General features: G+C 47.8%; 8 protein-coding genes across 14 annotated transcripts in view; 7 read left to right on the top strand and 1 right to left on the bottom strand.

Annotated features, from left to right (window-relative positions):
• Positions 1-11,489: 11,489 nt before the first annotated feature.
• Positions 11,490-19,448, bottom strand: LOC309326496 (cardiotrophin-1-like; the record flags this gene model as incomplete). The annotated part of the gene is given in 4 exon segments (XM_081835299.1): positions 11,490-11,951; positions 12,688-12,720; positions 12,723-12,871; positions 19,247-19,448. Coding segments are annotated over 4 exon segments (831 nt in total). The 5' UTR covers positions 19,434-19,448.
• A 9,271-nt stretch (positions 19,449-28,719) lies between these two features.
• On the top strand, positions 28,720-38,961 carry BCL7C (BAF chromatin remodeling complex subunit BCL7C). Of its 2 annotated transcripts, XM_081835295.1 has the most exons (7): positions 28,720-29,019; positions 29,388-29,492; positions 31,385-31,463; positions 32,766-32,874; positions 35,463-35,624; positions 36,910-36,995; positions 38,384-38,961. In XM_081835295.1, exons 1-7 carry the CDS (start codon positions 28,847-28,849, stop codon positions 38,525-38,527), a joined length of 858 nt encoding a protein of 285 aa, XP_081691421.1. In that variant the 5' UTR covers positions 28,720-28,846; the 3' UTR covers positions 38,528-38,961. The 2 variants fall into 2 exon arrangements, with proteins under 2 accessions (XP_081691421.1, XP_081691422.1); XM_081835296.1 differs by having other exon boundaries at positions 28,732-29,492.
• Positions 38,962-43,611: 4,650 nt separating this feature from the next.
• On the top strand, positions 43,612-54,403 carry LOC309326454 (uncharacterized protein). 2 transcript variants are annotated; one of them, XM_081835201.1, is made up of 5 exons: positions 43,612-43,847; positions 46,992-48,222; positions 48,772-48,898; positions 49,690-49,803; positions 51,610-54,403. In XM_081835201.1, exons 2-5 carry the CDS (start codon positions 47,113-47,115, stop codon positions 53,103-53,105), a joined length of 2,847 nt encoding a protein of 948 aa, XP_081691327.1. In that variant the 5' UTR covers positions 43,612-43,847; positions 46,992-47,112; the 3' UTR covers positions 53,106-54,403. The 2 variants fall into 2 exon arrangements, with proteins under 2 accessions (XP_081691327.1, XP_081691328.1); XM_081835202.1 differs by lacking the exon at positions 43,612-43,847 and adding an exon at positions 45,996-46,050.
• A 1,882-nt stretch (positions 54,404-56,285) lies between these two features.
• LOC309326475 (nuclear factor 7, brain-like) lies at positions 56,286-64,233 on the top strand. Of its 2 annotated transcripts, XM_081835263.1 has the most exons (6): positions 56,286-56,826; positions 58,544-58,639; positions 58,738-58,971; positions 59,964-59,986; positions 60,106-60,230; positions 63,186-64,233. In XM_081835263.1, exons 1-6 carry the CDS (start codon positions 56,479-56,481, stop codon positions 63,734-63,736), a joined length of 1,377 nt encoding a protein of 458 aa, XP_081691389.1. In that variant the 5' UTR covers positions 56,286-56,478; the 3' UTR covers positions 63,737-64,233. The 2 variants fall into 2 exon arrangements, with proteins under 2 accessions (XP_081691389.1, XP_081691390.1); XM_081835264.1 differs by lacking the exon at positions 58,738-58,971.
• Positions 64,234-69,462: 5,229 nt separating this feature from the next.
• On the top strand, positions 69,463-72,043 carry LOC309327611 (uncharacterized protein; the record flags this gene model as incomplete). The annotated part of the gene is made up of 1 exon (XM_081836934.1): positions 69,463-72,043. One exon carries the CDS (start codon positions 69,463-69,465, stop codon positions 71,455-71,457), a length of 1,995 nt encoding a protein of 664 aa, XP_081693060.1. The 3' UTR covers positions 71,458-72,043.
• Positions 72,044-78,101: 6,058 nt separating this feature from the next.
• On the top strand, positions 78,102-87,516 carry ZNF629 (zinc finger protein 629). 2 transcript variants are annotated; one of them, XM_081835185.1, is made up of 4 exons: positions 78,103-78,280; positions 79,107-79,366; positions 81,810-81,926; positions 83,400-87,516. In XM_081835185.1, the coding sequence occupies exons 3-4, from the start codon at positions 81,845-81,847 to the stop codon at positions 86,678-86,680; spliced, it is 3,363 nt and encodes a 1,120-aa protein (XP_081691311.1). In that variant the 5' UTR covers positions 78,103-78,280; positions 79,107-79,366; positions 81,810-81,844; the 3' UTR covers positions 86,681-87,516. The 2 variants fall into 2 exon arrangements, with proteins under 2 accessions (XP_081691312.1, XP_081691311.1); XM_081835186.1 differs by lacking the exon at positions 79,107-79,366 and having other exon boundaries at positions 78,102-78,280.
• A 5,629-nt stretch (positions 87,517-93,145) lies between these two features.
• LOC309327774 (uncharacterized protein) lies at positions 93,146-100,190 on the top strand. Of its 3 annotated transcripts, XR_014150648.1 has the most exons (3): positions 93,146-93,339; positions 96,286-98,880; positions 98,932-100,190. XR_014150648.1 is itself a non-coding variant. In XM_081837249.1 (2 exons), exon 2 carries the CDS (start codon positions 96,336-96,338, stop codon positions 98,439-98,441), a length of 2,106 nt encoding a protein of 701 aa, XP_081693375.1. In that variant the 5' UTR covers positions 93,146-93,339; positions 96,286-96,335; the 3' UTR covers positions 98,442-100,190. The 3 variants fall into 3 exon arrangements, 2 of the variants coding, with proteins under 2 accessions (XP_081693375.1, XP_081693376.1); XM_081837249.1 differs by having other exon boundaries at positions 96,286-100,190; XM_081837250.1 differs by lacking the exon at positions 93,146-93,339 and adding an exon at positions 94,539-94,972 and having other exon boundaries at positions 96,286-100,190.
• Positions 100,191-102,737: 2,547 nt separating this feature from the next.
• The window catches only part of MAPK7 (mitogen-activated protein kinase 7), a 14,856-nt gene continuing 1,921 nt past the window's right edge, over positions 102,738-115,672 (top strand). The window contains exons 1-7 of the mRNA XM_081836164.1: positions 102,738-102,885; positions 105,404-105,636; positions 107,158-107,323; positions 108,177-109,306; positions 110,686-111,614; positions 112,844-112,971; positions 114,596-115,672. The exon at positions 114,596-115,672 is cut by the window's right edge and continues 1,921 nt beyond it. Of these exons, the coding sequence (XP_081692290.1) occupies positions 105,417-105,636; positions 107,158-107,323; positions 108,177-109,306; positions 110,686-111,614; positions 112,844-112,971; positions 114,596-114,749 (2,727 nt within the window). The 5' untranslated portion in view covers positions 102,738-102,885; positions 105,404-105,416 and the 3' untranslated portion in view covers positions 114,750-115,672. The remainder of the gene's footprint in view (positions 102,886-105,403; positions 105,637-107,157; positions 107,324-108,176; positions 109,307-110,685; positions 111,615-112,843; positions 112,972-114,595) is intronic.

Below are 115,672 nucleotides of genomic sequence, written 5' to 3'. Positions count from 1 at the left end.
TTTGCATGGGTTATTTATGTACTATTTAACGAGGGGCAATGGGATCTAATTTATTCTATTTTGAGAGGGAGAGAGAAAAATTCCACAGAGGGGGTGGCCATTTAGAAAAGGATGGAAAATTACAAAATAGACTGTAAAACGAGGACACTAATAATGTATGTCAATACTCTGGTGCTTGCAACCCCAACACATGGCTGTCTGTGACATGTCAGTGTTTCATATCCATACTTGACACTTTCCAGTGTATGTAATTTACATATTCATCAGTACTTCCTCAAGGAGGCGGGGGCATCACACATAGACATTTGTCACCTGACAGGACCGGCCCAAAACATTTCATTGCCTGAAGCGACGACCGTTGGATCTTATGTCAATAGTGTCAACAGAACAGCGTTCTCCCTTGCATCTTAGGGCAGAAGGCTAGTTTGTGGGATGTGAGGCAGGCTGCAGGGCACATGCCGTTCTGTCCCCACAACACCTTGTTGCTGCTCCATGCCCTCCAGCATTTACTACCTGAGGCGGTTGTCTCACACTACCTGATGGTCCCTTGAGCACTCAGTGGTTATGGATGATGGGAGCTGTGGTACAAAATATCTAGAGGACACCAGGCTGGGGGTGATGGCCAATTCCCTTGATGAACTTGTGAACTTTGCAGTGCCTTTCAGGCGATGTGAGGAGATAACGGGAGTTCTATCTGAGGTAGCTGTTCACACGTGCACATTACTGCTTGGTTTGATGTCGTCCTGGTTAACCACATCTGAAGAGCCCATCAGACCTGGTGGTAGTGAGGAAAAGAGTTATGGGACTGCTGTTATTTGCTCTGTGCCTTAGATATTTGTAACAGCAGTGAGGTATAGCCATTTCTGGGATGGTTGGGTATGTAGGGAGTAAACTCCTGAGGATATGCAGCCATCTTGGGTAAAACCAAGTGGCTTTAAAATAAAGTCTTTTATAGTCTTCATAATTTTTCTCACCTCTCAATGATATAAATTGGTTTTTTAAAAAATGATTTTATTTTGTATATTTTAAAATACTTAAAAAAAAAGAATGTTGAAAATAGTATATTTTTGGTACCTCCACGATCATCCATTTTCCTTTCAGGATTTCTTTGGATGTATCCTTGCCTTTTGTACATACATGGGACTTTATTTTGTCTAATAAAATCCATGACATTGGAGGATCCCGGGGTTTCTCTCTCTTTTTGTCTGTGAAGGTGTGGGTGTTTGGGCAACGGTAGTCTATTTTGGCAGAACTAGGTTGAAGAAGAGCTCAAATTAACATCCAAAATCAAGAGTAAAAATGGTAACAACCCTCTCTGATGTATTTGCCCTGTGATCCTTATACACTGCCTGATTGAGAGACTTTCCAAAGACAAAATGTGAGCTGTACTATGCTTCTTGCAAAAGACTGGTGTAGATATGCAATCCCTAACAAAAGGAGCCTCTAGTCAATTGCCAGTTTGCTGGCGGGATTCAACCACATACCAGAAATTTAGGTTTCATTAACTAAAGTATGTCACCATAGCGTGACAAACTTACTTTAAAAAACCACAAACTTTTTGCAGTTAGGAAAGTGATGAGGAAATGCACTGAAAAGTGAGGGGCATACAAATGGTTAACAAGAAAACGTCTTAGCAAATCAGCACAAAGGTTTTCACTGTTGTATAACATCCTTGCAGACAAATCAGAATGAGCGCTCAGTAACGCCTGGGGATATTCTAACTTCTGTCTAAGCTTTGTGCAAACAAAGCAAATGGAATGGCTCAGTGAACAGGTCATTTGGAGAAGCCCCAAAATTGTGTTTGAGGAAACAGGAGACTTGCTTTCCAGACTTGCAAAATCCCTGTGCAGGTGTTATTAACACGGGAGCAAGAAGTGGCACTGGGCCACGTAACCCTGCACCTAAATATCTAGCCCTTCCGTCTGGTTCCTGTCTTGATGTCTGCAAGCACAGCTTGCAGAATATCTGCACAGAGGGAGGGACAGTCGCAGTGTCTAAGTTAGGCCAAAACGGTAATAAACAATAGCTTAATGTGGAGCTGGGGAATCTGCGGCCCTCAGACGTTGCCAGACGACAACTCCCATGCTGCCTGGGGCTAATTGGGTGGGAACACTTCCGCCAGAAAAAGTATATACCGCATTTTTCGCTCTATAAGACGCACCAGACGACAAGACGCACCTAGTTTTTGGAGGAGGAAAACAAGAAAAAAAATATTCTGAATCTCAGAAGGCAGAACAGCAAGAGGGATCGCTGCGCAGTGAAAGCAGCAATCCCTCTTGCTGTTCTGGCTTCTGGGATAGCTGCACAGCCTGGATTCACTCCATAAGACGCACACACATTTCCCCTTACTTTTTAGGAGGGAAAAAGTGAGTCTTATAGAGCAAAAAATACGGTAGTTAAAAAGAAGTGCGTCCTCAGATATGGGTCCTGGGTGCGAAAATATGGCATGAAATGTCCACAGTTAGTGGCGTAACCCTGGAGTTCCAAACCGTCATGCTGCACGTATCTTTTGCAGGATAGATGTGTCCGTTGTCCTGCGTCACTTCTGAGGAAACAAAAGTGAGAGGACCGGGCGCTTCCTGCCTTTGAAGCAGCTCCCTGGCACTAAAGGAGGAGGAGGAGAAAGTGTGACCTTTTTGCTGCCTCTTGAAGGCGTGTGGGGAAGCATATCAGCCTCTGAGTCCAAGGTTATCTGCTCAGAGACCGGAGTGTCACTCTCCCTCAAAAAACGATTCACACCCTTTCCAACGAATTACAGAGAAAAGAAAGCAATGGACGGGAGCCAGGAATTCTGGGTGTTGTCGCTGGGAATGTGCAGAGATTGAAACTGGCTGTTGTGTAGGCTCTCTAAGCCCACGGTGGTGTTCAGTTTCTTCCTTTGTCTCCCCTGCTTTCTTTATGATTTCTAATTCCATCCTTCCTTTACCCCCCTACCCACCAAACGCTACCCCCATCAAGACACGGCCACGGCTGCCCCCTGTTGGATGAGCGTGGCTGCATCTTATCCCTGTTTGCTTCAGCCCCAAAGGAAGCAAAGAGAGGCCGAAAGAAAGACCCCACTCCCACAGACAAGCCTCCTGCTATGCTTTGAATGACGGGCCGAAATTCAACAGGTGCAGCTCCCCCCTGCCTCTTCATGCTGGGGGATTAAAAAAAAGAAAGCCAGTGTTATTATTGGCACCTTTCATCTAGCCACCAGAGAAAAGATGGCAACCGCTGGTTTTTGTGAGAGGGAAGAGCTCTATAAGAAGGTTAAAGAAGGCTTCTGAGCATGGGTGTCCAGATCCATGTTTGAAGAGTCATGAGACAAGAAGCTCTTTAGGCATCCTTTGAATTTCTCATAATTCCTCAGAGCAGGGTGTGCCAACTTCTTTTGGGCCAGTGGGTACATGTGGAATTTTTGAGAAAGTGGTGTGGGCACCAGTCACAAAATGGCTGCCATGGGAGTACAGTGGTACCTTGGGTTAAGAACTGAATTTGTTCTGGAGGTCCGTTCTTAACCTGAAACTGTTCTTAACCTGAGGTACCACTTTAGTTAATGGGGCCTTCTGCTGCTGCCGCACGATTTCTGTTCTCATCCTGAAGCAAAGTTCTTAACCCGAGGTACTATTTCTGGGCTAGCAGAGTCTGTAACCTGAAGCGTCTGTAACCTGAAGTGTCTGTAACCCGAGGTACTACTGTATGGCATAATGGCCTACATTTTAAAAAAAAACACAGAAAAAGAGGCAGGCCCTCAAAATAGTGTGCGGATTCCCCCTCCCCAAGACATTTTCCAGGCACCACAAGAGGTGGTTGCAACCATGGGCACCACGTTGGTGACCGGTGCCTCACTTGGTGCTAATCCAGCCTTTCCCAGCCCATGAGACCTACTGAGTGGAGCAAAATTGATGGCATTCATGAAGCTGTTTTGCTCTTTGGAAGCTGCTTGTAAGGATTGTTGCAACAGGAGGGATAAGTCCCGGTGAGACTTTGGCTCCTGGAGAGATAAGGGAAACACTGTGCTTGATAAGAGGCCATGAGGAATAGTGTCAGGAAGCACAATAGCAGGAGAAACCGCAATATGTTTGCTTCTGTTTTGAGAAGCGGCAGATACGATGATGAAACATGTTTATATGCCCGGTATGACTAACAGCATGCTGTGAGGATGTCATTATTTATCCTGGGAAATTCTGATCATGCACAGAGGGTGAAGAAGCCGTAGCTATCTTGTGGGTGGGATTCAATTGCATACTGGCAAATTTAGGTTGCACAATTAAAGCGGATGTGGTGCACGTGTAACAAACCAACTTCCAAAACATACACACACTCCATACCTTTTGCGGCAAGTAAAGTGAGGGGGAAATACACAGGAAAGTGTGGGATCACAGCTGCTTGATGCAACATTGTATAGCCTTTCTTGCAAACAAATCAGAACGAAATAATAAATAGCAGCTGTCACCTCCCCACATAATTTGTGCAGACAATTCAGGGTGAATGCTCAAGACCCTTGTCCTCTCTCAGATCATTATAAAGAATGATACATCTAGACTTTTATCAACTTTCCCCCGTTTTGATACCCATAAGTCTCAAAGGGTATACAATCTTCATCCCTGTATAGAAAAATAGTTGTACATGCATAAGTACTTTTCACTTGTAATGTTTGATGTGTGCAATATCTGTGTACATGATAACTGAGCTGTGCAAATAAAAAAGTGTACAGTCTTTCACCAAACACTTGAACAGGTGCAAGCTTGCACCTGTTTCTAGTGTAATGTGTGAACATGCTCAGCTTCACTGGACTTCCTCCTATTCCCCCATCTGCTTTCCCCCTTTTCTTTATTTCTTTGGTCACAATCCCACCATACATTTGAAGCGCTATGATACTGTCATGAACTGGCGGGATGACAGGGAGGAGGAAGAGGATCCTGGCAAGGAGTGTAGCCGGGGACTGGGACACCATGGAGCAAACTGGGATGGGGAAGGAGAGCTTGGTGTAGGAAGCGCTCACAGAGTGATGGCGGATGACGAGGGGATGGGGGTGAGTGCACAGGAACCAGAGGAGCAGGACTCATCACCAGAGCCAGAGGGCCCCTGTCTCTACAAACATGGCGGGTGCGAAATAATAATAATAATAATAATAATAATAATAATAATAATAATAATAATACAAACATGGCGGGCTCTGAGGTGTAGGGAGAAGTGGGCAGGGTGCTCCAGGAAGCTGAGGCAGGCAAGGGCCAACAGGCCAGCTCTCTAGCTGGCCAGGTGAGGCTCTGGGAGGAGGTGTGTGAATCCTTGGCTGGAGTAGGCTTGGACAGGTGAGGTTCACCTGCCTCATTGAGCCCAGATGCTGCAGTCCATCAGCATGCGAAGTATAAAAGGGCAGCAGAGCCGAGGTGCTGTGTCTCCTTAGCTCTCCATGTTGATGGTCCTTCACTGGAATGTTACTGGAGAACCATGGAACTGGGCTTCAGGGCTGACTCTGGACTGTTTCCTGACTGCTGGACTTTGGACTTGGCTGCTTGGATTGACCCTGAACCTCATTTCCTGACCTTTGGACTTCACTTGTGTGGCTTGACCTTCAGACTTCGAACTTTGGACTTGGCCTGCTAACTTGCTGCCAGGTAGGCCAGGGGTTCAGGACAGGACTTTAAAGACTTTATGGCTTCTTGCAAAGACTCCTGGAAACTGCAGTTTGTCAAGGATGCTGAAAGTCGTTGGGAGTCTCCTACAGTGGTGTAGCATGGGGGTGCAGGGGGGGCCAGCCGCACCGAGCGCAACATCTGGGGGGGCGTGCTCGCCGCCTCCGGAGTCGCCCAAGAGCCTCGGGCGCAGGCTGTAGCAGAGCCCCATGTCTCGCGGAACCGACGAGCTGTGCGCGCGTCCGGGCTGAAGGCGTCCGGCAGGCAGCAGCTCTCAGCGCTCGCCGCGGTCCCCGCGTGTCAGGGCCGCGGAGGGTGCGCCAGGCAGCCCCTCCTCACAGCCCCGCCGCCGCTGCTGCAGCTGCTGGGCCATGTTGCATTTTCCTTGCCTCTCTGCCCTCCTCCTCCTCCGGGCAAGCGGCGTCGTTTGGGCGGCAGCGCCAGCAGCAACTCGCCTCAGATCACCTGACACGGACCCGCCGCCGCCGCCGTGGCTACGTTACCGTAAATACCCCAGCCCAGGCAGCAGCAAGAAGAAGCTGGCAGTGGTGGCAGGTTAGGGGTTAGGGGCGCAAATTACTTGCCTTGCCCTGGGTTAGGGGGCGCAAATTACTTCCCTTGCCCCGGGTGCTGACAACCCACGCTACGTCGCTGGTCTCCTATTCACCTCATGGAGCTACAATTCCCAGAGTTTCCTGTGAATTCATTGTTAAATCCCTCTAGGAACCGTAGCTTTGTGAAGGGGGGAGGAAGGTTCATCTAGGTAGGGTTGCCATATGTCCTCTTTTTCCAGGGCACGTCCTCTTTTTCATGGGTAGAGTCGTCATAGTGATCCATAGTTAAAAGTAGAAGTTGGCAAATGTGTCCTCTTTTCTGTTCTTCAAAATAAGCTTTGTGAGTCCTTCCTATTTAAATCTCTGCTATTCTTTTATACGTCTCTCTGAATGTTTTTTGTTTTTTGCAGAGGTGATAACTCTCACTCAGATTTTTCCTCACTTGGTCATGGATTAAGAACTCATAATCCATGGTGTTTATCATAGAATAGAATTGTAGAATTGAAGGGATCCTGAGAGGCATCTAGTCGAACCCCCTGCAATGCAGGAATCTTTCGCCCAATGTGGAATTCGAACCCATAACCCTGAGTTTAAGAGTCCCATGCTCTGCCAGCTGAGCTGTGTTGGGCTTCCTCTCCCTCTGACACCCAGGAAGGCCTTGGTCTGCCTTTTGGTCTCTAGTGCACATGAGCTTTCCCTCCCTATCCGCTTCTGCTCTCTGTGGTTTTCCTATCCAGATAATGCAGATCCTCTTTGCTCCTTTCAAGTCAGTTTTTACTGAATCCAGGAATTTCTGAAGCAAGCAGAGGTTAGCAAATCCTAGCTGTCTTCAGTGACCAACCAAATATCTGTGGTTACCGGAACCCTCCTTTCCCCAATGGGGCTCCACACATTTGAAATGGAAGTGCAAAGTTAGGGCACGTTCTCTCCAGCTCTAGCTTGTACAGTAGCTGGGTAGTTCTGCTCCTTAAGGTCAGTGGTTTTCCCCCAAAAGGCAAAATGGGGAACCCTGACGTCAACGTTTCACAAAATGAGGTGTATGTATTGCCCTGAGCAGTCCAAACATCTTCTGAAATCCCGAGGGGCTCCTTCGGAGGCTGCCCCCCCCCATGTGAAGAACCTTTTTGGAGATTTGTCATGGAACTAAGGACACAGAGAACTCCTTATCTGGGCTGGCATCCAACAATCGGGTTTATGCAGGAAGTGGCGGGGCTGGTGGGTGATCGGAATTCAATGCGGTGCTTTATAGCTGAAGGCATATTTCATTTACTGGTTCCACTGGGTCATTGGACGTAGCCCAGGATCTTTGAATGACGCAAAAGGGATATTCTAAAGCAAACAAACACATTCTTTGCCAGAGCTGTGTATAAATTCCATAAGACAAAACCGGGGGGAAAAAATGTTGCATCCATCCGATAAAGTTGGCGTGGTTTGCTCTGGCATAATTTATTCTTCCTGTCGTGAGGGTTGTTATTATTACTATTTTTAAGGCATGTGAAAAAGCGTTCTGTCAGGTCAGCCTGCTTGAGCTTCTAGCTTAGAATTGCCCTCTGCTATACAGACTGGCAGTGGTGGTTTTTCGGGGAGATGTGTTTTACACGGGGTTGGCACCAGATTTGGGGGGAGCCCATGGCAGCATCCCAGGTCTTACTTGGACCAGAAACCTATAATATCAGAAAATTTCATATATCTGTGGGCCAGGGTCTTACATTTTGGATAACTTAAAATGGCAGTCAGCCACTGTGGATGGGAGCTGAGCTACAACACCCACTGCCAAAGAGCATCCAGGGGCCAGGCCAGGAGGGCACAGCTGGATCAGGCTGACTTGGGGCCCTTCCAAGAACCTGGGGCCTTGTCCTACTTGGCTGGCTGCTTGCGCTGGGCCTGCTTTTACAGCCCCTGCCATAACCTGATGCTTTAACTGAAGATGCTGCAGAAAGAATTGGGACCTGCACTCAAAAGCATATGCTCTTCAACTGAGCTATGGTCCTTCTCCAAAAGTTCCAGCCTGGCAGTGCTGGGACCTGTATCTCCTGTTCTCCTGCTTGTCTCTCTGTCCCTGTCCACTGGGATGAAGCTTGCAGGCTGCTCAAGCCACAGCAATCTGCCCTCCTGAACTTCCTCGCCTGAATTCCACCAAGTCCTGCCCAGCCACTTTCAGTCCGGCTATGCAACTTATAACCTAGTTATGTACACACCAACAGTGCCTGGTTTCTTGAAAATCATTATCCTGGGGTGTTGTGGGTTTTTTTGCCTAGCGTTAGGCGGGCAGTTTAATATTTTGTTAGTGTGAGCTACTAAACTCCTGGTCCTTTGGGATTTAGCTGCCCCTACCTCGCCATCAGTGTTTCCAGAGTGGGAAGTGGTTGCACAATCTCCCTAGTGTCCAAAAAACGCTTGTGTATGAAATGCTGTGTGTATGCTGCTTGTGCAGCAGATGGTGATGCATGTTCTGCGTGCTTCTGGTATATCGGAGATAAGGAACTTATCATCCTTGCCCCATCCTGGGAGCTGTAATTTACCCCTTAACAGAACTATGAGTCCCAGCACCCTTAAAATGCAATTCCCAGGATCCATTTTGTGTGTGTGTGGTGGAGAATGTGCTTTAAATGTATGGTGTGTATGCAGGTGTAGTCCAGAAACTGGAGGACAACAGGATTCCCAGCCCCCTCTTGGCTTTTATATTGGCTTAGGACAAGCCCTTTTGGGGAAAAGTAACACAGCAGGCAGCATAAATTCCTCTTCATAATGCGTGCATGGCGTAGGGTCAGTTACTGAGCCAGAAGTTGTTTATATGCAAGTTTCTGGTTTTATCTACACACACATAGAGACACTGCTGAAATGAGTTCTGTTCCCTGCCAAATACTGTATTTGCTCAGAACTGCATGTCTCCACGCACAGAGACAGCTGTTCCCTGCCAGTTTTCTACACAGGCAGCACACACTTCTGCAGTTTTGGAAACTGTTTTCACTGTATTTTGGCACTTGTTTATATAGACCCTGAAGTTGACAGTGGGCCCAAAGCTCTGTAACACAGCCGCGTCGTAGTAAAATACCGCTCACTTCACTTCCACTTAAACGGCGGAGAAAGATGTTGAAAAATGCTGAAGTGTTCTGGCTTCCAGTTTGGTACACCACCGCCTAAGTTGGATTCGTTAAGTCAGTACAGTATTTAGGAAGAAGTGTCTGTGTGCTTGTTTATGGGGGTGATTCAGCTTCTAGGCCAGGGTGGTCCATCCCATGGGCCACATTGCCTCCTTTGGCAGCCAAGACCACAAAAAATACTGGGACAAAAATTGTAGACGGAAGCCTGCAAGCTGGGGGTCGCTTCCCTTCTGAGCTGCTGCTGCCGCTGTCAGGGCTGCTTCGCCTGCCTCGTGACTGTTTGCTTGCTGCCTTTTTTAGCCAGCGCCTCGCTTGCCTGCCTCAGTGGCAGCAACAGTGCCTATCACGATGGAACATGGAGGGATTTTCCAGATGAAGTTAATTGTCGCACCTGCTGGGTGCACTTTTCAGCAGAGATAACGGCCGTGCGTGCAGTTCTTCTCTTGCCCTTGGTCCCCTCTGTAGATGAGACTCACTTGCCAGGCTGGAGTTAACATGTTTTCTCCAAAAGGCTTCAGAGGCACAAGACTCCCTGCTTGCCCCATGCTCTGGACTTGACAGCCTCGGCCCCTCGACCTCGACGCACAGGGCTATTTATTAGGCAGTGAGGGAAAGGCACCCTTGGCAGGCCCAAGAAGGCCTCTGACAGAAACAAACCTCTTTGGGGCCTAGGGGCACATTTGAAAGTCACACACCCACAGATTCTGCAACAGAGCACCCCCCCACCCCCAAGCCTATCCTGTGAACTCTAATAAAATGCTTCTTTCAAGCCTAATTTCAGCATCGTAAGAGGACGGTGTTGGCCACAGGGGAGGTATCTGTGCGCATGGATGCAGCCACAAGCCCTTCCTTGGGCACCCCTTCCATATACCGTTCGAATGCTTGCTTCCATAGGTTCGGGAAATAAAAGCAACCTGACAGAAGTTTATTACGTGAGCTCTATTCCCCACCGTGGCAGAGAAAAGTCACAATGACTGGTCTTCCTACTAAAAATAGTTTAATTTAACAATATTCACATAATTAGGCTGCAGCTATATAAATATATCCACATATATAATTAATATAAAAATAACACATACAGTAGAAACTAAAGGGTCGAAAGCCCTGAAGAGAACAGCTTTCTCAAAACCAGAGTTTGCACAGAAAGAGGCCTTTTCCTCCCCATAACTAGAGAAAAGGGTGGGGTCAGAAGGGCTATTAAGGGTTAACAAGATACCATGAAATAGGTAATGGTTTCTCCCTCAAGATAATACCATGAAATAGGTAATGGTTTCTCCCTCAAGATAATTCTCTGAGAGAACCAACTCGGCACTGAGGAACCAATGGGAAAAAAAATAATCATTATTACATTTATAGCCTCCAAGGAGCTCAAGGTGGCCTATAGGGCTCTGCCCCTCCTCATTTCATCCTCACAATAACCCTGTTAGGTTAGGGCCTGAGGAAGGGATTTGAACTACACACAGCCTCTTTCAATGTGTCTCACTGTCCAGTAGAAAGGTGTTCAGATTGAAAGGGAATAATGCCACAAAAAGCCTTGCTCATAAGGACTCCATCTTAATCACCTTTCCCCACCTCCGCTCTGCACCTTTAACAACTGTGATGGGAATAACTGCAGTAGGTTCATGCTTCTCCCATTAGCAATCTACAGGGCCTACAGGTTTTCTTTACCTGTTGAATTTCTAAATGCGCCACACAGAGGATAAGAAAAGGCACATAGGCTATATTGGCTTTCCACTGCCTTTGAGCATCATGTTTCTTAGTGTTCAGTGTTACAGGGAGGGGGAAAATTGGAACCAGATACCCTGCTCCCCTCGAGAACCTCTTCCATATTGAGAGGCCAAAGTTGCTCTCACAAAATCGCCATCTCTCTAGTCTCACAATGAACAAAGGCATTAAGGCCCTGCCAAAAGGCAGAAGAGCCAATGCTGCTCCTCTGCAAACATTTTCTCCTTTCATATTCTGGATTTATTTTTTTTTAAGACAAGAAGGACAAGAATGAGAATATGGAGATAGGCAAGATGGAGGCAGTTCAGCATTGCTTTGCTGGGGCAGCTACATGAGAAAAGCATTCCTCACAAGGGAAGGGCGTTTCATTCCTTCAGCCTTCCCGTGGGCAGAGAGAAAAAGTTTACTACTCTCCTGACTTCCCCTCACCAACACAAAAACAGAAGCCAACTGGGATGGTACAAACAACACCACACAATTTCCCCTCAGAGCGAGGGGACAGGGTATCTGTCAGCCAGGAGGGACAGGTCCTTTACGCAACGGAGGACCCAATCCCGGTAGAGATGGCAAACGCGGTAGCCGGAAAATTTCATGAAAAAGGAGCTGCCAAGTCCCGGCGGCTCAGCCGGCGTCGCCGGAGCAGGTACGAGGCCCATGGAGGCCATGATGGATGCAAGGTGGTTCGACAGACCAAGGCACTGCAGGCGCGACAACGTGAGCTGGTGGTGCAGGTCACTGGCATCGGAGTTCATCACCTCCTGTTGGCTTTTGACGGCAGACAGGAAGTCTGGCAAATTGGAGAAGGCTGTGAAGTTCTGCTGCAGGCGTTCGACGTCGCTAAGGTCCAGCCAGGCGCTGGGGGGAAGGGATGGCGACGGCAGGCCTGGGAAGGGCTCGACGGGAGGGTTGAAACCGGCATTTGTGAAGGGTTCGTCCTGAATAGACATCTGAGAAATGAAAAGACACGCAGGACGGTCAGAGCTCTTAAGCCTTGACGTTCGGGTTCCTGGATTCTGTACCCCACCCTTTCTCTAAGGTACCGGCAGATGAGACAATCGCATTTTGTCTTCACAAACACCCTTTTGTAACGTTGTTGTTTGGCTGAGATATTCCGAGGCTAGGCCAAGGTGACTCGCTGAGCTACAGGGAAATCGCAAACCAGGAGATGATCTAAGGAGGTGGGGATGGGGGAAGAGGAGACAATTCAAACACAACGTGCCTCTGATCACGGGCCAAGTTACTGCAGCTTGGCTGTCCGCACCTGCGTCAGCCCCTGTCCTGTGCTCAGAGTTAAGGCAAACCAGTATCATTTTACACACAAGGCTAGTCAGATCGGAGGAGAGCCAGTGCGGCCTCATGTTTAGAGCGTCAGACTAGGACCTGGGAGATCAGGTTTCAAATCCTCGCTGGGATTCAGGAAAAAGGCTGGCTGTCTTTCCATGCATAGCTGGCTTTATTGTAGCCACATTTTTGCACCAAGGGATCTCAAAGTGACTTACACAAGCTCATGGGGTGACCTGGGGCCAGCCACTGCCCCTTAGCCTAACCTACCTCTCACAGGGTTGGTGAAAAACGTGAGATATAAAAGCAATCAATCAATATTGAAGTAAAAGGACATGGCTGTCTTAGGCTCATTAATTTCAGTGCTTAGCTGAACACACACACACACACACACACACACACACACACACACTCCAAGAATATGTTCATTTCTCTCTCAGGTTCTCAGGACTCACATAGTCTGCTAGCAGCTGTTTTGCGCCAGCCTGCATGTTGATGGCCAGGTTGTATGCATTTTTGATCCCGAGTGCGATTTCTTGCTGGGAGAGAGATGGTGGTGATGACGAAAGGTGGTTTGGCAAGTCCACTGTAGACAAAAAGCAAGTAGAAAGTTAAGATGGTGCGTTGGGCAAGCTCACAGCCCATAGTAAACCTCAAGGTGGGCCTCTGCAGATGCTTGTGAGGGGAGAGGGCTGGAAAAGACGAAAGAGGCAAACTGGTTTCCCCCAGAGTGTAACCCCCAACAGACACAGGCAAGGTCCCAAAGAACCATGCAACGAGCAGCGTGCACCCAGGGAACCTTTGGGGTTTTCTAGAAAGTAGCAATGACACCTCTCACACCTTATTTATTACCTGTACATATACACATCCCAATTTTCCTCCAAGGAGCCTTCCTCCCTTTATGCTACCTGTGAGGTAGGTTAGACTAAGAGACAGCAACTGGCCCAAAGTTACCTAGAGAGCTTCACCTCTGAGGGGGGACCTCCAGGTCTTGGAGTCCAACACTCTAAACAATGGCTCCCTATTCTATACTGGCATGCTAAATCACTTTGGGAGAGGGCAAATAGGGCAGTGTGTATGTGTTCAGAGTCACAACTCCCCACTACTGGAAATGCCTGAAGTTGGCTGGGATCCAAAAAACTACAACTCCCCATATTGGAAACCCCCCCCCCCCCCCGCTCAGCGCTCAGGAGTCAAATGGAACTGAAAACAGTCTTAAATATAATATTTATGGGCCACTTAGTTAGGAAGCTCTCAAGACAACTTTCAAAACCACAGAACAAAACCCAACAAAATCATAAATATATGGCTTTTGTGTTCGCCTCTAAAAGATCAGACAGAGAATGTTTTTAAAAACTCGAGTACGCCAAGCATAGTTATATCTGCAAAAAAGTGCAAAACTTCTAGAACGTTGCAATATCCCCCTTTTAAAACATTGCTATGGATATGTGGTGGGCCAGATTCCCCCATAATTCCTGGATTTAGTAAAAGTAAGAATTAATCAAGGTGCGATTAAACTTTGCCAAACACAGAAACACCTGGATTTTGTTATGCAGAGCTAGCTGGATGGGCCATTAGCAGGAGACAAAAGCCAGTACTATAATGACCCATCAAGGAAACCCATCAAGGAAGGCAAGATTGCAGGCAAAGGGGAGCGGGGGGGGGGGGTGGCCTTCTTGTTGGGTGCTTGTGGGCAGAGGCAAATGCCAGGTTTAGGGTTTCAACTTTGAATGATGGAGGTCCTTCGAGTGGGTTGGCAGCAAGAAGGAGGAGAAGGAGGGGCTGGGAATGACAGGCTGGAACTAAGAGGCACAGAGGACAGACTTTTTGCTGTCCTTTGACTCCAATGCTGCCCTTAAGGGGGAGGCCAGACCCTCACAGGATGTGAATGCTCTGTAATCCCTCCATGTAGGTACAGGTTGAATATATGTGTAATAAATCCATACATCATAAAGACATCACAGTCTCTGCCATGCCCAGTTTCTGAAAGAAACATGAGCAAGCGTCTGGAACCCTGGGAATCTCACACTGCTGGGAAATGGGGTGTGTGGCATGTTCTTCTACTTTGGTGATCACTCCTAGCCGAGTAAGATTGTCTTCCATGAATACAGTTTTAACAGTGAGTCCTTAAGTGACTATGGAGGCCAATTCTGGAACCAGTATATTGAAGAGTGAAGAGCTTTCCCATTAAACTGCATTTCACTTAGGCACACCAGCAGTCTTCACAGCTGATGGAATGAATGGACCTGCAGTTTTGTATTTTGGAGTCTGTACCTAAGGGCGAAACCTTTTAGCTGACCTACTTTGCAAGGGTACTTTAAGGGCAAGTGATATGCAAATTGATTTTTAAGTACTGTATACATACACACACAAATACAAATACACAAAGAAGAGACTTAAACAAAAATAGCACTCCCATATCAGATTTCTGACCCAGGTTACCAGAGGCAAAGTCCACATCACTTTCCTCTGAGTGGGAAAACCACAGCATCAACTTATCTACACACATCACAGACAGCTCAAGGGCTTCCTGCCTGTCCTTATCAGGCACACTCCACCCTTCTCACTGAGACAATTTGTATGCACAGATTATTAACAGCACATCAGAAGCATTCTAATCCTTCTACGAATTTCCTCAATTAAACGATTTTCGTCAACCAAGCAATTTGGTCTCCCCACCCTCTCATGCAGCAATCACAGACATCTTGGGTAAGGGCAGAGTAGCTCTGTGGGTAGAGCGTCTGCTTTGCATACAGAAGGTCAAAGGTTCAACCTGGTATCTCCAGGTAGGGCTTGCAAAAGCTCCTGTCTGAAACCTGGGGGAAGGACAGGTGCCAGTCAGAGTAGATGAAGGAAGCAGTGTCCTGTGTTTCTATCTCGGAAGAAGCTGAGAGGTGGGGAGGACAACCCAGGAGTTATGTGTGGGAAGGAACTGCAGGGAACCCCACAGAGAAGCTCCCTGGAAATAGAGGAGGGTGTGACGGTTTATGCAAGGCGACCAATTTCTAGAAGACATTTCGCAGTCCACAGGAGGGCAATAGCTTTTATTTCCAGACATTTCAAAATGCATTTTAATTCCTGGCATTGTGGGGCTGGTCCCAAAAGAGTGTGCAAGCTTTAGAGTTCCCCAGAGCTCTTCATCAGGCTAGGTGCTAAGCCTTGTGGGGGCAGAGGAGGAGAGAGAAGCTGAATTGGCGTCGAAGCCATAAAGTCTGAGCGTAGGAAGAGGCAGCAGACTTAATTAGTTACGAGGCTCTTTCTGGGTGCTAGTTTCAGGTTACACATAGGGATGAAGAAATGGTGGGATGGGCGATTCCCCCAGTTTTGAAAAGGGGGAAAAAAAATACACCGAACAATTATTACCCAGGTCTACCTGCTGCCTTAAGCAAAGCAGCAACTTCCCAGGGTCTTGGGTTTCCAAGTTAGAAAAAGGAAACGAAGATGTCTAAAAGGCTGAAGCATTTTCTCTATGAGGGCCGGATGGAGAGTTTGGGGGCCTGGGGCTCGTGTGGTGTAGTGGTTAGAGCTTTGGACTATGACCTGGCAGACCTGGGTTTCAATCCCCATTCTGGGTGATCTTGGGCCAAATCACTCGCTCTCGGCCTAAGCTACCTCACAGGGTTGTTTTGAGGATGAAACAGGCAGGATGAGAACTATGTATGTCCCTTTGAACTCCTAGGAGGATTCAAGAAACAGATGAAAGGACAAAATAAAATTGCTTGGGTGAGGTGAGTTGCAGAGGCTTAAGCTTTTTAAATAAGCCTCTGCTATGTCTCTCTTTTTCCCATTAACTAAATGGAACCTCTTGTGTTCAGGGATAATAATAATCAGATGCTAGGATTGTGCAAAAGAACAGGGAGGGCAAATTATTTCCTGCTGTGCTTGGGGGCTTCCTGGGGATATTTGGTTGGCTGCTATTGCTAAACAGAATACTAGACAATATGGCATTGGGGGCTGTGCACATACCGGTACCTAACATTTAAAGCACATTATATGCACCAAAGTATCTGTAGTCCGGGACAAGGGTGGCGCTGTGGGTTAAACCACAGAGTCTAGGACTTGCTGATCAGAAGGTCGGTGGTTCGAATCCCTGCGATGGGGTGAGCTCCCGTTGCTCAGTCCCTGCTCCTGCCAACTTAGCAGTTCGAAAGCACGTCAAAGTGCAAATAGATAAGTAGGTAGCACTTCGGCAGGAAGGTAAACGGCGTTTCTGTGTGCTGCTCTGGTTTGCCAGAAGCGGATTAGTCATGCTGGCCACATGACACGGAAGCTGTACGCCGGCTCCCTCGGCCAGTAAAGTGAGATGAGCGCTGCAACCCCAGAGTCGGTCACGACTGGACCTAATGGTCAGGGGTCCCTTTACCTTTTTATCTGTAGTCCACCCTCGCAGAGCTACCATTCCCAGTACCCTTAACAAACTACCATTCTAGGGAATCTTTTGTCAGGTGTTTGACATGTAGCATGGCCTGTATGCAGTCTTGGAAGTCAAGAGAGATCTTTGCCATCCGCAGCTGTGATCCTTCAAGGGGGGGAATGCCAAGAATAGCACCCAGCCATCTTAAGTGCAAAGCACACACTGGCACTCCATGGCCAGGCATAGCAGTCCCCCAAGAAGAAGCGAAATTTCCTTCTGGTGAATGTTTAACTTTGGCCTCAGGTACTGCAGGGGAGATATGTGCAAAGATTTATCTCTCATTCATTGCTCTCCAGGAAGGCAGGGAAGGAGAAAAGGAAATTGCTCAGGTTTTACAATTCTGGCTTGGACAGGAAAGATTAGAAAGGGAAAGTGGAGAGTGGAATCAGCTTAACCATTTACCACCTAGTATGGAAAGAGTTGAGCAAATGGGTTGCCCGTCCCAACCACCCAGCAGCCTGCCCTCTGCTACCAACTTTTGACAGTTGACATAAGAGATACCGTACATCTGAAGTACAGTACAGTGGTACCTCGGGTTAAGTACTTAATTCGTTCTGGAGGTCCGTTCTTAACCTGAAACTCTTCTGAACCTGAAGCACCACTTTAGCTAATGGGGCCTCCTGCTGCCACTGCACTGCCAGAGCACGATTTCTGTTCTCATCCTGAAGCAAAGTTCTTAACCTGAGCTAATATTTCTTGGTTAGCGGAGTCTGTAACCTGAAGCGTATGTAACCTGAAGCGTATGTAACCCGAGGTACCACTGTATTACTTAACCATGTTTTATGAGCTTCTTCCCCATAATGAACATCAAGAACATGTCTGCACAACTTGGGAATTTGGTCAAGTGAATGCAGCCGCTCGGCTGTCAGTCTAAACCTGGCAGAGGGGGAAACAAGCCTTTAAAATGGTGTTCGAGTTAACACCACCCTTTTTGTGGTATAACTTATGGCAGGTTGCTGGTCCACATGGAACCATGTCAGGATCCTGCTTAAGTCCCCACTCTCTAGTCCCATCCCAGAACCTCTCCCCTCCATAGCTGTTAACTTTCCCCCTTTTTAAAGCGAACTTCCCTTATTCTGAATAGGATTCCTCGCAAGAAAAAGGAAAAGTTGACAGCTATGCTCCCCTTGCCTTTTCAGGGCTTATGTTGGTGGGCTCAGCTGGCTGGGTCCTGCTCCACTGAGTTGAGTGGGATTAGGGTCTCTGGCTGGTGTAAGCCCTAGAAAGGGGTTTCCAGGGGTGTGGCACAGGCAGGACCCAAAAAGAGGACTTAGGCCAGATCCTAAACCCAGCCAGCTCAGCGTTTTGACTTGTGAACCTGGCATAAATTAAGCCAGCAAAAACACCATTTAAAGATTTGTGCTCCTTCTGCCGGCTAAGCCAGCAGTAGCCCCGTTCCAGAACAGAGTTTGGATTTGGCATATTTACCCTGAGTTAATTTTCCACCAGCTTCTTCTGTAGAGCATACTGCTAATGGGAAAATCTGAACCAAAGACTTGTCTTATTCATAGCATCCAGATGCTCTAGACTCATTCATGCAGATGCCAAGATGTTTTAACTTGTGTACACTGCGCAAGTTCAAACAAAAGTTGGCCCTGATGATTCTCCCTGATAAAAACTTCCTTTCTCTTACCAGCCTGGGTCAGCTGAAGCCAAGGCAGAACTACCATTCGATTATTACTTTTATTACACAAAAAGTCACAGAATTCTTAACTACATTAGATTAACTGCTTTTCAGGCAGGCTTCTTCCGCATTTAAGACCTGTGAGACAGGTATAGTAGTTCATTTTCTCTCTCTCAAATGGGCTCACGGGAGAGATTTACCAGCTGAATCCCTGCCCGTTAAACAGCTGTTAAAAGGCACAGAGGACCTGGTTTTAAAAACAAGGGAAAAGCCTGCCTCACAAGAGGATAGCTGAAGTTAGGTTATAATAATAATAAAACTCCAGACAATTAAAAAAAAGTAAATCAGGAGGGGACAGTCAATTTTTCCTACCCACTCCTGCTCCTAGGAGCTCCTGCAGGAGTGCTTCCCTCATCCCAACTCGGGATTCCCCATTTCCTTTTTGCCAGTGTTTTTTTTTCTGGGGGTACGCAGAACATTTTGCGAATCTTTGTACAGTACTTTTGCACATTACCTGTATTTATTTTTCCCAACCTGAACTATAAAATGGTGATTTTCTGGAGTCAAAATGAGAGTACACCTAAGCATTTTTTAAGAAAAAAAGAGCTCCTTTTTTGCCAACTTATCAGGACAAACAACACCAGCCTGATAGGCAGATAAAAGCTTTAAAAAGAATATGGCAATGATCCTTCCATAACGTCTCCAATCGAAGCTGCCTTTAAGGGGGGCAACTCTCTGCATCTCTTCCCCCATCGCTGTCTGACTTCTATTTGCAAACTTTGCAAACTTCCAGAGCAAGAACTCGATCGAGCCATTCTCCTTTTTGCTGCGGGTGGGAGAAGGGATTTACAGGACTTGCGGAAAGATTTACCTCTACACGCACCCCCCCCCCTTTCCCAAGTTTCCTGGCAATTTCCCCCTACCTGAAAGCACCTCCATTCTTGCACCAGCGCCTTTGGAGCCTCGGATCACCTCCACTTGTTGCACCTTCGTCGCGGCGCGCTTCTTATAGGACTCGGGTTTCCTCCCCCCACCCCCCCGCGCCGCCTCCCTCGTCCTATCCCGGGATCGCAGGCGACTCGCGGATTCCAGGAGGCTGAGATCACACATGCCTCCGTTCCCGGAACAAGGAATCTAATCTCCTCTCCCTTTTCTCTCCCCCCCCCCCACCTCCACGAAACTTGGCGCTGACCAGCCGCTCGTCCGCGGGGGTAACTGGGCGCGGGCAGATCAAGGGGCAGGCGAGAGGGCACGGCCCGCGGGCCGCATGCCTCTCTCCGCCCCCTTCTCCTTGGGATACCGATGAATGGCCGTCCACTTGCCCCAGGGCCAAAAGTCAGCTCGTGGGACTTAAAGGAGCCGCGGTTACATTTTTGGATTTTGGGGCTAGGGTGGGAAGATCAGAGAGAGGAAGCTGAAGACCCTTGTGATTTAATTCAACTCCATCCAAATATTTCTGTCTTCAAGGATTTTCCAGAGCCAATCCAAACATGAAAAGCAGCCAAGTTAAAAAACCGGTGCATTAAATGATTACAAAACAGCAGGTCAGTAAAGAGAGGGGAAAAAAGACCACAACATAGGAGAAGCTGAATTATGAAGAGTTCGGAGAACTGGAAATCATGGATTCATTTTATTTAGGAAAGATCCATACAGGGGTGGAATTCAGCCCCCCCCCCCGGGATTTTAAAGTGTGGGTCCATTTTACGTCGTTATTATAATATTGGGGGTCTCAGAATTAAGTGTTATTTTTAAAAAAACAAACAAATTTGTTTAAAATTAGCAGAAAACAATTTTGGGACCTATGCAATTTCTTCTTTTGGGCCATCCCATCCCCGAGTATCCAGAGTGCTTCTTCTGACACCTCTTGAAGCTGATCCAATAATAAAAATAGATTTTTTTAAAAAAAAAATGTTTTTTTGTTTTTGGAAAATATAACAGAAAAATAAACTTAAATGTGGCTGAAACCTTTAGCGGTTTCAATGAATTGCCTTAAGCTGTGCAGCGTGAGCCTATTTACTTAAAAGTGAGACCCACTATGTTCCAGGGAACTGACTTCCAAGTACAGTTGAAATGGACAGCTTTTGATCACTGCATATTTTATCCTTCAGTATCTCCAAAGAGCAGCTGGATATGTGACTGTAATTGCTTGATCTATGAATTAGTTAAAATATAAATGATTAGTTAAATAATTATTCATTATCAAAACTGGTTTGGGAGCATTATGCATTGGAAGGACTACAAAAAGTACTTAGACCAAACCTTGACATGCTTCACTCACAAGTTCCCGAAAGGTCAGTCCTGCCCAATTAAGAAGAATGCTGTGTAATTTAAGTAAGAAAGCTCAGACACACTGTTACAGCCCGGTTTGGCGGTAGTGGTGGAACCGGATAGCGAACTTTCAACAACAGCCTTGCTGTGTGTGCCAAAGCTGATCAGGACAGAGACTGTACAGCAGGGGATCTTTTATTTGCCAAAAAAAGGGGGGTGCAAGGATACCAGGATAAACAACCAGACCAAAATAGAAAAGAAAAGCAAGTTCAAAGTTTTACAGTGGTACCTTGGTTCTCAAACGCCTTGGTTTTCAAGCGCTTTGGTTCTCAAACTCCAAAAGTGTCCTGGTTTTTGGACACTTTTTGGAAGCCGAACATCCTATGTGGCTGTCGGCTATTGTTTCTGGGGCATCTGCACCAATCAGAAGCTGTACCTTGGGTTTTGAACATTTTGGAAGTCAAATGGACTTCTTCTGGAACAGATTTAAGTTCGGCGCTTTTCTTTTTGCTATTTAATTTGTGTTTGTTTTGGAGGCATTTTCAATTAATTTGTTTTTGTGACTGTCTGGAACCCAGTTCAGCTACTGATTGATTGATTGTGTGACTGTGGAAATGGATAAAAGCACCCCATCCAAACAATGACTATCATCAGTGCAGGTAAGAAAAAAATAATACAGTAATTTTAATTTTATCATCTACAATACTGTCTTATTTATTTTACAGTACAGTACGTTGATTATCGCTTTCATTTTGTGGATCAATGGTCTCGTTAGATAGTAAAATTCATGTTAAATTGCTGTTTTAGGGTTTTTTTAAAAAGTCTGGAACGGATTAATTAATTTTACATTACTTTCTATGGGAAAGTGCGCCTTGGTTTTGGAATGCTTTGGTTTTGGAACGGACTTCTGGAACGGATTAAGTTGAGGACCAAGGTACCACTGTATTTGCTAATCAAATGTTACCGCAAAGGATGTTTTCCCCCTTGTGCAGAGAAACCCTGGAAATGGGGAATAGAAGTTGGGCTGAAAAAATTATCCTATCTACGCAGACCAACCCTTGAGTCAGGACTGTCCCTGGACAATAGGGACACTTGGTGAGTCTGTAATCAAGGGGATGGGCAACTCCTCTTTGGCGAAATGTTAAAACATTTGGTACTTACTAGGTTAGAGGAAAGGTTGAGGTGTAAACAATTAGGCATTGGGGTGAGAAAGTCGATCGTAGCCCACTGACAATGTTCTGTTTCCACTGTGCCAGTTGCTGGGAATGCTTTCAGGCTTGCCATGGGTTGCCTACTGTAAGAAGAGGGTGCCATTGGCCTGGTCCAACAGGCTCTTATGCTCTTTAATGGCATGGCTGATCCACACCATTCTATCTATTCCATATCTCATAAATTGATTTTCTTATTATGTGCTTCAGGAACCTTCTATGAACTTTGACTTTGTCATACAGTACCATGAATATGTGTGCCATCCATATCTGTTATCATATCCTTCTAAATCTAGTAAGTCTGTATTTTCCAACAATATCCAATCCCTCAGCCGGCAAAGGCAGGACGCCTCATAATATAATTTCAAGTCTGGTAGGGAGAATCCACCTCTTTCTTTCATATCTGTGAGAAGTTTATATTTAATTATTGGTTCCCCCCTGCCAGATAAATCTTGATAATGCTTTTTGCCAATCCTTAAAGTGTCCCACCCCACTGATCACTGGGTTTGTTTGAAATAAGAACAACATCTTAGGTAGCACATTCATCTTTACAGCAGATATTCTTCCCCAAAATGCTAATTTCATCCTTCTCCACATGGCTGATACACTGTGGCACCTAGGCTGACCACTGTCGGGGAGAGAATGCCAGGCCAGCAGGATTCCTTGGCGTATCACAGCATGATCATTCTTGTGTGGTTTCGTCAAAACTGTCAGTTGTTTGAGCGAGAACTCTGTGTCACCAGGAAGTTTGCACCCACACTGACACTCACAATACACACTATGATAAAAAAAAGTTTATAAACCTAGACACGTACATCAAAGTAGTTAATGATAATGCACAAAGTCATAAAATAGTAAAAGATTATAAAATTAAAATCAATAAGGAATTTACTTTTACGGAAAGTCAAGTCAAGGGCGGGGGGGGGGGGGAACCCAAAAGCCTAGATGGCTTATCGTAAAATAATACCGGAAGATTTGTTTAGAAAGGAATGTTTTCTTTTTTTCCTTTTCCTTTTTTAAAGCCAATTCTCATGGTCACCATTCTGAAAATCTCACGTTGGGGTGCTGGACACATGGGCACAGTTACCACACATATGATGTAAGGAATGAAGTACGATACTCACCCAGACCCTACGACCCACATCCTTTCAGGGGGTGGGATGAGGGAGCAGGAATGGATAGGTGCAGATTTTTGCAGGAACAAATGAACATAATTTGTTTAAGATGCATATGTGGTGTTGGCAAATGTAAGCTTTTGGGTTACACAGAACTCTTCGCCACAAAGATTTTTCTTTTTAAACGGAGTGTGCTATACATGCTTAAAGAGTTGACTATTCTGTCCTTGTTCAACAGGTGCAGAGTGACTTTAGCCTTGTGCTTGCTAGTCTTTCTTGTTTGTCTCGCTGGAACCCCACCCACCCACCAACAAACCCTGGGATCTATAGTTTCTTAAGGGTGCTGAGAGTTGGAAGGAACCATGAGGTTCCTCTAGTCCAACCCCCTGCAATGCAGGAATCTTTTGTCCATTGTGGGGCTTGAACCCACAACCCTGAGATTAAGAATCTCATGCTGTGCCAACTGAGCTATTCAGAGCTATTTGTTAGGAGACCCTTCTTCACAGAGGTTCAATTTCCAGCAATTCCCTGAACAAACTACAGTTCCCGGGAAATTTGTTACTATTTGAAAATTGATGGGGCAATTTCCCCAGCATAATGTTATAGATCAGGGCAGGGAGAGCAACCTTTTCCACTCCGAGGGCCTCAGTCCCCTCTGGGAAAACCTCCTGAGGGCCACACCTACAGCACTAGATGCAAATGTTCCCTTTGTATGGGCAAGGCAGTTTCTTTCTTTTTTTAAATTTTTTTATTCAAAATTATAACAAGACATATTTTCCAAAAACATATCATCCTTGTCCCCCCCCCATTTTTCTCCCTCCCCCCCTACATAACCCCCCCCCCGGCTTCCCTCAGTTCCAGTCCTTGGTTTCTCTAAGAATGCTGTTTTCTGCATGTTACAAAGTTGTATAGATCCTCAAACTATTTAGCTGATTATTATCAATAAAAAGTTTGTGAATGTTTATTCAAAACCTGCCAAGGAGTCCAGTTCACTTTGTTGCGTCTTCAGATACTTTGTAAAGGGTTCCCATTCATCTTTAAAGTCACAGCTATTCCCGTAGCTTATATGTCAGTTTTGCCAGTTCTGCATAGTCCATCAATTTTTCTTGCCATGATTTTTCAGCTGGGGTTTCTTCAGTCTTCCATCCTTGTGCTACCAAAACTCTCGTGGCCGTTGTCGCATACATGAAGATGTTTTTCAACTTTTTTGGCAGGTCTTTCCCTAAAATCCCCAACAAAAAGGGCAGGGCAGTTTCTACACACACACTCCTTCTTCCCAGGTGAGCAGGAGGAATCATCATCTGAATGCAAGGACACATTCCAGCTAGGCAAAAACACACGGGATTCGAATCCAGGCCACGGAGGAGGATGTGGCCTCGGGAGAGATCTGTGGGCCAGACAGAGAAGCTTGAGGGGTTTCCTTTGTCCCTCAGGCCTCACCCCATCCATGACACAGAGGGAATTGGGGAGTAGAGAAGCCTAGCTGCAGAGCGAGGGCAACTGAGCCTTGTCTTCAGCTCTGGGAGGCCAAGAGTGATGCTGGGTTGCAACATTATGTGGTCAAGCTGCGAACGATAATCCATCTTGTTGGGCTACCCGAGGAATTTTGCTGGTTACTTTCCTTAAGGAAGCAGGCTGGCCGGCTGGGGTTTCCCCTGTCGTTTTCCTAAGGAAATGACAATGTTATCTGAACTCAAGGAGACAAGGGGGTCGCAGTGGGAAAGGCGCAGAAACACGATCCTCATGTTCCCTTCCACAGTCCCTTTGCACAGAATGTGCATTTATTCATGTTGATTGCACTTTTCAAAACCATCTCCCTCTTCTTCCCAAGAGCTTGAGGGTAGTGTACCTTTTCACAAGCACCTCCATGGTGGTCAAGAGGGGGCCTTGTTGGTAGTGGCACCCCTCCTGTCCCCAGGGAGGATTTTGGGTGCTTTTTACAAAGCAAATCCTTTACATGACTGCACAGAAGTAAGCCCCATAGGATCGCAGCCCAATTCTTCCAAGGTTTTTACAGCTTTTTGGGTTTTTTAAAAATTACTGGATTGTGCTTTTTTTACAAAATAATTCTGTGAACTGACCAGGTTGGTGGGCGGTACGAAAGTGCAATCCATCAATCAGATTTAGAACTTTTTAGGGCTTCTAAGCCAGTCATAGTTTTTACTAGCTGTTCCTTATTTTTTTATATATGTATTCAGTATGATTTATCGGTTGTTTCTTGCTGTTTCACTGGTTTTTATTGTTTGATTTATATTGGTTTTTATCCTAAGAGGATAACAAGAGGTTAAGCTGCCCTGAGAGTGCCTGTGTGCTGAAGGTTTGCAGGACACACCCTTAATATTAAGTACATCATAGAATCATAATATTGTAGAGTTGGAAGAGACCCAAGGGTCGTGTAGCCCAGCCCCTGCAATGCAGGAATCTCAACTAGATCATACGTGACAGATGTTCAAAAACCTCCAAGGAAGGAGCGTCCACAACCTCCCAAGGGAGTCTGTTCGACTCTTGAACAGCTCTTACTGTCAGAAAGTTCTTCCTGATTCTGAGTCGGAATCTCCTTTCTTGTAACTTGAAGGTTCGAGTCCTACCCTCCAGAGCAGGAGAAAACAAGCTTGTTCCATCTTCCATGTGACAGCCATCTAGATATTTGAAGATGGCTATCAGATCTCCTCTATCACTTCTTTTCCAAACAAAACATACCCTGCTCCTCTCAACAGTTCTTCATAAGGCATGGTTTCCAGACCCTCGATCATCTTGGTCGCCCGCCTCTGCACACGATCCAGCTTGTCAACATCCCTCTTCCATGGTGGTGTCCGGAATTGGACACAGTATTCCAGTTGTGGCATGGAGGCTGCCCCTCATATGTAGACTGAGTACAACAAAAGGCTTGGCTGCCCATTTCCTCCTGAGGTGAGGGGAAGTGGCATAGCTGATAAGCCTGGCAGGACAGTTTACCCCTTCATGCATTAATTAGACTCAAGAATGCTGGTTATAGGATGCTAGTTACCCTACAAATAAGATACTGCCCTAATAACCTTAGTCTGCCCAGCCGCGGAGCAAGCCAATTGGGTGCCTGGGGCAGCACGCGTGCCCTGCACCCAGAGGTGGGGCCAGCCACCCATGGGGCGGGGTGAACCGGGGCAGGACACTCCGCGGGGCTGCCGAGGAGTCTCGCTGCCTCCTCCCACTTAGCCGCCCTACAGCTGAGGGGGAGGCGGTGGGCAGACCATTTGGGGCAGCGCGGAGCCTGTGGGCGCCCAAGCCACCGCATCACTCCCAGCAGAGATGCATGGCTCGGGTGCATTGCAGGCTCCAAAGTGAGTGCCGCCCGCCATTTTGTCATCCCCCTCAGTGGTGACACCCAGGGCGGTCCTCACCCACCGCACCCCCCTTCCTCCGCTCCTGAGTCTGCCCTCAGGCAGCCCCCACTGACCTACCTATTTTGTTGTTTTTTTAAAAAAAACTTACAATCAGCCCTGTTTAGGGAAGCTTTTAATGTTTGATGTATTACAGTATTTTAATATTTTTTTGGAAGCCACCCAGAGTGGCTGGGGAAGCCCAGTCAGAAGGGCGGGGTATAAATAAATTTATTATTATTATTATTATTATTATTATTATTATTATTATTATTAGTTGAAAGGGTGACACAGCATGTCAGCTTCCCCATCCTTAGTCTCAGTGTTGCTCTTGTACAACTCAATATGGAGGAAGAGAGGGAGGAAACTGCAATTAGTTGACTCCGCCTCTCATTGGCTCTGGCTCCACCTACTGTTGGCCTCCCAGCTTTCTGCCCCACCAGTCCCAACCACCACTGCCTGCCCTATAACCCACCCCCCAACCTAGCCTGCTGCCTTCAGATGACCCTGCCCCATTGATTCCAAAGTGAGAGCTGGCTGCCGGTGCGGTTGGCTTTTGTACACCTTGTCTGTCATCTTAGGCAGCAGAGAGTGTCTTGGGGCCAAGCTTGCCTGCAGGGCTCTTATAGAAATCTATACAGTGCTTTTTTCTGGGGGTACGCGTACCCTTAAACATTTTGTGAATCTAAGTTTCACCTCATTGAGAGGCAGTATTTCAATATGAGTAGGAAAATGAGAGTACCCCTGAACATTTTTTTCTTTTAGAAAAAGCACTATATACATACATACACACACACCTTTTCCAATTGCTCAAGGAACCACAGAATGTTTAAAATGAAACCCCCGCAAATAAAATAAAAACAGCTTCCATGAAATCCAAACTCTGGGGACTGTAGCCATGGGGGGGGGGGGAATGGGGGCCTATTCACAACTCTAAGCACCCTGGACCAACGATGGATTTCTTTGAGCAAACGATGGATTTCTTTGAGCAAAGCCACGAGGGTCTAAAGTGGCATGACGCCGCTTTAAATGCACAGTGTAAACATGGGGTGGGGGTGGGGCTTAGTGAAAGAATGCAGGTCCTATTGAAAGAGCATTAAATCCTCCTCGGCCTAAAATTATCTAAGTGTACCACTGGGTCCCGAAGCACGTGGGCCTCCCCCCCTTGGCCTTGCAAAGGCCGGGCTGAGGTAATGGCGACCCCAAAAAACGCCTCTGACTCACCACAAGGATCTGAGCGCCGTGTGGGAACATGGCTGAGCTTCTCAAGTCCAATCCCCAGAAAGCAGCTTTCAGAGATTAACTGGTTCTGTCTCATAGGCTTTGAAAAGCGTGGGGGGGATGGCATGGGAAAAGAAAATAGACAGTGGAGAAAAACACATGGTACAGTAATTGTAAAAAAATGTTTAAAAAAATAATATTGTAAAAACAGCTGCTTTTTTTGACAGAAGCTTGCCGCTTTCTTCCCTCCCTGCCCCACCCCACTGAGGAGGAAGATCTCTTGAGCATGTGCAGAGTGTTAGATTCCTCTCACAGCTGAATGACTGCTGCCAGCCCACCCTTCTGTCATAGGTTTTGGGTTTTGGGTCGCCACACAATTTCCGGCACAGGCTCTGTAGTTCTAATAGGCATGTGCCAGGCAGGCATGCAACAGGTGCAGCTCCTCTTGAAGATGCAATATCTGTTCTGCATTTAGCAATCTACCTGCCTGTGTGATTTGTATGCACATTTATTCAGAAATAAGTGACAATGAATTCAGTTGGGGCATACCACTGAAAAAATGTGCCCAGGAGCGGAAGCTAGCAGTGCAATCCTAAGCGTGCCTACTCAGAAGTAAGTCTCATTAAATTCAGTAGGATTTACTCCAAAGTAAATGTGCAGCGCTACACACACTCAACCTCATTTAGTTTAACAAGATGTACTTCTGAGTAACACACAGGACTGAATTTCAGCCTGTCTGAAACCTTTTCTTTCTGCACTCCATCTTTTCTCTCTTTCCGTATCCCCTGTTCATTTTGCTTCACATCCAGCTTGAAGAAGAATAATTCTGGAGAAACATTGCCAGCTTAATATGCAGCTAGGTTGTTCTTTTTCTCAATTCGGATCAAATCTGGTTTGGGGAAAACGTGCCAAAATGCAGCATTTCATAAGAAAGGACAGGATAGATACAGATTGCGGCTAAGTCGTGCGTATGCTGCTTCCCAAGGCAGTGCTAAATGGATGTAGAATAAATTGGAGTCTGTACACAGCCCTTGAAAGCTTGTCTTGTTGCATTTTAGCTGGTCCTAGTAAAAGGTGTTACCTTCCTGCGGTCCCACCTGATGTTTAAAACTTGCAGCTCTGATATAAAGGATCAACCGAGCATCCCTTCTGAGCTCAAAGGAGAAGTGTACACAATTAATCGCTTGCTCTGTTTTTGCCTATCCTTAATCTGTCTTTCCACCTGCAGGCTGCTCCATCATCTGCCTCTCTGCATTTATCAAAAAGGATGCAATCCTCTGTTTCAGACTGTCAATTTCTTCGTCTTCTCCAGCTCTCCTAGTCACCAGAGGGCGCTCCCTGTGCTGCAAATCTCTATGAAAAAAGAAAAACAACCCAAAGAACTTATATTATTTTCTTCCGATGGTGAGCCGCCTTTTTTCCGTTTTCTTTTTTCTTTCCCCCCACCCCTGACAAACGGAGGACAGGAAAAAGAAGACAAAGAGGAGGAAGTAGAGATTAACGGCGGACTAAGCCGAAAGGGAGAATTGTGAATAGATGAGGGCTCAGATTAAAACCAAAAACCAAAAACCAAGAAACCGAAAGAGGAGAGAAACAGCAAAATATTGACGCAAACTGACAGAGGAGGAAGACTGACTGATGGAGAGGCAGGCTATGGCTGGATATCCGTATGGCAGAGTGATGCACAGGGAATATTTCTAGTTCTGTGCTCGGATAGTCAGCAAAAGGAGGCAGAGAGGGGCAGAGGAACAGGGAAAGAAAAGAAGGAAAAAAGAAAGAAAGAAAGAAATGGGATAAAGAGAGCAGAAGAACATAAGCAAAACAAAGCAATCCCAGTCGTAACGCTCTCTGTTTCTCCTCTGCATCTGCCTCCACACTCTGCTCAACTCTCCAAAGTTGCTCCCCGGGGATGTCTGGACGGGCGGTTCGAGCTGAGACACGCAGCCGGGCAAAAGATGACATCAAGAAAGTGATGGCAGCCATCGAGCATGTCCGCAGATGGTGAGGCCAATGGGCGTAGGGGCCGGAGGAACTTTTGGAGGGACCTGGCATCTCTGGCTAAATCCGTTTTTAGAAGGGTTGTGAGCTGGTTGCCGTGGTGCAGGTGGCAAGGGGTCAATTTGGGCTTTGGGGTGCATGTGGCACAACACCTGTCTGGTTCGGAAGGCTTGGCAGCTGTGTTTTGGGCTGCAGGGAGGGGCTGCAGCTCAGTGCCAGAGCAGAAGGCCCCAGTTTCAAACCTTGGTGTCCCTAGCTGGGAATGTCCCTTGTCTGAAACCTGTGTGAGCTGCTGCCAGTCTGTGTAGGCCATATTGGACTAGTCACACCAATGATCTGACCTGGAGCTACCTGTGCTCCTGTTTATTCCAGCCCAGAGTTTCACACTGGGAAGCACACGATCTGTTTCATGCACTTTTGCAAATGTTTGCCAAATGCATTTTGGAATGGGGATTGTCAAGTTGCATTTTTTTAGGAAGTTCCCTCACTGTGAGAAGCCAAGTTACAGGGAACCAGGCAGAGCGCCTTCTCGGTAGTGGCGCCCACCCTGTGGAAAGTCCTACCATCAGATGTCAAGGAAATAAACAACTATCTGACTTTTAGAAGACATCTGAAGGCAGCCCTGTTTAGGGAAGTTTTTATGTACAGTGGTACCTCGGGTTAAGTACTTAATTCGTTCTGGAGGTCCATACTTAACCTGAAACTGTTCTTAACCTGAAGCAGCACTTTAGCTAATGGGGCCTCCTGCTGCTGCCGCGCTGCCGGAGCACAATTTCTGTTCTCATCCTGAAGCAAAGTTCTTAACCTGAAGCACTATTTCTGGGTTAGCGGAGTCTGTAACCTGAAGCGTATGTAACCTGAAGCGTATGTAACCTGAGGTACCACTGTATTTTAAAGGTATTTTTAATCTTTGTTGGAAGCCGCCCAGAGTGGCTGGGGAAACCCAGCCAGATGGGCAGGGTACAAATATATTATTATTATTATTATTATTATTATTATTATTATTATTATTATTATTCTGTCCATTGATATTGGTGGCGTGGGGTGATCCTAGATTTGCCAGCCAAGAAATTACCACATTTGCTTCCTTTCCAGGGAGCGTTTTTGAAAAGCACTGCTTCCTTCCCATTATTTCTTCCTCACAGCCCCAACGTTAGGTGGGATGAGGCAGAGTAAGCCAACCTGATGCCCTGCAGATGTTGCTGGCCTACAGTTCCCTTCATCTGTGACTATTGGCCATACTGGCTGGGGCTGATGGGAGTTGTAGTCCACAAACCTGGTACACACCGCCTTGGCTAACCTTGGCCTAAGGCTACATAGCGAGGTAATCGCAGCGGTGGAATTGGAACTGAAGGCTTCCTGATTCACAGCTCTGTCCATTAGCTGATACATCATGCCAGCTCAGGAATGCGTGATGGGGCCTTCTCGGTGGTGGCACTGAGGGCTGTATAATATTCTTCCCAAGGAAGGCTGCATCCACCTTGCTGCTTGTCTTTTGATGAGCAACTAAAATGTCTTTCTTTATGAAAACATTTGGCCCACTTTAGTTGCTGGTGGTGGTCCAGTTTCCATTAGACTGATTTTTTTCTTTTATGGCTGTTTTTAGGTTTGTTTGTTTTCAAAAAATTGTTGTTTTTATATATTTGCCATTATGAGCCACCAAAGGTTCTTTAGTGGAATGGCAGGATATTAAATGTTTCCTTATATAAATGCATGTGTAATATAATATTTAGGACCCCCTTCCTGTCAATTGGTTCTCTGTAAATGACTGCTGGAAGTTTCCTTGAGGTGAAATAGGTTGTGGGGTTCCCATGGGAAGCTGCAACTTGCATAATTAACAATACTAATTAATTGATTAATAACACTCCCACCATTTGCTCTTCTCTGCTTCCTAGGGAAAAGCGGTGGGTGACGGTTGGGGACACATCTCTTCGGATCTACAAGTGGGTACCTATTGTGGACCCCCGAGATGAGGTAAGGGGAAGAGTTCCATCTCTATATTTATTTAGCTCAGTTTATATAACACTTAATTTTTAAAAAAGACGTTTACATAGGAAAGTATAAAATTTTCATTAAAAACTGTAATAAAAACAGTAAACATAATAAAAGGGGTCTAAAGATAGATAAAAATCAACAGTACATAATGAAATTTTCAAGTTTATACATTTCACTGATTTTACAATCATTTTGACATTTCCAAACTTGACTTCCTCCCCCCCTCTTTCTGCAGCTCCTTAAATTTATTTTTACTATCTTCTGCATATCCTAATTACGGTAACTACATTTGCTCATTTGTTCATCTTCTTTTAATATATGTTCTTATGAAACTGCAGATTATTACAATAACCCTGCCAACATTCCTATCTGTTTACAATTTATCTGTAAGTTTCCATTCTTTTATTAAAAAGTTTGTTATTTTGATTTCTTATTCTTCTGATTTTGCCATTTCTGCATATTCCATAAGTTTTTGTATCACTCTTCCTTTGCTGGGACTTCTTCTTCTTTCCATTTTTGGGAATGAAATTACATTTCTAGTGGGCAGGCTTTCCTAAGCAAAGAAGTGCTTAGCTGGTGTTGAAAACAGTACAACGAAGGCGCTGTTGGGGTCTGCTAATTGGGCCCAAGCTGCCTTGGTCACTGAAAAGCCAATAAATGCCATAGACAGAGGAGATTCCCATAAACACTCCTTTATTCAGCTGAGTAAAACAGAGTGGGCAAACCACACTCACCAGTGTGATAGACTCCCCCCCCCGCCCCCTTTTGAGGTTCCTTGTGCTGATCTGAAACAGGACACCCTGCCTGGAGACCTTGAAGGGGAGAGTTGCCTGGCAGAGGGAGGTTTTCCTGAAAATCGCCTAGCAACCTTATCTGGTCTTCACATATTTGTGGCTCACCCTCCTAAATTCTAAAGCAGGCAAACTCGGCCCTCCGGATGTTTTGGGACTACAACGCCCATGATCCCTAACTAACAGGACCAGTGGCCAGGGATGATGGGAATTGTAGTCCCAAAACATCTGGAGGGCCTATGCCTGTTCTAAAGCAGGCAGGGTTTTTTTTTACAGAAGCAAAATGGCATCAGTTAGGCTAACCAAAAAAACAGGACAACGACAGTCCTCTGGCTTTTCCTGAGACCCCACAGTGCCTGACTAATATTAATAGGTAGGGAGTTCCAGAGAAGAGGCCCTGCCGTGCTAAAACATCAATTTCTCTCAAGCTCCCTTTCCTATCCTCTTCAAGGCTTCCCTTATTTCTTGGCTCCCTTTCCTTCCTCGACAGGAGAAAAGGCGGCTGGCAGGCAACAGCGAGCAGCAGCGGACCAAAGAGCGAAGAGCCCGCATGCCCAGCCCTCGGAGGAACCCAGCCCTGCTCATGCTGGACCTCAATGGTACATTGTGGAAGGTGGGGGGGGGGGGCAGGAGAGGGGAAGGACAAACACTTGTCAGGCCGGGGAGACAGGATACTTCCAAGGCCACATAGCTGCTCAGGCCACTTCTACCACACTGGTTCTCCAAAGGTTTTCCCCAAAGGTGATCTGAAATTTAACTTTGGGAAGAGATTCTGTTTGATGCTTCTGGAAATTAAGGATATGCAGGGCAATGTTTACTTCAGTGTTGTCTATGTCAGCCGTTTTGTGACTGGTGCTCTCTCAAAAATTAAAAATGTGCCCCCCTGGTCCATAAAGGTTGGCGACCCCTGCTCTTGGCTACTGTTTAGAATGAAGCATTTTGAAAGAGGGGGACATACCCAGTTTTAGAAGCAAAGAGGGGCTTGTGGCAGAGGTGGAGTCTAGGATCCTACCCCCAACACCTGTGGCTCGCCTCCCCTTCTTCTGTGGCCTCTTTCCAGAGGCACCACTCTGCCAGCCCGAGCGGTGGCATCGGAATAGGGCTCTGCAAAGCTAAAGGAAAATATTTCTTATCTGCTCCTTAATTCAGGAAGATGCTTCCCTTTATTGCTTCGTGGGCCTCTCCTTACATCTCGTGTGTGACAAATTACTGATGTGAAAGAACTTCCTTCCTGTCATGCTTTTTATCATGTGTTCATTTTTTTTTAAAGTATTACTTTTATTCATTAAATTTGTATACCTCCCTTCATCAGAAAATCTCAGAGCGATTCACAGCATAAAAATGCAGAATAAAATCACAAAGCACATAACAAGAACAAACCAATAACTCCTCCCCCCACATTTAAAAGGACAGAGATGGTTAACCAGGCAAAGGCTGAAGAAGAAAGTTTCCCCCTGGTGCATAAAGATATACAGTGGTACCTCATGTTACAAACACCTTGGGGATACAAACACTTCAGGTTACAGACTCCGCTAACCTGGAAGTAGTACCTCGGGTTAAGAACTTTACCTCAGGATGAGAACAGAAATTGCATGGCGGCAGTGGGAGGCCCCATTAGCTAAAGTGGTATCTCAGGTTAAGAACGGTTTCAGGTTAAGAACGGACCTCCAGAACGAATTAAGTTCGTAACCCAAGATACCACTGTATAATGAAGGCACCAGCCAAACCTCTCTGAATTGAGCTGATGATGGTATTGGGTTGGCTATTCACAATTCCTCTCTTGATATTCTTTGCACCTGCAAAAGTTTTGGGGCAGTCATACTGCTTTGCAATCAGCATAGGTCCTGTAACTTCCTGCTGAAATCATTTCCCTTTTTCTGCCACAAATGTTCCAGGTTTTGTCCCGCTTTTGTTGGGCTGAAGTGCAGGAGTGCCTCTCCAGAAAGCAATAGTGTGAGAACATTGGGGAAGCAAACCAGAACCAATTACAAAGTGGAATGATGGGTAGACAGTGGTTCATCATCCCCCCCCCCCATCATTTTAATCTTACAATACTCCAGGCAGTTGACAAGCTGAAGAAACAAGAAATGTACATCTTATAACAATCTAACGCAATACAAAAATGTGGTAATAAAACAAAACTTTAAAATAAGTAGCCTACATCAAAAAAGTAACATTCAACAATCATAAGAATAGTATAAAGTAATAATATCAACATATAAAAGTTAAACAGAAATCCTCTCAACAGTTACAATAAGTAATTTCTAAACTATAATCAATAAAACAACGGCAAGCCACAGTACATAAAACAATACAATACAAATTGAGAAGCAGAGACTAGAGGGTGGAGTAGGGCAAGGGGACGGAGGCCTTGCCTGATGGAATCTCTCCCCGCACAGTTCTTCCTCCAGGCACAGCTTCCTTATGAGCAGTCCCAGGGCCAGGGGGGCAAGGCAGGTGGAAGGAGGTCTTGCCTGACGAAGTCTCTCCCCTCACTCTCCTCTCCCCTGTTACTAGTGACATGTTGCAGAAGACACCCCTAAAAACCACCAACCAGTCTGGAGTGGCCCTATGTGATTGGAGGGAGGAGCAGCTCTGTTATTTAAGCACATGGAAATGCTGACATTACGCCTAGAATCAGTGTTATTTTTCTAGGAAAAGAGGTGCCAGAACTCACCATGAACGCCTCCCTCATTCTATAATAATAATAATAATAATAATAATAATAATTAATAATAATAAATTTTATTTATACCCCACCCTCCCCAGCCAAGACCGGGCTCAGGGCGGCTAACACCAAATATAAAAGCAATTGATTGAAATACAGCTTAAAAAACAAGATTAAAATACAACATAAAAACATTAAAATGCAGCCTCATTTCAGTGGAAACTCAAATCAAAAATTACAAGGTCATCTGCATATGCTTTTAATTTGCATATTCTTCTCCCCACTGTAATAATATAATGGCAATGGTGCCCACCTGAGAGGTGCCAGAACTGAGTTCCAGTAAGTTCCAGCTGGGGGAGAAAGCCCTGCCTAAAAATGGCACCAGGCACCCTGTGGATTCATGCAAGAAGGGTGGATGGGGAAATCAAAGAGGCGTTTGGATCCTCCCCCCAACCACCAAGCTGCCCAACAACAGCAGCCACAGACAAATCCTAACGCTCCGCTTTTCGCTTTCCGCAGACGAGAACAGCAATCAGAGTTCCATTTCGGAGACCTCCTTGCTGAAAGGCGGAGACACCAGCCCCAGCTCCACCCTGGACCGCAGCCAGACTGTAACTCCCACCCCACTAGGGGAGCTCAAGGCAGAGGACTCTCAGCCTCCTTTGCTGGGGCAGGAAGGAGGTAGGTGATGTTGTTGGCTGTTTGCAGTTTAGTAGCGCTGCAGAGAGCTTGCTGGGGAGACCATGCATACAAGGAACTAAAAAATAAGTTTAACAAAGGTTTTAATTAATAACAAAAACAAAAGCTCCTTTTACACTAAAGATAGCAACAACAGCCACGACACAGCCACCAACCCATCCTCCAGGGTAATGAGAGAGCTAGGTGCTGCTCCTTATATACTATACCCAATTGCTGACACAGCTTGATTAACACAACTCAGCAGCACCTGCTATGCTTCACAGCTGTAAGACTGGGTCTCGTTATTTGCCCTGGCCCTTAAAGACATACACAACTTGTGAAGCAATAATGAACCTTCACATTTTAAAGTGACCATTCAACAGATGTAACTGTCACCCTAAAGGACCAGGTGTGTAGCCTGGGAGTCATTTTGGACTCACAGCTGTCCATGGAGGCACAGGTTAATTCTGTGTCCAGGGCAGCTGTTTACCAGCTCCACCTGGTACGCAGGCTGAGACCCTACCTACCCATAGAATGTCTCGCCAGAGTGGTGCATGCTCTAGTTATCTCCCGCTTGGACTACTCCAATGCACTCTACGTGGGGCTACCTTTGAAGGTGACCCGGAAACTACAACTAATCCAGAATGCGGCAACTAGACTGGTGACTGGGGGTGGCCACTGAGACCACATAACACCGGTCTTGAAAGAACTACATTGGCTCCCAGTATGTTTCTGAGCACAATTCAAATTGTTGGTGCTGACCTTTAAAGCCCTAAATGGCCTTGGCCCAGTATACCTGAAGAAGCATCTCAACCCTCATCGTTCTGCCCGGACACAGGTCCAGCACTGAGGGCCTTCTGGTGGTTCCCTCACTACGAGAAGCCAAGTTACAGGGAACCAGGCGGAGGGCCTTCTCGGTAGTGGCACCCGCCCTGTGGAACGCACTCCCACCAGATGTCAAAGAGAAGAACAACTACCTGACTTTTAGAAGACATCTGAAGTCAGCCCTGTTTAGGGAAGCTTTTAATGTTTAACAGACCACTGTATTTTCTTTTCTTTTCTTTTTTAGACCACTGTATTTTAATACTTTGTTGGAAGCCACCCATAGTGGCTGGGGAAACCCAGCCAGATGGGTGGGGTATAAATAATAAATTCTATTCTATTCTATTCTATTCTATTCTATTCTATTCTATTCTATTCTATTCTATTCTAGGACGGTGAGGTTTTAAATCCTTTTGTTTTACACTCCGTACTTGTTTAATCTCTCCATTTCTCTCCTGGGTGGCAGAGTCCGGAGTGTTGCTTCTGGAGGGGACAGATGAACCTCCCATGCTTACCAAAGAAGAGCCGGATTCCAAGACGTCAGAGACCCAGGTGAGGGTGCTGATCCTTGGAAGGGACGGAGCTCAGTGGTAGGAGAGGCCCTGCTTTGCATGCCAAAGCTCCCAGGTTCAATGGCGACATTTCCAAGTAGACCATATTGGGCTTGATAGACCCAGTGACCTGACTCAGTCAGCTTCTTGCATCTCCCTGAAAAGTGCCAATGGACAGTGTTGCAGCATGTTCCATCTAGGGCTGAGTGGGACCAGCCAACCAGCTCCACAAAGTTTCTCCATTGTGGCTGAAGCCGTACAATAGACCTGTTTTAGTGTGGTGGCCTTTTGGGGTGAGGCTGGGGGAGGGGGGTCAAGGCAGAATGTTTCTTGGAGAGGGGTTGTTACTTGGTAACGCCCTATTTATTTTATTTTATTTATTAAATTTATATACTGCTGTTATAAGAAAAACTGCTCCCTTTCCCTTATGGGGTATTCCAGAGCCCCTATAGAGTCCTTAAGTGGATTCCCCATCAGTAGGAGAAAACAGAGGCCAACCAGAGCATATTGAGAAGCAAAGCCTGATCTTTATTCAAGGAACCTTTGCAGCAGGTTCCCCACTCATTACATGCAGGAGCGGGGAGAACCCTGAACAATGGTGTGCAAGCCCTTATATAGACTTTTGAAATTGCCCGCCCTGTAGTCCAAGACATCATACATCACAGAAGGAGGCGGTCTACAGCAGAAATCCTGTCTGCCAGGATACCTGATAATGGTCACTGATTGCATTACCTGGGCAGCCTGGCCATTCTTTTGTGATGGTTAATGCTTTAGTTCCTGAATCCAGGTCACAGGCTCACCCTATTCATACATAAATATACCCTTAAGACAGGATTTGCAAGCAAAAAGACAATGGCTTCCCTTACTGCAGAGGAATATTTGAGGTCATTGGGAGAGTCAGTTTGGCTCTCCCATATTATTTCAGACACATGGTTCATATATTTAGATAGGTGTGCATGGATAGTTATTCTATATTTATGAATATTTATCCTATATTTGAGATCTTAAAATTCTTATAACACCACCCTTCATCGAAAGATCTCAGGGCAGTTCACAGAATAAAATACAAGGTAAAACACAAGTAAATAATAAAACCAAAAACAACAAAACAATTACCGCCCCTGCCCCCCGCTTCCCACAGACACATTTAAAAGGCTGTAGGATATTTAAGCAGAACTTTCAAAAGCTAATCTTGCGCCTCTAACATTTACATTCATGTGTGCTGTATGCCAGGAACTGGGAACTGTTTTTTCAGATTGAGGGCCACATTTGTTCCTGGGCAGTCTTCTGGGGGCCACATTGGAGTGGTGGCAGGGCTAGGGGCAGAAGTGGGTGTTCTCCCCTTGCTATAGCATGGACATGATCCTTTCCCTTCTCTTCCCCGCACAGGACACAGCAGGCCCTGCGAAGCCCGCGAAAGAGGCCTTCGAAGTACCAGCGCCTGAGGCAGAACAGCCGCCCGAGGCACCGCCATTGAAGCGCATGCGCAGTGAGGCACAAGATACGGAGTCCAGCCAGCCCTCAGATGCTTAACCTCAGGCCTGCTTTTGCTCTCCCCATCTCTTTTGACAGGGGAGGGGGAGGGGACTTGCTGGGAGATATATATTAACATATTATGCTAAAATATGGTGGCCAGCCCACCTTTATGCCACCATGCCCACCTGGGCACTGTCATCATTTCACTACGCTTGCTGCCCCTTGGTGCAGCCGCTGGGCAAACAGAAGACTGTTGTTGGTGAATAAACATGGCGGCCATCCTTGGATACCCTCAGAAGCCATGTTTGTTTACATTCAACAGCCCCTCCCACCCCCCCACCCCCAGTGTGCATGCATGATTTGCAGTATTAAAAGGAAATGTGCTGGTGAAAGGCCCTGAAAGGTCCTGAAAGGCCCGGTGGACCTAATGCATCATATAGAGATCTCTGGCAATGTGAGAGAGGAAGGGAGGCATAAGCACACGAGCCCAAAGAAAAAGGAACAAAGGCTTGGTTTAGGAAAAATAAATAAACCAGGAAAGCCACAAATTCCCAGGTGGTTGTTTTTTTCTACCCCAGGTTAGAGAGTGTGAGGGCATCTGTGGGTTTAAAAGCCAAGCTGCATGGACCACCAAACCCACCCAAAATCCAAATTTTACAAGTGGGAAGAAACATCCGGCAAATACAGCCAAATAAGCATCTTTGCTTACTTCCGTATAATTGTATTGTTTCGTTTTTTTCGAAGGAGAGGATTGTGGAGGTGTTTCTGAGCTCTTCTTCAGAATTGCAAATTACATCATCTCTCACACAGTTTTCTAAGTACACAGGATACTGTGGAGCTCAGATTAAGGGAAGGATAGGCCATTAATTGCTGCAATAAGTCCTGGAGGCCAAAGTTACGGTATGTAGATGTTATGCACTCTGCCTTGAAAGCTCCTTTGCCTAATCCCAGATATGCAGGGGCTGCGTTTGGGGAAAGGAAAAGGAACTCTATATGCTTAGAAAAAACTCCCTGCATTGTTGTTCCTGAATGTTTGTAGAGCTTAGAACCTTAGAACTGAAACAGTCTGGGGGCAGAGACCTCATCACTTCTGACTCTCAATAACTCATGGCAAGGGAGATGGAGGAGCTTGGCTTCTATTCCTGCCTCTAGAAGAAGGCAGGCTCACCTCCTGAGGTGAGAAGAGGGAGCTGGGTGTGTCTGAGCCCATGCTTCTTGGACTAAATAGAGCCCAGCCTTTGCTAGAAGGGCATTGAGTGTTGTGGGTTGAAAGGTGGAAGCCTAGGACTCCTGCTTCTCCCCCCCCCCCCAATCCGGATGCAAAATTGGAAGGAATCAGGAGGCAAAAAAGGTTCCAAACTAGTGGAATAGTAGAGAATCAATCGGCATTTGGGGTTTGGTGGTGTATATACACTTTCTTTTCGTTATAGTTTGCTGCTCAACAGCAAGCTGTGTCTGTACAGGAGCTTTCACATTTCCATACCTTACCCCAAAAGTTGTTAGCTTTCTCTTTGGTTGCCTGGGCTTTGCTACTCCTTTCTGTTCTTCCTCCTCTCCCCTCTCCCACCCCGTTTCCCAACCACTCTGTTAAGATGGAGACATGGTCCTTTAAGAGCACCGTATCTCCTTAATACCATCATATAATAGTTCCTGGATAACTGTGCCACTGCAGGTCATAATCAGGAGGGATGTTTTAACGTCAGAAGATTCTGGTTTCGACAGGCTCCCACAAATTGGATGTGTTCAGTCCTTCAGTACCACCCCTTGCTAGCTTTGCTCTTTGATAAAATGCCCTTCTTGTGACTTCTTCATGTAACAAGAGGACTGAGGGGTGCTGGTTGTTTGAACAATGAAACTAAATGCCTCTCCGGGTTTTGTGGGGCAGCATTGCTCATGGATATAACTCTGTACATAAAGCACACAAATGGATGCTTCAGATCCACCCCCTCTGCTAGCTGGCTTTTCCCACCTGGGGCAGGGTGCCAACCAATCATGGCTGCTGGCATCACCCCCTACCCACCTGAGCTGTGGGCAATCTCCCCAAATTATTGGCTGTTTGTGCTGTTGTCATGCTTTAGCCCTCTGAGCATGGCTCTTTTCTGCAAACCAACAACCTGCTTGCTCCCAGTTTAGCTTTTCAAGTCCAAATCTGCACCTCAGATTTGCAAGACGCAGCTTTCAAGTGATCTCAGTAATCAGGAACTTTGAATTCAAGGTCAGCCCAAATCGACTCCGAGCAGGAGCCGAAAAGAACAGGACTCAAACCCTTATGCCTACCATTAGGCAAGGTGAAAACAAAATAAAAACATTCCTTCCAGTAGCACCTTAAAGACCAACTAAGTTAGTTCTTGGTATGAGCTTTCGTGTGCATGCACACTTCTTCAGATTAGGCAAGGTGATAATCCCTACACCCCTCAGAACAGTAAAATAAAGTTGTTGGTTTTTTTGAAAGATAAAAAAGGGACTACAGGAACATATGCAAATGCATACAGTACTCTGTTGTGGTACTCTTCCTCTTGTGGTTGGCCAAGGCTCAATGGGAAATACCTTTTTTGGGTTAATTCAGTGTGCTTCAAACATGACAATTGCACAAATCCTGCATGTAGTCTGCTGCATGTAACAGACCCATGTGCATGTACTTTCTCACATGCAGCCAGCCCCAGTAAGTTGCTCCAGTTGTGGGTTTGCCTTGAAAAAGACATTAGGGTCATACTGTGGGGCCATCATGTCTCGCGTGGTATTTGCACAATGTCAAGCGTGGAAATGATTTCCATGTGGGAGCTTTTAAATGTTCAACATAGGCCCTTAAGGCACTCATTCAGCGAAGCCCTTAGTAGCAGCGGGAGTGTGCTATTGTTTATTTCAGCAATAACGTGTTAATGTTTCTTTTGTTTTCTTACCTATTGTTTTATAAGCAATTTTACATTGTAATTCTCTTGGTCTATAAAGGAGATTCCTCATCCTGAGCCCGTGTGTGTCTGTTCATGTGTGAGAGAAGGTATACTTTGATATAACTCGGAATCATTACTATTAATAGCATATATTGATGTCCTGCCCTTCCTCACCAGTTGAAAGCATTCTCCCATCCAAGGATCTGGAATTGAATTATTTAGTCATCAAATGCCTGGGTAAACAGGGATGTTTTCAAATTCCTCCTGAAAGTTAATAATGATACAGACGGTCACAGTTCACTAAGCATCCTGATCGCTTTGTACATGCCTTGGGTGCATTTAATCAGGGCTGTTTCATAAATGACTTTTCTTTGCACAGAGCTAACCTCGGCTTTGGGGAGAGGAGAGAGAGAAGACACAGCTTTAATGGTAGGAAGAAGTTCAGCACCCACCAGACATCTGAGCACATAAGATTTCCAGCACCTGGAAGGAACTGTAGTTTGTCACGAGTGCTGGGAATTGTAGTTTTGTGTTGAGGAAGCTAGAACTCCCAGGATTCTTTGGGGGAACCCATGTGCTTTAATGTATGGCGCGGAACCGCTGTGAGGAGGGGGCAGCACATGCTTTTGCAAGCAGAGGACTCCAGGTTTGCTTGTCAACATCTCGAGGTGGTGCTGGAGAAAACGCTACCCAAAGTGCTGCTGCCAGTCGATATAGACCAAGACTGGGGAAGCTCTTTTCAGCATTTTCCCTTGTGCAAGCTGTGTGTGTGTGTGTGTGTGTGTGTGTGTGTGTGTGTGTGTGTGTGGTGCTGGTGGTGGGCAGGGCCAAAGTAGGCGGAGCAACAGATGTGACTCTTCCCTTTGTACCCTAGGCTGCATTCCAGCCACACAACAGCCAGCGGTTTCTACAGAGCCACACACTTTCCTCCCCATACACCATCCAGACAAACAAGAGGCGTTACTGGACTTCAAGGACGCAATCTAGCAAGTCAAAAGCACTCCGGTAGAATGTGGAACGTGAATGGTGAGGGGTATGACCCAGGAAGACTTCCAAGGGCTGAACAGAGAGGCCTGGAGGGCTACTTTGGCCCCTAGGACTGGAGTCCTGTCCCCACCCCCCAATACGTACACAACATTGAACTTCCTGCATTGCAGGGGGTTGGACTAGATGGCCCTTGGGGGTCCCTGCCAACTCTACAATTAGATGGACCAATATGGTCTGACTCAGTTGTGCCATGTGAGAATAAGTAAGGCTGCAATTTTAACCGTGTGTACAGAGATGCTAATCCCATTAGAATTATACCCCTGTGGCTTGGGAATTAACAGCAGGACAACAAAAGTGGATTTTGTGAGCTCTTTTAATCACCTGGAAGGATAAAATACCCACCATCTATTGTACAGTAGTCTGAGGACCTCACTGCCCTTGATACATTTGAATGCATTTCTTATAAATGCCAACTTTGTATATCTTAACAGAACATCCAGATGGACTGTGTCTACTTATATATTTAAACCGAGATGGGCTGTACTAATGGCTATTGCACTACTAATGGGAGCTGCTGTTGTTTCTTTTTGTTAGTTATACAATATTAATTTAAAAAGTTGTTCCAGTGAAATTGTGGGGCTTACTCCCCAGTAGATGTTAGGATTGCAGCCTTTAATTCATTAAAACTGCATACACTGCCATACAAATAAGCCGTTGTACTGAAGAGAGAAAGAGCATACTTTGTTTTCATTTCATTTGTTTCCCCACGTGGCAGCAAAGCATCATCTTGTAAAAGGCCTTCCTTGCTGAGAGAGGAGAGTGTGTCTCTTGCAAGATGGCATCAGCCACGTTGTTTTGCGAGTCGCTTTCTTTCTCAATCAACCCACCCCCCAATTAAATTGTTCCATTCCTGAAGATCAACTTTTTAACTGATCCCCTCCTCCACCTCAGTTCAATCGATTGTTGCAGCTGATCGTTGGCAAGTAATCTCTCTCTCTCTGGCTACAAAGTGGTCTGCCCCCTTAACTTGGGAGAAAGCCCTCTCGAACGCAGTAGGCCCTCCTTCCGAGTAAACACTCCTGGCCTCAGGTCCACATTTGCACCCTTTGCAGCGCTCAGGGTTGCAATGCAATGCAATGCAATGGGGGTGGGTGGATCTTTGCAGGCAAACCAGCCCCTTATTAGATCAGGCCGGGCAAGGAATAGTTAACCCTACCCACCCTCTTCCCACTGACCGCCCCCCGCCCCAATATCGCGTCCGTCTCCATGTGCAGAAAGACGGAAGGGGAGGGCAGGCAGCGCCTCGTCGGGAGGGGCTCGCGGCAGCGCGGGCTGTTCGCTCATTTCCTGAGGGGTGGGGGTCCGATCGGTGCTCGGCGGGGGAGAGAGAAGGGCGGGCTTGCTCTTGCCGGCGAGAGACGCGCCCCCCCCCCAATACTTCCCACGGAAGAGTCTCGAGTTCTCAGCTGCGGAGACGCCGTGATCATCATTTGGAACAGGTAAAAAAGACGGAGGAAACGCGCAGCAGCAGGAGTGAATGGGGGGCTGCCTGGCTGGGTAGGGGGGGGGGCGACACTAGGGCTCTGCTCTCCCTCTCCGTGCATAGGGATTTCCGACTAGGGAGACGCAAGGTGCGGGGGGGGGGGGCAATTTGCTTTTTGTACATGCTTCCCCCACCCCGGGCACAGCGTGGGAGGAGAACCCAGGAGTCCGGATCCTCGCCTCCCTCTCCCCCTCCCTGCAACGCCCCCCTTGCCCCACTCCGGGCACAGCGTGGGAGGAGAACCCAGGAGTCCGGATCCTCGCCCCCCTCTCCCCCTCCCTGCAACGCCCCCCTTGCCCCACTCCGGGCACGGCGTGGGAGGAGAACCCAGGAGTCCGGATCCTCGCCTCCCTTTCTCCCTCCCTGCAACGCCCCCCTTGCCCCACACCGGGCACGGCGTGGGAGGAGAACCCAGGAGTCCGGATCCTCGCCTCCCTCTCTCCCTCCCTGCAACGCCCCCCTTGCCCCACTCCAGGCACAGCGTGGGAGGAGAACCCAGGAGTCCGGATCCTCGCCTCCCTCTCTCCCTCCCTGCAACGCCCCCCTTGCCCCACTCCGGGCACGGCGTGGGAGGAGAACCCAGGAGTCCGGATCCTCGCCTCCCTTTCTCCCTCCCTGCAACGCCCCCCTTGCCCCGCTCCGGGCACAGCGTGGGAGGAGAACCCAGGAGTCCGGATCCTCGCCTCCCTCCCTGCAACGCCCCCCCTCGCTTAGAGCTGGTTCCCAGCCTCGTGGAGACGGAGGGGAGGCACAGGCGCCGCTGCCTTTTAACCCAAACAGCAGCCCCGCCCCCTTGCTTACCTCCCACAGCTGGGGAGGGCGGAGGGAACCCAGGCGTCCTGGCGTCTCCCTCCCTCGGCTTTAACCTATCCATCCCTCCTTCAAGAGAGAAAGCTTAGGAATCCTACTGAGACCTCTTGCACGCCCCCTCCATTCCTTCCAGCCTCGGGTCCTCCTTCCTCCGACTGGGGTTGGGAGGCAATCCCGAGACCCTCCCCATTTTGGAGCCCGGCCAATTCACCTTTCACTTTCCTTTCTGACTCCTGAGCCGCTGCAACAGCCTCCCAATAAGGGGGAGTTTTACTCACTTGCCGATTGCGATGACACTGGGAGAGGATCCCGGCTGAAATCCTGGAGCTGCCAGTCCGTGTAGACAATATTGAGCTTGATGGTCTGCCTGAGTAGAAAGCAGTTTCCTGCGTTTCTTTGGTGTGTGTGTAAATTTGTTTACAGTATTTAGTTTTCAGACCAAACTTTTACAATCACATATCCAATATACAATATACAAACAAGATTCCAAAGAATCTCCTGGACTTTCCTCCTCCCCTTTGTGAATCTTGCTGTTAATAATTTCCTCCTGCATCTTTTATGATAATCCAAATCTTTTACGTCTCCATTATGTCCAAAAATCACCATTAAACTACAAGTGTTATTCCAATCCTACTTAACGGTTTTAACTGTTTACAATGGTTTTTAAGATAAATTATAATTTTCCCCCACCCCTTATTAAAATTTTGGTCTTCCTGATTTCTGACTCTTTGGGTCATTTTAGCCATTTTGGCATAATCCATCAACTTGATCTGCCATTCTTCTCTGCTAGGGACTTTATCTTCTTTCCATTTCTGGGCCAATAACATCCACACATCTGTGGTTGCATACATAAATAGTCTTTTCTGCTCCCTTGGGATTTCGGCACCTAAGATTCCTAAAAGAAAGGCTCCAGGTTTTTTAGAAAAAGTTATTTTAAACATTTTTTCCCAACTCATTATATATCATTTCCCAAAATTCTTTTACTACCTTACATTTCCACCACATATGATAAAAGGTGCCTTCTTTTTCCTTACATTTCCAACATACATTCGACCCTGTTTTATACATTTTTGCTAAAAATTTTTTTTGCTAATTTACTGGGAGTTAAATACCAACAGTTTCTTGTGTTCCAAATCAGACGATGAGCAGTAAGCCCCTGCTCCTCTTTTAACAGCAAATGGAATTGGAGCTATTAGCAGGTCTCATAATACTCTTCTGTTCTTCTGCAAACAGTTTCCTAACCTTTGACAGTTGGTGACATAGCCCAGGTTCCAGGTTCTTTGCTTCTGCAGATGAGCAGGCTGCTCAGTGATACAGATCTCCTCTTCCTAATCTGCCCCTTGCATTTGGTGTGTGCCCCTGTGCTTTCCCTGTTTCGTTTGATTGGGCAAATATTCTAGGACCCTCCAAGCTTAAGTCCCAAACTGGTTGCGTTGATGCTGGAACTAACCACGGGACAGGATTCCATCCCATATCAGTTGCCGCGTAAATAGTGCACCTGTGTAAATTCCTGTGATTTCCTGCCATTTTGGAGCTGGAGTGACCACGGAAAGCCCTTTACACATCATTATGAACTGGAAGCTTTTATTTTTATGCTGTGATTCCTACATTGCAGGGGGTTGGACTAGAGCCTTGGGGTACCTTCCAACTATACGATTCCATGATTCTATGAATAAAAACTACATTCATCCCGAGGACTTTCTTGATAGTGGCGCCCGCCCTGTGGAACGCCCTCCCATCAGATGTCAAGGAAATAAACAACTATCTGACTTTCAGAAGACATCTGAAGGCAGCCCTGTTTAGGGAAGTTTTAAATGTTTGATGGTTTACTGTGCTTTTAATATTCTTTTGGGAGCTGCCCAGAGTGGCTGGGGAAACCCAGCCAGATGGGCGGGGTATAAATAAAAAATTACCATATTTTTCTGTGTATAAGACGCCCCCATGTATAAGACATTTTTTGAGCCCAAAATTAAATAATTGCAACATTCCATGTATAAGACAACCCCCAGTTTTAAACTTAAAAAAAATCAGGGGGAAATATAGTCTGATACACGGAAAAATACATCATTATCATTATTTTGCAGTGGGTCAGACTGGGAAACCAATTTAGTTTTCGACCAGAAGTGCCAACAAATGCAATGATATTGTGTGTTTCTAGTCTCTATTTCTGTAGTGGCAGGTTACTTTTCTGTTTGAGTCCTCTTGTCTTCTGTCTAAGGGTGAAATGTTTAAGTACCCCCCCATACCTATGTTTTTTAACCATATAGCATTTACTTTTTCCACCTCTCAGCTGCCTGGCTTCCTTCAAACTCGCCACTGTCAGGAGATGGCTGTTCATACACCAAATATAAATTGAGGCTCCAGAACGTGGGATAACCGCCACCACCCATCCTTCTGAAGCCGGCTGAACTATGACCACCAAGCAAGGTGACTCATCAGCTACTTGGGTTCTCCGCTTCCCTTCCCCATTAGAACCAGGGGTCCAAATCAGTGTCGAAATGGAGGAGACCTCGCCTCCCATTGGGACCATCAAGGAGATTCTCAAGCGCTCTCGCTCCCGCAAGGACCGGATGGATCTGCATGAAGCTATGGTGAAGCCTCAGTGTTGGGAAGTCCGGCAACAGGTGATTCTCCCCACTCCAGAAGAGGAGGCATCTAAGGCAGATGGACCTGAGGTGATGCTGGAGGATAAAATTGAGACTTGTGTGGTCTCTTTTGAAAACGCCTCTGACCCCAAAGAAGAGAGAGGGACCAAAACGGAAGTGATGGTTGGCCCAGATTGCGTGATTACTATCGAAGAAGAGGAGGTTGACCCTGAAAAGCAGGAGTCGCAAGAACCTGAGTTTGTGTCAGATGATGATGACATTGAGGCCTGTGTGGTGTCTTCTGAAAAAGGTTCTCAAGAGGAAGAGGAGACCCAGCCTAAGATCATAGATGGAGGGAGCGTTGAGGATTTCGTTGAGTCTCTTGAACACACAGTAGAAAAGGCCACCCAGACTGAACCGACACAGAGGGACAGTGCTGAGAGCTGCGAGGCCTCTATCCAGAAGGCAGCCAACTCCAAAGAGGAAGAGTTAATGGAATCTGAGGTGGCATCTAAGGAGGGTGGCAAGGCCAGTCGTGCTTCTCCAGAGAAACCAGACGACCCTAAAGGAGGAGGAGGAGAAGAAACACAAGAGGCTTGCAACAGCCCAAAACGTCAGGGGGCCATCTTGGGAGAAGGTGGCATCGCCATGGAGACTGCCCGCCAGGGTTTCCGGTGGTTTCGCTACCAGGAAGCTGAGGACCCGCGGAAAGCTTACGGGCAGCTGTGGGAACTTTGCCGCCTTTGGCTGAAGCCGGAGAGCCGCAGCAAGGAGCAGATTCTGGAGCTGCTGGTCCTGGAGCAATTCCTGGCCATTTTGCCTCAGGAAATTCAGAGCTGGGTGTGGCAGCAGCACCCAGAGACGTGTGCGCAGGCTGTGGACCTGGTGGAAAACTTCCTGACAGGCCTTTCTCTGCTTCAGAGACATGGGGAAAAGGTGAGATACCCCATCTAGGGATCGCATGTGGGTTAGCCATGAGGCATGGGGTGGGCTTTTTTTGGGGGGGGAGGGGGGTTTACAACAGGCATTTTCAAAGCTGTGATCCACTCTTCATGCACGACAAATATAAATGGCCAATAAATGCAGCCTAGGGTTGTGTATTCAGATTCACCTCTTCTTCTCCCTTCACACGATATTAGTCGTGGGGAAAGGAATGCCTGGAGGAGGTCAGATCCCAAGTCATTTCAGGGGAGCCATGAGTACCAAAAACGGGAAAAATCAAGTGATTAAACTCACAAGTGATTAAACTCACAAATATATTTAGGGTTAGTGCAGGGGAGAGACAAAGTGATAATGCCTTTATGGAAAAAAGGAGTTGGTTTATTTCCTATTGGAATGCAGTTTCGCAAACATAAGTTGAATAATTTTGGGGGGAAATTTCTTCGTATTTATACTGCTTCTCTGGTTAAAAGTATATATTTATAGTAGTATTTTTTCCTGCTGCGTGCATATGCTTTAAAAAAAAAATATTTTGCATTGTTTCAGGCACTGGTGACCTTTGAAGAGGTGGGTGTGTATTTTTTTGAGGAAGAATGGAGATTCCTGGATGAAACTCAGAGGCAGATCTACCGGGAGGTCATGCTAGAGAATTATGAGAATGTCCGGTCACTGGGTGAGAATTGAATGTCTGTAGAGTCGTTGGTGAAGGATCTCTGAATCAGCTTGGCTGCTCCATTGTTTACATTCATGGTGGGGAGGTGTTGCCAAGCCTTTGTCCTATCAAAAATGACAAAGTTGTAGCCTTCGGAGGGGCTGCTAGCTCGACTTGACTGCTAAATGTAGTGGTGCTCTCCTTTGGATTACAGTTGATTTATTAACTGCATTCTAAACCACCATCTCAGAGCCATTTACAGATGGGTCATCTGTTGAGTAGAAACAGAGTTATAAATCTCTCATCCTTAGCTGCTCTCTGCATAGATTAACATACTTTACTTCATGGCTTCCTGCTCTGGAACACGATCCAAACGTTCAGGATACAATCAAAAAGGAAAATGCAAATACAAAATTTTAACAACTTTTAATGATATTAAATGTGATTGGCTCGATTTGAAGGACCCTGCAGTGACATTTAGGCGTCCCAAGGTTATCACAAGTTAACGATTCCGCACTGTGTTTCGTTATCATGGACTGGAATATTTTGTTAATGAATAAAGGTTTACGGATGTAGAGGGGAAAGGGCAAGGAAGGGTTAAGTTGTGTGTGTTTGTCCTGCACCAGCAACTGGTGGTGAGAGTGACTCAGCAAGCGTGTTAGAGTGACTCAGCAGAATCTAAAGTGTAAATACACTTGTATTTGAAGCAAGGTTGCCCTTGGCCCCTGCCTGTTTCTTTTCATTATTATTATTAAAAAAATCTGTTCTTTTTAAAAATATTTTTTATTTTGTTTCTCTTCTCCACTTTGCAGGATTTCCAACTCGCAAACCAGATCTGATCTCCAAGATGGAAAGTAGCAAGAACCCGGCTCCATGTTTCCAAGATCTCCAGGAGTCAAAAAAAGGAGTCCCACCAAGAGACGCTGGTGAGAAAACAACTGCCCTTGATGTTACTGGTTTTTATTCTGCATTCAGATTTGAAAGCTTTCGCTTCTGTTTATTTGGACACAGCTTATAGTGTTGTCCAAACTCAGTAAACCATGGTTAATCTTAACCATGGTTTGTTAGAAACAAGCTAAGCTTAAGTCATGTGTTATGACTCTGGTTTCTTTCAACAAAACACAGTTGTATTCAGAAGGTGATGGACTCTCCTTCATTAGAGGCTAGACTGGTTATCAGGGAGGTTGTAGCAGAGGCCAGATGGCCAGCCTATCAGGGAGGTTGTAGTGGTGGCTCTCCTGCATCTGCAGGAGGTTGGGCTAGATGACATTTGAGGCCCCTCTCAACTCGTAAGATTCTATGAAGCAACTCCTCTCAAGTCCTAAACATGGATTCTGAGGAAGATACAACTGCTTGAGAACCCATTTGTCAGGAAGACATACGACTTGCCTTCATAATGGGTCCCATAAGGGGTGCACATCACAACACTGCAGTGCAGACTTTGGCCATTGTGGTGTAGTGGTTAAGAGCGGTGGACTCGTAATCTGGGGAACCGGGTTTGATTCCCCTCTCCTCCACATGCAGCTGCTGGGTGACCTTGGGCCAGTCACACTTCTCTGAAGTCTCTCAGACCCACTCACCTCACAGAGTGTTGGTTGTGGGGGAGGAAGGGAAAGGAGAATGTTAGCCGCTTTGAGACTCCTTCGGGTAGTGATAAAGCAGGATATCAAATCCAAATTCTTCTTCTTCTTCTTCTTCTTCTTCTTCTTCTTCTTCTTCTTCTTCTTCTTCTTTTTCTTGGTTTGAGAGCTGGCCAGGAACCCACATGGCCAGTGTGCTGACTTATGCCCTGGGGCAGGGACATTTAAATTCAATTACTCTTTAGGATCATTGGTAGTGTTGAAATCTGCTGGGGAGTAAGGAGCATTTTCCTTCTCTTCCCCCAAGGCCTCAACTTCCAGGTAGGGCTAAACCCAGACAAACATCTACCTTACAAAGTCATGGGGGACACGGGGACAAATAGAAGAAGACGCCTTCACCCTGGTTTGGTTCCCCTTTATCACATACACAGCCCGACAAGAAAACAATAAGAATCCCCAGACAGCATACGAATCAATCTGGATAACCTGATTAAAAAATATACAGTCACACCCCACTCACACACAAAAACAAATCTCACTACAGCCAGCCAAAGACAACCAGCCACACCCTCAGCCACATGCAACCTCTCTCACCACCAAGGAAATACAAGTGAATAGTAACGCCGGCACAAAAACCCACACATACACTAAGTAGAAGAATAGAAGCATAACGACCCCACCCCACCCCACCCCACCCCACCCCACTTGCCACTCCCCCTCCCCCTCTTCCCCTCTTTTTCTTCTTCCTGATTGTTTAAACCAATTCATAAACCAAGAATTTATGCATTCACCACTAATAATGAAACCTATGTTGTAGATATTTTCCTGCATTTATTATGCTATTTTTGTGATACACAAGTGACATGAGAAAACTTGGTATACTTATTTGTATAACATTATTCCTGCTTATAAAACCCAATTAGTTTTTCACACATGGCACCTCCAGTATGGCTTTATTTTTGTTAAGTAAATCATGACACAGTGTCATGTGTCTTGTGTTGTTGTATTGACCTAATTTTAAGACCTGCTACGGAACAGGTGATTTGGTATAATGTCCTGATAAGTAAAACCACAGAATTCAAAGAGGGTTTACTTCCTTTTTCCTATGACTGCATAATCCTTCCCAATCCTTCTCCTTCTTCCCTTTTCCAGAAGATGCTGAGCTCTCGAGCGAGTCTGACCGTGAGGAGCTGTTGACCTGGAAGGAAGAGAAAGCAGCGGACAGCCCTCCGGTTGTGCCGAGAACCAGAAGCGGTCTCAGAAGTGGTCTCAGAAGCGCGGACAGGGCTGTCAAAAGCAGCCCTCCTACCACGGACAGCAGCAGGCCCCGCTGGCATCGGACGGAGCCACGATTCACGTGCCCCGACTGCGGCAAGACGTTCCCTTGGCAATCTGCTTTGGCTCGGCACCAGCTCTCGCACGCTAGGGACAAGCCGTACCGGTGCTCGAGCTGCCCCAAGAGCTTTGCCCAGCGCTCAAAGCTGGCCCGGCACCGCTGCCTCCACCCCGGGGACCCCTCCTGCAAGTGCCCCGAGTGCGGGAAGCGCTTCTGTGACCGCAACAAGCTGGCCCGCCACCAGAAGACCCACTCGGGCGAGCGGCCATACCGCTGCGACGTGTGCGGGCGCGGCTTCTGCCTCAGCTCCAACCTGCAGCAGCACCGCCGCGTGCACACGGGCGAGCACCCCCACAGCTGCTCCGAGTGCGGGAGAGGCTTCAGCCGACGCTCCAACCTCATACAACACCACCAGGTGCACCAGCTGCAGTGGCAGCAGCAAGGAGGGACCGGCGGCGGGGAACTCCGCACAGGAGACGCCGAGCTCGGACCAGGCTCGGACCTCTGCGAGGAGGAATGGGAATACGAGTGGATCGCAGACGGGCAGGGTGGCGAGCAGGCAGGTGACGCGCTCCCTGCTGGAAATAGTGAGGGCAACCCACGCTTGGAGCTCCAGCAGGACAAGGAGATCCTAGAGCTCCGTGTTGGGGATTCTGAGCACGGGTGGGACGCAGAGCTCCACAGCGGCAAAATTATGGAGCACCGGCCTGGGGTCCCTGGGCACCAGCGGAGCTTGGAGCTGTGTGCTGGAAACCGCGAGGGCGAGGAAATAGTAGAGCTGCGTGTAGGGGATGCTGAGGACCACAGATGGATTGAGGAGGAGGAAGATGCCGATTGTCTGCTTGTCAGCGACGGAGAGCCCCTCTGCTCTGACAGCCGGGAGAGCTATCCCTGTCTGCAGCCCGCCAACCGAACCTCGCTGGAAGGCAGCGAGGTCCCCCAGGGCACTGACTGCGGGCAGACGTTCACCCGCAACTCCAGCCTTTCCTGCCACCAGCGGATCCATGCCACGCAGCACCACCACCCGCTGCCCAGCCTGCTGGCCCTGCACCAGCTCAAGCACGCCTTGGGGCAGCCCCACGCCTGCCCTGACTGCCCCAAGAGCTTCAGCCACCGATCCAAGCTGCTGCGCCACCAGATTGTGCACACAGGCCAGCGCTCTTTCCAGTGCGGCGAGTGTGGGAAAAGCTACAGGGACCGTTCGACGCTCCGCCGGCACCAGCGCTTCCACAGCAAGCCGGAGGCCTTGGGGCTGGCTCCCGTGTGGGATGCCTCTCCTTACTCGCGTGACCCCATGGTGATGATTTTATGAGCGGGAACGCCATGCAAATTCCACTGGGGGAAGCGACCACTTTCTGGTGGGACCCTAGATTTTGCTGAGCCACATTTGCATTAGCTGGTTGAACAGTTTGTTCTGACCATGATCTTGAGGGTGGTGACTGCTGGAGAATTCCAGCTTGGAGTTATTTGGAGAAAGGGTTGGGAAAAGAGGGGGTGCACGCCATTGTGGATGGACGGCTGCCAGCCTGGAGATCCAAATAGCCCCCGCTTGCAAATATTTGGGGTTGTAGCTCACTCCTAAAGATTTGTTCAAGCCTACATCCAGAAAGGGGACTTGGGATTTCAAGAGGAGCCATACAGGGGGCCCTTACAGTCTTTAGGTTTCTGCTTGGTGTCATAGGGCACCCCGAACAATGAGTGTTATAAACAGATAAAAGCTTAGAACAACCCAAGGGACAAGCTAGCACTTCCCACTTGCGGGAACAAAGCTACCTTCCTGGTGCCAGTCACTTTGGAACAGGTATTCAGGAGCTAGAGCAGGCATAGGCAAACTCGGCCCTCCAGATGTTTTGGACTACAATTCCCATCATCCCGACCACTGGTCCTGTTTGCTAGGGATGATGGGAGTTGTAGTCTTAAAACACCTGGAGGGCTGAGTTTGCCTATGCCTGAGCTAGAGGGTTCATCTCCAGGGCCACAACAATGGTCCCCATCCTAAGGACCGATGACATGGCAAGCCTGTTTCTGGACTGTACCATATCGGCCTGCAGGATGCTTGTGTGTGTTTAAATCTTTCAGTACCTGTGGAGGTGAATCTCTTGCACACAGAAAGCCAGCTTGCCAGGAGCGGGGGCGGGGAGCATTGTTTCAGAACCTTTCTCCCTGACATGCCAGGGAATTGTGTTATTTTTCTCCCTACAGGGAGCTGTGTAGCCCTTCCAGCAGTCTGAAGTGGTATAGCCCAGAAACAGAACTCCCAAACTTAAGAGTTCTAAGGGTTCAGGATCAACACAATGTGTCTTTTATTGGAGGTTCAACCAGTCATTTCCTGGCTGTAATTTTTCACCCTCCAGCTTACCTCCCTGGCTCTCTCCTCAGTTCTCAAACATGGTCCACTGCAGTGACTTGATTGAGAGATGGCTAATGGCAGCTGTTTGTTTATTTGTTTCGTCTTGTACATGTTAAGTTTTTTTTATCTACTGTGAACTCTCCGCCGTGGTTTTCCATTGGGCAGGGAAGGTGGCAATACCTACTGGGAGATTCAGCATCATGGGGAGAGGTTTGGGCTGCTTGGTTGTACATATGGAAAATAAAATATATTTTCCTTTTTTTGTTTCCATAGCTTTCCATAGCTTTCTTGGCTTAATCCATTGAACTATTTTTTATTTTGGTCTGTAACACATACAACCCCCTTCCACCTGGTGCCCAAAGCAATGGAAGTATTACTCTTCCATTTCTCGCAGCACAGAGTTCCAATCATAACCTTTTAGGGCAGTCGTCTGGCTTATGGGATTTGCTTTGTTTTCAACTGGTTCTGCATGCCACACCTCCTGGAGCCAGGTGTGAAGCAGTGGCTCATTTGGGCAACTATCTGTGAAGAATTAAGTACCAGGGTGCCTCTGAGCATGCGCTATAAGCCCAGGAATTGCTGAACCATTCGTGGAACCAAGCACACAAGTTCGTTTCTGGTTTTCCCCAAAGTGTTCCTTTTTAACAACCCAGTTTGATGATGATGATAATAATAATAATAATAGAGGGAGGCTTTTTGTTTTTGCTTTTTAAAAAGACAATAGGGAGACAGAATCCCTTTGCCAATGTACTGCAAGTTTCCCAGAGCTGTATCAATGGTTGAGGGTCTACGTATTACCCACCTGCTCTAGACCACATATTGGCAATTATGTTCCTCAAAGGTTTATAGCAGGGGTAGGCAACCTAAGGCCCATGGGCCGGGTGCAGCCCCATCGCCTTCTCAATCCGGCCCACAGACGGTCCAGGAATCAGCGTGTTTTTACATGAGTAGAACGTGTCCTTTTATTTAAAATGCATCTCTGAGTTATTTGTGGGGCATAGGAATTTGTTCATCCCCCCCCCCGCCCCAGTATAGTCCGGCCCACCACATGGTCTGAGGGATGGTGGACCGGCCCAGGGCTGAAAAAGGTTGCTGACCCCTGGTTTATAGAAATCAATGTTACTAGCAGTCTTAGGACCTGGAGGCTGATCTAGCAGAGATGGACTAGGGACCGCTGCTCCTCACTCTGACAGGTAAACCTTTATAAATAGGTGAAGTAGACAAAACTTGAAAGTTCAAAAATGGTTAGGTTGTTAGAAGTTAAAAATCTCAAAAAGTTTTAAAAAAGCTAAAACCTTCCTTGGAAACATCCAAAATATTTAAAAACATGGGTAAGCTTTAGAGTCCAACAGAACTCTTCTTCGTCAGGCTGGATTCTTGCTGCTGGCAAACTGAATAAGTAGGAAGGTGGGTCTGGGGTCTCTTCCAGAGCCTTGAAAGGGGGATGCATCCAGAATAAGGATGTACTCCGTGAGGAAATTGCTGAAATACTTTCTGCCCACCTCCATATTTAAGGACATTTCTCTCTGCACCCTGGCAAATAGGCTTTTTATTAAAAGTTAATGTGTTCGTGGCAGTTAGGTTGGCACTGGCCCATGAAATCCCCTCTCCGCTCCATTATTCTGATAGCATGCAAATTCAAAACTTCCAAAATCTTCCACTTGACCTTGGTGTTTATTGTTTAATCAAGTGCTTCCATATCCTAGCAGGTGACTGATTACCAGTAACAGATGAAGCTCTATAGCAGGGCTGCACACTTTAGAAATGCACGTTCTCTCCTGAGTCCATTTGGTCTGAAATGCATAGGGCTGGCAGTGTTTGTACAGGCCCCTTTGTGCTTTTAGCAGCAGCCCTTGTGTGCAGAAATGTAGCAAAGGAAGCTTTTCTGGCAAAAGTGTGCAACGAATATGCCAGAGAGGCACTGCAGTAGAGCCAGGTTTTGGTTTTTTAAAAGGGGAGGGGAGCCCGCATTACTTTCGTGTAAGTGTTATGTGCAGAGAGGGTGGGTTGCTAAACAGCTGTGTTCCCGCACCCACACCCCTGTGAGCGATAAGCGCAAATCTTGGGCGTATGGGAGCAAAGTTCAGCATTGGATTTCTGACAAGCGCAGGCAGTGGCTGGGTCTAGCCAGAAGCTCCACAACTTGACAGCTTGGACCACTGGATTGCTGTCTCCTAACTCCAGCAGAGACATCTGGGTGTTTGGCAGGTGGGCAGGGAGGAAAGACGGCTGAACAGCAGACGTTGGGGTCCTCTTCCCAGCTATAATATTGTGGGCAGGGAGGAGGGCTGGGACCCGAGTTTCTTGAAGTTCCTAGGAGTGACCTGCCTTCGCCATGGCTTCCTCCACACACTTTGAGGACCTCGTTACGGATTTCTCCTGCCCCGTATGCCTGGAGTGGTTCTGGGAGCCGGTTGCCCTCCCTTGCGGCCACCTCTACTGCCAGGCCTGCATCGAGGCAGCGTGGGGAGTCCCTGGCAGCAAGCCCATCTGTCCTCAGTGCCGGGAGCAGTTTCCAGAGAGGAGGTACACACCGTGCAAGCTCCTGGGGACCTTGATTCACCGAATCGTCGGGATGAGAGCTGGGGAGGCGGAGGAGGGTCGACGCACCGAGCCCAGAGAATCTGCTCCGCGCCAGAATGGCACGCTGACCTCTGTCCAGGAGACCACAAAGCTGTACAAGGTGCGGGGGGAAGAGTCCAGGAAGAGCCCCCTGTGTCCTGTTCCCAGATTGCTAGTAATAGTGATGAATGGGGTGCGTGAGAGCACAGTGGGTGGGAACGGGGAGTCGGGAGAAAGGCTGGCAGCTTTTCTATGGCTGGCTGGCTGAATTAGCATTATTAAGGGATCTCAAAGTGACCTTGGGCCAGTCACGGGCTCTCAGCCTAACCTACCTACAAGAAACTACAAGAAAAAAGATTCCACCTAAACATTAGGAAGAACTTCCTGACAGTAAGAGCTGTTCGACAGTGGAATTTGCTGCCAAGGAGTGTGGTGGAGTCTCCTTCTTTGGAGGTCTTTAAGCAGAGGCTTAACAACCATATGTCAGGAGTGCTCTGATGGTGTTTCCTGCTTGGCAGGGGGTTGGACTCGATGGCCCTTGTGGTCTCTTCCAACTCTATGATTCTATGATTCTACCTCACAGGGTTGTTGTAGATAGCGGGGGGAGCCATGTATGCTACCTTGAGCTCCATGGAGGAAAAGGTAGGATGTAAATGCTATTATTATTATTATTATTATTATTATTATTATTATTATTATTAGCAAATAATGAAGACATTCTAAAGGTTTCCCATGCATTTAACAGTACTCCAGCAGCTGGTTTGTTAACCGTTCCCTGCTCCCTTGAATGGAGAAATGTTCGAGTGTTTTATAGCAAGGGCTGAGTTTCCGTTGGATAAGACAGCACTGGAAACCTCAATTGCCTCCCCCACCCCCAATTTGCACCTGTATTGGAATTATTTTTAAATGTTTGATTGATTGTGCATTTGCCATATAAATTTAGCAAATAAATAAGACAGAAAACAGACGAGCAACACCTGTCCCGATTGGCAGCAAACTAGGAAGAACTACACAAATAATATCATTATTCCATGCAAGGAATCTGGTTACAGCTTGACTTCTCTATTGCCTTTGTAAGAGATGTTTGCTTACAAACATACAAGCAGAGCAGAGTGGAATCAAGCCCCCCACCAGGTTAGTAGGCAATCCACTTCCTATACAGTGGTACCTCGGGTTAAGAACTTAATTCGTTCTGGAGGTCCGTTCTTAACCTGAAACTGTTCTTAACCTCACGCACCACTTTAGCTAATGGGGCCTTATGCTGCCGCCGCGCCGCCGCCACACAATTTCTGTTCTCATCCTGAAGCAAAGTTCTTAACCCGAGGTACTATTTCTGGGTTAGCAGAGTCTGTAACCTGAAGCGTCTAACCCGAGGTACCACTGTATCTGCATCAGATATCTTTAAAAGGGTGACTTTTTATTCAGCCAGTGAATAGTTCTTCCAGTTTGTCTGCCTAAATTAAAATGGCAAAATACCCTCCCAGTTGTCTCTATTGTTCCCCAAAGTGATACATGTTGGATTCCAAAAGCAGGAGCCATCAAGGGACACCCAGTCCTTTTGTGAAGATGTTAATTGCTCATTGGAGTTTATATCACACAGAACCATTGGAATAGGTCCGTGCGATTGGAGACAGTCAAATTCATGGCAAGCAGGTGACATTTTTCCTGGTGTGGACAATTTCTGAATGGTCAGGTTACTGTTAAATGTGCGTTTACTTTGTGGTGTGTGTGTGTGTGTGTGTGTGTGAGAGAGAGAGAGAGAGAGAGAGAGAGAGAGAGAGAGCGCGCGCGCTTCCTCTCCCCGGCTATTTTTAATTTCCACTCACCATCTTGAATAGGAGGAGCTGTCTCTGGCTGTTTTGCAGATGGAATCTAACCTGACCCAACTTGTCCTGCTTACGAGGGAGGAAGAAGAGAAGCTCCAGAACCATCAGGTGAAGAAGACTGGGGTGGTGAGGAGACACTTAATGAGGGCAATAAGCTTATATATCTGGGAGGGAAATATGCTTAGATCTCTCTCTCTGGTTGCTAGGCAGTTTTGCTGAGTCTGGATGACCACATCTCCACCGAATACAAGCATCTCCATCGCTTCCTCTATGCTCACGAGAAAGCGTGCAAGGCGAGGCTGGAGGAGGAAGGGGCACACGTTCTTCTGGAGATGGAGGAGAGACTGAGAGCGCTGAGGGAGTCTTGCCAGCTGGGCCAGGAGCTGCTGTTGGAGGCCGGGGGCCACCTGCAGCTACAAGACTCTGCATGCTTCCTAGTGGTAAGGAGAAAACAGGCTTCCATGGAGATTCTACGGCTGGAACTGTAATAAGAAAAACTGTTCCCTTTCCCTTATGGGGTATTCCAGAGCCTGTACAGAGTCCTTAAGTGGGTTCCCTATCGGTAGGAGAAAACAGAGGCCAACCAGAGTATATTGAGAAGAAAAACAGCTAGTAAGCCTGATCTTTATTTAATTATTGCAACAGGGTCCTCACTCACCACACGCAGGAGGGAGGAAAACCCTGAACAATGGTGCACAAGCCCTTATATAGACTTGAAATTGCCCACCCTGTAGCCCAAGACATCATACATCACAGAAGGAGGCGGTCTACAGCAGAAATCCTGTTTGCCAGGATACCTGATAATGGTCACTGATTGCATTACCCGGGCAGTCTGCTCATTCTTTTGTGGTCCTTAATGCTTTAGTTCCTGAATCCAGGTCACAGGCTCACCCTATTCATACACAAATACACCCTTAAGACAGGATTTGCAAGCAAAAAGACAATGGGAAGGCTTTCCCCATTTGCCTCCCTTGCTGCAGAGGAATATTTGAGGCCATTGGGAGAGTCAAAATGGCTTCAGGATTGCTCTCCCATACTATTTCAGACATGTGGTTCATATATTTAGATATGTGTGCATTTATGAATACTTGTCCTATATTTGAGACCTTAAAATTCTTATAACCCCGCCCTCCATCGAAAAATCTCAGGGCAGTTCACAGAATAACTGTGCTGGTGCTTGGGGGTGATGCTGAAGTTGGTGGGGATTCTGTTTTGATGATGTTTGGCCTCACTGATGACCTTGCAGGTGATCCTATGATTGCGAGATGGATGAGGAAGAGCGTTTAAGCAGGTAGCTTGTTGCTACTGTACTTGTATAAAATAGCAAACCCAGGAACTCCTGGCTCTAGTAGGTCGAAATTATTAAAATTTCAAATCTCCTTGGTATTGTTCTAAACACGTGTTTCCCCTTTGTCCCCCCTCCCATGCACAGGGAATACATTCTCTCCTGAACAGGTGAGTGAACCAAAAAGAAAAGAGTAATTTCTTATTCATAAAGAAACACCCCTATTTTTATTTTAGTTATTAACATCTACTTGTATGTGTGTGGTTGTTTCCCCTCCCACCTGGCTAAGGGTGAAGCAACAACAAGCCACACCACCGCTTCCTCTTATGCGCCCCATGCTACAGACCCTTGGGCAGTTCAAGGGGCCTCTACAGTGTGCCGCTTGGAGGGAAATGAAATCTGCACTCGGCATAGGTAAAGGTGATGCTTGGGAGAACTCAAAAAACGTCCTTGTTGCCTTTTCTGAGTGCACTGCATGAACAAATCTTGACTCAGACTGATTGTATTCCCTCTCCACTGGGACTTCTTCTTCTTCTTCTTCTTCTTCTTCTTCTTCTTCTTCTTCTTCTTCTTCTATCACTCGTAGCCATGAACACAGTCTTAACAGTGGGTCCGTAAGTGACTGTAGAGGCCAATTCTGGATCCACACGTCCTTCCACAATGGGGACATAGGTTTCTGGATGGGAGTTGATCATGGTGAGGGTTTTGCCAAGCGTGCCTTCCTCTTAGCATGTTTCTCCCTTTCATCCTGAGTTCAAGCGTCTTCAGAGCCCATGATGTCTTTGGTAAAGGCTGTTCTCTAATTGGAGCACTCGCAGGCCAGTGTTTCCCAGTTGTCGGTGTTTATACTACATTTTTTTTAGATTTGCCTTGAGAGTATTTGAACCTCTTTTGTTGACCACCAGCATTGTGCTTTCCATTTTTAAGTTTGGAATAGAGTAGTTGCTTTGGATCATCAGGCATCTGTACAACATGACCAGTCCAACGAAGTTGATGTTGAAGAATCATGCGGCAAACCGTGACATGCGCAGATGCGGGTTGCGTTCTTTTCAGGTTGCGAATGGGCCTCCGGAATGGATCCCGTTCGCAACCAGAGGTATCACTGTATTTATTTATTTTTTGCACACCAAACCTCTGTCCCACCGCTGACCGCTTCCCAAAGGATTCTTGCAAAGGTGCTGGACTAGGTGGGCTTTTTGATCTTGCAAGGCACTCATCTTGTGTTCTAATCAAGAGATTGACACAGATTAGTTCTGCTTAACATTAAGAGATCTTGAGTACCTATGTATTTACGGTTCAACCCACCTGTAGCAGCTGGCCTCTGTGGGCTCGCTCAGCTTGGCTGAGGATTTTCTGGGTCATGCAGAAGGCGAGAGGGAATGACTAAGAGTGCTCCGCTGTGAGTCAGGGAGCAGTGAAAGGACACCCAGGTGCTGATGCTGAGAAAACAGATAATGAAGGATTCTGCATTCAACAGGATCTTTGTGATTAGGTGATGATCTGACCTAGGAAGAGCTGTGTATACCAAGCCAATTAAAAGATCTGGCCAGGAGCTAATAAGGCTCGGGGATGACCTAACAGAACGGTAGAGGAAAAAGATGAGTCAGGTACAGATCATGAGTAATGGATTTATGATTTATGTTAAGGCCAGGGGAGGACACCCACCTGCCACCATCCCCCGTCTGGCTCCGTCTAGCAGATTTGGAATGAAATGTCTCAACAACAGATGTTTTAAATTACTTTCCTTTGACCCCCAAGTGCTCAGAAATATCCATCAAAATCTTCAGTCACTTGAAAACTAGGAAGTGGAATAAAAAATTAACACCAGGGAGTTATTGAGTACTTTTTGCAAATTTACAAAGAACAAAACAAGCTTTCTTGGATTTGCTGAAAACCCTTTCAGCACTTCCTTCTCGAATGACCTAACAGTGATTTTCCAGTGATTATTTCCACTTTTAGTTGAATATTTTTGTGTATTTACTTGATTGAGGGGGGCAGGCCCCTCTGGTTTTGCTCATGAGGAATGCGTGTTGACCTCTTAACTCACTGAATCCAGCGATTTTGGGTGTGCCGTTTGTATTAGTGCCGGCTCATGAAACGTCTGGTATTTAGAGCAAGGCTGGGGAACCACCATGTGTTGCCTAACTCTTGTCATCTCAGACTATTAAGTTTATACCTTCCTTATACATTAAGCCAGGCATCCCCAACCTTCGGCCCTCCAGATGTTTTGGACTACAATTCCCATCATCCCTGACCACTGGTCCTGTTAGCTAGGGATCATGGGAGTTGTAGGCCAAAACATCTGGAGGGCCGCAGGTTGGGGGTGCCTGCATTAAGCTATAGTCCCAGAGGATCCTCGTGGTCCCTGGATAAGTCTTACTTCAGAGTAGATCTACTTAACACTGACCACTGTTCATGTTGGCTGGTGCTGAGGGAGCCAACAGCACTTGGGAGGTCACAGGTTCCCTAACTGTGATTCAGATAGTAGGAACCATTCCCAAGACTTGAAAAACTGTCTCCTTCCCTACAGATCATATGCGGGGGGGGGGGCTAAGATTGGCAGGAGGGGCCCTCTGGTTTGTCCCACCACCCTCAGAAACTCAGTGGGGTGGTGGCCAAGGAACTGGCATTCTCTGGTGCAGCTCCTAAATTGTGGAAGTCCCTCCCCACAATTGCAGCTGCCACCTTCATTACACAACTTTCGGAGTATGCTGAAGCTGCACCCCATAAATTATTAGCCCCCCCCCACATTCCTGTAGCTTCAAGTTGTTTCAAACTATTTTTACTATTGTATTTTAATTGTTGTAACCTACCCTGGGAACTTAGGGTGAAAAGTGGGTAATAAATTATTGGAATAATAATCATCATCAGTTGCGAACTTGTATAAGTCTTCAGTCGCAGAAGGGAGCTGCATTTTTATTTTTCCAGTTCATCAGTATCAGTCTTGCCACGGACAAATTCAGCGATATTTGGAATTCATTCTTACAAATACTGTACAAATACTTCCTGCAGCCAATCAGAAGCTGCGATTTGGTTTTCAAACGTTTTGGAAGTCAAATGGAATTCTGGAACAGATTCCGTTCGACTTCCAAAGTATGACTGTATACAGTTTTGGGTTTCCCCCTCCCCCTTTTACTTTCCTTTCTACAAGGGTTCTGATTCTGGTTTTCTTTCTTTTTCTCTTTTATTTATGTCTCATCATGTTTAGTGCACATATAATTATATACTTATTGAACTTTAAATAAAGATGTTTATAAAATAAATATTATAATCCTCCTCATCATCATCATCAGGCTGCTATGAAATGCAAGGACAACTTGATTTCAAAATTTGCTCTCTTCCTTCCTCCCCCCCCCCACCATTTTGCAGACTTCCCCCGGATAACTCTGGACCCTGAAACAGCACACCCGTGTCTTGTCCTATCAGATGACTACACTTGTGTCCGGGACGGAAACCTGCGCCAGGAAGTCCCAGACACACCCATGCGGTTCAACTACTGTGTAGCCGTGTTGGGTTGCCAGAGTTTCTCCTCGGGGAAGCACTATTGGGAAGTGGAAGTTGGCGACAAGCTCTCTTGGACCTTAGGCCTGGTTAGCGTTTCTATCAACCGCAAAGGGAAAATCGCTGCCTCCCCTGGTAGTGGATACTGGGTAATCCGGCTGCAAAATGGCGTGGAGCTCATGGCCAAGGATGAGCCGCCTCAAAGGCTGTGCCCCACATCCTTCCCCAAGAGAGTTGGGGTTTATCTGGACTATAACGGGGGCTTGGTGTCTTTCTGTGATGCTTCTACCATGGCCCACCTTTACACTTTTGCGAGTTCTAGGTTCAAAGGGAGGTTGTTCCCCTATTTTTGCCCTGGGCTGTACAATTCAGGGAAAAATGCCACCCCCTTAAAAATATGCCACCTTCCACTATGGTAGAGGGGAAAGAACATCTCCTGTTCTGTTTTTCTTTTCTCAACTCACACTTGCTTTTGCAAGGACGATGCCCTGGACATATCGTAAGCAGAAGGTTCTTTAAACTCCCATCGTACAAATAACATTTTGTATTTATTTTAAAGGGAAAACTCCTCCCAAGGCAATTAAAATGCACACAGTGCAACAACAATAAAATAATTCAAAGCCAAAACCCCAAAATAAACCCCAAAACACCCAGCCCACAACATGCCACCGCTATAACAAGACCATAAGCAACTCAAGAAAAAGCAGACAAGAACAGATGGATCTACAAGGCATTCCTAGAGAATCTCCTTCAGTGAAAATAGTAGTGTTTCTTATTTATTCATTCGCAGAAAAGGGTAAGCCCCTGGAGATTGCTGCTATGTTTAAAGAGCTACACGGGAAAACCCAATATAGGTAAAGGCTGCAGTAAAATAGGGGTTTATCCCCCAACTATCTATGCAGTTGGTAGCAGGGACTGTTACTGTTATGTACTGAAGTTCTCATCCTGGGCCAGCAGGGGGGTACTGTAGATAGTTATGCAAATAAGGGATCGAAAGTGACGTTCAGTGATTGGATAGTTTTAGAAAGTTGTTACAGTAATGTTGTACTGGCTGACTGAACCCTTTAGTTCAGTTCTGTCCTGGCCTGTGAATAAACAAGAGCTGTTTGAAGAATCGCTGTGTTGTCTGATATGTTCACCCACAACTTAACAGTCACAAAGTCCATTTGAAAGAGGTACAAGAACAAAGTTTGGAGTGGGATCACGGAGGAGAAGGCGTCTTTCCCCTGAACTGTGCCCGCCACCTCTAAGGAGCAACGTGATTTTAAAACGGTACTTCTCAGACTTCATGAACTTGGGATTTGAATCTCCCTCCCCAACCCACCTCTTAGCAAGAAAGCCCATAGATGCCTCAGCAAAGGCAGTATTGATGCATGTTTGGCACCTGCTCTTTGTGTAGGAATGTGTGGGTTGAGGCAATAACCCAACACACTGGCATTAGGAAAGGACCAGAACAGGCAAGCTTGGCTCTGGGTGTGTATCATTCCAGGCAATTTGCCTTCCAGTGGCCTCTTCTAGGAAACTTACCCAGTTGTTGGGGTTCTTGGTCCCCAGCAGCTGCTGAGGGATTCCATGAACTGGTCCTGGCCTTAGACTTTAAGCTGCAGTGCATTCTAAGTGCTTAATAAATAAACTTTTGCTCTGTGTAAAAGTGTCTTAGGACTGAAATCCTGTTTTGAGGCATGTGGGGGTCTATGCAGATACAAGTGTGTTATGATGGTTGGTCCGGGCATCAGATAGGGCATATTCACTCGTGTTTTGCAATTGGCTCCCCAGCTGCATTTCCCTTTTTTGTGCAAGATGACTGCAAATTTCCCAGGGTAGATCCAGTGCTTTTTTTTCTGGGGACACACAGGGGGACGCATACCCCTAAACATTTTGAGAATCTTTGTACTTTTGTCCATTTACTGTATTTATTTTCCCCAAATTGAACCAAAAGATTGTGATTTTTCTTGAGTCAAAATAAGAGTACAGTGGTACCTCGGGTTACATACGCTTCAGGTTACATACGCTTCAGGTTACAGACTCCGCTATCTCAGAAATAGTACCTTGGGTTAAGAACTTTGCTTTGCGGTGCAGCAGCAGCAGGAGGCCCCATTAACTAAAGAGGTGTTTCAGGTTAAGAACAGTTTCAGGTTAAGAACGGACCTCCAGAACAAATTAAGTACTTAACCTGAGGTACCACTGTACCCCTAAACATTTTTTAAAAGAAAAAAAGCACTGGGTAGGTCCACCTGTAACATCTATTGCCACAGCATCCTTTGGATGAGAGAGCACTGGAGACCTACGATGCCACAGTATTTTTGTTTTAATATATGAGCCAAGCATATTGGAAGAAAGACACCTTTGGCAGAATGCTGGTCTCCAGAGTGCACCTAGGGCAGCTGTAGGAAGGCTGCCATCTCAGTTCCAGCAATAAAACACTACCAACTCTCTGTCTCTCCTTTGGTCCCTTCTAACTGCTGTCTTTCACATACATGTCTGCCAAGAAAGTGAATTGCTCAGTATGCAGTCTGAGCTCCCTTCCAGATGTTGTTTTTATTGAGCGATCATCATGATTTGTGCTCAATATGTTGTTGGCTATGCATGACCACGCTTTTAATACCATTTGCGCCTGCAAGTTTTGAGCTGGTCCTACTGCTTAGTTTAAAATATTATATTTCTTCATACCACAAATATTTCAGGGTGTTGTGTATGTTGTTTTTGTGTGTGTCCTGCTATAACGCAAGAGTGTCCCTCCAGGTGGCAATAATGTGGTCACATGGAGGAAGCATTGCAGAACAGCTAATAACATGGAATGATTTAGAGGTGGAGAAGTATAAATTCACCACTAATGCACTTTGTTTTGAATTATGGTGTTGGAGGAGACTCTTGAGAGTCCCATGGACTGCAAGAAGATCAAACCGATCCATTCTTAAGGAAATTAGCCCTGAGTGCACACTGGAAGGACAGATCCTGAAGCTGAAGCTCCAATACTTTGGCCACCTCATGAGAAGAGAAGACTCCCTGGAAAAGACCCTGATGTTGGGAAAGATGGAGGGCACAAGGAGAAGGGGACGACAGAGGATGAGATGGTTGGACAGTGTTCTCGAAGCTACGAACATGAGTCTGACCAAACAGCGGCAGGCAGTGGAAGACAGGAGTGACTGGCGTGCTCTGGTCCATGGGGTTACGCAGAGTCGGACATGACTAAACAACTAAACAGCAACAACAAAATGTGCTGTAATTGCGGATGTGGCTTTAGCTCTATCTGCACAATACATTTAAAGTGGTATCGTACCGCTTTAAACAGTTCTAGCTTAAGAATCCTGGAAACTGCTGCTGTCTTTATCTTTTGAATGTCTATAGAGCTGGATGTGCTTATGTAGTGGCAATGGGCAGAAAGGGTCTTCGTTACTGCTCACTTTTTACACACTCCCAATACTAAGTTCTGGACTGAATCACACCAATTGTTTTTTTAATTGCAAGACACCTGCACTATTAAAAACTCATGAAGGACAGAGATTTGGATAGCTTGGGTTTCTTTAATCAACTTATTTTCTGAATGTCTACCCCGCAAGCGTTCAGCACAGATGCTGTCTCAGGGCGCTAAGCAACAAGATTAAAAACTTGAAAACTAACCACCCCATCACCTGTCGAATCCTTGCCTGAAATGCATCTGCTAAATGCATCACACCTCTGTCTGGAAGGAACAAACCAGACAGACAGACAGACAGACAAACTGTGGGCTGAATTCTGGTGCAAATGTAGCCCTCTTCTGGAGGAATGGTCAGTCACCGTTTTAAATCCGAAATGCAATCTGGGGCAGGAAGAGTTAAAGGAATCATAGAGGAACTGATTTTTGTTGCTGCCAGCTTTCTCCCCGGCGAGGAATTTGGGGGAAGGTAAAAAGAGATGGACTTCTTCCTGTTTCAAGCTCGATTTCGCCCCCCTCCCCTCCCCACCTAGTGACACATAAGAGGTTTGGGGGCTCAGAGGGAAGATTCCTCGTGCAACAAAGGAGAGCGAACAGCAGCCACACTCAGGGGGCGCGTTGGGTGAGTCACAGGCGCCCAAATAATTGCAGGGGGAAAAGGCAGAGGGCAGAAGTTTCGTATAAAGGAAGGGGGACCGAATGCTTTGAATAAATCAGAGATCTGGTTCATTTCCTCGTAGAGTTTTCTCCTTTTTTTTTGTAATTGCAATGGATTTCTGATTTCATCGTTCCTTTTCAATCCCGTCCTTTCCTTCATTCCTCATCTAATGTTTAAGGAGAGTATCAACCCTGCACGTTTTCTACAGAAAACAACTGCATTTCCCACAGGGCAAACTTAATATGTGGACATCTTGTCTGTATGCACATGTATCTTTATATAAACAGCTGCTGGAAGAGACTCTGGCTTCCATCATCTTCCCCAAATAGGCACACATGGGCAGTTAAAGGTTTTGTGGGCCCTTGTACATTTTGTCCATGTTTTCACCGCAGGAAAGGGCTTCTCCCATTCTGGATTCTGCATACTGCATGTTGCATTCTGTCTCTCAAAAATCCTTTTACCACATGTTGTCATAGGTTCAATTTAGGGTGATCAAAGAGTGGGTTTCTTTTATTTTTTTAGTAAAATAAAATTCCCCTGGCCCCCCCCCCAGTCTTTGAACGGCATGAATTCTCCAGATAATTCCAAATTCATGTTAGCAATTGTAGGATACAGAGGTTGAGCATCTGTAGTGACTGTGGTGTGATTACCATGTGCTTCTGAGGTGTGAAGATTCTCTGTGCATGGAGGAGAACGATCTCTTTTCTATTAACCCTGTTTTCCATCTGCACTGAGAGCCCAAAGTTCACTGTGAGATTGCCTTTCTATATATGGTGGGAATATGCCATGCGGATCCATTGCCCTGTATAGCTGTGAGTGACAGATGCAGTGAGATTAGGCAAGGAGGACATTGCAATCTGGTAGAAGCAAGAGAAGCTGTTTTTGGTGAATTGTAACTTTTGCAGTTGCAGCATCTAAGGACTGGGTGAAGTTGATAATGTTTCTGATTCCCTGGCACCTCCTGCAATCTGCCACTGCAGCCAGAGGCTGTGAGAGATGTCGGCAGCTTAGTGAGGGAGTCCTGGCCTATGAGGAACTATTCTTTGATTGCTTCACCATCCATTTCCAGGTCAGGAGATTTGACAAATTCAGCAGCAGAGTAGCACTAGAAACATTTGAGAGCCAGGGGACGCTTATATGTAGCATACACAGTTCTTATGCTTCGTTTGAAGATGTATTTCAAACAAGTACTAAAATAAGAAATCAGCTATATAAGAAATGCTAAAAAGAATAGAATCATAGAATTGGAAGGAACCCTGAGGGTCATCTAGTCCAACCCCCTGCAATGCGGTAATCTTTTACCCAACATGGGGCTCGAACCCACAACCCTGAGTTTCACCGTCTCATGCTCTACCAACTGAACTATCCCAGCTTCTTTTTAAAAACAACGTGAGTGATTGAAGTAATTTATTTCTATTTATACCACATTTCTGTCTCCTTTTTTCAGTCTGCAGTGATGGGATTTTTGGGTCCCCTCCCCCACGCCATAGGAAGTGAGCTCTAGACAACTGGAGCCACCACCAAGAAAGCCCTGCCCCAGATTTGGACCCTCAGAGGAAAGACCATAAACTGTGCTTCTGACCCAGATCTGTGACCAACTGCAAAGGCCTATTAAATGCATATTTAATATTTCAGAGGTGGGGAACCTGTGGCGGCTCTCTGGAGTCTAGGGCTGATGTCAGTTGTGGTCCAGCAACACCTGGAATGTCACAGGTTCCCTCATCCCTGATGTATATCTTTATCTGAAAGAGCAAGTTTTCCTCTGGGTCACCTTGGCGCAGGAATTGAGCTGCTTGGTGCAGAATTTGCACACTAACCCTGCTCATTTACCAAGGCAAGAATGTGAGCTTAGTTTTTTGCTTCCTTTCATTCTTGTTGCCTGCAGACCATGTGTGAGGGATATGGTGCTCCTTTAATGAAAGAAGAAAATGGCCACCCCGATTCCAGATTCCAGGAGATCTTCAGTGGTACCTTGTGCCTGTCTTTCAGTGAGGAGCATCAATGCGATGAGGAACGTCATCCTAGAGTTGTGACTGCACACCATTACCAGCAACGTGGGCGTTTCAGTCAATATGTACGGGAGATGCTATGAGGGCAGATGTTGTGCTGAGAACAAACAGCTTATCGATGGTTTAGAAGGTGGTGGGGATACCAGATACCAAGCTGGGTTACAAAATGTACCCAAACAAGACGTACGTAGCAGATGTCGTGATGGCTTGGACGCTGAAGGAGAACAGAGATCCCACCCAGAGTTGGACGTTGATGAGATCAAGAAAATAATCAAGTTACACTCAAACACTGAGTGTAAGCAAACTTGTGGCAGCAACTGGAATGATCCTCCACAAGCCAATGGGGATTTAGATGGGGAGAATGATCTGCATGTCTATCTAGATGAGGAGGGTGCCCAAGATTTGTCTTCTGATGTGGACGGTGACATTAACCAAGGCACGGGTGGAAGCCCTAATCAAGCTTTCCAAACAGATGTGGAAGGAACCCGAAGTGTCTCTCCAGAGGTGGAGGGAGAAGCAGATGGAGAGTCCACTGAGGACTTTGATTCTGATGCGGACGATGGAGAGGACCGTGTTCTCTGCTTGGATGTCAGCGATGGTGGCAGAGACTTCGACATTAGTCAACGGGACGTCAACTGCGAATCGTCCCTCGTGGCCACCTTGCCCGTTTCCCCTTCTGCACCTGACAAACCATACAGGTGCCCCGAATGTGGGAAATGCTTTGGCACCAGCTCCATCTTGGGCCAGCACCGCCGCATCCACAGCGGAGAGAAGCCCTACAAGTGCGGCGCCTGCGGCAAATGCTTCACCCGGGGCTCGACCTTCCTCCAGCACCAGCGGACGCACACGGGCGAGAAGCCGTACAAATGCCCCGATTGCGGCAGGTGCTTCGGCCGGAGCTCCAACCTCATTCAGCACCAGCGGGTCCACACGGGGGAGAGGCCCTACAACTGCGGCACCTGCGGCAAGTCCTTTTCCCTCAGCTCCACCCTGATCCAGCACCAGATCATCCACACAGGAGAGAAACCGTACAAATGCCCCGATTGCGGCAAGTGCTTCAACCGCAACTCCAACTTGCTGAACCACCGGCGGGTGCACACCGGGGAGCGCCCCTTTGCCTGCCGCACCTGCGGCAAGACGTTTTCCGAGAGCTCCTCCCTCACCCAGCACCAGCGGACCCACACCGGGGAGCGCCCTTTCCGGTGCAAGGAGTGCGGCAAGTCCTTTTCGCTCAGCTCCACTCTGATCCAGCACCATGTCACTCACACCGGGGAGAAGCCTTACGAGTGTGTGGACTGCGGCAAGTCCTTTGGCCTCAGCTCCACCCTGCTGCGCCACCAGAGGGTCCACACTGCAGAAAAGCCCTTTGAGTGCCAGGACTGCGGGAAGACCTTCGGCATCAGTTCGCACTTCTTGCAGCACCGCCGAGTCCACACGGGCGAACGGCCCTTTCAGTGCCCGGATTGCGGGCACGCCTTTAGCCAGAGGGTGCATTTGGCACTGCATCAAAAGACCCATCAAAATGGGACAGCCCCGCAGCTCCGCCACCAAACCCTCTACATCTGCAGCGACTGCGGGAAGAGCTTCCAGCAGAGCTCTCACTTGGCGCAACACCAGAGGGTCCACACCGGCGAGAGGCCGTACCGATGCGAGGACTGTGGCCACGGCTTCTCCCAGAGTTCCAAGCTGCTGGAGCACCAGCGGGTCCACACCGGCGAGAGGCCGTACGCTTGCAAGGATTGCGGGCGCCGTTTTGGGCACAGCTCAGCGCTGTCGCAACACCGGCGCATCCACACCGGCGAGAGGCCGTACCAGTGCCCACGCTGCGAGAAGGCTTTCTGCCAGAGCTCGGCTCTTGTGCAGCACCAGCGTATCCACACCGGGGAACTGCCGTACGCGTGCCAGGAATGCGGGAAGCGCTTCCGATACCTCCTGCAGTACACGCGGCACCAAAAGGCGCATTTCAGGGCAGGGGCCTCAGCTGCTGGTCTTGCGGGAGAAGCAGCTACGTTAGCAATGAAGAACAAGCTGGTACCTTCAGCAGGGGGTGAGACTTGAATGGCAAATGGTTCTTCCACAGTGGAACATGGAGTGTGACTAATTTGGCATGAGGCTGAGGGGAATAGCAGGGGCTTATAAGGCGGAGGGAATTCTGAGGAAATGGTGGCGGGCAAAAATGGTCCTTAGGTGGGGAGCGAATCCTGTAGCATCATAACCTTGCTTTGGAGAATGGTGTTGCAGAGGGAGTGGGGCAGCTGTTTCATAAGTGGGGTGGCCATTTTGAATCACAGAAGGTGTGAATACGGAAATTAGGGTCAGAAGAAAGCAGGCCCATGTAGTAGAGCAAACTTTTTCAGCAGGGGGCTGACTATATTTTGAAAAAAGAACAAATTCCTATGCCCCACCAATAACCCAGAGATACATTTTAAATAAAAGGACACATTCTACCCATGTAAAAACACACTGACCATCCGCGGGCTGGATTTAGAATGCGATTGGGCCGGATCTGGCCCCCAGGCCTTAGTTTGCCTACCCATGTAGTAGAGGAAAAGGAAAATCCTTTGTGAGGGACATTTTAAATGGGTGGAAAGTTGAAGACAAAAATATTCTCCTCATAACCTCTTGCATGTTTGTCCTCAGGGAACATCTTTTTTCCTCAGAATTGTTGCATTGGACTATCCCAAACTCACCGTCAGATCACATGTCTGTGGCCACAGCATGAACCACAAAAATCATACATCCACTGTTTCATTTAGAATATTTTTTTTCTTGTTTTCCTCCTCTAAAAACTATGTGCGTGTTATGGTTGGGAGCATGTTATAGAGTGAAAAATATGGTAACTTAGGGGGAAATTGCTGAGTAAAATGGAAAACCGCTACAGTAGTTCGTGGCATTCAGAGCTAAATGTAAAAACACATACCGTATTTTTCGCCATATAGGACGCACCGGCCCATAGGACGCACCTAAATTTTTTGGGGGGGGGGAAATAAAGGGAAAAAAATTATTTCCCCCCCAGGTGCGGGGCTGGGGCGGGGGAAGCCCAAGCTTCCCCCTACTGCAGCCCCCAGAACGGGACCCAGAGCCATGCCGAAGCTTTGGCATCGCTCTGGGAGCTTGCGGGGCTGGGGGAGGGGGAAGCCCTCCGCCAGCCTCCAAACCAGGTCAGGAGACAGCGGGATGGCGCGCTGCTTCTCCCCGCTGTCCCCCAAGTTTGCGGGGCTGGCAACGGGGAGGAGCAGGCTTCTTTCCCCCCCCCCCACCAGCCTTCTAACAAAGGCGCACCGACCCCTCTCGCTCTCCAGGCTTCAACGAAAGCCTGCATTCGCCCCATAGGATGCACACACATTTCCCCTTCATTTTTGCAGGGGAAAAAGTGCGTCCTATAGGGCGAAAAATATGGGAGGTCCCACTATCCAAATACGCATACGAAAATTCACTTATCCAAACATGAGGAATTTGTACCCAAACTTGCCATACACACTGCAGATTCAGATAGCCAAACAGCCAGACCTGTGTGTCAAACTGTAAACAAATAAGTTGCCTTAAATGAGTCTTACTTTTTTGTGTTTTGCTGGTCCATGGTCATTTTGCCAGAAACCATGGTGGCAGGGGAGAAAAAAAAGGGAGAGAAATCAGACAAATAAGAGAGCATTTTCCCCCTTCCTTATTTGCCTTTTGTAGGATTTCAGAGGGTTTTCCTGCTTTTTTGTTCTTTTGTAATTTTGAACTCTTAAGTTGCATGGTTGGGAACAGAATGGAAATTTCCCCATAGGAATTAATGGAAATTGTTGACTTGTTATGCAAATACTCACCAAACCAATGATTTCCTGAGAATGCATTGTATTAGGATAGTGGGACCTGTGTACATCTTTAGAATGATTAATACATTGTGTCTAATTCGGTTCACACACATATAATACTATTTTATACAGTTAGGAGAGAAGCAAGAGTACATTTTAAATAGTTCCAATATTGTTGATTAATTTCCCTACGTTGAGTTCTACCAACCTAGAACCCAGAATAAACTCACTGAAATTAATGGACCTAATCATGCCCATTAATTTATTTGGGTCTACTCTGGGAATAACTAATAATTGGATACAACCCAACGGTTCCTGTCAAATTAAATTTAGTTGTTAAAGACAGCTTGATCCTGGGGAGATTTTGGTGGGCTTATTGATTTCATTTGGGCTTGGTGCAGCTAATTTCTGTATAGCAGTGGCTCCCTGTTAGTGGGCTGCAGACCCCAGGGGGTCCACGAAACCCACCCAAGGGGTCCGTGGCACCACTCACATAACAAAAAATACTATGTAAATATCAAAATTTTCAAAAGTAGGAGGTCTGTGGCTTTGCTTTTGAAAAACAGGGGGTCTGCGGTATTTAGCTAATTGTGAATCACTGCCGTATCAGGCTGCATGGTTGATCTTAGCCGTGTTCTCTTCTGAATAAATATGTACGCTATTCAGCTGCATGTCTCTCTGGAACTGAATGGAGCTTACCTCACATTCAAACCACACACTTAGTTCTGATGCCACTTTAAGCAGCCATGGCTTCCCCCAAAGAATGCTGGGAGCTGTAGTTCGTTAAGCGTCCTGAAAGTTGCTAGGTTGCCTCCCGTTCCCCTCCTTTAGCAATCAAACCCTCTTCAAGGGATCTCTGGAAATTGTAGCTCTGTGAGGGGAATAGGGGGTTCCCTAACAACGTTTGACACCTGTAACACACAGCAGCTCCCAGAATTCTTTGGGGGAACCCACAACTGTTTCAAGCAGTATTACAGTGCTTGAAATGTGTTGTGCGAATGCGGTCTGAGTAGACATGTATAGGATTGGCCTGCACATTCAATGGGACGCATGTGCTACGTAACCCTTAATCCATAGCATTGATTTTAGTAGAGTTTCCACTGCAATCCTCTAAATATCATTCAGAAGTAAATCCCATTGAGTTCAGTATCCTATACTCCCAGATTTGTGGGGAAGCCTAGTAACTGGATTTGGGCCAATATGTACTGTGGACTCGGTACATATAACTTAAGGACATACTGGTAATCACTCCAGTGATTTCTTTTGTTTGAAATGCTGACGTAAATGATATGTTGTTTTTTTTAGTTGTAATTGGTGCTTGGAAGAGTTTCAACTACTGATCTTCAGCTTTCCAAAGGTAATTACATTTAATTGCTGCCTTCTAAATATTTTTTCACCCTTCACTTTTAGGAGGGAAAAATCCCAAGCACTAGTCTCTGAATTTTTCTCTTTAGTTGTTTTATTCTCTGCCAAATAGTTGCTTTCTGGCAAGCAAATCTTCCACATGCCGTGCACCTGTTAAAACTACGCCTATGCCCACCTCCTCTTGCCAAAGAGATAAACATAATTCTTTCTGGTTGAGAAGAGGGGCCTTTATTCTTCACTCTGCCCTTGAGGCGAGGACAAAACGTTGCGAGGAAGCATTGTTCTTTACTTCCAGCTTTGTCCGGAGGACATACACCAGGAGGAAAGGGAATCTCTGAGAGAATAGGCTCTTAAGAGAAAGGCTGGCATTCTTGATTCCTTCCCCAAGTCTGAGAAAGACAGTGAATCCTACTAGTTAGAGTGGGGGGGGGCATGTTTGGAAATCTAAGAAACTGTTGCTGGTTCCACAAAATGCCCATTTCACAGAAGAAAAATCGGCAATCCTCACAATGACACCCTCTCCAGACAAAAGGTAGAACACCTGCACACACCTGTAAACAAATAAAACACAAAAGCAGGTGACGGTCTGCAAAGACCCAACAACTTCCAACAAACCAAATCTCAAGAAAAAAAATGAAATAATTGAGAACTGGGAGCGGCAGAGAGCTGGGAGCAGCAAGGGTGTTGTTTGAGAGTGCTGTGGTGCCCACAGGCACCATGTTGGGAACTGCAGAGGTAGCCTGATTCTCCTGTGTTTTGTCACTGGTTCCAGAACAGGGAACCGAGAGCCAACTGGGTTAGAGAGGGCAGCGCTGTGAGCCTGTCAATGCCTCGCTTTCTCTCAGAGAGGTAGAAATTAGCTTTTCAATATTCTGGGTAAGGTAGGTGGGCAGCCCTTTCTAGAGGAAAACACCTCTCTTGTGAACAGCAGGAGAGCTAGAGCAGCTGAAACACACCTTCGCAGATTCTTGAACAGTCAAGCTGTTTTCAAGATGTTGATGCAAAAACCCTGAGAAGAAACAGAATGGACATCTGATTGCTGTTCCCCAGGGATGAGAGACATCCCTCGATTAAGAATGTAGCATAACTGAGTTATCTCATTCACCAGTTTGTGCCTCTTTCACTTGCTTGTAATAAAGACTTATGGGCACACCTGGGTGTACATCTCTTATTTACTGAACTTCAGGATTGCCATCTCTGCACAGTTTGAGTATTGGGGCTCTCCTATTCCATAAACTTTGGGTCTGTTCTCTACTGTTACATACAGTGCAAGGTTTCTCTGGAGTTATCCGCCCTCCCTCAGACAGGTATTTCCATGAATTCGTAATGGGTAGCCCTACAGATTTTGTGGACTACAGCTCCCATCATTCCTGATCATTAGCCACACAGCTTGTGGCGATGGGAGTTGGAGTTCAACATCTGGAGGGCACCAAGTTGGCTACCCTTATATGAACATGCAAAAGGGTTTTCTTCACAGGGACTGACACGTCTTTCCATGCTTCATTGTTCTTAATTATATGCAATTAGATTTTAATAATTGGCCAAGATGTATGCATGCACACCCTTCAGCTAGGATGCAGCTACAAAAGCAATACTGATGAAGGAACTGATGAAGTCTGATGAAGGGACGTCCTAAGGAAAAGCCAGACATTCCAGGATAAAATCAGAAACTGGGACGGCTTCTGTGAATCCTGGACTGTCCCCACATACCTAAAAGCCCACCTTCTTGGTGGTTCTGCCAACCTCAGAAGCTCAGGCTGGTGGGCCTGGAGAGGGCCTCCTCTGTGGCAGCCCCTAAATTGTGGAACTCCCTCCCCACAGAGGTGCAGCCATCTGGCAACTTCTTTATACAGTTTGGGGCAAATGCTGAAGTTGCATCTCCTTTTACCCTGGCCTTTGCTACGTGAGGTGTCTATTTTCAGGTCCCACCCTATGTTATGTGGTTGTATTTTTTAATAATAAGTCTTTAGATTGCTGTTAATGTTGTGTTTTAACCCCCCGAGGAACCTGAGGATGAAGGGTGGGTAAGAAATTAAAATTATAATTGACAGCAGTAGCCATAACGATCACTGTATACTAAACAGATGTAACAAGAATAAATGGTCAAATTAAAATATGATTAGAACACACAGGACCAACAATAGCAGATTAGTGGCAATATCATCACCCAACTCCAGGAGGTTAATCATAATCATCTTAAGAAATGTATTACTTATACCCCTCCCATTTGGGTTGCCCCAGCCACTCTGGGCAGGCTTCCAACAGAATATAAAAACACAATGAAACACCAGACATTAAAAGCTTCTCAAATCTTGGGGGCAACTGCAATAAAGACCCTGCTTTGCGCATGTGACCTCTTCATTTTGCACATGGAACAGGGTGAAGGGATATTCAAAGGAAATCTGTAGATTTTGTCTTTTGGTCTGGGAAATCCCAGCTGTCATCGCTTTCCTTAAATCAACCTGCCTGACTACAGTGAGCAAGCAAGGCTGCCTACCGGCTAATTAAACAATTAAACGCACTCAAGGAGCACTTGTGTTGGTCTGATTGCTTGATTAAAAAATAATTTCTTCATTAGCCTGGGGAAACACCGTGCTAATTCCAAGAAGAACCACAAACTGCTTCCACACCCTTAGGAGTCTCTCTCTCTCTGGTGCTGACCAGCTTTCAACCTCTTGCCCTTTCCCACAATACGGCTACCACCTTCCACCCTCCCAAATTCCCCACGGCAGCCAGAAATCCAACAGGAGCAGCTTTCTCCAGCCAGATGGAAAAGAAGGACCACAGATTAAATATCTCGGCTGAGGAGGTAGTAAAGCTTTGTAAAGGAGTCCTTTGCATCTGTAAAAAGAAGAAGAGAGAAATATGCACAACTTACAGACTTAACACATAGAATAAGAGAATCAGAAGAACATACGTTCAAAGAAGATTGGATAACGTTTATTGAATATATGGGAAATAATTGTCTATAGCTGAAAACGCTGGCAGCATTAAGATAAATTCAACAGTGTAAATCAGTTTTGATGGATGCGAGAATGGAATATTGAATGGTATAGTTTTTGTAAAATACGCAGGGATTTATATGTAAAATGAACCATGGAAAGAGAAGAAGGGAAGTCATTGATGTCTTAAGGAAAATGAGTATCTTGAATTGTAAAAAAGAAAACTTATTAAAATTTATATACAAAAAAGAGGAAGGGGGTCGGGGCATTTTGGCTCCCGGTGCTTATCGCTCTGGACCGCTTTGCAGAGGAGCGCCGAGCTGATCTGGGAATCCTGGTTCCCTAAATCCACTGCGCTCCTTGGAAATCGAATGCGCCCACGAGGGCGCAATGCGCCTTCCCGGAGCTGCAGCCAAGAGATTCCTCCCTGAGCCTGCTCCGTCCCAGAAAGCAAGCCAGGAGCCCCGGCCCCGGCCACCTGCCTCTTTAAATGGAAATGGTTAACCACCATAGAGAATGCCTCCTCTTTCTCCTTTCCATTCCCTGCCTGCAAGCGGCGGAAGAGGGGGGACCGTGCAGAGGAGGGAACTTCCTCTGACTCGCTCCCTCCCAGTCACCCTGAGCCCTGGTGGCTGGTGAGCGGAGACAGGGTTACTGCAGTGCACAGGGAGCTCGGGGCGGGGGGCTCCCCTGGCCTTATGGGGAGGGGGGGTCCCCGTGGGGGGCAAGATCTCCCCAGAGCTGCAGACCTCTGAGGCAGCGGCAGCTGCGATGGTGAGTTTTAGGGTGTCTTGCAAGAGCTGGGAAATGGGTGCATTTCTATTTTTTATTTTTTTATTTTGCAAACAAAAGAGACGGGGTTTGGCGTTGGCGGTTGTGTGGACAGGCCAAATGCAGGGATTTTGTTTTGTTTTTTGCAAAGGATCAAAACATAAGTCATTGTTTAGTGCGCTGGCCGGGAGATCAGCAGCGTTGTACTTCATATCACTTCGATCTCCTTGTCGTAGCCTGGGGAGAGGAGTTAGCGGCGCGATCCCAGCCTTTGGGTTCCAGCGCGTTTTACTCCAAAGTACGCGTGCATAGGATTGCATCCTGAGAGACGGATTTTCGTATTTGCTCGGCAAGGCACATTTAGTAGATGAAGAAGCGTTCCTGATCTGCGTTGTTGATTCTAACCATGAGAACAAGGGAAAGTGCCATTTATTCTGCATTAAGCTTTGTGAAATATAGCGGGTGAGGAGCTTTTGTGTGTGTGTGTGTTTTCTGAAGCAGTTGTGGACAGAGAACCACAGTGTGGGGTGCTAAAACCTGGGTTGTCCTATGCCAAAAGAAGGGACACAACCTTTTCTGCTCCTTAGCTGTGAATCATCATCTATTAACCCCCTAACTCTGTATAGACCACTGATCCTTCTTGTACAATTCTTCTGTTGCTTTCCCCAAATAATAATAATAATGATAGTTATATTTATTTATACCTTGCCATTTCCCCTGGCAGGGACTCTGCATGGGATTCAGATAAAATAAGAACAGCTAAAAACATACGGAAAAAATAATGAAAAACAATTAAACATCAGTATAATTAAAACTCTTTCTCTCTTAGATATATTAAAAGCATACAGACAGTTGCAACAAAAACAGCACGGCACTGGCCCCCTTATTAAAAGCAGTCGGTTCCCAAACACTTGTTGGAGCAAGAAAGCCTTCACCTGCTGACAGAAGGACAAGGAGGAAGCCAGTCTAACTTCTCTAGGAAGAAGGGAGTTCCAAAGTCTGGAAGCAGCCACCGAGAAGGCCCTGCTGCCTGTGAGCATGACGGAACCGAGAGATGGGTCTCCCCTGAAGATCTCAGAACTCGGGCAGGTTTGTGTGGATAGTAGTTTTCAGTAACAAGTTTTGCATTGACATAAGATCAGCAGTAAAAGTCAGTGACCAATGCTTTTCAGAGTATATACAGGGATAGCTCATGTGGTCAGCCAGAATTAATTCAGCAATGTGCAGGGGGCCACAGGCTCCTTGTTTTTTTTAATTAAAAAAGAAAGAAAGGGAGCTCTTTGGACGTTTGCGAAGCCCATTGCACAACTCTTTAGCTGAGGTAAACCTGTGCAGCACAATCCTAAACTTTGTTTACACAGAAGGAAGTGCCACCGTGTCCAATGGGACTTATTCCTGAGTAAGGAGCAAGATCTGCCAGGACGAGTGGTTAAGATGCAGCCGATCTCTGGCTCAGCCAGCTGCCCGCTGCTCAGTGGCAAAGCGAGTGTTTTGCATGCAGGCGTGGTCCCAGGCTCAATGGCTGGCATTGCCAGTTGCAAGAGATCTTGTGTGTGGGGATGGAGAATCTAGCAGGGCTGGGCAAGACCTTGGCTTGGGGCCCTGCAGAACTGCCTGTGCCCGAATAAACCATGCACCCCACTTGTGCTAATGAACTAAGAGTCTGACTCAAAAAGAATTGCATCTCTGTGAGGGGGAATAGGGGTCCCCTATCAATTGTCAGCATCCTTAACAAATGACAGTTCCCAGGATTCAGGGTGTGGGCGTGGGGACTGTTTAAAGTGGTACAGCAGTGCTTTAAATGTATTGTGTGGATGTGGCCTTCACCTTCAGCGCTAAAGTGTCTGTACGCACTTCATACAGTGGTACCTCGGGTTACATACGCTTCAGGTTACATACGCTTCAGGTTACAGACTTCGCTAACCCAGAAATATTACCTTGGGTGAAGAACTTTGCTTCAGGATGAGAACAGAAATTGTGCTCCGGCAGCGCAGCAGCAGCAGGAGGCCCCATTAGCTAAAGTGGTGCTTCAGGTTAAGAACAGTTTCAGGTTAAGAACGGACCTCCAGAACGAATGAATTAAGTATGTAATCTGAGGTACCACTGTACTTGCAACCCGTTTGGAATCTGCCCACTTCCCTGAGTTAAATTGATTGTTATTATTATTTTCTCTTTTCCCCACTTTCCCTCCTTTGTGAATTGTGGCCAGTCCCCATCATGAGGGCAGCGTAAATTAAGAGCACATGGCGCTTGCTAAGGAACCAGGGAGTGAGGACTTTGTATCTGGACTTGGCCCTCTCTCAAGTGGGCGTTTGCTGCCAGTTCCCAGCTGCCAAGGCTGAGTTTTGTAGTAGCCTCTAGAGACAAAGGCAGAAGAAGGACCTGTCCCTCGCACGCATGTCTTTGCTAAGGTGGTAGAGCTGTTTGGGTCCTTGGTTGCTTCCCTGTTTTGCACAGTCCCTCTGCTGCGCTGGGTCCCTTTGCTTGTCGCCGTCTTTGTGACAAGGGCTTGAAACTGGGGCAACAAATCTCAAATAAGTTGTCCCAAGTAAGAACAGCAATGTCTGCTTGACTGTGACGTTGTTCCTGGGTTAGACCGATGGGGCAAAGAATCACATGAGCGTTAGGTTAGCTGTTCATGTTAGCTTTACATCTGGATATATATATATATTTATAAATATAAAAACAAACTTTTTGCATTCTGCTCTGCTATAGTGGAACCAACAGGAGGTGTGAATGCTATATTGTGTGCATTGCTGTTTTGTATATTTTTGAACCACCCTGAGCGAGCCGTTGCCGCAGCTGCCACTCTCCACCCCCCCTCCCGCTTTTTGGTTAGCAACTGGAGAGCCAGGAATCGCTTGGACCTAGGAATGTTCAGTCCATGGGCTGGGCTGGCAGAGAACAGGATGCTGGGTAGTGGGTATCACCTATGGAGCTAATGTTCCCCAGTCTTTTTTGGGCAGTGCATGTAACTTTTTGTTTTTAAAGATGTACCCATAGATGTCAAAATCATGCCACTAGCTATGCTGGCAACATGTTACCTGCAGGATCAGTCTTGAGAGAATTTCAGGTGGCAGTGTGCAATTACGTCGTGTTTTGGGGGAGAGTGCAACTACATCCCGCTTATGGGGAGTGTGCAATTACGTCCTGTTTATGGGGAGAGTGCAACTACGTCCCGCTTATGGGCATAGCTCATCATGGCTACCAGCTCTTAATAACTTCGGTGAATTTGTCTAATCCTCTTTAAAAGCCATCTCAAGTTGGCCATCAGTGCTTCCTGCAGGAGTGAGTTCCAAACACTCTAGTTTGCTTGCAGCTCTCTGTGATCAGGGGATGATTGGCACCAGGGAGCTGCCTTTCACTGGTATTGATCTCCTATTAAGTAGAGGAACCGCAGGATTCCCCAGCACACGGCCTGAAAGCGACTGATATGGCTTAGCGCTGTTGACCCTGATAGAAAGGAGATTTTTCAACATCTCGGGTAAGGCGCATGGACTTAGCCTGTTGTTTTTCACTCTTGGGTCTGCAGGTCCCCTAGAAAATGCTCTTGCTGCAGCACCCCACATGGATGGAACAAAGGAGGCAAGGGATCCTGACGGACCTGGAACTTTGGAGGAAGGGGGGACCCTGAGAATCACCCAACCAGGTGGGAAAGATGAAAGCGGAATTCTTGTCTTGAAAAGAGGGGATAGGGAATGGCCCTCTCATGCCATTCATCTGGGATTGGAGGGCTCAAGACCCACCTCTCTCTCCCATCCATATCCATTGCAACATGTATTTCCTCCTCTCCTTCCAAAGGTTTAGATTTCCCCCGCCACACCCCCCCTTTTCTTCCCAGGTTGTTTCTTGAATTCTAGGATTTCACTCTTGTGAAATCTTCCATTCCTCAAAAGTCAACAAATTGTGACTTCCTGTGACTCCCACTTCCATGAGGCTCTCTCACCTCACTTATGGATCAAGGGTGGGGAGCCTGTAGCCCTCCGGATTTTGTTGGACTCCAAATGCCATCAGCCCCGGCCAGCAGGGCCAATGGTCGGGGTGACGGGGTTGTAGAATCTGCGTTCTGCGTTCATTTAAGAGCAACAACATTTAGATACCACTCATAATTCAAGAACGTTTCAAGTCCTTTACAACCGAAAGACATATTAATTAAAGGCAACGTATTAAATGGCGACAAATAACTTGATGAATTAAACAGCAACATCCATTATTAACTCAAGTGCATAAAGCACTGACAGGATCCAAAAGCCCAGCCGGTTGGTGTGTTTGTGTGTGTCTAGGAAGCTGCATGGGGGCAGCCAGTCTGTGTGGGAGGTATTAATTAGCATGCAACAAGTAGAAGATAAAATGAAAGCTTCCCAATTTAATAACTTGTCTGGTCTAGGGAGGAAAATACCCTTCCTAGCTTCCAAATGGGTGATTAGTTAAACGCTCGAGCTGATGCAGAACCAAGTTCATGGGGTCTCCCCAAAACAGAACGGTACTGGGGAACAAGCTCAGTTCCAGGGTGGCTAGAAATGGGATAGATGGGCTTGTAGGGACACGGGTGGTGCTGTGGTCTAAACCACTGAGCCACTTTGGCTTACCGATCGGAAGGTTGGTGGTTCAAATCCCCACGACAGAGTGAGGTCCCGTTGCTCTGTCCCAGCTCCTGCCAACCTAGTAGTTCAAAAGCACGTCAAAGTGCAAGTAGATAAATAGGTACTGCTGCGGCGGGAAAGTAAACGGCATTTCCATGCACTCTGGTTTCCATCACGGGGTCCCATTGTGCCAGAAGCGGTTTAGTCCTGCTGGCCACATGACCTGGAAAGCTGTCTGTGGACAAACGCCGGCTCCCTCGGCCTGAAAGCGAGATAAGCACCTCAACCCCATAGTCACCTTTGACTGGACTTAACCTTCCAGGGGTCCTTTACCTTTTACCTTTTTTACCTTTACCTTTTTTACCTTTAGATGGGACTGTACTCTTGAGGCTGCTTTGTATGTTGAAGGGAATCCTGTGTGGATGGCGTCCCAAACTTTTGCACAGCTGAGCTCTGGCAGATTAAAGTTTCTGCCCGTTCCAGGTTATTTGAGACCTCCCCGTTTCTGATTCCTTCTTCCTTCGTTGCCTCTTTGCCAGGTGATGCTGAGAAGATGGAGCCCTTGAAGGAGGTAGAGGAGGAGGAGGAGGAGGAGGAAGAAGAAGAGGGCATTTTATGTATGGAGCCCGGACGCCGCGTCGGGGATGACAACTTGCCCGCTGCGGCCCCTCCGCAACGCGGGAAGGGGGAGCGCCCATACCCCTGCGGCGAGTGCGGGAAAGCGTTCAGCCAGTGGTCGAAGCTGGTGCGCCACCGGCGCATCCACACGGGCGAGCGCCCCAACACGTGCGCCGACTGCGGCAAGTCCTTCACCCAGAGCTCCCACCTGGTGCAGCATCGGCGGACGCACACGGGCGAGAAGCCCTACGTCTGCGGCGACTGCGGCAAGGCCTTTTCCTGGAGCTCCAACCTGGCCCAGCACCAGCGGACCCACACCGGGGAGAAGCCCTACGTGTGCCGGGAGTGCGGCAAGGCCTTCTCCCAGAGCACCAACCTCATCAAACACCAGCGCAGCCACACGGGGGAGAAGCCCTATCGCTGCCCGGAGTGCCCGAAAAGCTTCTACCGCTCCTCCGACCTCATCCAACACCAGATCACGCACACGGGCGAACGCCCCTTCAAGTGCGACGAGTGTGGCAAGGGCTTCACCCAGAGTGCCAACCTGGTCAAGCACCGCAAGATCCACGCCGGGGAGAAGCCCTTCCGCTGCAACGACTGCGGCAAGACTTTCATCCAGAGCTCGGAGCTCATCCAGCACCAGCGGACGCACTCGGGCGAGAAGCCTTACCAGTGCCAGGAGTGCGGCAAGCGCTTCGGCCACGGCGCCACCCTGGTCAAGCACCAGCGCCTGCACATGGGGGTGGAGCCGTACCGCTGCGCCGACTGCGGCAAAACCTTTGGGCTCAGCTCGGCGCTGGAGCGGCACCGGCGCTGCCACAGCGAGAGCCGCCCCTATGCCTGCGGGGAGTGCGGGCAGAGCTTCTCGCTGGCCTCCAACCTCACGCTGCACTCGCGCATCCACCGGGGCGAGAAGCCCTACCGCTGCGCCGACTGCGGCAAGTGCTTCGGCATGAGCTCCACCCTCATCCGCCACCAGCGCATCCACACGGGCGAGAAGCCCTACGCCTGCCCCGACTGCGGCAAGGCCTTCGTCCGCAGCTCCCACCTCACGCAGCACCGGCGGACGCACACGGGCGAGCGGCCCTACCACTGCGAGGAGTGCGGACGGCGCTTCTCCCAGAGCTCCAACCTCATCACCCACCAGCGCATCCACATGGAGGAGCGTCCCCACGTCTGCCACGGCTGTGGGCTGCGCTTCGCCCAGGAAGAGGAGCTGCAACGCCACCAGCAGGATGGGAAATGCAGCGGCAAAGGAGGTGCCAGAGAGCTAGAAGGCCTGGGGGAATCCTGTGGGGAAAGCCATGCACCAGCATCGCACCTGGAGAGCGGCGCCACTTGCGCCATGTGCGGGCCAGAGTGCAAAGATGCAGCCGGACTCGTGCAGCACCAGAAAGGCCACGTCCCCCTCCTCTGCAACATATGTGGGGAGAGTTTCCAAGATGGCGCCAAGTTAGCGCAGCACCAGGAAAGCCACACGTCTTATATCTGTACTGAATGTGGAAGGAGCTTTGGGGACTCCAGCGCCTTAGCCTGCCATCAGGAGAACCATGAATCTTGGATATGTGGCGTCTGCGGGCAGAACTGTAAGGACCACTTGGCCCTAGTGCAGCACCAAGAAGCACACTCGCTGCACATCTGCGGGGCGTGCGGAGAGAGCTTTGTCGACAGCCAGGCACTCAAGGAACACGAGGAGAGCAGGAGGTGCAAGGAGGACTCCGAGCTCCTATTTGGCCCAGGATCCCCGAAGACGCTGGTGCGTGTGGATCCCAGGGAGAGCTTTGCTATCGGGACGGCTCTTGTGCCGCGTCAGGAGGGGGAAGCACCATGGGGCTGTCTGGAGCGTGGGGAAGGCTGCAAGGATAGTTCGGCCTTGGAGTACCACCAGCAGAGCCACCGGCGGAGGCCTCACACCTGCTCCAAGTGTGGACAGGCCTTTGCCGATGGCGCATCCCTCTCCCACCATCGAATGACCCACATGGAAGAGGATTTGTACAAATGTCCCCAGTGCGAGCAGAGCTTTGAGGGCCTTTTGGCCCTTACTCGGCACCGGGGGGAACACGTCTGCGAGAAGTGTCTGGAGTGTGGCCAGGCCTTTGAGGACCGTGAAGGCCTCTTGCTCCACCAGAAGAGCTTGGGGAACGAAATGCACGGATGTCTTGAATCCAGAGAACCTCCTCGGGCCGACTCAGATCTTGTAACTCAACTGAGCGATCCCATGGAGGAGCCTGCTGACACAGGTTTTACCACAGCCCAGAAAATATTCTCTGGTGACGAGCCCTCCGATGAAAAAGTGGTGTTTAGCCCCCATGAGAGTGTCTCACTGGACGAACAGCCCTTTAGCGACCCCTTGAGGCCTACTTTGCACCAGAGAATCCACCCGAAAGCTCAGACTCTGCACGGGGTCACACCTGAGAGCACCCCTGAAGAAGAGGAGGCGTCTTCGGGTGGGCCGGACCTCCAGGACAGCTCAGCTCTCACCTCACAAACCCCACCTGAAGAAGAGCCTGGTCTGTGCCCCCTGGGTGATGGCTCACTTAAAGACAGCTTGGTTGCCACTCCGCTGCAGAAGAGAGCTTCTCCTGCCGACAGACCTCCTCCGGTCTCCACCGAAATGGCTGCCCTCATCCGCCACCCGAGCACCAAGCCCTATAAGTGCCATGACTGTGAGCAGAGCTTTGCGGACGCCGTCGGCTTGTCGTGCCACCAGGCCGGCCACACGAAGGGGCGGCTGCTGAAGTGTCCCGAATGTGGGAAGGGCTTCCCGGAGAGGCTGGCTCTGATCCGGCACCAGATGGAACACACGGTGCAGAAAGCCAGGGCTGTGCGGAAGCCGCCGCCACCAAAAAACAATCGCAAGGAGAGGGACCCCGGGAGCCCCCTGGAATTTGGGGAGAGCTTCACGGAGATCTCGGCTGTCCTTTTGCAGAGGGAAAACCACGTCTCTGAAAGGGGCGCATTGCTGCGGCCGAAGGATCGTGGTGGGGACGGGAAGCAGAGTTTAGGCGACCCTTTGCAGACCACGGAGCCCTACTTCCACCTTGATTTGGGGAAAGCCTCGGGTGCCGGGGGAGTGCTGGGCCAGCGCCATGGGCAGCAGGAGAAGGGCAGATACTTTGGGCACGCTGAGCCTGGCAAGATCTCCCGGAACAGCTCGATATTGCTGCAGCACCTCCAGAGCCACACAGCAGAGCAGCCCTGAAGCCCTGGGGGATTGTCTTGGTGGGATTTGGTCAGTACCAGGCAGGTGTGACCTGCGATGCTCTGTCTTCTGTCACGCTCCCCACCCCCTGTTCGATGGTCAAAGCTGAGGGTGGGGTGTACATAGGGGTAAACTGGGGCAACTCGGTCTGCCCAGGGTTGGAGACATGCCCTCGATGGATAGAAGATACTACAGACATTATTATTATTATTATTAGGGTGGGGAGTCTGTGCAGATGTGCAGAATCGAAACGGGAGGTGCTGCAGCAACAATGCAGGTTGGGGAAACCCTCGAGGTTCTTTACCAGCAAAATACACAGTGGCTCTTCCTTTTCAGGTATTTTCCCCTTCGTTCCTCCCTGGTTTTCCCTCTGAATCAGATGAGCTCAAGTCTCTTTGAAGGGTAGCTAAGCTTGTGGTCCTCCGGATGTTGCTGGACTACAGCTCCCATCATTCCTGACCATGCCTGCTGGGGCTGATGGGAATTGAAGTCCTAGCAACACCTTGATAGCTTCAGCTTAGCCCCCACCCCCTTTAAAACATGGAATTAGCCAGGAGCTGACAGCAGGTAGCCTTGTACAAAAAGTGGAACGGTTTCTCTCTGTGTGTATTTCTTTATCTGGTGGGAGGGCTAGTTTCCAAAGTCCATCTTTCTCCCCCTGCAAATTTTTATTTTTTTTGGTATTTCCTATAAGAGCTATTCCAATGCAGACAGATTTTGTGAAATAAGGTGAGATAGGTTCTTTTGTTTTGTTTAATCACCTGAAAATACAACATACTGGAATGGCTCATTGGGGTACGTTCTGTATCTCCTCCTGCTTGCCACTTGTGGTTGCTTCTCTGAGGGTGGTTTTAGGTCTTTGAATGTGAGTTTGCTTCCTCCTTCCATGACATGCTTGCTTCCCAGTTCATGGCATCAAGTAAACCAGGGTATTTCATTGGCAGCCTGTCTCCTCCCGCCCACCAGCTTTTCTCCAGCCTCACATTTCCACTGTTCCATCCCGTCTGCTTTCAGGTGAAAACACCAATGATCAGAAATGGGTTCCTGTGTACATGTGTGAATAGATAGGATCTACTGGCACATCTTAAGTGAAGCAGGTTCTCCATATTTCTGCACCCTCAGTGTATCTCTGACTTCTACTGGTTGTATTTCTTTTTCTGTGGGGAGAGGGGGTTCCTAGTTAGATTTAAAAACAAAAAAATACTCCCCATCCCTGTACATTTTAGGTTTGCTCAGTCATTCAGTGCTAACGTCTACCTCACCAATCCACGTCGAGGTCTTTGCCCATAGAAAGTGCTGTAGAGTTGATAATGTAATAATCCTCAAAGACAAACACAATCTGTGGAACTCCATGATGCAGAAAATATATGGCAGCAGACTCTTAACTTGCCCCACCTAGACGAAAACACATTTTCTGAATATCTGAATGCTGTTTATAGCTATGAATCCTTTTCTTATCTGTTTGCAATCCTATAGTAATAATAATAAGAATAATTTATTATTTATACCCCGCCCACCTGGCTGGGTTTCTAGACTTCCTTTACCCAGGAGCAGGGCCCATTTAATTCAGTGGGGCTCACTTCTGAGTAGGAATGTGCTGTTAGGTTTTCCCTAATACATTTCAAGGAAGCAAGCAAGCAAACAAACAAACAGATCTCCCTTATCTTGGCACAGCGTTGATTTTAAACTTCTTCCTTGGTGCTGGCATCTACCTCACCCATTCAAGTGAGCTGAGACGCGATCCTTGACAAAGCAAAAAACTTGGCTGCTTGCGTCAGGTGGAACTCCTGGCCACATGATATCCATAGTAAGATGGAGAGCTTAGTAGCATGGACGACGAGACCAGCCATGACATGGGTAGATTCCAGCACAGTGTACAAGACCCACCTTGGAAAACGTAGAGCAAGGGTGGGGAAGCTTTGGTTATCCGGATGTTGTTGGGACTACGATTCCCATGGACTATTGGCCATTCATACTGCGGCTGATGGGAGACGTAGTTCAGCAGTATCTGGAGGACCAGAGGTTCCCTACCGCTGCTACATAGAACTAGCCAGTTTACACATTCATTGAGACTGAAGCTCCTCTAAACCACCCACAGCAATAGTTCACAGTGTTGTCCTCATCCTTCAACCCACAATGTACTTCAGCTGAACCTACGCAGGCTCCTGGCCTGTTCACTCTACGGTTAAATGGGGCTACTCTAGATAAACAGGGGTGCAATCCTGATGCATCCTTTGCTGCACCGTTCTTGCTATTTTCTGAACTTCCAATGAAGACGGGCGCCATTTGAACCGTTGTTTGTACGTGTGGGTTGCTTCTTGTTGTAGCACTGCGGAGATCTCCTGCAATGGGCCTGCCATGTGGCTGCACCAGGGACCTGCGCGATTGTACAGGCAGGCTTAGTAGCCGCCGAAGGTGGACCGGTTCAAAAGGCATCTCTGAAGCAGCATGCAAACCTTGGTTTCTCGTGCAGAGCCCAGATGCAGAACAGAAGACTGCGTGTCCCAGAATCCTTTGTGCCCTGCGCAGGCTCTTCAAATGAACCTTCAGCTGCCCCTGGCTTGGATGAGAGCCCACTGGAAACTTTCTGCATCTCCTGAGTGGGATATAATTGAGTGTTAATTCAATCGATACTTTTCCTTGTGTCTCCCTCCACCCTTTCCTTCGGCCTCATCATCTTCCTTTCCTCCCCAGCCTTATTTGCAGGGGCTGTCCTCTTTGTTTCCAGCAGCACAATCCTAGGCCTGTCTACTCAGAAGTAAGCCCTGCTTTGTTCAGTGAGGGGGTTTACTCCTAAGTAAGTGTGTGCTGGATTGTAGCCTTAAGCACTCATCTTTTGTAACTCAGGGCAAACATCTCATCTCCCCGTCCCCCACCGAAAACGTCTCCTGTAGCATCCAAATGATAACTCTCTAGGAATCTCTCCATATATTTATGTCTGCGACTGTTAGTTTTGAAGGGGTTGTTGAAGATTCCTTACCTCTTCCCTGTCCCCCCCCCCCCCGTTGATGGATTCAATTCTGTGGTTTGTCACTGAATTTTCTCTGTAATTCTAGGAATGTATCAACCCTGAGACTAATACAAACTCAAGATTGGTTTATTCAGATTGTTTTGTGTTGGTGTCATTATTTTTCATATAAAAGTGAAGGGGGCACAGATTAAAAACAAACATACCAGGGCTGCTGTTTTTGTTGTTGATTAACTGATATATTAGGGCTGCTGTTTTTAACTGATTAATTGACATAAAGCTATTTTGAAACGCAAAAGAGCTGCCCCCTCTCCTGGTTTTAAAAATAACAGCATAGTCAGCAGCCATGCCACATTTCTGCGATCACACACACCAGTCATACATATTTGGCATAAACGGGAAAAGGCCAGTGTGTTATGTGTAGAGCTCTTCCATGCAAGGGCAAATCCTGGCCTAATCCTGATTCAACACATACAGAGACGCTTCTTACATGTGCCAAACATGTGGCAGGGGGTTGCACTGTTAAGAGTGTTTGACTAGGACCTGGGAGAGCAGGGTTCAAATTCCCCATTTCAGCCATGTGGCTCGCTGGATGACCTTGGTTCAGTCGCCATCTCTTAGCCTAACCTACCTCACAGGGTTGTTGTGAGGGTGAAATCAGGAGGAGGACCATGTACACCACCTTGAGATCATAGGAAGAAAAATGTGGTATAGAAATGCCATAAATAATTTAAAATTAATAGTTGCCAGGTACATGGGTTACAGGGAATTAGCTCACAAGGTTCTGCAGCACCCATGGCTTCTTTAATCACAAGGGGGCTCATCTGAAGCCCCCATGAAAGATGGAAAGCTATTTTCTCTCATGCAAATACAGTGGTACCTCGAGTTACATACGCTTCAGGTTACACACTCCGCCAACCCAGAAATAGTGCTTCAGGTTAAGAACTTTGCTTCAGGATAAGAACATAAATTGGGCTCTGGCGGCACGGCGGCAGCAGGAGGCCCCATTAGCTAAAGTGGTGCTTCAGGTTAAGAACAGTTTCAGGTTAAGTACGGACCTCCGGAACGAATTAAGTATGTAACCTGAGGTACCACTGTAGATGTATGCTGGTTTACAGCCCAGGCCTATGCATGTTTACTCAGAAGCAAGAGTTACTATGTTCAATGAGGCTTATTCCTAGGTCTGCTTTCAAAGATTTGTAACTATAACCAACTAATCTGCTCGCAGGCCAGTTCCATGCATTCCAAAATCTTTACTAGGCCTAACCAAAATGTGAACTGGTGCGCAAAATTTTGAGTTCCACAGAGCTGTTCATCAGGCTAGAACAGGGGTAGGGAACGGAGAGCTGGACCAAACCTGATATCCTGTGGTGTTCAGAGTTCAAATTATGGCAGCAAAGAAAGATCCTTTGCAACCCCAACTTGACCCCCCCCCTTTTTATTGTATTGCCATACAAACGCTAAATGTCAATGCAAATATCATGCAAGGCAACACACAGAATCAGAGAATTGCAGAGTTGGAACTGAAGTAAATGTGAGTTCAAGCTGCTCCTTTGCTCGGCAGGCGCATGCAATATGGCTGGTCTTCCCACATGCCTGGCACTGGGCACTGCGGAAATGGCATGACCGCCATTCATGCGGGCCCCCGCAACTGGCGCAAGGCACCCCTGCACCTCTCTGTTGGCCAAAATGCTTGGACGAGCCAGAGGTCTTGGGACCTCCTCGTCTTCCTCACTGTCAAGAATCTCCGAGTGCACAGCCTCGGCCTTCTGGGCCATGGGTGAGCTGTGTGCTTGGCGAACCCCTCTCCCCATCTTGTCAGCTGTCTCCGCCATGAGGCGGAGCAACCTGGAAGGTCAGGTCCTTCATGGCTAAAAGGTGCCACTGTAGCTCCTTGTCCCTCAGGCCGCACACAAGATGGTCACGGAGCATTATGTGCAGATCACTGAAGTTGTAGTGGTAGGCAGCCTGCCGCAAGGCTGCAACAAAGGCCCCTATGGATTCACGCGGGGCCTGGTCCCGTTCGTAGAAGGCATGCCGGCAGGCATTCTCCGATAGCTGAGGAGCGACGTGTGTCCTCAGCTTCTCCATTATTGCGTCAAACGGAGTCTTCATCAGCTGGGCCGGGGCTAATAGACCCTGGGTGATCTCAAACGTGGCAGGTCCACACACACTGAGCAGTGTGGCCCACTTCAGTTCAGGGTTGGTCAACTGATTGGCTGCGAGGAAGAACTTGATTTGTGTGGCGTAGGAGTCCCATTTCCTTGGGACTGTCCCATTTTGATGTGGCTCTGAGTGGCCCGAGGTCTGCTCTGTGTGTGCGGCCTTGCAGCTGCGGTCGGTCGCTAGTTCCAGGTGGATGAGGTGACAAGTCTTCAGCGGTGATTCAGCTGAGGTGACAGATCCCCGGCCATTCACCCAAGGCAGTGATTCAGCTTAAAGGCTTTATGGAGATCTCAGGAACAGACTGGGGAAAACAGGGAATAATAATAATAATAATAATAATAATAATAATAATAATAATAATAATACTTATACCCCAGGCCTCCCCAGTCACTCTGGGCAGCTCCCAACAGAATATTAAAAACACGATAAAACATCAAACATTAAAAACTTCCCTAAACAGGACTGGCTTCAGATGTCTGAAAAGGCTCTGATTTATATACATTTCAGCCAGTAGGCTTGGCTGCCTTGCACCATGCAGAGAATCGCAAGGCGGTTCAGCAGCCTGGCCTGCATTGTGATGCGGACTCAAGCTCAGAGCAGGAGATGCCCAGGGATGTACAGAACAGGAATATTCCTGTGTTTTCTCCATACAAACCTGTTATAATCTAGCTTCCGCAATACAAAGCTGGGATGGCATGAAGCCACGGGAAACCTAGGATACCTGGTGCTCTGCAAACGACCATGCAGCAACTTCCAGCCTACTGATTCCCCAGCAAGGGCTTCTGGGAATTGTAGTTTTGTGAGAAGTCTGCAGCCAAACCATTGGTCAGTGCTGTCTATTCTGATGGGCTGTAACTCTTCAGGGTTGCAGAGCTGCTGCATAAAGGAAGCAAGCAGCTATGGTGGGTTAAAAAAAAAGTTTCAGAAATCTTTATTATTTCAGTCTCATCTTTTGCAATGGCTAAAAATGACTTCCCGCTGCATAGGAAAATTAAAATTAAAAAATGCAATTAATTGGAACCCGTTCTTACAAATACTGTAATAGGTTAAGATGTGGTAAAGTACAATAACAACTTATAGTTTGGGGTTTCCCCCCTTTCCCTCCTTATTTTCCCTTCTACACTGGTGCTGTTATTGTTTTTGTTTTTCTTTTATTTACATCTTACCATGTTTATTGCCTATATAATTATGTACTTTTTGAACATTCAATAAAGATTTTTTTTTTAAAAAATGCAGTTAATAAATGTAACGAATGATAAAATAGCTTGTTTCTTTAAGGGGAGGTTAAAAAGAAAACTACAACTCCCAGAATGCTCTTTTTATCATTTCGTTTCCCAGGCTCCCTTGCAAAGGAAACGGACTCCAAAGAAGAAGCTGGCTATTTCCATCTCGGTTTGTGTGCTGATGGTTTTGGATCTCTTACTTTGAAAAAAATAAAAATAAAAAAACCACTTCTCCGTCACTTTCCCTTTTCTTTTTCGTTGCATTTATTCCGAAAGATGGGATGGATTTGAAACCGAGTTGGGTAAGTGCTATCGTGAGAATTCGTGAACGGCGAAGATTTTAGCGAAAGGTTAAATGGTTGTTGTTTTTTAATTAAAAAAAAATAACGGGTCTGTGTTCTTTATATGAATCACAATCCCGTTATGGTTAATGAGTCTTTTATTTTATCCATACGACCTTAATTGCAAATAAAACAAGGCATGGGTAGCAAAATACCTCGGGGAGGAGTTAAATCGTTCTGGAAGCTCGCCTCCAAAATGGTTTTCACCATATTTGGGGAGGTTTTCCAAATGTTGAATTTCGGATTGGTTTAATGCAAAAAATAATAATAATGCCAGAATTATTTTGAGGCTGTGGTATGGGGAGTCCGTTGTGTATGAGTGTTTTGCTGTTTCGTTATAGATGGTCTCTTGTGTGCTATGGATTTGCATTTTGGGGTGACAAGGCTTTTGACGTGTGCTTTCCATCTATTGGGTACCCATCCTTTTTTTTTTTTTTGCATTCCTTTTTTTAAAAAATAAACTTTATTAAACAAGAAGATATCTTAAAATAGACACAAAACGAACATACAGTACAAACATTCTAATGCTATGGAAGGATGCAAGCTAGGCTGCCCCAAGGAGGATAGCTGCATTCAGCTGTGCAAGCTAATTTGAGAACAAAGGGAGGTTTTGGGCCACATCCCCAACATACCTTTCAAGCCCTGAGATACCAATTTAAGTAGTCATGGCTTTCCCCAAAAGGCTCCTGGGAGATGTAGTTTGTTAAGGTGCTGAAAGTTGATAGGAGGCCCCTGTTCCCCTCCCAAAGCTGCAATTTCCAGAGCTCCCGGGAGATGGATTGATCCTTAAACTGCCCTGGGTGGGAATTGTAGCTCAGGTATAGGGATCTCCAGATAACGCTCAGCATCGCTAACAATCTACAGCTCCCAGAATGTCAGTTCAGTAGTTGCTGTCTTCAGTAGTTGGAGAAAGAGAGGTAGCCATTGCTGAATGGTCTTGTTTGGGCGTAGGATACCTCTGAATAATAATAATAATAATGATAATGATGATGATGATGATGATAATAATAAATTTATACCCCACCCATCCCCAGCCACTCTGGGCGGCTCTCAACAGAATAAAAAAATTAAATACAATAAAACATCAAACATTAAAAACTTCCCTAAACAGGGCTGCCTTCAGATGTCTTCTAGAAGTCAGATTGTTGTTTATTTCTTTGACATCTGATGGGAGGGTGTTCCACAGGACAGGCACCACTACCGAGAAGGCCCTCTGCCTGGTTCCCTGTAACCTCACCTCTGAATATGAGTTGGCAGGAGGCAAATGGTGGTGTGTTTGTGTGTTTGTTTGCATTTGCATGTATCATTGCCCATCTCTTGCTTCTGGGCTTCCCAGTAAGATCTTGTCCAGTGTGGGGAACTGGGTGCAAGACTACGTGGGTGCTTTGTTTGATCCTGCAAGGTTCTTTGCATGGTCTTTGTGTGTGAGATTGAGGGAGTTCCTGTCTATTTGCAGGATAATGTGAGGAGCTGTGCATGTTGGAAGTCTGAGGAAACAGCACCACTGATTCTTCTCCCCCTGAAAGTCCTGACTTTGATTGCTATTGCTTATTGAAGTCAAAACAACAACTCAGAACAGGGGAAATATCAGCAGGTTTGGATGAACACCTCCACTCCCCCCCCAAGTTTGTAAAAGTACATTAAAAAGAAGCCTAAGGTGTGGGAAATAGCTCAGTAAGGACTGAGTGTGCTAAATGGCCACAGAATGCTGGCTGAGATTCCTTCCAGCTCTATGATTCAATGAGGGAGGGAGAAAAACAAGTGAGGGGAAACGGAATGGAGCATAGGAAATGATGGCCTGGCTGGTTTGACTCCCACACTGTAAAAGTATGCTCCTAAACTGCAACATTTTGTTGTGGCTCCCACTGGTAATTTTGCCCTGTTTCCCCCAAGCAAAGATAGCTGTACAGGACTTAACAGTGCAATCCTATACTTGGAAGTGAACTTTACTGATTTTATAGTTGGTCTTACTCCCAGTTAAGTGAATATAGCAGTTTTAATTTCCTTTGCACAAGAGAAGCGAGTACTGGAGGTTTACAGTGTCTCACCTTTTGGGTGTCTGTTTTGCTTAAGGTTATGCAAACAGTGCATTTTGCAAGCAGGTTCATTAAAACAAGCACCACAGTCTCTGAACTCAGGTTCTTGAATAAAGAAAGTTTTCCTTCACCTTCAGTCAACACACAGTTCTTCCTCTGCCCACACTCAAACTGCAAAACCCCCCACATTTTTCTGCCTGCCCCTTCGAATGTTGGTGGGTGCTGCATTCCAAAGGCTGGCACCACTGAGGATAATAGATCCAGGCCATTTGTCAAGTGCTTGATCCAATCTCACTGCACAGAACCACAGGAATAGGTGTATTTGTACTCAAAGTTAGCTAAGCTCGTTGCAGAAAGGAGAGCCCTGCTAGATCAGAGCAGTGGTCCATCAAATCAGTTATCCTGTTTTTGGTGATGGTCAGATAGATGATTCCCAGAAAACCAACAAGCTGAGCGGAGGGCAGCAAACCTCAGCCTCTGATCTAGAAGCCCATCCCCAAATTCCTGATGAGTGAGGACTCTGTACTTACCCTGTTGTGAGGGAATTGCATAGTGCAACTGCTTAGGAAGACTTTAATGTATTTTAGTACAGTGGTACCTCGGGTTATGAACTTAATTCGTTTCGGAGGTCCGTTCTTAACCTGAAGCTAATGGGGCCTCCCGCTGCCACTGTGCTGCCACCGTGCGATTTCTGTTCTCATCCTGAAGCAAAGTTCTTAACCTGAGGTACTATTTCTGGGGTAGCAGAGTCTGTAACCTGAAGCATCTGTAACCCGAGGTACCACTGTATTCCTGAGCTGTGCTTATCTCTCTCTCTCTCTCTCTCTCTCTCTCTCTCTCTCCCCCCCCCCTCCCCCCCACCTCCCTCTAGGACGAACTGGGATTGTAACTGAGGATGAGGAGAACCATCCCCAGCAAGAAATGGATCGCCGTCAGCAGAGGTTTCAGGGAACACGCTCTCTGTCCACAGAGGAAGCTTGCTTTTCGAGAGTGTCCTCCAAGGAGGAGCTCCAAGCCAAGTGGGAGAACCTGCCGTGGCTGGAAGGCAGCTTGGACGATCGTGGAGACCGTGATCAGGAGGAAGCCTCTGAGAGCAGCTCCGTGGTCTTCGTTGAGGAGCAAGGAGATGTTGGGTGTGTGTCTGACCTAGAGGATGTCGAGGAGCCCTCTACCCAGGTGGAGGAAGTCATAGGGGAGATTGGGGAAGACACAGAGGTGTTTGTTTATCCAAAGGGGTCTCTGCCAGACGATGAGTTTGCTGCAGAAGAATCTGAGCAAATAGCTTACCACAGAGAAAGTCGCGAAGAAGCCCAACTGCTCCTGTGTCCAGAGGCAGCTCTGGGAAGGGAGGATTCTGAGGAGGAAACTGGGACTGTTGGTTATGGGGGTGCATCCTCTCTTGGGGTTGAATCTGAGATGACCCTTGAAGCTGAGGGATCCAATGGGGAGGAGTCCGAAGAGATCCCTTGCTGGGGAGCAGCTCACCTGGGGGGAGTGGACCTTGCGGGGCAATCGGAGGCCGTCGTTTACCAGGAGGGTTCTCTGGCCAGGGAGGGATCCAGTGGCGAAGAGCAGGAAGAAATCCACTCTCAGCAGGGCTCTCTTTCTGGGAACGGCTCCGACGAGGAGGCGTTCAGCGGCTGGGCTGTCCCGGTGCAGGCGCTGGTAGCCGAGCAGCGGCCTTCCAAGCCTCGCCACATCTGCAGTGAGTGCGGCCGCAGCTTGGCCAGCCACTCTGCTCTTGTCCGCCACTGCCTTATCCACACCGGAGAGCTCCCGTACGCTTGCACAGAGTGCGGGCGGCGCTTCCGGCAGTCCTCAGCCCTCGTCCGCCACCTCCGGGCCCACCGGGGTGAGCGTCCGTACGTCTGCGGCGAGTGCGGCAAGGCCTTCGGAGTCCGCTCGGCCCTCGTCCGCCACCAGCGGGCCCTGCACACGAGCGAGAGGCCCTACGTGTGCGGGGAGTGCGGCAAGGCCTACGCCGACCTCTCCGTCCTGACCAAGCACCAGCTGATCCACGTCAACGGGCGGCCGTTTTCCTGCCCCGACTGCGGCCAGGCGTTCGGGCACCGCACCACCTTGAACCAGCACCGGCGCATCCACACCGAGGAGCGGCCGTACCGCTGCGCTGAGTGTGGCCAGACCTTCCGGCAGAACTCGGCCCTGGCCAACCACCGCCAGGTCCACTCGGGGCAGCGCCCCTTCTCCTGCCAGTACTGCGGCAAAGCCTTCGCCGGCCGGCCCACTCTCGTCCAGCACCTCCGGACACACACGGGGGAGAAGCCATACAGCTGTCCTGACTGTGGCCGCCAGTTCAGCACCAGCTCCAACCTCCTGCAGCACCGCAGGAACCACCTGGGCGAGCGCCCTTTTGCCTGCTCGCTGTGCGGCCGCCGCTTTGCCCGCCGGCCCGACCTGGCCCGCCACTACGTCACCCACGCCGAAGGCAGCGTGCGGCCCCACCGCTGCGGGGAGTGCGGGAAGCGCTTTGTGGACCTGGCCGACTTGGAGCAGCACGGGGCCACGCACCGCGGCGAGCGGCCCTACGTCTGCAGCTTCTGCGGCAAGTCCTTCGCCGAGGCCGCCACGCTGGCCCGGCACCGCCGATCGCACCTCCCCACGGCTCAGCAGGCCTACAAGTGCGAGGTGTGTGGGCAGACTTTTGGGCAGAGCTCCGACCTGCTGGCCCACGGGCGGGTGCACAGCGGCGAGCGACCCTACGCCTGCGGGGACTGCGGCAAGGCCTTCGGGCGCAGCTCCAACCTGTCGCGCCACCGGCGGGTGCACACCCACGAGCGCCCCTACGTCTGTGGCGACTGCGGGAAGAGCTACACCCAAAGCACGCACCTCATGGAGCACCAGAGGCTGCACACGGGCGAGAGGCCCTACGAGTGCGTGGACTGCGGGCGCTGCTTCGGCAAGAAGGGGCACTTGGACTCTCACCGGCGGGTGCATCGCCTGTCGCCCGGGTCTCCCAGAGGGGCTGATGGGGTGCAAGCCGATTTGGGGAGCCCGGAGGGCGTATGAAGGAATCCTGCAGGGGTGGAAAGTTGTGGGTTGTGGGTGGGGACAAGGAGTCAGAGCAAGGTTAATATCTGAGAATGGCTTATTATTCCTTAGATTCTATACTACCTTTCATCTGAAGGTCATAGTTCAGTTGGTAGAGCATAAGACTCTTAATCCCAGGGTTGTGGGTTCGAGCCTCTTGTTTCCTGCATTGCCGGGGTTTGGATTCAATGACCCCCAGGGTTTCCTTCCATGATTCTATGATCACAGGGTGGTTTGCAATATAAAAACACAAGAATATGTACCATAAAAAAACAAACGAAGACAAAAACCCCCTCACACACCGTTATTAGCCCCACCTGAATGCCACAGAGATCTCTGAAGGATAAAGAGCATCTGCAGAATTCCTGGGGGGGCTCCCCAAAGTGTGTGGTTGCATCACCACAACCAGCTCCTGTGTGTTCCTGGCCAGAGGCAGGCAGCTGTGAACCCTCTGTACCTTTCTGGTTAGTGATTTCGTGGGGTGGGGAAGAGTGCTTTTCAATTACCTGATGTTAAACGTATGCTCGGTAGAGGGCGTGTTTGTCATAAAAAGTTGGGTAAAGGCTAGAACAGGGGTCAGCAAACTTTTTCAGCAGGGGGCCACTCCACTGTCCCTCAGACCTTGTGGGGGGCCGGAGTATATATATTTTTTTTTTTTGGGGGGGGGAAATGAATGAATTCCTATGCCCCACATATAACCCAGGGATGCATTTTAAATAAAAGCACACATTCTGCTCATGTAAAAACACCAGGCAGGCCCCACATATAACCCAGAGATGCATTTTAAATAAAAGGACACATTCTACTAATGTAAAAACAGGCTGATTCTCGAACCATTCGCGGGCCGGATTTAGAAGGCGATTGGGCCGGATCCGGCCCCCGGGCCTTAGTTTGCCTACCCATGGGCTAGAAAAACCTTTCCCCAACCTGGCATCTTCTAGGCGTTTTGGACTACAATTCCAGTCATCCTCTACTGTTGCCCCTGCTGGCTGTTGCTGATGGGAATTGTAGTCCCAAAACACCTGGAGGGTACCAGGGCACTTTGGGTAAAGCTGCGCTACAATGCAGGGCTTAAGGGGTGTATCCTGTCCGACTCAAACAAGGCCCAGTGAGGTTAATGGACACTACTAACTTAAGAGTCACTAATTTCAGTGGGTCTGCACCGTGTCGGACCAGGCTTGGATACAACCCTAAATACCCAGCACACAAGATCTTGCCCATATCCTGCTTCCAGATTTGGGATTTGCACACAGAAGTCTTGGGCTTGTGGGCCCTAACTGCTATTGAATTCCACTACAAGGCAACCCTGCTGGGTTCAGCTCCTTTCTCCTTCCTTTCTGACTTCTTCAGCCCCATTTTGCCCTTTCGAACTGTAGAGAGAAACCAAAATTTCTGTCTTCCGTCACTGCCTTTTGAGATGTTTTAAGTATTATCCTCCTACCTTCGTGTCAGAATGCCAGGGACCCCCTTAGAAATTGGAATCCAAGGAGGTTAACTCTGGAGAAATGAAGTTTAGAATTGGACTGTGTGTAATGTCCTCAAGAACCCCTTCTCTACCTCGCACCCCTCGAGCTGATAACGCTTTTGCTTTGGTTCTGCAGATGACATCAAATAATCTCCTTGTTTATGTATTCAGTAAGAGGTTGAGAATGTCTGTGCAAACCCGTGTGAGAGTTATTTCTTTCTTGTTTGAAGAAAGCAGCTAAAAATACATTTGAAAAACATGAATCCTGTGTTTGGCTGTGCAATTGTGTCATGAGCCTTTAGGGCGGAGCTTTTCAACTTTTTTGAGTCCATGGCTCCCTTGACCCACTACATTCTTTCTTTCTTTTCCATTTTTTAAAAATTGATTTTCCAAAATTTTTAAACAAACAAACAAACAAAAATCTTAACTGTACTTAATCCAATCTTCATAACATTGTTAGGTGACTTCCTCTAATCCCTCTGGCTGAGTTTCAGTATATATCTTTGTAACACTTTTTTCAAAACCAAATTTCTCATCAAATTAACTTAATCACTTAACATCGTTCTTTCTTTTCATTTAACTTTAAACATTTATTCTCTAACATCACATATTTAAATCCTAAGCCTATCTGATATTTGCAAATTTTCCCAATTAAGTTATCTTAACATATAGTATTTAAATTTCATCCATTCCTTCTGGTACTCCTCCTCCTTCTGGTCGCGGACTCTTCCAGTCAGGTTGGCTAGCTCCAAAAAGTCCACCATTTTCATCTGCCATTCCTCCACTGTTGCGACTTTTTGTGTTTTCCAGTTTTTAGCTAACAAAATTCTAGCTGCAGTTGTGGCATACAAAAACAATCGACCCACTGCATTCTTTCTGCGGCACCCCTGTGGGGCTCAGGAGCCAAGTTATGTCACCCCTTGCCTGCAAAGTGGGCAGCCTCTCACCCTTTTTTGAACACCCTCCCTTGTGGAGTGTTCCCTCAGCCTCCTCTCTCCTCGGGAGTCCTCTGGGCAGCCGCAGCTGCTGCCCCTGATTTCTGAGCTTGCCCCCCTTGCCCCAAGGAGAGGTGCCTCCTTACACAGCCCCACAAGGGGATGTGAGGCAACCCCTGGCCAACCCCAGAGTTACCATTCGCCTGGGGAGCTTGTAGCCAGGGCTGCTGCATCAAACAGTCGCACAAGCCTTTGGTAGGCAGAGACATGAGAGGGCATCAGGAGGGAGGAAAGAGGGATAGAGGCCAGTGTTGCTTGTAGCACCCCAATCAAGGCACCCCAGGGCCATGGCACACTGGTTGAAAACCACTGCTTTAGGGAATTAAGAAACAACAACAAAAGCTGTTCCAAAGCTTCAGTGGGGCAAGAACGGTAGATTTTCTTGACTGTGGTAAGTAAATAAATTCTAGGCTTCCTGTGAGCTCAAAGCTTCCATCCGAGGAGGATGACGTTGCTTCCATTTTTCTAGTTGGCATTTGTTGGGAGTGGCTAATTCTACTGAGTTGGGGCATTCAGTCACTCCCACTGCAGAGGCTCAATCAGTAATGCAGGTCTTCTCCAGACTATTGCATTTAAAGCAGCAAACTGCTCTAAACAGTCCTGGCTTTCCCTCAAAGTGTCCTGGGGACTGTCATTTAAGAGTGCTGTAGGTTGGTAGGAGACTTTCTGTTGCCCTCGCAGAGCTATAATTCGCAGAGTGGTTTCACAGTCCATCCCTCATCCCAGGGGAGGTGACATCTTGTGTCCCCTGAAAGACAAGCAAGATTCATAGATTTCATGGGTTCAAGGCCACTTCATCCTATGCCTGAAGGGAAATCTTAAACTAGTAGACACTGTAAGAGAGAAAATGGTAAGGTGGGAGTTGAAAATACAGCCAGTGATAATCAGTTTACATGCATGATTAAAAAACCCCCACACCTATAACCTTGAGATGATTTGTTGAGATGATTATAGTCACACCTGGCAGTGAGGCAGGGAACCATTAGGAAGAAACAGTCATGGATAGCACAGCTATTCTGTCATTGGAACCAGGCAGAGGGCCTTCTCGGTAGTGGCACTTGCCCTGTGGAATGCCCTCCCACCAGATGTCAAAGAAATAAACAACTATCTGACTTTTAGAGGACATCTGAAGGCAGCCCTGTTTAGGGAAGCTTTTAGTATTTGATGAATTATTGTATTTTAATATTCTGTTGGGAGCCACCCAGAGTGGCTGGGGAAACCCAGTGAGATGGGCGGGGTATAAATTATTATTATTATTATTATTATTATTATTAAGCACATAGGCAGTTCAGTTGGGGAAGCAGGATGGCAGGATTTGGTACCTCGCAGACCACCGGGGCTTTCCCTGCCCTGCTTCCCCGAGTGGCTCTGCATAGTCCCTGGAAAAGCTACCAACACCTGCCGGACAGGCAGAAGTCCAACTGGTGAGGTTTCCCCCCACTACTGCACCGCCAAGCATTGGAACTCCGCCTATGGACTTAGGAGCGGCTTTTCTTCCCCACGCAGAAAACAAAGGTCCCCGTGTCGCTCCCAAAATCCGCAGCAAATAGAGCGACGCCTTTTCTGACTGCTGCCAATGCATCTGCTTCCAGGTGCGAGGAGAGCTTTGGCTCCGCCCCCGCCATTGTGGTTCTCTCCCCCCCCCCAAATCTCTCACCTCTCAGTGGTTCCCTCTCTCTCTGCCGCTCTGCGATTGGCTCATTGGAGCGAGCGAGGCGGGACTTTCCTTTTTCCTTTTTTTTTTGGGGGGGGACGAGCCGCCGCTTAGATCTTCGCCGGCTGAGGCCACGCCCTCCCGTGTTCTGATTGGCCGAGGCGGGTTCGGAGCGGTGACATCCGGGCACTCTGGGGGAGGCGAGGTAAGAAGGAGGGGTCGGCGGCCAGGGCGAGGGAGTGGCGGACCGGAGAGGGAACCGCCCAAGTCTGCCGGAGGGCTGCTGCGCCTCCCCTTGCATTCTGGCAGGTGAGCAAGCACCTTTCATTGCCCCCCTCCCTTCTTCCCGCCCCCCCTCCATTAAGAAGCACGGCGAAGGGGTTCAGGGTTCAGCCTTTCCCAGTGCAAGATCCCTTCCTGCCTTTGCAATGCTTCTTTCTCCCCATGAGAAGTATAAATAATAAAATTACTACTACTATTCTCCTCCTCCTCCTCCTCCTTTCCTCCGCCCGGTACGCCTCCTCTTTCCCCTTTCCGCCCCCCGAGGACCAAAAGCCTCGAAATTAAGATCTCCCCTTCTCTCCGCCCTCCCCTCCACCCGCTGCATGGCGGAAGGCAGCCCCTCCTTTTCTATTCCATAATATTCCCTATTCTTCCTTAGTGACATCTCCAACCCCAACTCTCCCCACCGCCCGCTTCTGATGGATCCTTATCGCAGCTGGTTTGTAGGGAGATAGGGAGGGGTAGCCCTTTTCTCTTCTATCCCATAATAGCCTCCATTCCCATTTACTTTCCGGTGGGGATGGTTGTGATGGGCTAAGATGCTCTCTTTGGCATCTTTCCCTTTCCCTCATTCGCAGCATTCCACCACGTCAGGTGGGGGCATAATGTCTTTGCTCTGACCATCCCATAATGTCTCCCTTCCTCGCTTATCTCAGACCCGGCTGGCATTTCCCCCCAACCCCCCAATCGTTTTTCTCTGTCCCATGAAATTAAAAAGAATGGCAGCTGCCATTGTTTGTTTGCCTTCCATTCACCATTCCCTGCTGTCTGTCCTTCCCACCTGCCTCCCCCTCAATATCCTGGGTGACGATGGGGAACCTCCACAGACCTGTGTGTTGATCTCCTTTTGCTTTGTGCAAGCAGCTAAGGATGATTATTCAGTGGGATAGTGTGTATCTAATGTGGGGTTCCAGGTTTTCTGAAATAAGGAATAAATCCCATTCAGGGATAAGATATTTGTTACTCCTTTCATCCTCTAATCCCATTTTTTTTTGCTCTTGATTTGCAAATCACTGTACTGTTGGCCTATCTTAATATATTTTGCCTAGGTGACAGCTATAGCAATTAAAGTCAACTACCCGGAGGTGGGGAAATAAACCACATTGAGTAACTGATATCTCTAAGTAACCTTGGCACATGCCAATATATTTGAAATCTAGTTCTTCTTTCTGTTCATCAAGGACCCTGAGTTGGAGAACTATAAAACAGTTAAATGCTGATTAAAAAGTTTGGAACACATAGCGTGAACAGCATATTTTAAAAAACAATGCCTCTCAGTATTACTAACACACTCTGTCTAGGACTGCTTTTTAGGCTGGTCTGGAAGCTGTAACTGATATAAAACGCAGCCACTTCGTTACTTACTGGGAAATATTATTACTGTACATGTTATATCATGCTTAAAGGAGTTATACTGGCTGCCCCCAAGCTACTGGGTCATGTTTGATATTTTGGTATGGACCTAGAAAGCCCTAAATATCTTGGGACCAGGATACCTTTCTCCCTTTTTTCCTACACCAGGAGTGAGGAACTGGATTAAGCCCCACACAACCTTGATAAGTGAGTGGAGGTACCCCCTGTCAAACTTCAAAGGGGTTGTTGTAACATCCGATTGTTGTGTCCTTACCTGCTGCACACCTGAAATTACTTACAACATCAAATGTGTGATAGGAGGGTGTGGGTGGGTGGATGGGTGGGAATGGCCTTGGGACCAAATTGTGACCCATTCCGGGCCTAACTAGGCTTGTGGGCTGGAGCTTCCCCACCTCTGCCCCACGTGATCATTATGATCAACTGATGAGTCCCTCCTGGTTGCATCACTGCCATGGAAGTGCAGTAAACAGTCATAGCAGAAGGACTTTTCCTGTGGTGATTCCTGCACTGTGGGACTACCATTCCCTTGACAAACGCACACATTAGTCATCTTCAGGTGTCTTTTTAAAAACACAGATCTGTTTCTGTCTATCAAATTTATTTATCAAAGTGATATCATGCCCATCTTCCTGAAGGACCCCAGGACTGCCAATGTCTGCTTTAAATGTTTTTAATGTCTGCGGACTTTGCTGGTACTGTACCATTTTAACTGTGCCCTAGTCTTACAATTTCACACACACACACACACAAACACCCCACTGCCCCGTATTCTAATGTTTTTATACCCATTTGGACATTGCTGGCCTCCAGAATTAATGAGGCAGGCCGTATAGCAGTATTTTTTAATAAATGAATGTTACTTAGTAAACAAATAATGCTCACTCTAAAAGCAATACTTTCACTGTGTGTCAAAAGCTGTGCAATGAAGGAGCTGAATGAGATTCTTCCTGGAAACTGCGTGCCAACACCTCAAAGCTGCCCAGAGGGGCTGGGGCAACCCAGTCAAATGGGTGGGGCACAAATAATACTATTATTATTATTATTATTATTATTATTATTATTATTACTGTCTGCCTTATCTCATGCGGTGGAGAAGTGGGGATGGTAGATGGTGCCCCTTGCTAAGAAGAGCGGTGCTCCTTCCTTAAACACGTTTGGCCTTTTCTGACAGGAGCCCACAGACCATGGCGGAGCCAGCGATCGAAGATGATGGCGAGGAAGCGGCTCGGGCCCAAGCCAAGCCGGAGCCGGCTCACCAGGCCACGGTGGCAGCCAAGAACCTGGCCATCTTGAAGGCGCGCTCCTTTGACGTCACCTTTGAGGTGGGGGATGAATATGAGGTCATCGAGACGATTGGCACCGGCGCTTACGGCGTAGTGAGTTCGGCACGCCGCAAGGACACAGGTAAGGGAGGGAGGAAAGCGCCAGCGCTGGATGGAAGCTGAGAGGATGCCGTTGTTTGGTCTCTAACTGTGCGCAGAGGTGGGGCCCCTGCAAATGGATGGATGCGAATAAGTCTCTCCACAAGGGCTATTTTCTTCCTCCACTGTTGGAGGCAATTTGCTTATGAATACCAGTTCCTGGGAATCCCAAGTGGAAAGATTGCTCTTGTGCTCAGGTTCTGGTTCTCTAGACACCTGGTTGTCCACTGTCTGACTGGGGTAAAGGCCGGATTGCATCCCCCAGCTGACTATTGAGGCTTTGGGGCCTTGTCCTGATTGGCTGCTCTGGGCTGTGATGCCCCAGGGATTTCTTTTTTCTCCGGCTCGACTCATTGGAGCCTGGCTGGGAATAAAAACAGAGTTTGGGGGTGGTGGTGACGCACCCATTGATGTTAAAAACTGAACTGTAACTGTACCCTTTGTGATCATATGCCACGCATCGCTTTCCTCTTGGTATGTTATCAATTCGGTAAATTGCATAGCTGTATCCTGTCGTGTGGCGCTGTGGGTTAAACCACAGAGCCTAGGGCTTGCTGATCAGAAGGTCGGTGGTTCGAATCCCTGTAACAGGGTGAGCTCCCGTTGCTCGGTCCCTGCTCCTGCCAACCTAGCAGTTTGAAAGCACGTCAAAGTGCAAGTAGATAAATAGGTACCGCTCTGGTGGGAAGGTAAACGGCGTTTCCGTGCGCTGCTCTGGTTCACCAGAAGCGGCTTAGTCATGCTGGCTACATGACCCGGAAGCTGTACGCCGGCTCCCTCGGCCAGTAAAGCGAGATGAACGTCGCAACCCCAGAGTCAGCCACGACTGGACCTAATGGTCAGGGGTCCCTTTACCTTTACCTTTATCCTGTCGTGTGGCATCAGACTAGGACCTGGGGGAGAGCAGGGTTCAAATCTCCACTCAGCCAATGAAGCTCACTGGGTGACCTTGGGCCAGTCTCTGTCTCTCAGCCTGACCTACCTCACAGGGCTGTTGTGAGGATTAAATGAGGAGGGGGAGCACCATATACACCACCCTGAGCTACTTTTGCGAGGCAATGCGGGATAGAAATGCAATAAATAAATATTTCTTCATTTACAATTGTGACAGCTTACCATGTTTAAACTATTTTTTCTGTAATCCGTTATTAAAAATGATTTTTTAAAAATTGAAAAATCAAAGGATTCCCTCCCTAAAAAAAGAGAGCAGTTCTCAATTCTTCACATGCCATATGTGAACGAGACAATCGCATGTCAAAGTATACTGGGCTGCCCCTTCACATCTAATTTGGCTCAGGGTGTGAAGCAGATGGGGCTGGTTTTAAACCTTAGTGGGAGACATCAGGTGCATTGAGCCTAGCCTAGCTTTCCTTACAGGGTTGTTGCGAGGGGGAGAAATACCATAACGCACTCCAGGGGAAGGAGGGAAAGACCAGGATGCATGAGCCGTATCCCTTTCTGATTTAACGCTTTGAACCTGTTTCCCCTGCTCTTCCCTTGCCAGGCCAGCAGGTGGCGATCAAGAAAATCCCCAACGCTTTCGATGTGGTGATGAATGCCAAACGCACTTTGCGTGAACTGAAGATCCTCAAACATTTCAAGCATGACAACATCATCGCCATCAAGGACATCCTTAAGCCCTCTGTGCCTTATGCGGAATTCAAATCTGTGTAAGTGCTATTCTTTCTCAGTTTCCTCCCAGTATCCTCATTACTATGTACTAGGCTGGAATGGCAAAATTAACTGCCAAATCAAGAGGGCATAATGATGAAGTGTGTAAGGAAGAATGGAGACCACTGATCTATCAAATTATCACCATAATAATAATAATAAAATTTAATAATAATAATAATAATAATAATAATAATAATAATTTATACGCTGCCCTCCCCAGCCAGAGCTGGGCTCAGGGCAGCCAACACCAGTAAAATTACAATAAAATAATAATAGGAAAAAAGAAGTCGCTTGCAGGATTTGAAATATAAGCAGTAGATTATTGAAAGATTTAATGGTAGCGGGATTTAGACAATACAAATAGATGTGCTACAAAACAGCTAATAAAAAGGAATAAAAAACAAACATCGGGAAAGAAGGGGCGGGAAGTCAAGAAGAAACTTTGTATGCTTAAAAAAATGTATATGTTGATAAACGCTTTGAAATGTTTTTGGAGACAATAAAAATGATATGAAAAGGAATTCTGGATATAATGGAAGAGCTAAAGGATTTGGATTACCATAAAAGATGCGGGAAGAAAGGATTAATAATAGGACCACAAGGGGAGTATGTAAGTCCAGGAGATTCTTTGGAATCTTGTTTTTATGATTTACGTTTGATATATCTCTGTAAAATTTTAATTTGAAAAACCAAATAAATAAATTTTATATTAAAAAAACGATATGAAAAGAGAGAGCGTGTGTGTGAGAGAGAGACAGAGTCTGGCCAAAAGGCCCCCAGTGAATATTGTGGTGGAACAATATTCAGATTCTCTCCTTGACTGACCATGCTTGCTCTTCCCTTGGCCAGGTACGTTGTGCTGGACCTGATGGAGAGCGACCTGCACCAGATCATCCACTCCTCTCAGCCCCTCACCTTGGAGCACGTGCGCTACTTCCTCTACCAGCTCCTCCGGGGCCTCAAGTACATCCACTCGGCCAACGTCATCCACCGGGACCTGAAGCCCAGCAACCTCCTGATCAACGAGAACTGCGAGCTCAAGATCGGCGACTTCGGCATGGCCCGCGGCCTCTGCACCAAGCCCGACGAGTACAAGTACTTCATGACTGAGTACGTGGCCACGCGCTGGTACCGGGCCCCGGAGCTGATGCTCTCCCTCCACGAGTACACCGAAGCCATCGACATGTGGTCGGTCGGGTGCATCTTCGCCGAGATGCTGGGGCGGAAACAGCTGTTCCCAGGGAAGAACTACATCCACCAGCTGCAGCTGATCATCACGGTCCTGGGGACCCCTCCGGCCAAAGTGGTCCACTCCATCGGGGCCGACCGCGTGCGCGCCTACGTCCAGAGCCTGCCGTCGCGCCAGCCGGTGCCTTGGGAGAGCCTCTACCAGAACGCCGACCGCAAGGCCTTGGCCTTGCTCTCCAAGATGCTGCGCTTCGACCCCCGCGAGCGGATCTCCGTGGTGGAGGCGCTGAACTACCCCTTCCTGGCCAAGTACCACGATCCGGATGACGAGCCCGACTGCGTCCCGGCTTTCGACTTCGACTTTGACAAGCGGGTGCTCACCAAGGAGCAGATCAAGGAGGCCATTGTGGCCGAGATCAACGACTTCCACGAGCGCCGGGAGGGCATTCGGCGGCAGATCAGCTTCAAGCCGGCCCTGAAGCAGGCGGTCGTCGGCGGAGGCGGCCAGGCATTGCTCCTCTGCTGCCGTGACGTCGACATGCCCAGTGCCGGCTCGCCTCGGGCTGGAGACGGAGACTATGCCATGGCGTCTCCCGGGCCCTACTTGCTGACGGAGACGATTGACCTCACCTCTCCGCCAGTGCCGTCGGCCATTGTGCAGCCGGAGGTGAAGGCCGAAGAGGGCGCTCCGGCCGCTGTTCCACCTAAGCGGGAAGGTGCTATCTCGGATGACACCAAGGCTGCCCTCCGTGCGGCCATTTTGTCATCGACTCTCCGGCACAAGGCCAGAGGTAAGGGTTTGGAGCAAAGGAAGCTGACGTATATCGAGCCACGCCATTGGTCCATCTAGGTCAAGATTAGCTCCACTGATTGGCTGTGTCTCTGCAGGGTTTCTGACAGGACATTTGTAGTCCTGCCTGGAGATGCTGGGAATTGAATCTGGGACCCTTCTTAATGCAAGGCTTACTTTGGTGCTACGGCCATTTCCCAAGGGTTTCAAGGAAGCAGTTTGGTGCAAGGTAGCAGTGAGAGGAGATAATTATTTATTATTTATACCTGCCTGGTTTCTCCAGTCACTCTGGGCGGCTCCCAGCAGATTAAAAACAGAACAAAACATCAAACATTAAAAACTTCCCAATACAGGGCTGTCTTCAGGTGTCTTTTAAAAGTCAGATAGTTGTTTATTTGCTTGACTTCTGAAGGGAGGGCATTCCACAGGGCAGGTGCCACTACTGAGAAGGCCCTCTGCCTGGTTCAGTGTAACCTTGCTTCTTGCCAGAAGGCCCTCTGAGCTGGACCTCAGTGTCCGGGCTGAACGATGGGGGTGGAGATGCTCCTTCAGGTATACTAGGCCGAGGCTGTTTAGGGTTTTAACGGTCAGCACCAACAGTTTGAATTGTGCTCGGAAACGTACTGGGAGCCAATGTAGGTCTTTCAGGACCAGTGTTATGTTGTCTCGGCAGCCACTCCAGTCACCAGTCTAGCTGCCGCATTCTGGATTAGTTGTAGTTTCCGGGTCACCTACAAAGGTAGCCCTCAATGGACTGGAGGATTTCGACACTCTAATTGGGGCTGAAGGAACTTGTAGTCCAACAGACTACACATTCCCCATCCCAGATCTTCACATTTGGGGGAAATGTTCCCCTATGAGAGCAGAGTCTTTCCAATTGTTCTGGGAGGCAGAGAAAAGAAGAGGCTGATGGGCAGCAGGACCCTCTAAGCCACTTTCCCCCTGCTTAACACTCTCCAGATGTTGTGGACTGCAGCTCCTGTCATGAAGGGAAGGGTAGGCTAGGTGATCTGGGATATTTCCAAAGATGTGCCCTGTGTGAAGTGATTCCTGCAGAGCTGGACTATTGGTGGAATTCACAAATTTAGTGATTTTCCACAAGCATAAGCTTCCTAGCATGGAAAGTTAACTCAGGTGGTTATGGTGTGGTGCTGATAATGCCAAGGTTGTGGGTTCGATTCCCATTCAGGCCACCTGTATATTCTTGCATTGCAGGGGATTGGACTAGATGACCCTTGGGGTTCCCTTCCAAATCTGGAATTCTATGATACGCAGGTGAAACTGAATCGCTGACCATAGACGTAGCGGCTGCATAATGCAGGGCAACAGTAAATGCTGGGTGTTTATCCACTTCCCGCAATCTCTCCCTTTCTTCCGCAGATACGCCCTCTACGGTGCCAGAGACGCCTGATATCCGCAGACCAGTCACGGCAAAGGAGCGCCAGCGCGAGCGCGAGGAGAAGCGTAAGCGGCGCCAGGAGCGAGCCAAGGAGCGTGAGAAGCAGAAGAAGGAGAAGGAGCGGGAGCGGAAGGGAATGCTGACCGAGAATGACCGCAACCTTCTGGAAAGGTGGACCAAGATGGTGGACCGTAACCAGAACAAGCCGCTCCAGAACGGGTCCGCCGTCCCGCTTCAGGCGAACGCAGCCGCCCACATCCTGCCTCAGGCCCCTCCTGCCAACCCCTTGCCGCCTCAGCCGCCCCCTGCCAGCCACATCCCCACGACCCCTTCCAGCGGCACGCCTGCCGATTTCCTCGCCTTCCCGGACAAGAGGGTGCCTGGCTTGTGTGGGCCCAAGCTGACTCTCGTGCCTGTGGGGGCAGAGCTGGCCCCCGTCCAGGGCTCCGGCGCCAACGTGGTCCATTTCTTCCCAGCGCAGTCGGCCCCCTTCTTGGTCACTGCCCCGGCGTGTCCAAAACCCGCCCCCCCAAAACCGGAGTGCCTCCTCGGCGTCAAATACACCTCTGGGCAGATCTTCCAGGGCCCTTACGGCGTGGCAGCCCTCAACGCCTGGAGCGGCGTCTCCCAGGCACCTGAAAACTGGGCCGTGGCCGGGCAGCTGCCGGTGACTCAGCCGGAGGTGGCGCCCCCTAGAGGTACGCTTCCGGAACAAGCTGTGAGCTACGGACCCAGGGCCAGCACGGAGCAGCCCCTGTTTCTGGCAGAGGTGGGGGGCAAGCCTGAGCTGCCACCGCAGGGTTTGGTTGGGGACGAAGCTGGGGGACCGACCCAGCCCCACATGGCCCCGGGACTGCCGTCAGAGCCTCCGGATATCAACGTGGTGACACAGCAGTTGTCTAAATCCCAGGTGATGCCTTTTTTCTGTATTGCTAGTTGCTCTCTAGAGAAATGGGGGGGGGTACCCTTTTCGTTTTTGGTGCTTGGAGAAGCTGGGGGTCACTTGGCAACGAGGTCGTGGCCACCTAACTTTTTTCCAGGCAGCCCCTCAAGAGCTCATTTGATCCATGCCGGTCGCCCTCTCACTGCTTCACTAACTAAATTCTCTATTTCTCTCTCTTGTTTATTACTTTTTTATTATTAAATTTTCCGTGTTACAATTTAGAACATTTATTTAAACAACCTTAAAACACCAATGACTTCCTTTCATCTCTTTCCATGGTTCATTTTGCATAGCATAAATCCCTGCGTATTTTATATAAACTAAACCATTCAGAATTCCATTATTGCTTCCATCAAAACTTGTTAACACTGTTGAATTTATCTTAATGCTGCCAACATTTTGCACTAACTACCGTATTTTTTGGTCTATAAGACTCACTTTTTCCCTCCTAAAAAGTAAGGGGAAATGTGTGTGCGTCTTATGGAGCGAATGCAAGCTGCACAGCTATCTCAGAAGCCAGAACAGCAAGAGGGATCGCTGCTCTCACTGCGCAGCGATCCCTCTTGCTGTTGTGGCTTCTGAGATTCAGAATATTTTTTTCCTTGTTTTCCTCCTCCAAAAACTAGGTGCGTCTTGTGGTCTGGTGCGTCTTATAGAGTGAAAAATATGGTAAATTCTCTGTAGCCTAGATCCATAGAACACTGGTGTTGACTAAATTAATTGTGTTTAGTATTAATAGTGTTTAATCGCCTTAGCCAACTTTCCCTGTTTGATTTCAATGGATCTTAAGCACAACTAAATTATCTGAATTTGGACCCTGGTTTGTATGGTTGTTTTTATGCATTCTGTGTTTTTTATATTGTAGTTTTTTGTTGTGAACTGCCCTGAGATTTACAGATGTAGGGCCGTATACACATGTGATAAAAATAAAATAAAAATATTGTTGGCTCTATGTAGCCTGGCAGAGGGGACTGTGGATGGTTTTCAGCTAAAGTTTACTCAGAGCAGACCCATTTGAAATTAGTGGACTTGACTTAGTCATGCTAGTCTTTAATTTCAGTGGGTGTACTCTGCGTAAAAATTAATATTGACTACTACTGTGTATGTTGTCCACTGATCTCTGCTGGTTCCTGATGACGACCTGTGATAAGCTGATCTCTGCACAAGGAATGAATCCACTGTTTTCTTGATTCCAGGTGGAAGACCTCTTGCCCCCTGTTTTCTCTGGCACCCCAAAAGGCAGTGGAGCTGGCTATGGGGTTGGATTTGACCTGGAAGAATTTCTGAACCAATCTTTTGACATGGTTGGGGAGAACAGAGAGAGGTGAGAGTTGCTTGCCTGGGCTTGTAAGTGGAACAGAGTTATGTGCCATTTGCTCACAGATGTTCACTAGCGTGCTTACGACCTATTCCCTCAAGACCGTGGAGCTGTGGGGGTGTGGCCACAGATTGGTCGGCTACCATTGGCTTACCTGCTCTGACATCACTGAGGGCCAGGCAGCTGAGAGCTAAAGCGAAGGGACCTTTAGCTTATGACCAGTGGATAACTCTGTGGTTTAAATTAAAGCTTAGAAGTCTTGTCATTTGTGAGCTCTGGAATGACACATTATGAATCACTTCAGACTTTTTTCCTAGCTACAGACAGACAGTGCTTATTGCTTACACATTCCAGCACTCTGGACTTCCTCTGCAGATAGAAATGTCTGCTCTCAGCATCCCCTTCTCTGACCAAAATCAGTGCAACTTGCCTCATTTGGATTTGTAGGATAGTAACATGAAATATATGGATTTTCCCCAGTATCCTGCCTCTGTGTTCTTTCCTTACCAGCAGTTAACAAAGTGTGACTTCTCTAGAGGAAGAAAAGAATTGCGTTTGCTCTCTAGAGCAGTGTTTCCCAACCTTGGGTCTCCAGTTGTTTTCAGACTACAGTTCCCATCATCCCTGACCACTAGTCTTGCTAGCTAGGAATGATGGGAGTTGTAGTCCCAAAACAGCTGGAGACCCAAGGTTGGGAAACACTGCTCTAGAGCCTTCCTGTTGATGGGATTCCCCTCCTGCAAAAGCTAGTACAGGCCCTGGGATCTGCCCTGTATCTTCAGCTGTGAAGACAGATTCGTTCTGCTTCTCTGCAGTCTCCTCGTCCCCTCTCAGCCCCAACCCGTATGGCCCAGTGATCAGGGATGATGGGAGCTTTAGTCAAATGACACCTGCAGGACTGCAAATTCCCTTTCCCTCGCATATAGAAATTGCAAACTTTTAAAGAGGCAATCAAAGGAAAAGGGATGGTGCCCTGACTATTCAGGTGCTCCAAATTGGTGGGCCCCAAGCTTTTTACTCCATGGACCACCTGAAAATTGCTGAGGGTCTTGGTGGACCTCTTAACAATTTTCCTCCCGGTTGTAGCAATTGCAATGCACCACGCTAGTTAGTGTATGATTTTTTTAATTGTATATTTTTAAAATTGTATATTTACATGCAGATCAAAGTTTGGGAAGCCCTGATCTTAATTTAGTCTCTGGATGTTTTTGGACTACAGATCCCATCGTCCTTTACCAGTGGTCAGGGGCAATGGGAGTTGTAGTCCAGCGACATTTTTTTTTGCAGGCGCAAGGTTGAAGAACATTGTCCTAGAGCATGATCTCCCAGACATGGGTCTCCAGCTGTTTTTGGACTCCCTGACCACTGGTCTTTCCAGTTAGGGATGGAGACCCAGGTTTGAGAAACCCTGTCCTACAGCATCTGCCAAGTGCCAAAAAGGGCTGTGCTCTAGGCACCCCAAAGAGGGCACTACACTGCACAGGGCTAGTCTGTTTTGTATCCCCTCCTTCCTGCATGAAGAGCTCTCAGCATTATGCAAAATGGTACACTTTTGGTCAGCTGCCTTGTCTTGTCCTTCGCCCATTGTCTTGTCCTTCACCTGTTCCCCTCTTTCCTCCTCCTGCCTTAGTCAAGGTGACTCTGCCCCGCTCTCGGCCTCCCTCCTCGCCGACTGGCTGGAAGTCCATCGCATGAACCCCGCCGACATGGAATCCCTCCAGCAGGAACTGCAGCTGGGCTCTCCCATGATCCTCTCTGACATTCCAGACCTGCAGGACGCCTGAAAAAGTCACCTCTCCCTTCCGCTGTCTTCCTCCTGTTTCGTTTCAGCCGGGTGCGATAAAGTCTGAGCCCCGCTTGGGTCTTCTTCACGGCCTTCTTGGCGACTCTGGCTGGGAACGTCACCGCAGTGCCTGCCTTTTTCCTTCCTTCCTTCCTTTTTTTTTCAAAGCACCAGCTGGGTTGAGCTGGTGTTTGGACTTTCTACAAAAAAGGCTTGAGGGTGGCCCAGGCAACACCCCTGTCCCTCCTGTTCGGGTGTGTTGCAGGACGCAAGAATGAAAGCTGTTCAGGTAACAACCTCAGCCGACAACACTAAAAGGTGGATCCATGACCTGTTGTCTTACCTGTTGTCCATTACCGGCTGAGGGAACGCCTTCCTGACCCCTCACTGTGTTTTCCTTTTGCCTCATGGCCTGAGAACCGGACACCTCTCTCCTCACACTGTTTGAGGGGCGAGCATCTGTGTAAACTCGTTTTCTTTTCCCCACGTTTACTGATGATGGGCGAGAAACACGAGTGCCAAATGCGCAGCCATAGCACGCTTTGCCTTTTATAAAAAGTGTGTTGAAAGCGCTGGATCGTATGAGAGGATCGCCCTGTTGTGGGGAAAGGGGGGTGGGAATAAGGAGGTAAGATGGGCCTTATTGGATCAGCCTAACATCCTGTTCTCACAGCGGCCAATCAGACGCCTACAGGAAGCCCGCAAGAGCAACACAAGCGTAACAGCGATTCTCAGCATTCGAGGGCATGTTGCCTCTCGCAGCAGAGGAATAAGCTAGCCAGCCCATGTGGTTGGCAGTCACTGACAGCCTTACCTTCCACGAATTATTGCCTCATCCTCTTTGAAAGCCATCTAAGTTGGTGGCAGCCACCTTACAGAAGGAGCTGCCTTAATATTGACAAGGGGGCTTGTCTAGCTTGGCGC

Source organism: Podarcis erhardii (genome assembly GCF_964252035.2).
Source record: "Podarcis erhardii genome assembly, chromosome: 13".
In the NCBI taxonomy this organism is placed as follows: Eukaryota; Metazoa; Chordata; class Lepidosauria; order Squamata; family Lacertidae; genus Podarcis; species Podarcis erhardii.
The sequence above is the reverse complement of the archived record's forward strand: the minus strand, read 5'-3'. Positions and strand labels throughout refer to the sequence as shown.

What these genes read in the sequence shown, in the direction of transcription:
- LOC309327774 (XM_081837249.1), top strand. Translation starts at nt 96,336, where the DNA reads ATGGATCGCCGTCAGCAGAGGTTTCAGGGAACACGCTCTCTGTCCACA.
- BCL7C (XM_081835295.1), top strand. Translation starts at nt 28,847, where the DNA reads ATGAAAAAAGAAAAACAACCCAAAGAACTTATATTATTTTCTTCCGAT. An exon ending in TTGTGGACCCCCGAGATGAG is followed by an intron (nt 31,464 to 32,765) that starts GTAAGGGGAAGA and finishes CTTCCTCGACAG; the next exon opens with GAGAAAAGGCGGCTGGCAGG. An exon ending in TTTGCTGGGGCAGGAAGGAG is followed by an intron (nt 35,625 to 36,909) that starts GTAGGTGATGTT and finishes CCTGGGTGGCAG; the next exon opens with AGTCCGGAGTGTTGCTTCTG.
- LOC309326454 (XM_081835201.1), top strand. Translation starts at nt 47,113, where the DNA reads ATGACCACCAAGCAAGGTGACTCATCAGCTACTTGGGTTCTCCGCTTC. An exon ending in TTCAGAGACATGGGGAAAAG is followed by an intron (nt 48,223 to 48,771) that starts GTGAGATACCCC and finishes GCATTGTTTCAG; the next exon opens with GCACTGGTGACCTTTGAAGA. An exon ending in TGAGAATGTCCGGTCACTGG is followed by an intron (nt 48,899 to 49,689) that starts GTGAGAATTGAA and finishes TCCACTTTGCAG; the next exon opens with GATTTCCAACTCGCAAACCA.
- ZNF629 (XM_081835186.1), top strand. Translation starts at nt 81,845, where the DNA reads ATGGATGGAACAAAGGAGGCAAGGGATCCTGACGGACCTGGAACTTTG. An exon ending in CCTGAGAATCACCCAACCAG is followed by an intron (nt 81,927 to 83,399) that starts GTGGGAAAGATG and finishes CCTCTTTGCCAG; the next exon opens with GTGATGCTGAGAAGATGGAG.
- LOC309326475 (XM_081835263.1), top strand. Translation starts at nt 56,479, where the DNA reads ATGGCTTCCTCCACACACTTTGAGGACCTCGTTACGGATTTCTCCTGC. An exon ending in AGACCACAAAGCTGTACAAG is followed by an intron (nt 56,827 to 58,543) that starts GTGCGGGGGGAA and finishes CATCTTGAATAG; the next exon opens with GAGGAGCTGTCTCTGGCTGT. An exon ending in ATACATTCTCTCCTGAACAG is followed by an intron (nt 59,987 to 60,105) that starts GTGAGTGAACCA and finishes CACCTGGCTAAG; the next exon opens with GGTGAAGCAACAACAAGCCA.